Source organism: Lissotriton vulgaris, chromosome 6 (assembly GCF_964263255.1).
Source record: "Lissotriton vulgaris chromosome 6, aLisVul1.2, whole genome shotgun sequence".
Taxonomy (NCBI): Eukaryota; Metazoa; Chordata; class Amphibia; order Caudata; family Salamandridae; genus Lissotriton; species Lissotriton vulgaris.
Window position 1 is genome coordinate 946232996 of NC_141694.1, and position 144179 is coordinate 946377174.

The following is a 144179-nucleotide window of genomic DNA, read 5'->3' on the forward strand; positions in this document are numbered from 1 at the left end:
TGTTGCTGTTCTGATACTGCTGTATGCCCTCTCATGTACTGCCTCTGATGTACCTGCTCTGGTGTCCACAATGCCCTGTTGCTGTTCTGATACTGCTGTATGCCCTCTCATGTACTGCTCTGATGTACCTGCTCTGGTGTCCACAATACCCTGTTGCTGGTCTGATACGGCATTCTGCCCCTCTCATGTGCTGCCTCTGATGTGCCTGCTCTGGTGTCCACTATGCCCTGTTGCTGTTCTGATACTTCATTCTGCCCTCTCATGTGCTGCCTCTGATGTACCTGCTCTGGTGTCCACAATGCCCTGTTGCTGTTCTGATACTGCTGTATGCCCTCTCATGTGCTGCCTCTGATGTACCTGCTCTGGTGTCCACAATGCCCTGTTGCTGGTCTGATCCTGCATTCTGCCCTCTCATGTGCTGCCTCTGATGGACCTGTGCCTTGCCATGGACTGTTGGTGCACTTAGCCCCTCTCATGTGCTGCCTCTGATGGTCCTGTGCCCTGCCATGGACTGTTGGTGCACTTAGCACCTCTCACGTACTGCCTCTGATGTACCTGCTCTGGTGTCCACAATGCCCTGTTGCTGTACTGATACTGCATTCTGCCCTCTCATGTGCTGTCTCTGATGGACCTGTGCCTTGCCATGGACTGTTGGTGCACTTAGCCCCTCTCATGTGCTGCCTCTGATGGTCCTGTGCCCTGCCATGGACTGTTGGTGCACTTAGCACCTCTCACGTACTGCCTCTGATGTACCTGCTCTGGTGTCTACAATGCCCTGTTGCTGTACTGATACTGCATTCTGCCCTCTCATGTGCTGTCTCTGATGGACCTGTGCCTTGCCATGGACTGTTGGTGCACTTAGCCCCTCTCATGTACTGTCTCTGATGTACCTGCTCTGGTGTCCACTATGCCCTGTTGCTGTTCTGATACTGCATTCTGCCCTCTCATGTGCTGCCTCTGATGTACCTGCTCTGGTGTCCACTATGCCCTGTTGCTGTTCTGATACTGCTGTATGCCCTCTCATGTACTGCCTCTGATGTACCTGCTCTGGTGTCCACAATGCCCTGTTGCTGTTCTGATACTGCTGTATGCCCTCTCATGTACTGCTCTGATGTACCTGCTCTGGTGTCCACAATACCCTGTTGCTGGTCTGATACTGCATTCTGCCCTCTCATGTGCTGCCTCTGATGGACCTGTGCCTTGCCATGGACTGTTGGTGCACTTAGCCCCTCTCATGTGCTGCCTCTGATGTACCTGCTCTGGTGTCCACTATGCCCTGTTGCTGTTCTGATACTTCATTCTGCCCTCTCATGTGCTGCCTCTGATGTACCTGCTCTGGTGTCCACAATGCCCTGTTGCTGTTCTGATACTGCTGTATGCCCTCTCATGTGCTGCCTCTGATGTACCTGCTCTGGTGTCCACAATGCCCTGTTGCTGGTCTGATACTGCATTCTGCCCTCTCATGTGCTGCCTTGATGGACCTGTGCCTTGCCATGGACTGTTGGTGCACTTAGCACCTCTCACGTACTGCCTCTGATGTACCTGCTCTGGTGTCCACAATGCCCTGTTGCTGTACTGATACTGCATTCTGCCCTCTCATGTGCTGTCTCTGATGGACCTGTGCCTTGCCATGGACTGTTGGTGCACTTAGCCCCTCTCATGTGCTGCCACTGATGGACCTGTGCCTTGCCATGGACTGTTGGTGCACTTAGCCCCTCTCATGTGCTGCCTCTGATGGACCTGCGTCTTGCCATGGACTGTTGGTGCACTTAGCCCCTCTCATGTACTGTCTCTGATGTACCTGCTCTAGTGTCCACTATGCCCTGTTGCTGTTCTGATACTGCTGTATGCCCTCTAATGTGCTGCCTCTGATGTACCTGCTCTGGTGTCCACTATGCCCTGTTGCTGTTCTGATACTGCTGTATGCCCTCTCATGTACTGCCTCTGATGTACCTGCTCTGGTGTCCACAATGCCCTGTTGCTGTTCTGATACTGCTGTATGCCTTCTCATGTGCTGCCTCTGATGTACCTGCTCTGGTGTCCACAATGCCCTGTTGCTGTTCTGATACTGCTGTATGCCCTCTCATGTGCTGCCTCTGATGTACCTGCTCTGGTGTCCACAATGCCCTGTTGCTGGTCTGATACTGCATTCTGCCCTCTCATGTGCTGCCTCTGATGTACCTGCTCTGGTGTCCACAATGCCCTGTTGCTGGTCTGATACTGCTGTATGCCCTCTCATGTGCTGCCTCTGATGGACCTGCTCTGGTGTCCACAATGCCCAAGCTCAAGCCTAGACTGTGATGTTACCCCGATTATGTGTAAATAAACTTGTCAATCATGTGTCGTGGGTTGTCGGAGTCATTCTTGCGTGTGTGATGCTGATGTGTATTTGTATTTACTTCAAGGCAGTGGGTTCAGATACATGTCACTCCCCCCTCCCTACGTCACGACCCTTGCAGGTGCTCCCCTCCACACGAATCAGTGGTTTCAGGTACATGTCACTCCCCTCTCCCTACGTCACGGCCCTTGCAGGTACTCCTCTCCAGACAGCGAATGGTTTGTTGCCTACCTGCGTCGTCCTCGATGGTGGGCCAAGATTAGGACGTGGTGGATCGCGAAGAGTATTGGGTAAGTGTGTAGTGCTGGGTCCATGTCGGCGAGCAGCTCGTGGTGGGTATGGTCGCTGTGGGGCATCCGCAGTGTTCAGGCAGGTTGTTTTTCCGCAGCGCTTTTATGTGTATTTTCCGCCATCTTGATTTGGAGGACGGTCCTAGACGTCAGTCCGTACAGCGGAGTCTCTGGATTGGTTAAGTCTGCCGCGTGGTTGGGTGTAGTTGGGCGGCGGACCGTGATCTACCGCCGCGGACGGATTTTGGCCCATATTTCCTATCCTGATCTGGCGGACGAAGTGTCCGCGACGGGCAGACGCCGAATAGCCATGTTCCGCATGCTCCGGGGCTGCGGAGGCACTTCCGTCCGCCATCCTAATGAGCCCCTTAGTGTGTAAATATTAGATGCCTCATATAAAAAGAAATGTCAGGCTTGCTTTATAAATCTATAGATGGTTTTCGCATCCGAAGCTTGGGGCACAAGCGATAATGCCCCCTCTCACCACCACTCTGTGCCACGGTGGCAGCCCCATTCCTAGCAGTGCAAGCTTTCCTTTAACACTCGTTCAGCATTGGTATCTCTCATGTGGTTGCACTCTATCACACTTGGGCACATTCCAGGTGCAGTCCAGGTAGAGTGCAGCCAGCAGTGAGAACAGATGCAGCTCACACTCATCACAACCTTTGTTTTAGCCTCCCAGCTCACAGATGCCTCAATAGAACTGCAAGATTTTCTTAGAGATGTGACTTCTACCATAGGCCCATAGTTAGACAAGCCAGCAGCATACAGAAAGAGCCTATCCCAGGGAGCCGGATCAGTCCTAAAATCTAAAAACACAATTTGGCCTATTGAGTAATTTAGCATGTAAATCTCATTAACAACACCTTTTGTTATAATTCTTTATAGTCCAAAAAAGGCTGTTTCTTCAAAACATGTGTTTAATTGAACAATTAGATTACACGACTACATTGAGCGACATTTGTTCAAAGCCAAAAGTTCGAAAAAAAGATTGAAAGGGGCTGTGCCTGGGGTCTTGCGTTTTATTTTTGCTCCCCAGTCTCTATGGCACAAGAGCTGAGCTAGAGCTGAGTTAGAGCCTTGCTTGGTTCCCACCTCTGCATGACGTGTACTTTCCTCCATTATCTCTATGTGCTCTGTGCCGTTGGTGGTGTACCTCTGCAGGCCTTTTGTCTGCCCATGTAGCCCATGCTTTGCCCTACAGGGCAGTGCCTTGTCCCAACTCAGCTGTGTGTCTAGTCCTCTGAGGGAGGAAGGGCCGGGTGTGCAGCGTTTTAGCTGTAGACACGCTGGATTCCATAGAGGCAGAGTAGGCACTGGAATTATGCAACTGGGGAATGCCAAAATACTAAATGTTGTGGCAAGAAAAGTCGCATTTTGCAATGTAAATCAGCAAAACATGGAGCAGACGTATTATTTAGCTAATGCAGCAAATTCACAATTTTGGTGAAAATACTGCGGCTGCAAAATCCAAGTGCCCCTGATTAGATGACGGCAGTAGTGCGAGTTTCCCATTCTAATGTCCACAGTGAAGCATGCTGTTACTGTGATAGTGGACCAGTGGTGTATATGGCATGATGCAGTTGTGGTTTACCTCTGCTGGGGTGGTCGTTTTGGTGCCTTTTGGGTGTAATGTACAGCGTGTTTCAGAAGGGGTGTGCTCCTAAATGTTTTTTTCGACTCTCTGCTTCCTTTCCTCTCACTCTTCGCCTCTCTGCTTCCACCCTTTTACTCCCTCACCTCTCTGCTTCCGTTCCTCTCACTCTTTGCCTCGCTGCTTTATTCCTTATACTCCCTCGCCTGCTTCCTTTCTTCTACTCTCTCACATCTCTGCTTCCTTTCTTCTACTCCCTTGACGGTCTGCTTCCTTTCCTCTCACTCCCTGCCTTTCTGCTTCCTTTTTTCTACTCCCTCGCAACTTCCTTTCTTCTACTCTCTCGGCTCTTTGCTTCCTTTCTTCTACTCTCTCACCTCTCTGCTTCCTTTCTTCTACTCCCTCACCTCTCTGCTTCCTTTCTTCCTTCTACTCCCTCAACTCTTTGCTTCCTTTCCTTTCACTCCTCACCTCCCTGCTTCCATCTTTTACTCCCTCGCCTCTCTGCTTACTTTCTTCTACTCCTTCATCTGCCTTCTTTCCTATACTCCCTTGACTTTCTGCTTCCTTTTTTCTACGACCTCACATCGCTGCTTCCTTTCTTCTCACTCCTCTACTCTCTCACTTCTTTCTTATTCTCCCTCACCTCTATGCTTCCTTTCTTCTTCTCCATCACCTCTCTGCTTCATTTCCTCCCACTCCTCGCCACTCTGCTTCTTTTCTACTACACCTTCGCCTCTCTGCTTTCTTTCCTCTCACCTCTCTGCTTTCTTTCCTCACTCCTTGCCTCTTTGCTTCTTTTCTTCAACACTCTTGCCTCTCTGCTTCTTTCTTCTACTCCCTCGCTACTTCCTTTCATCTATTATCATACCTCTCTACAACCTTTCCTCTCACTCCTCGCCTCTGTGTGTCCTTTCATCCCACTCCTCGGCTCTCTGCATCTTTTACCTCTCACTCTTTGGCACCCTGCTTCCTTTCTTGTACTCCCTCGCTGCTTCCTTTCTTCTACTCCCTCACCTCTTTGCTTCTTTTCTTTTTAATTCTCTACTCTCTCCTTCCTTTCTTCTACTCCCTCGCCTGCTTCCTTTCTTCCCCCTCTTCTCCTCTCGGTTTCCTTTCCTCTCACACCTAAACTCTCTGCATCTTTTTTCTCTTACTCCCCGGCCTTCTGCTTTCTTCTAACCCTCCGCCTCTCCACTGCTTTTCTTTGTACCCCTTCGCCCTCTGTTCCTTTTTTCTGACCCTTGGCTCTCTGCTGAGGGTAAGCAAGAGAAAAACAGCGACCGACCAGTTTCAGAATTTCAGAGGTGCGTCTAGGAGTGAGTCATAGCACAATAAACTGAGCGCAAGCACACATAAAGATAATACTGAGAGTCAGGACACCTTTATCCAGAGCAAGTCCCTCCGGTTTGGGAAAACCCATTGCCAGTTTTCCATACTCCTTACAGCCCCAGGATAGTGGGAGTGCATATTGTGGGCAGGGCACAAGTCCTAAAACAAGCATTGGCATAGCCAATAGGTCTTGCCTTTGGGACCTTATACATGTTTAGCCATGCAACAGTTGATGTTGTTGCACCAACGATATCGTGCTGGCTGACTAAACACTTATAAGGTCCCAAAGGCAAGACCTATTGGCTATTCCAATGCGTGTTTTTGTTGGGCACGGGGAGGGGAGATTAAGTGATTTGCCCAGAATCACAGGATGTTCAGCGTCATTGCGAGACTCCAACCCAGTTCCCCAGATTCGAGGTCGACCGCCCTAGCCATTAGGCCAACTCCTCTACCCCTTTACACATATTAACGCGAGGTTGGATCTTCCCGATAGGAACTCATCAACTTTGGCTACTGAAAACCTCCAACCTCTGTATTTTTTCCCTCTCATTCCTTGGTGACAATTCTGTTTTCCCTCCAAATGTCTCCTTTGCTCTGTGCTAAGACCTGTATGTTAACACAGTACACTCCCAGCCACCATTTAGTGTTCACTCCCAGCCCCCCTGCCTTCCCTTCCAGCAACATGGATTTTTTCTACATCAGAGGGTGCTTCTGTGAGCTGTTTAAACTGTGTTTTACTAGGGCCTGTGCACTTCGTATTTTGGCCAGCAGGGGGAGTAAAGTTTTATTCAAACAGTATTGTTAGATTTCAAGTTAGTGAGGCCCTTACCTGCTGAAGTCCAAAGTGTGTATTGAGCCTGTCTGTCTCCTAGGAGATTCTGAACAGGAGAAGCAGCTACCCAGCCCCCACCCCAGGCCAGCAGACCATTGGATATTCAGCTACCAGGCAAGTCTGGGCCCTCATCTCCCACCTGCCCAGGCCCCTTAAGGCCTTGCTGGGTGTACTCCAAATCATTCTCCTCCATCTTGTGAGTTGCAGCCTACCTGTGCCCCAGATTGCAGTGAGCAGAGTCCAGGAAGTGGTAAGGAGACAGACTAGTGCTGTCTCTTCCCAAGATAAAAAGTTGTTTAAAAACGTTTTTCACTTTCTGTGTTTACTGTCTATGCCTGTGGTTGTTACAGTTAAAAAATTTAGTTTTAGCCTGCCTGGAATTGCATATTTTATCACCTGTGTTGTGTTTTAAATTTGTGGTTTTCCCTGCTCATGATTGCCTCCATTTAGTGTGTTGAATTGTGGGATTTGCAGTCCAATCTCTGTAGTTTGTCCCTCTCATTCCTTGGTGACAATTCTGTATTCCCTCCAAATTTCTCCTTTGCTCTGTGCTAAGACCTGTATGTTAAAACAGTGCACTCCCAGCCACCATTTTGCGTTCACAAGCCAGTGAAACCAGCCCCTCTGACCCCCCCCCCCCCAGCAACAGGGATTTTTTTTCTACATCAGAGGGTGCTTCTGTGAGTTGTTTAACTGTGTTTTACTAGGGCCTGTGCACTTTGTTTTTTGGCCAACAGGGGGAGTAACATTTTATTCAAACAGTATTGTTAGATTTCAAGTTAGTGAGGCACTTACCTGCTGATGCCAAAGTGTGGATTGAGCCTGTCTGTCTCCTAGGAGTTTCTGAACAGGAAAAGCAGCTGCCCAGCCCCCACCTCCAGGCCAGCCGACCATTGGCTATTCAGCTACCAGGCAAGTCTGAGCCCTCCTCTCACACCTGCCCAGGGCCCTTAAGGCCTTGCTGGGTATACCCCAAATCATTCTCCTCCATCTAGTGAGTTGCAGCCTACCTGTACCCCAGATTGCAGTGAGCAGAGTCCAGGAAGTGCTAAGGAGACAGACTGGTGCTGTCTCTTCCCAAGACAAAAAATTGTTTAACAAGCATATGCAATGCAATAGGTCTCGCATTTACACGAGTTTTATTGGCATTGCAAATAACAAAGCCTTTTATTTTTGTTTTTAAAATATAAATAAATGGCATTGTCATTTACAATGCCAATAGCTTAATCTTGCGTAAATGCGAGACATTTTGCAATGCAAATGGTTGTTTTTATGTCACTGATTCTTTATTTGCTTGAAATATTCCCCACTTCTGCATGTGACTTATGTATGACAGCTTGTTTGTAAAGATGTTTTTGCCCTACACCTTTTTGGAATGTGCCATAACCAGGGTCGCTAGAATTATGGGGCAGGGGAGGGCCAAATTATGCGGCAGGTGAGTAATTATTTTTTCCAAGAAAGGGCAAATTTGTGCAGCGTAATAATGCATCACATTTAGTGATAGTGTTATTTATCATGTTTACACTTTGCACTGTCTAGGCATTGATTGCACATCCTTCATACCAGTTTAGAACCCAAATATAGCAATGAGCAACAGAAAGGTGGCAAGTAAAGCTTTGCAAGGGGACCTCCACAATTCCACAGCATGTGTTGCAATGTTTTTTGGTAACTTTTGATCCACAAGCACTTTTTTCAGCAATCTTCAGATTAGGTAGCAAATGATTGATTATGCGGTAAATATGTCAAGCCCATAGTTATGCGGGAACATCCACAGCCTCGAAATCGCACAATTTCAGTGGTCCTGGGTATAGATGGGCCACGGTGATGGGTTGGTCCAGGGTGATGGTCCAGTTTTCCACCGGAAATGTTATCATTCTAAAGAAAGTGCCCCCCTAAATCTAGTCAGTAACATGCGTCCATAACAGCTTTTCACCTTGATCAGGTATTTCCGTAGACCCTGCTCTTGGCAGATCAAATGATAGTCCATCACTGATTTTTTACTTTTCTCAGCTAACCAGCGCCTATTCTCAAGAAACTGCAGGCATATGTGTTTTAGTTTCTTTCTAGGAACTAAGACTAGGCATTCTGGAGTATCAAAATCTTCAGAGTACCCGATATCCGTAAAGAATCCCTTCACATAGCTAAGCCATGCAATCCTTTTGAACGCCTGTAATTCTAGGCAGTCCATTATCACGTCCCTATTCAAATTTGTTTCCTCTGTTGACCACACTTTGTGCCACAGCAAAATGGGGTCAACTTTGATTAGGTCGGAGACATAATCTATGCCAAGTTCTCGATGGCAAACAAGTGTTGCGGTACTAGGAGGGGCTGCTAGTAGATAGCGAAGAAATTTGTTTTCTCCACGCTGAATTAGATTAGACTCAGTTATACCCCAAAGGCCTGCACCATACGTCGCAGTGGACACGCATTTTGCTCTAAATATATCCCGGAGTACTGAGATTGGGCGTCCTCCTAGTTTGTTAGCAAAAGATCTCACTGCCCCTGCCGCTCTTGTAAATTGCATGTTCCTTGCCTCCATTGCCGAGGCCCACGTTCTCTTTTTGTCAAAGTTGATTCCCAGGTATGAGAACGTCTCCGCCATGGCTATTTTTGAGCCTGAGAGGAGAATCTTGCATTTTGGCGGCTTCCTAATGGCACAAGACATGGTGAAGGTTTTACTTATGTTTATTTTGAGACCTCTCTCACACATGTACTTGGAGAATCTGCTCACTGCTCTTTGTAAACCCATTTGGGTTCTTGCCATGATAACTGCATCATCTGCATAAAGGATTATCGGTACTGGGGATTTTTTGATCCTGGGATAATCAAACTGCTCTTCCATGAGGTGGGATGCAACACTGTTTATGTAAAGATTGAAAAGTAAGGGCGCTAGTAGGCATCCCTGTCTGACGCCCTTTTGAATGTCAAACTTGGCGGTACATTCGCCCTTTGTTCCATACCTCACCCTAGCCCCAGCACCCCTATATGCCAACAAGTCAGGGTCTATGCCCAGTTGCGCTAATGTAGTCCATAGTTTGTCATGGTTCAGACAATCAAAGGCCGAACTTAGGTCCACGAAACATAAAAACACATTTTCCTTTTTGGCCATGATGTATTTAGAAACAATTAATGCTAAGTTAAGGCCTTGTTCTGTGGTACCTAGTCCAGCCCTCAACCGATATTGGAATCGTGAAAGCGCACCTTTTTCTTCCACCCATGACTGCAGTCTATTGAGTATGACTCTCCCCGCGACCTTCATTGGTGAATCCAACAAAGATATAGGTCTATAGCATTTTGGATCACTACGATCGCCTTTTTTTAAAAATGGGAATAACAATGGCCTCCTGCCATGTATTAAAAAACCCGTTCCTATTAGAGCTATTTAAGACATTTGTTAAGAGCGGGGCCCAAAATTCTAAGTTTGATTTATATACATCTATTGGTACCCCATCTGGTCCCGGGGCTTTCCCAGAGGCACTATTTTTAATGGCCTATTGCACCTCTGCTAGAGAGAATTTAACATTTAGTGGAAAGGTTTTTTGGGCATTATCCTGCATTCCAATTATCTCCACACTACTCTCGCTCACATTTAAGGTGTCTTTCTTGTACAGCTCTGTGAAATGGGTAACCCATGCTTTCTCTGTAATAGCTTTTTCTACAGTATTTAAAACTTTATCTGTGAAGAACGGTGCGTTCACAGCCTTCCAAAATCCTGTGTTATCTTTTGTCATGCTTGCTTTATGTAAGGCCTGCCATGCTTCTTCCTTTAACTCTCTCTTACGGTTTTTTACTGCCTTTGGTATACTGTTCTGGCAGATCTTAGGGCTATTTGATTTAGTGGGGAAGTTTTTAAAGATGTCATTAAGTGCGCGTGCAATTTACTGCACTCGCTGTTAAACCATCTTTTCTCCACGCTTTTATCTGATCTTTGTGGCCTTATGAGAAGATTTTGGATTTCTTCAGCTATTTTAAGGAAGGCCCCACTTAGCTCAGAGTCTTCATTGTCTTCGGAGAGACAAGTGCCAAACTCACTGTACCTGTTGTTAATAAGGCTTACGAAAAAGGCTACTGGCTCTATTTTATTCCACTTCAGGAATAGCCATTTTTCTTTGCCAAAGTCAATTTATATCTATATAGGTTTTCAACCAATGTATTTAATTTATCCCCAACCTGTACGAGGAGTAGGGATATTGAACATGGGTAATGGTCGCTCAAGGCTACCTCACTTAAGCTGTAGTCTTGAATATGGCCAGAATGCCGCTTGGAGATTAAAACGTAATCAGTGGAGGAGTGTGGCTCACTGATTAGAGCGGCAGACCCTGATGCAGAGGTCTGGCCCGGGACCAGGGTTCAATTCCCGACAAGGCAGGGTCCTGAGCCCAAAAATGTCCACAGACTCGATAATTCTCGCCTCGGTGCCTACTCTTATCATGGGGTCCCACGCTGCAACTCTGGGCAATAGCTTGCTTAATCTCCACTACGGCAGCCCACCTGCTGCGGGATGCCTGTCTTTCACCTTGGGGATGCCCAGTGAGGGTTATCTCACAGGGAAAAAGCAAGGACGGGTTCCCAAGGCAAGCGCCTTGATGCCTTCGGGTGATACGTGCGCTATATAAGTTCCAATACATTTACATTTGCATGATGGTTTGATAGCCCCTCCCAATAAAGGTTGGCTTAAAGGGGACTGGTATGGGGCACAATTCATCCCCAAGTCTAATTCAGAAATTAAATTGTTAAAAAAGTTACCCAACATAGTATGGGGAAAAGGTGCGCTGCTAGGACCTATACCACAGATGTTCAGGTGGCTGTGTGGACATAAGGGGGAATTAAAATCACCAACCAATATGACACATATGTCACCTGAATGATCTGATTCAACAATGCTGTAAAGGGTCCGGGACAGATTTGCTTGGATCATTGTTATCTCTGACTTGTAGATGTTATTATAAAAGTTTACCAGGACTGTTTGCTGTTTTTTGCCATCTGTTAGTAGTAGTATTTGAAAATATTCTGATGTTTGTTCAAAATTTACTGTTAAACCACCTATGAGGTTTGATATGTAGGTGCACAAACCCCCCTTATTTCTTCCTCTAGTCGTGTGGGATGCTGGTGTATGAAAAGTGCGGAAACCATTTATATGAATTGGGAAAAAAGCCCAGGTTTCCTGCAAACATATAATAGAGTGTTTTTGGAAAAGGTTTGTAGAGTCCATATTATCAACCTTACCTAAAATTCCCGCTATGTTCCATGACATGAGACCAAGACTCTGTCATTTCAGCATTTGTATTTGGTGGCATAGCTATATTACGAGTTACAGTACCAGCAAGGCTTCCTTCATTTCCAATGTCAACTATTGATAAATCCTCGATTGACTTTCCCAGCCCAGCTCCTATTCTAGTGTTTTGAATACTATTTTCGAGGAGATGCCCCACCGGTGTCACAGCTCTTGTAAAGAAATTGTCTAAAGGACCAGAGACAGTTCCTCCCTGTTCGTTTGATCTTGTAGATCGTTCCGCCATGGGAAACAAAAAAACAACACTAGGCGCTAGTTAAAAATATGCCAAAATATATAAATAACTCACGTCGTTGGTTGTCAGCCCAGATGTTAGAGGGGTGGCCCAGCCCAGCCTCTCAGGCCCCGAACAGGCTCAAACGGGCCCGCCGTTGGCCCGGGCTTAGCCCGCGGCGGTCCCGCGATGCGGGGGCTGTCGCTGGTTTTATGGCGCCTCCAGGCGCGAAACTGGAAGTAGCGGCTTCCCCTGCAAAGCTGGCTGGGAGGTGAAATCTCCCTCCTCTCGGTGCCTGCTGGTCCACAAGCAGCGGCGGTGGGAGGGAGACCGAGTGCAGCCTTCTGTGTACCCTGGTGACCAGCTTCAGTGATACGTCAGGTATTTAGGTATTTCAACCCCAAAGTTTGAAAGACAACGCCCGCTTCACCGGGGCTGTCGCAGGTTTTATGGCGCCTCCAGGCACGAAACTGGAAGTAGCGGCTTCCGCCACAAAGCTGGCTGGGAGGTGTAGTCTCCCTCATCTCGGCGGCCGCTGGTCCACAAGCAGCGGCGGCGGGAGGGAGACTGAGTGCAGCCTTCAGTGTGCCCTGGTGACCGGCTTCAGTGATACGTCAGGTATTTAGATATTTCAGCCCCACAGTGTGACAGACAGCGCCCGCTCCACCGGGGCTGTCGCTGGTTTTGTGGCACCTCCAGGCCCAAAACTGGAAGTAGCGGCTTCTGCCGCAAAGCTGGCTGGGAGGTGTAGTCTCCCTCCTCTCGGCGGCCGCTGGTCCACAAGCAGCGGCGGCAGAAGGGAGACCGAGTGCAGCCTTCTGTGTGCCCTGGTGACTGGCTTCAGTGATACGTCAGGTATTTAGGTATTTCAGCCGCAAAGTGTGAAAGACAGCGCCCGCTCCACCGGGGCTGTCGCTGGTTTTATGGCGCCTCCAGGTGCGAAACTGGAAGTAGCAGCTTCCGCTGCAAAGCTGGCTGGGAGGTGTGGTCTCCCTCCTCTCGGCGGCCGCTGGTACACAAGCAGCGGCGGCGGGAGGGAGACCGAGTGCAGCCTTCTGTGTGCCCTGGTGACCGGCTTCAGTGATACGTCAGGTATTTAGGTATTTCAGCCCCAAAGTGTGAAAGACAGCCCCCCAGATCATTCTCCTCCATCTTGTGAGTTGCAGCCTACCTGTGCCCCAGATTGCAGTGAGCAGAGTCCAGGAAGTGGTAAGGAGCCAGACTAGTGCTGTCTCTTCCCAAGACAAAAAGTTGTTTAAAAAACGATTTTCACTTTCTGGTTAGGATTTCTATTGGAAGTAGAGACTAGGGCCTCCTATGTTATTGGTTAGGATTTCTATTGGAAGTAGAGACTAGGGCTTCCTATGTTATTGGTTGTTGGGAGTAGGGTGGGACTAGGGCTAGGGTTAGACCTTTAATTGGAAGTAACGATTAGGGCTTCTGGTGTGATTGGTTGCTGGACTGGGTGTGGGACTTGGAGTAGGGTTAGGCTTTCTATTGGAAGTAGGGACTAGGCTTACCTGTGCCATTGGTTGCATGGACTTGTTTTGGGACTACGGGTAGGGCTAGGGCCTTTATTGGACTTAGAGATCAGGGTTTTTGAACTGATTGGGTGCTTGGGCTAGGGCTAAGATTGGCTGTAAGGTCCTGGTCTCCTATTGGTTCCTAGATTGTAGGGCTAGTGTTGTGATTGGATAGTGTTAGGGCTAGGGTTCCCATTGGCTGAAGGGGTCACCTGATTACTAGGGCTATAAAATAGGCCAGGCATTGGGCGTCTCAGCCCGGGCGTCGAGGCTTAGGGCAGAGAGGACAAGGGCAGTTGCCTGTTAAGGGCAGAGAGGAAAAAGGCAGTTTCCTGTTTGAGCCTGTTAAGGGCAGAGAGGACAAGGGCAATTTCCTTTTTGAGCCTGTTCGAGGCTGGTCAGGACTAGGGCCAGAAATGCTGCCCTTTTTCTCATTTAGCCATACCCAGCCCACACCATCCACATCCACAAACAGAGCAACACACTCACACCACATGTACACCACGCACAACACTATGCACAGATTAATACACCAGCCTGCACTACAAAACCAACCAAACCACATCTACACACCCTACTATCCCAACTACCACACATATCCACCATCACCTACAAACAGTACACAACTCTATCCTATACCACTAACCAATACACTCATCACTGACACAACACCAATCAACACCATACATAACTACATCCCATTCAGACACACTCTCCCTGCTGTAATTACACCTAACAGACCTTCCATCAGTTGTCCAATAAACACCCTCCTCTCCCTTCTACCATAATAACACTAACGCACAACACACACACTGCACACATCACACTGTGTAACTCCTGCAACACATATACTTTCAATGTAATTATGGATCTACATATTTATCACTTTCTTTTAATTTAGCATTTCCAATGCACCACCCTATCTCTCAGCCTATACTTTGCTCAATATATCTTTTAGCCCAATCTTCTGACTCATCTCAAACTTCTTCTACAACTCCTTCCAATGCACTACCCTATCTCTCATCCTATACATCTATCAATATATCCTCTACATCCACTCTCTCATTTATCCCAAACCCCATACCACTACTATGATTGCCAAAATATCTCTTTCTAGACTCTCTCCTACTCTACCCCTCCTTGTATCAGTTCAGTTCTTAAACTTTATTCGATTGTTCATAAAGAACATCATAAAAGTATACAGAATAAAAAGGCACTTATGAATAAATACAAGATTGGGGAATACAATACATAGTAATACTCAAATAAGTAAGAACATGGACTAGCAGCAAAGAATTTGGTCCAACACTAAAAAAAACATACTTTTTCTGACCGATATTGATTTTTGAATAAAGGTTGCGATAAAAAAACAGATATCCGGGGTGCCAAGAGCACATAGAAATCTCATAGCATTAACAGTTGTGGACACAGAATATTTCTTAAACAGTGGTTTGAGGTAAATTAAATTATGCACAATACCTAGTCTCAGCCTTGTTAGTACATACTGATGAGGCTGTCTAGTGATAACTTTTAGGTACATAGGAATCCCAATCCCTTCTTCCTTGTTTGAAGAATAGAAAGCATGGGTTGAATAATCACTAGATTGTTCTTTACGCCTGTTATTTTTATGCCTCAAAAAGACTCCTTTAACCTCGAGCTTCGGTAAGACAGTGGCACACATGGGGTCATCGTGAACATCCAGATCAAAGAGTTCCTTAAAAGATGAAACGGCATATTTTAGCCACGGGATCTGGTAGGCATTATCCAGGCGTAAACAGTCTTGAATTATTCCCCTGGTAAAGCCGGTTTCATCCTTTGACCAGATAGACCTCCAAGCCATTAGGGGTCTCAATCCGGTTAAGTCAGTTATGTAATTCAACCCTAGTTCTTTATGGGTCAGTTCAGTAGATGCCAAAGATGGGAGGCAAAGGAGTCTCTTAAGAAATAAGTTTTCAAGTATTTGCAAATCCCTTTGAGTCCTGTGTCCCCAAACCCCTGAGCCATAAAGGGCAATTGATGCACACCTGTGTCGATAAACATTCAGCATGTCTGGTTTGCGTCGGCTTCCCAATTTAGCAGCAAAACGAAATACACTTAAGGAAGCCTTGCCCATCCTAGCTTTAACATTGTGTTGTTCTGGGGCCCAGGATCCACTATTATTAAAAGTAATGCCCTGATAGCAAAAGTTATTCACAACCTCGATGCGGTTATCCTTAAAATAAAATGATTTAAGTTGGTTTACCTTTTTTCCGCATGCCATGATGAAGGTTTTGGAATTATTAATTTTTAATTTCTTCCCCTGTATAAAATCATAAAAACAGTTCATAAGTTTCTCGAGGACTATGGGGGTTCTCGAAAGTAAGATGGTATCGTCTGCATAAAGCAGCACCGGGATTGGTTGTCCTTCGACTTGCGGGGCGTCAGCTTGCACGTTTTTCAGTTCAAGCTCCATGGAATTTATAAAGAGGGAAAAAAGCAGCGGGGCCAGGACACAACCCTGTCTAATGCCGGATTTAACCCTGATCTTCCTCGTACATTCCCCCTCGTGACCGTAGCGAATCTGGGCCGATAGATTATTATAGAGTCTTGCCAGAAAATAGATTATCGCTGCTGGTGCACCCATTTCGAGTAAGGTTGACCACAACAAAGTGTGGTCAACCAGATCGAAAGCACTAGAGAGGTCCACAAAACAAAGGAACAAAGAACCCTGTTTAGCTTTAGTGTATTTTCCTATTAAAAGATCTAAATTGATACACTGCTCAATAGTGCCAAGGCCCTTCCTAAAACCATATTGGGAGACTGCAAGGATATTGTTAGTTTCAGCTAATTCCTCCAAACGTAGCAATAACACCCTGCTCATGATTTTTAACAAAGAGTCCAGCAGGGAGAGAGGGCGGTAGTTCTTAGCCTCTCCTCTATCTCCCTTCTTGTAAATTGGCAGGATTACGGATTCACTCCAGGTAGAAGGGGTAGTATCGTTAACAGCAGTATTAAACACTTGGGTCAGTAGGGGGCTCCACAAAGCCAGATCGGTTTTATATAGATCGACCGGCACCCCATCCGGTCCTGGGGCTTTCCCCCCCCCTTGCTGTTTCGAATTGCCATGTCAACTTCTTGAAGGGTAATCCCCAATGATTGATTGGGTCTGGTGGAGTTAACACTGGGTCTATCCTGTACCATACAAGTTGGGTCAAAAATCCCAGTAAAGTGTTGGACCCAGCTGTCCTCACTAACTTGAGCGGTTAAAACTGGGAATTCCTCCTTCTGGAGGAAAGGGCTATTGACAGTACTCCAGAATGGATCACTGAAATAATATCGAGGGACAAAATATCGACTTGCCAAAATATCGTGGACAAAATATCGACAGTCAAAATATCGAGTTTGTATCTACAAACAGGTAAGTACAAAAATATCGAGTACAAAATATCGTTAACAATAATATAGATGTAAAAAATATCGACTTTATTAAAAACAGTGTTAAATTAAATTAATATTAAATTTTAATTACTAAAATATACTTAAAAATACTTAAATTAAATTATAATAATTAAATAATAAATGAAAATAATAAAAATAATTTTTTACAATCTTATTTGTTGACCCTGAACCCTAAAAATACCCCTTTACCCAAAAACCCAAAACTGACCCTGAACCCTAAAAATACCCCTTTACCCAAAAACTGAAAACTGACCCTGAACCCTAAAAATACCCCTTTACCCAAGAACTGAAAACTGACCCTGAACCCTAAAAATAGCCCTTTACCCATGAACTGAAAACTGACCCTGAACCCTAAAAATACCCCTTTACCCTAAAACTGAAAACTGACCCTGAACCCTAAAAATGCTCCTTTACCCAAAATTTATCAATATTATTTAATTACCAATTAATTATTAATTAACAATAACAATAAAGTAAATATATTAGCACATTAGCTGTAATTATTTTAATAATTAATATTATTTTTTCCCAATTAATTACTTAAAAATAACACAAAATTATATATATTAAAATTTTACTCTAATTAATGTAATTAACTAATTACAATTAATTAATTACCAATTAATTACTAATACAAAATATGTTCAAAATTATATTAATTAATTAACTAATTAATATTAATTAATTATCAATTAATTATTAATTAAAAATATTAACAAACATATATTAATTAATTAATTATTATTAAATTACTTCCCACCCTATTCCCCTATAAACCCACAACCCGCTACAGAATTACATTACGCAATTATTATAAAAACAAAATTCATTTAATAAAATATTTTATAACATTAAGACACACTTTTCACACATATTATTACATAAAAATACACTATAAAATATTATATATTATTAAAAATTCGATATTTTTGCTATCTATATTTTATACAGTCGATATTACTTCACTTACCTGAAAAACGATATTTTTGTAGTCGATATTATGTCCAGTCGATATTTTGTCCAGTCTATATTTAAAACTCGATATTATGTCCAGTCGATATTTTGGAGTCGATATTTTGTCTGTACACCCTCCAGAATAGCTTACCATCTCGTAGTGCTGCCGCCTTAGTCAGATCCTCCCAGGCTTGTTCTCTTAGTTCCTGTTTCCTACGCTTCAACTCGTGTTTATATGTAGCCCTCAAAAGTATTACAGCATCCCTGTCTCTAGGGTGGTTACATAGTGCCCTCTTAAGATCTTGTAACGCGGACGTGCAGGTTCTATCAAACCAGCCTAACGTGGCCCGCTTGGTTATGCCCTTGGTGATGGTGAGGGACTTTTTAATTATAATACCAGGTTTCTTGAAATCAGCTATAATGCAACTTGGGGCGGCATCAACTTCAAGACAACGGGATATTACTTCGGAGCCTGCGCCCACAATTTTCCTTAATAATTTATCGGAATTATCTCCACACCATTTAATCCGGATGCGATTTTGCCTACATGGTATAATCTCATCAACAATCCTACCGTCAAAACGGTTCATAGGACCCCAGATGAGGATTGACATAGTAATGGCATTGTGGTCGCTAATTCCAAAATCCACGATAATGGGGACCGTACAAAGGGGGACCATCTGTGTCGATATCATCAAATAGTCAATAACAGATGCAGAGTTTCTCCCTGTGAAAGTCGGGACAATGTTACCCTCATTATCCAGAGCAGGTTGATGGATGACCAGATCGAATTTTAACAGGAGGGTATTAAGGGAGTCACCATAAGGGGTGTGGGTAAAATGGGCCCGGTTCTCCCCATTGTCCCCATCATACCCACATACATTAGTATACGAGTAGGGACAGGATCTGATATTAAAGCCCCGCCCCCACATTATGTCATATGGCTTGTGGGAATCATTGCAGATTTTATTTATAGCTGACTCTAGTTCATCTACAACAAGGGTAATCGCGGAGTCGAATATATTGTTATAATGATTGATCAACAGAGTGTTCCGGCCCCCTCTATGTTCTAACCTAAGTATTTGAGAGTGTGAACCTACAATGGAGTGGGATCTCACACGTACTGAAAAATGCACAGAGAGCAGAATCAACAGCCCACCGTTTGCCCTACTCATGGAAGATTATTGCGCTGGGCAATTATAAGAGACAAAGCCATCGTGATGAATATCAGTTGTGGACCAGGTGTCCTGTAAACAGAGGATGTCAAACCAGGAAATAGATTCCTTCCAACCCAGGGTTGACATCTTCTGTCGCCGACTGGCGATATTCCAGCTTGCCATTTTACAACCTGGGGGACTAGATACCAGTGCCGGCTCAGTCAGCACAAGGTTAGTTGGGGAAACCGGGGTAATTAACAACACATCTGACGTACCCGGGGCATAAAGCGGATGATGGGTATCCGCTATCACAGCTTGCAGAGGGGGTGCCAAGGGCAACATTTTGGATGTTAGAGGAGTCAACAAACATTCAACTGAACACATTTCATTGACCACAACTTCCCCGTCCAATAAACCATTATCCATTTCAGATTGAGAAGACCTTAAATCACATGTTGGTGGTAGTCAATCGACTCCCTCTAGACCATGTAGACAGCAATACCGATTACAATCAGAAAAGGGATTATACTGGGGAGTTTACTGGGAAGGCATAGCCGGTCTTAAATCATAGCTTCTTGGTCTGCCCCTCCGTTCAACCCTTGTCCAGTCAGGCCTTCCTCTACCATGGGTTCATAATTAGGTGGAAAGAAGAAGGACACTGGGAGAGTCTGGATGGTCGAGTCAAAAGACCTAATAAATCCAGCACAAATATGGGATACCGTTTTGGGGTCTCTGAAACTGACCGTAATGCAATTCCCATTGATGGACTTGGCCGTCTTACCTAACCAGGGTACCCTCCTTACCATAATAATTTCATTGTAAAGATGGGCCGGAAGGGTTCTGTTCCAGTTAAGCCACTTAACAACTTTACCTTTCAGGGAGCTAAGGTTTCAGTTTCTCCTGTTTCCAGGGTGGGGGCTCCAGCCAAACCTACCATATAGCGATTTGCTTCCGGGGGGAGATCAGGCAGGCGTGGTCTGTGGGCTCTAGGTACTTTAATTGGAGACCCTTGTATACCATCAACCGTTGGTCCAAGTGAGTTAGTAATACAGGGTTGAGGTCCAGGAAGTTGTTGTGGGGGTATATTATTACCCTGGTTGGGATCTTCTGTGGGATCTTGGCGAGCTACTGCAGGGCCTATGGGGGGACGGGTAGGGTGTTGGGCTACATTAGCTTGTTGAATGCCTGGGATGGGGGGGTGATTTGTAAGGTACTGAAGCTACTAGATTTGTTAACGTTGGCTAGAATAGAGGCAGTGGCTTTCTCAATATTAGACAATCTAAGTTCTATCCTTTCCATTTTGGCCTCTAAAGGGAATAGAATTGATTTAAATAGGGCGGCCAAACTTTCAATAGAGACCTCTCTACTAGAGGAAACTGTTGGAAAAATCGTGGGACGAGGGGTGGGGTCGTGTTGTAATTTTGCTGTTTTCGATTTCTACCAGCTTTCTTGTTATAGGATCTTTTTCGTTTAGCGGTAGCCCCTTCTTTCACCCCCTGAGACATAGAATTATTAAGGGTATCTTTGTGTACAGAAACAATGGGAACATTATTAATGTCTAGGACTTGGTTGATTTCAGGTAGAATTTCGTTCACCAAGATGTCAAGGTCCACTGAGGCCTGATTATCAGCTTCAGGGAGAGGGGGTTGGTCAGCCACTGCGGTGGTAACGGTATCAACAAGTCTTTCAGGTGTTTTTGCATTGGCTTTTGTCCCCAGGGAGGATCTTTTAATAGACAACAGTTCCTTGGACCAACGTTTCTCAAGAATATTACTTTCAGGGTCAATGATGGTGTTCGCCCTGATGAGAAATGTTTCCATACCTCCAGTTGCAGGTCCTCCAGCAAGCAAGGACTTACTCCGTGTTTTCCGACCAGCCAAAGAAGCCCAACGATGTGTGCAGATGGTTTAGAGAGGAAGTAAGGGGGGTAGCTCGGTCCGGTCACTACTGGTCACAAACGGGCACAAATGGGCCCGCCCTTGGCCCGGGCTTTGCCCGGCGCTGTCCCACGTGCGTTCCGTGTTTAATTAAGTGCGTGATTAAGTGCGTGTACACTGTGGGTGTGGCTACAGGGAGAGCGGGCCAGGTGTCAACTATTGGCCACGCAGGGACTCCTGGTAGATGGAGTCCCTGCCGTCACGCTCGCAGCCCTGTTAGACTGCCACTTACCCCACAGAGTGTCCAGGAGAAGCGGGACCCGCAAAGCAGGTCTGGCGAACAGTAGCAGAGGACTCGGAGGGCAAAGCACAGCAGATTAGTCTCTGGCGTTAGGTCCGCTTTTACCAGGATGCAGGCGATGAAGAACTCACCAGTGCAGAGAGAAGAGGCTGGTTTTACCGTCAGCCGGTGCGCTGTGGGCGTGGCTGGCCAGGTGTCAACTATTGGCCACGCAGGGACTCCTGGTAGATGGAGTCCATGCCGTCACGCTCGCAGCCCTGTTAGACTGCCACTGACCCCACAGAGTGTCCAGGTGAAGCGGGACGCGTGAAGCGGGTCCGGTGAACTGTAGCAGAGGCATGGGAGGGCAAAGCACAGCAGGTTAGTCTCTGGCGTTAGGTCCGCTTTTACCAGGATGCAGGCGATGAAGAACCCACCAGTGCAGAGAGAAGAGGCTGGTTTTACCGTCAGCCGGTGCGCTGTGGGCGTGGCTACAGGGAGAGCGGGCCAGGTGTCAACTATTGGCCATGCAGGGACTCCTGGTAGATGGAGTCCCTGCCGTCACGCTCGCAGCCCTGTTAGACTGCCACTGACCCCACAGAGTGTCCAGGTGAAGTGGGACCCGCGAAGCGGGTCCGGCGAACTGTAGCAGAGGACTCGGAGGGCAAAGCACAGCAGATTAGTCTCTGGCGTTAGGTCCACTTTTACCAGGATGCAGGCGATGAAGAACCCCTTGTATCATCTGACACCTCTTTTACTATACTGATCCCTTAAAACAAACCTTTCTAAACTCTTTCCTCTAAGTCCTCCCATCCAAAACTCCTTTTTACTCATCCAAGAGCCTCCTCCTATTGCTAAGACCGAAAAAAAAAACTTTCACTCTTTTATCTCTCCAATATCCTTTTCAATCGAAATTGACAGACTAACATGTTCACTTCTCAAATTCCATATTAAACTATACTAATATACTACCCAAATAACTGTATAACATATCCACTACTCAAATTACTTCATATTTTTTTACTGTACTAATTTTCAACAGAAATCCTTTATGGGTTCCAGAGTGGGCTGCTACTCACCAGAAAAGCGATTCAACACCCATCAGGGGTAACAAGTGCTATATGAATGCAAATCTTTCTTCCCCTTTTATCCCTCCGCTATCCTTCTCACTCCGAGTAACTGACTAATATCCACCACTGAAATTTCTTCATATTTCACCATATTAATTCACCACTAATCCTTTGTAGGCTTCCTGAATAGCGTGTGTCAACAAGCGCTATATAAATACAAACCTTTGTCCTCCTCTATCCTTCTGCTATCATTCCAAATCCAAATAACTGACTAACCTATCCACCACTTAAAATGTACTTGCATGTTTCACTATACTAATTCAACACTAATCCTCTATGGGTCCCGGAGTAGCGTGCCACTCCCCGAAAATGCGCTTCGACGCCTCGTCAGGGGTAGTAAGCGCTGTATAAATGCAATTACAATACAATACAATACAATGTGCATTCTAACAGTAAGAAAGGCGATTGCATACTGAGGGAAATTAAGACTAAATCCAGGAGCGTAATACAGGCCCTTCACAGCTTGTCGTGATATTAACAAGTATGCCTGTGAAGTCTTTTTTTTTAAAAGGATGTGGTGAGACAAACAAAGCTGTGCTCGACTTGGTTAAGCGCGTCACGCATGCTGCACTATAAGTACAGATAAATTAAGAAAAGCTTCCCACGGTCACAGAGAAACTGAAGCACTCGCAGTGTGAGCCCAGGGTGTCGCATGATGGCCCTGTATGCTTCAGCATACTGGAGAAACTTTATCTGCACGCGGTGGCTGCGCATCTTTTTGTGGGAATTTTATTTTCCACTCTCTTTCATGAACAGGTTACGCATGAGAACTTAAAAGCCCTTCTGTACATCTGAAACAACTCAGCCGACCTTGATGTGAAGGACAATCAGAGAACTGATTGCTATTATTTTGTTTAGAAGCGAATGTGGACCGGTGAGAACACATAGGTTTTCAACTTGCATCATCTCTGGCGGCCAGGACATGTTCTAGTCCATTCTACCCTGTCAGGAGACGCCTGGTTTAGCAGTCACGTGGCTGGGAGAGAATGAGCCGTGGAGGGGGTGAAACCCCTTGAAGGCTGAGCAAAGACTGTTACAATAGAGTCTGCCACCGGGTTAAGCAGTGGTCGCCGGAGGTCCTGTGAAAAATTGTCCAGGAGGCCTGTGCTGGCTGCTCTCCAAGCGAGAGCTTGTTCTCATGGGTCCTTGTTTCAGAGAGGCACAGGCTGGGAGCGAAAAATAAACGGCATTTCTTTCATCAACCTTAAAGAGATCCTTTTGTGTGGACGCCTGTCTGGGCATTCCATTTTAATTTGATTACACTTCAGATGTGACCTCTGCAGCAGGCATGGTTGTCCCCAACTAGGCAACATGTGGTTTTCCCAGCAAGTGTTCGAACAGGATGGTTTTGTTTTCTTCCCACCTCCTGAATTGTCAAGCACTTGCATTTGAAATGTTCTGGAGAGAATTGGCACCTATTTTTAAACCACTGTCAGAAGCTGCACTGTGGTTACAGGCATCTTTAAGTGACCCTGGTCTTATTCCTGTTGCAACACACTAGTTTAAGTAGATACTGTCAAGTGGGAGGAGGGTGCAAAACGTTCTGCTGCAACAGGCCTGGACTAGGAACAGAAAACAGCGCTGTTCAAAATGCTCACACCAGCCTGTAAGAAAATGGGTTGCTGGTTGAGGAGGGTGAAACCTTAATCAAGCAGCAGCCACAATCCTTGTAAGACTACAGCACAGCAAACCCTAAATTAACCTGTGTTTAACACCCTGGTAGCTTGGCACAGAGCAGTCAGGCTTAACTTAGAGGCAATGTTTCAAGTATTTATGCAACACTTCCAACTGCAACAGCGTGAAAACACAAAACAGAAGGATCCCACATCATATTTCGAATGATCGATCGGTCATTAATAAATAGAACAAGACCAAAATGACTAAAATCCATTCAGTAGAACTGCAGATATTACTGTTCAAAGGTTTAGGTGAAAATGGCGCCAAAAAGCACCAAGTGCCATCAGTGGATATCTGGTCACACTAGACTGGGGCAAAGTCACAAGTTCAGGCTGACCGCGATGGAGCTGGCTGGCTACAGGGACCCAGTAAGGCCTGCTTAACAAGAGTACCTTAAATCCTGTTTGCAGACCGCTGCAAGATCCTGTGGCGAGAATGTATCACTCAGCTGAGGCGATCCGCTGATTCCGAGGAGCTGCGTAGTTGGGCATCATCGTGAAGGATTCGAACAATGAGGGCTTGCAATGGGTAGTCTGCGATGCGAGAATCTGCGTCATTGTTCAGGCTGCCATTGACAAGGGATTTACGATGTGAGGGCTTGTGTCTGAGAGGTGTCTCGCAGCAGTAGTTTCAATGGGGGAACATCCTTTACAACGCAGATGTTACCCCGCAGTGCAGTTACGACGCGTCTTTTACAACGCAAGTCGTAACCACGACTGGCTCTGGAGGCGCTCTAGGCTAAGGAATAGTAGATTTACTATTCCAACACCTTCCCTACTGTACGTAGGCTGGTGTTGGAATAGTAAATGTAACTATTCCTAAGTCCAGCACCCCTACAGCGCAAGTCGTGGTAACGACTTGCGTTGTAAAAGACGTGTTGTAAAGTACTGCGATGTAATACATCGCGTGGTAACAACGTACATCCGTTTCAATGTGGACTGCAGGTCGAAGCAGAGTCCCTGCACTAGTAGAATCTGTGCTGCAGTGGTGATGCATCAGTTATGGCCAGGGGCACCTTCTCTCCCTGAGGCTGCAGTAAGCCCTTGGAATCACTTTGGGATTTTTGGTTTAACAGATGCTTGTCCAGTCCTTGTCACCCAGGCAAGTGTGGAAAATGAGGCCATAATCCTACCGATGCCCAGGCCGCTGGCGCAAACCGCCTCTTAGTTTCCATGTTGAATAATTACCAAATAAAGAGACGGGCGCTGGAAGCAGGAATCAAGAACAGAGTTTAATTCTCATGAGGAGAGCCAGTCATTTCGGACACGAAACACAGTGTCTTTCGGGAGGTGCTCTAACAAGTGAGCTGAGACTCTTGCTTTTATACCTTACAAAACATTTGATGGTACAATCAGGACAGTATGACGCAAAAGAAAGACATCCCTATAATCCTCGTGGTGATCCTACTCCACATACGTTCACAATGGGGACCCTTGACCTGCTGATAAGAGGGGAGGGCAATCACGCAGCTGAGTGTTTCGTAGGATGTACGCCTGATCATGGCCCAGGGGGTGGGGTGGCTAGGCATACAATAAGGGCAGTAAATGGTATCTCCTGGCTTAGGCGATGGCCTCGGACATGTGTGGTCAGCCGGACTCGGGGGAAGGGGTCATCAAAGGAGTGGTATTCATGCCTGCGTGGACAATCGAGCACGGAGGGAAGGCTTGTCAACAGAGGGGCATTCATGGAAGGGAAGGAGGTGTTGGTCAGGCGCGCCCGTGACTCTCAAGGACAGGGCCTTGCAGAAGAAGAGGGTTTATGACTTGCTCATGTGAGGAGAAGGAGGGGGTCAGGGTGCGCGCAGGGCCAGGGTCGCACAGAGAGAGAGGGAGAGAGAGAGATCCTATGACCTGTACATGAGAGAACAGGGGCAGTCAGATACAGCTGGGGGGGCTATGTCAGCTGAGGCGAAGGATGCTTCTTCGAGAGGGAAATGGGGAATGCCTGGGTCAAGCAGGAGGGTTGCCTTTCACATCAGGATCGCGCAAAGGGAAAGGGTTTCACGGTCTATACATGAGAGAGGGGGTGCAAGATACGCGCAGGAGGGAAGCTGGGGATTCCAATGGGTAAAAAGGCCATGGTGCCTAGAATGGCTGTACATATGCATAGGGGTACGGGTTCTTACTGGCAGGGTGATACGGTCAATAATTTACAGTATCCATGGTGCCCACAGGGAGAGGAGTGGGAGAAGAAGGGAAATGAATGCTGTCTATGTACATCAATTTCGTCAGCTTTCACAGTCGCCCCTTTTTACATAACAGCAGTCATTTTTTTTTTTTTTTTTGCAACTGATGTGATTACAGGTAGACAAGCATCGTTGATGAATTAGCACTTTGTCGATACTAACATGTGGCGTACAATCATAGACAGTTAAGGTGATGGGAAGAATGCAGTACATAGGATATTACATTTTCGTTGTGTTCCTGACAATTAAACGCACTACATAGCATAAATCTTTCTGACTTAAAAAATGTGACCGATGAACAGTTTTGACCAGGTAGTTGAGAGCGGAATTCAGTTCAATACACAAGATCTCTTCGTCACAGTGTCTTTTTATCAGCGAGCCATCACTGGTAGGCTCTAATCCGAGTACTTTCGTTGGCGCTGTTGAGCACCGGCGGTGGAGCTATAGGTCCAGCTCGGTTCTATCCTTACGCGTTGCAGGGTGCGGTCAGTCCTCTTGCTGTTAGACCACAGTCCTGTTCCCTAAACAATCCGTTCGGCGGCGCCTTATGCTCGGCACCTATAGTTCTGTAGCAACACCCTATTCCCATATGAATGCAGTTCTTTCCTTTGGCAAAAAGTCACGTGGAAAAGAGGGTGAATGTTGTTCAAATAGTCGATAGGAGAGAGAGAGAGCGGAGTTGGGTCAGAGTTCCTGGGACACACAAAAGGGACCAAGGGAGCAAAGGATAACAAGCAGGCAGGCCCATCAATCGGGCCCAAAGAAGGCGGACGGAGACTCCAGGCACACGTGGGTTAGCAGTCGGAGGGCTTCAAGGCGGCCCGTCATTTTTCATTTTCCACGTTGAAATTGCGGTCTCGTCCCGTGTCTTGTTGCTCTGCAGCTCCACCTCTGGTCGATGTCATACGTGTCCCAAGATCTGCAGTCAGGCTGTACGTCACATCTGACCCATCTCCTTCGGTGATCGTGAATCTTTGAATAGGTACAAGACAACGTTTTAGAGAAATGGCAGAAGAAGACATCTACGCATATGAATTCCTCCCTCAATTCTACGCATTTGAGAGTTTATGCTCATCGGTCACAGTCAGAGGTCTATTACCAAGCAGTGCATGTGTCAGCATTCCTACTGAGCTCTTTTTTTATGGCAGGTTTATTCATTGTCCTGTTTATAACTCACGTGAGGATAAATGACATTCCCATCAACTGTGCGTTACATCATATTCAACATTTACAGAGCATTTCCCTTCAGGACTGGCTAACATTTTCAGACAGGGCGGGGGGGGGTGCCATCATCGACAGTCGGGTAAAACAAGATTTCCTCAAGGGTCAACAGCTACTCATGGTCATCATGTTTATATCCGGGACAGCAGCTGGGGTCTATCAAATGGGGAGGGTATACTTCGGGCGCTCGCGCTTGGGTGCGAAGGGGTGGGGCAATCTGGGCATTGGGTGTCAATCTAGACGTTGGCGTTCGTCTCTGAAGAACAGACATAGGATGCCATTGACATACAGTTCCCCTATGAATAGCCAGATTTGGGGACCTTAGCCGTCTTACCTGTCCTTTCCTTTTCAGCCAATTCAAGTTCATCTATTTTTGTAGAAAGGAGAGGTAGTAATATGGCAAGTTACAATCATTTTTATTTCGGTCAATTTCGTTGAACACCTCCGCGTTCAATAAGTATCAAATCAGACTGGTGCCGGTGGGGCACAATTTTACCAAAAAGAGGGAGAGAAAATAGGGAGACTCTCATAGAGAGTGAGAGTCGTCCGCAATCTAAACGAGCCATTCGGTACACGTATGACATGTAAAGAGAGAGAGAGAGAGAGAGAGAGAGATAAGGGGGTGGAGAGAGAGAGAGACATGTAAAGAGAGAGAGAGAGAGAGAGAGAGAGATAAGGGGGTGGAGAGAGAGAGAGAGAGAGAGAGAGAGAGACGTGTACGAAAATAGGTCATTTAGTGCGCTCACAACACAGAACAGCAAAGGTCAGGTAACATGCAGATATAGACAGAGGGGAGACATATATTCGTACGTTACACACACACAAACTCAGACAGGGAAGACGGCACATGTATTACACATATACAAGACATTCACAACAAGACAGGAAACAATTGTTAGTCTACAACATCTGTTTTTATATATATCCTACGTATCTTTACTATCCTATTTATCTACGTGCTTAGCTCTTTCTGCCCTTCCCCCCTTTCCCTTCTCGCTTGTCACGCCTGCGAGCGCTCCCAATTACCAATACTCACACCTCGGTTGGTTGATCAGAAATTAACCTGGTCGCGCTAGTTACCCATGGTTGGATCTTAAACCATTTTTCTGTTCCCTCCTTTGGTGGGAAGTTCTCCAGGCTGAGGCAACGGCAAGTATTGATCGGGAAAACAGTCGGACAGCTTGGCTATATCTGTAAGAGTGTGAGAAAGGGGGCAGTGCATTTTGAACATCGGCAACATTTCTAACTTCCTAGGCGGGTGGTGCCGTGGCAACCCTTACCCGTACAATTTTTCTTTGTCCTTTCCCTACCTAGTCAAAACGTCCAGTTTCATTATTTAACGCGTCGTTTCTAGTCAATTTTTTTTTTTTTTTTTTTTCGTCATTCAGTACTTGTCCAGTCTCTATGTCAGTCCATCCTCCCGTTGCTATGTTCTAAGGAGGAACAGTCATGTTTAAGTCTACGTCTTTTAAAAACTTTTATTTGTTATAAGAACCATGCTCATATTCCCTTCTTCCCCTTCTCATTGGCGGTTCGGTCATCGTCCTTCCATACATCAGCCAAGGTTCCGACGTGACCTGCAGAAGGGAGGAGAAAGAAGGGGTGGGGGGGGCAATATTCAAACCTCATCAACATGCAGTAATCCGGAAATGTTTTTACCTACCACATACTCGACCTATCTCCACGTAGTGCATTTCCCTACCATCACGGCGTTTAAGCCCAGAGGGACCAGAAATGTCAGACAGATAATCATTGACGATCTGCGTATCTACATGAGTTACTTGGTCGTAACCCCTTTTGATCGGGTACAAGGGTGGCGGTCAGGTGGCATTTCTGTGGTGTCGTTTTTAGGTCTTCTAAAGCACTTTTCCGGCTGCCTGTGACACATAGTGTGGCTGCTAAATATCGGGTCCTTTTTAACCTTTAACCTTCGTCATACTTTCTCGTTGCTCACAGTAGTAATACATTCAAAACTCATTAATGCAACCGCTACAACTATGCTTTCGTTTTCAAAATACTTTTAATAAAAAGTGTTGACGTATAAATACAGGCCTACAACCCAGTGGACTAGCCGCGGAGCAGATTGGAACTGTACATAAGGAGAACAAGGCTGGTGGCAGTTCGTTGCATAAAGTGCGGCAGTGCAATAAAATCGTATTAAACTCCCCTACAGAGCAAACATGATGCATGTCAGTAATTCATCTTTAATAAATTCATAAATACATTATCCAATGTTCATTCATTACCTAAATTACACCAATTCATTTTCCAACTCATAATCAGTACCCACCCTAAGTCAATTCATTGTCCAAGCACATACTCAATATCCTTCATATCTACTTTCATTATCCAAAACGTTATATATATCTCGGGGCAAAAAGCTTGCGGCGCCATTTTGGGTGGGGTCAGGCAAGTTCCAGCACAGTCAGAGTGTCTCTAGTCTCGCATGGTTGGCCCAGAACTTTCCGTTGGCAGTTCAAAAAGTCTTGTGCTATGTGGTTAACAGTCTAACAAATGGACCATGAGTCAAAAGAGTGGGAAGGGCGGCAACAATTTTCCTACCGGGTCATCCTGGTGTTCCTCCGGAACTGAACAAGTCTGTGCCGTGGCTGTATTTTAGCCATTTCCAATCCGAGGCTGGTGCCGGCAGGAGTTGTTCCGATGTCGTGGTTCCCAGCGAAGGGGGCGGGGGCACCCATGCAGGGGGTCGGGGGCCCCCCGGCTCTTATAGAATCTTCAAGGTCGAGGAGAGACGACATGGAGCGAGTGCCCGTCCTGGGCAGAAGACCGCTTTTTGATGTTGACCCTCTTTAAGCAAAGAGTGTTGGGGTGTCGCTGGAAACCTTCACCTGGAGGGAGGTGGGGGAGGGTCGTTCGCGCCACCTCCCCCTTCCAGCGACCCCGCGCCGTTCCTCGGCTCCGTCGCTTCGATATTGGCCGTGCCAGCCATTGAAGATGGGGGGGGGGTGGTCGGCGGCTGAGGCAAGACAGCCCCCCCCCTCCCTTTTTAACATGTGGCGGGACTACCTCCAACTCTCCAGGGACCCGAAACGTGGCGGGACCACCTGTAACTATGCAGGCGATGGCATGTGGCGAATTTGGCATGTGGCGGGACTACTTGATTTGCCGCCGTTCTCGCCCCCGGCTTCGGCCTTCTTCGTGGGTCGGACCAGGCGAGAGACAGAAGGGGGGGGGTGGTCGGTGGCTGAGGCAAGACAGCCCCCCCCGTGGCCTGCAGGGCAGCAGGAGAGGAGAGAAGGAGAGGTCTCTGCCATTCTTTGGACCGCCTGCCCAACATCATCTCCTCCTGACCGTGGCCAGGCGAGCCCCTCGTGCCACGAGGCCTCGCCTTCCGGATGGGCGTAACCGCGGACCCGTTGCACTTCGGGAGCTTCCGGAATGGGGGTAGGTACCTATTGATTTGCTTTCTATTTCATGTGACCGTATTTGGGCGTGGTGGGAAATGAGGCGGACATGTTGGGAGCAGGAATAGGCAGTGAAGCCTAGCTACCTCGTGGCTATTTTCTGCTATCAAACCTTTTCGCCATTTTATATTTCTTATTACGAACTATTTCTAATGTTTCTTATTTTTAGTGAAGTCAAGAGCTCATCAGGGGGTTACTGACTTAGCCTGATTTCTTTTTATTTTTCTTTCTCTTCCTTAGCGTGTTTCGAGCTAAAGCTTTCTGTTAGTAGGGAACGGTGATCACTTCATATTTTTATGTGTCCTTTTCACTAGGGGGTACTTCTGGACGGACCAGACGAGTTCCCTCCAATAAATGGTCCGGGGTGGAACGAGATTATCGATCAAAAGGGGAACATATATTCCTTCATTAGGGTATCATCCTGGACGGACCGAGCGATGTACTTCCATTTACTAGGGTAGCCTCCTGGGCGGACCAGTCGGTCTATTTCTACTAAATGGCCCATGAGCGGGGAGCATATGTCCTCCATAAGGGTAGTCTCCTGGGCGGACCATGCGAGCTACCCCCCAATAACCAACCAGTGGGGAGTGGGTAGGACTGACGAATTCACAAAGGGGCATAACCTACCCTTTTCTACTTGCAAAGACTAGACAGAATATTTCTATTTCACGTTGTTTGCAAATAAAAAATACCTCAAACGAAACAATTCCTGGGACAACAATGTCCAGGCAACCAACCAATCAATGGGGAGAAAAACAGGCATGACGGATTACAACGGGGACAAATGTCTGCATTACCTGCCCTTCGCTATCCATAAAGGGAACAGAATATTCCTATTCGTCTCTGTTTGTGGACAGGGAAGATCTCAAAGAGCAACAATCGATTATTAATCGACTTCAAACAATCAGTGGGGAGAAAAGTAGGCATGACGGATTACAACGGGGACAAAAGTCTGCATTACCTACCCTTCTCTATCTGCAAAGAGGGACGACGTTCCTATTCGCCGCTGTTTGCAAACAGAGAATGTCTCGTTCTCCAGAAGAGAACCAATATGTCAAGTAGCCTTCAAAGCTAAATGAACCAATACCAACCAATACAATATCAGTATACAAATACCGATTTCAATACAATCAATCAATCAATCAGGTGGATAGAACCACCCTACCAATCAGGCGTAAAAACACCCTACTTAATCTTACCCGGACCGGACCATACGGACAGTTCTTCGACTCCCTCCTCCAGCGCCCGATCGTTCTCTTACTCCATGTAGCATTCCTGTGGGATTCCAGTCAGGACAATAGGTCACTCAAGAGAGGTCCTTTCAGAATTGGTGAAGTTCTGTCGATCGGCAGCCGGGCGAGGGCCCTCTCAAGGCAGGCATACCCCGATCATTTAGATGTTCACTTCTTCGTCTGGATCTCTCTTACCGAACCTTATGTCACTGATGGACCCCGCGTTGGGACGCCAATTGTGGAAAATGAGGCCATAATCCTACCGATGCCCAGGCCGCTGGCGCAAACCGCCTCTTAGTTTCCATGTTGAATAATTACCAAATAAAGAGACGGGCGCTGGAAGCAGGAATCAAGAACAGAGTTTAATTCTCATGAGGAGAGCCAGTCATTTCGGACACGAAACACAGTATCTTTCGGGAGGTGCTCTAACAAGTGAGCTGAGACTCTTGCTTTTATACCTTACAAAACATTTGATGGTACAATCAGGACAGTATGACGCAAAAGAAAGACATCCCTATAATCCTCGTGGTGATCCTACTCCACATACGTTCACAATGGGGACCCTTGACCTGCTGATAAGAGGGGAGGGCAATCACGCAGCTGAGTGTTTCGTAGGATGTACGCCTGATCATGGCCAAGGGGGTGGGGTGGCTAGGCATACAATAAGGGCAGTAAATGGTATCTCCTGGCTTAGGCGATGGCCTCGGACATGTGTGGTCAGCCGGACTCGGGGGAAGGGGTCATCAAAGGAGTGGTATTCATGCCTGCGTGGACAATCGAGCACGGAGGGAAGGCTTGTCAACAGAGGGGCATTCATGGAAGGGAAGGAGGTGTTGGTCAGGCGCGCCCGTGACTCTCAAGGACAGGGCCTTGCAGAAGAAGAGGGTTTATGACTTGCTCATGTGAGGAGAAGGAGGGGGTCAGGGTGCGCGCAGGGCCAGGGTCGCACAGAGAGAGAGGGAGAGAGAGAGATCCTATGACCTGTACATGAGAGAACAGGGGCAGTCAGATACAGCTGGGGGGGCTATGTCAGCTGAGGCGAAGGATGCTTCTTCGAGAGGGAAATGGGGAATGCCTGGGTCAAGCAGGAGGGTTGCCTTTCACATCAGGATCGCGCAAAGGGAAAGGGTTTCACGGTCTATACATGAGAGAGGGGGTGCAAGATACGCGCAGGAGGGAAGCTGGGGATTCCAATGGGTAAAAAGGCCATGGTGCCTAGAATGGCTGTACATATGCATAGGGGTACGGGTTCTTACTGGCAGGGTGATACGGTCAATAATTTACAGTATCCATGGTGCCCACAGGGAGAGGAGTGGGAGAAGAAGGGAAATGAATGCTGTCTATGTACATCAATTTCGTCAGCTTTCACACAAGAGGGCAACAGGCAGCAAGTCAGAACTGCAGGGCAGCCGTCCTTCAGAGCAGCAGTCCAGCAGATCGGCAATCATTTCATCAGCACAGCAGTCCTTCCTTCTGGCAGAGTTTCCACGGGTACAGCAGTGTATTGAAGAGTTGGTGTCTGGGGTCCAATATTTAAGTCTGGGCCTTCCTTTGAAGTGGGGAGAAGCTTCTAGAGGTTTCCCTTTTAAATCCACAGGCTTCCAGCTTCCCTGCCCTGGTTCCAGACTAGCTACAGGGGCATGTAGCCCTTTGTGTGGCGACAGGACACAGCTTGCTCAAGTGTAAATAGGGCTGTGCCTAACTCCGTCCTCCCACCCTGCCAGTAATGGCAACTTTCTAAAAGTGGCACCTTTTAAACTGCAATTTAAAGCCCGACTTCACCATAGGAGATGATTTTTCATTAGCTTCAGGTTTTTTTTTAATAGATTCAGAAATACATTATTGTGTGATTAATTAAAATCTTTACACTATTTAGTTGTTGGAAAAACAGATACATAAAATCGCTAGCAACCAAAGCTCATTAAAAAAATTAAACATCAAAGAGTGTAGATAGATGCCAAATAGTGCTGCCAACAATCATATTGAAGCAATAAACTGCTTTTGTAAGTGGTTACAATATTAAAATCTTTGCCATCCACAAGATGGAAAACAAGTGCAATCTTTTTTTTTTTTTTTGTCCTCATATATGCCACCAGGTTTTGTATGCTCTAGATGGGTCTCGCTGTCGCCTCTTATAATGACATTTCTGAATCCGCCATGGGAGCAGTATCTTAGCGGACAGGGATGTCCCAGAGGTAGGTTGTTTCCTTGTCCAACTCCCCTGACCTATGATGGAATACTTCAGGCCAGGGAAGGACAGGACCGACACAACCTCTGGCATAATCATCGGACCGTTTACTTGTTAGACCAGACCTCCAGTTTTGACCAAACATTCTCAATATTTCCATTACGACTGACCATGTCCATCTTACAGACTTCCATTATATTTTTTAGACACTCTGCAAATCTGGGGGGTCAGCTGACTTCCATTCTTTACATATTTCTCTCCTGGCGATAACCACTACATAGAAAATAAACTGTGAGTGTAGATTATTGATATTATAGTCATAAGGTAAACCGAAAAATACAAGTCTGGGTGAACATAAAATGGTTGTTGTTAGTACCTCGCCCAGGAAGCCAACTATCGCTCTCCTGGATCTTCGGGCACTCCAAAAACATGTGAATATCGTCTGCTGCTATGAGATTACAGCGGGGACAGTAGTAGTTATTTTGCGTTATCTTGTGTAATTTAGCCGGGGTCCAATATACTCTATAAGCTGTAAATAAATGATTATGCCTTAGATTGGCTGGTTTAATTAGTCTCTGGGATAAAGTAAAATAATCTGACCATAATTTACTGCACTCTTCAGGGAGTTCAGCTATTATGTTTCCCCATAAGCTTGTCAGTTCAAGATGTAGATTATTCTCTTCATCAGTAGTTAACAGTTTATACCAGAATGAAACTTCTCTAATCCATCCCCCCCCCCTAAAACAAGCAGGTGCAATCTAGCGCAGGGTGGCAAGTGTATACAATGGAGTTAAGCATCAATTTGCACAAAATATAACCTAAAAAAGACATCTAAAAGTATAGCAGCATTGGAACTTGTGCAAACAGGAAAATAAAGTGCATTTGATCCTCATACTCATCCAATGGTATGCTGGTATCAACAGATAACGTACGGATTAGTAATCTAACAACAGTGGGGGCGTGGCTTAGGAGCCTCTGGGGATGGCTGCGACTCACGGGAGCTCTGTCGGGACGTAGGAGTCCGAGACGCTTCCAGGACTTTTCACCGAACTTTGGACCCAGGTTTCGTTATTTCCTGACGTCGGAAAGGATGCTGCCTGCCATGCTGTCATCATACGCTACGTGAGGTTGTTTCCTTGTTTTTTGTGGTTTAATGCTGCCGCTCGTCATTGCAGCGTCGCAGCCACCATTTTGTTTTTTGGCGCGTCCGCTTTTTCCCCGCCTGCACTGCTCCTCAGGTGATGTTTTCCTCACATAAGCCTTCCAAACCTTGAAATGCCTTTGGTTTTCTTTTATTTTGCACCTGCGTACGTCATTTTTGCTATTTAGAGTTGCATGGATGCCTTTCATGAATATTACTGCGTCATTTTTTGTTTCTGTGCCAGCAAGTTCTATATAGTGTCCTCACCTTATACAGAATAGGAAGTGACTTGTCATAAATTCTATCATGGCTAAGGCGCGCACTAACCGTAATGGGGCTTTTCAACCGAAGGACGCATCTTTGGAGGATTTTAACCCTTTCAATGCCTTGCAAGAGTCTAAAGAAGATTCCCTCACAGACTCTGCTAATTCTAAAGGGTCAGCTGTTTCTGGGTCACGCCCGAACACTAAACAAAGCCCTAAATCGTCCCCTACTATGTCAAATTCGTCCTCTGCACCATGCAAACGCGTCATGGTGAACCCTCCATCCCCTCCTCCTGCACCATCCTCCTTGATCGCTTCAGACCTTATTCTTGAAGAATTGCATGCCCTTAAGCCACACATGGAAGAAACTAACCGTCGTTTGCTTAATCTAGAAACTAACTGGTCTGTCACTGAACAGAAAGTCGGACCGTGTGGACCTCGTTCAAGGTCTCGCAGCTCAGATTCCATCCATGTCCAAGGAGTTATTGCTACTTAAGCAGCAGGTTGAGAATTTAGAAAATCGTAATAGGCGCAATAATTTATGCATTTACGGTTTAGTTGAAGGTTTGGAAGGGCCATCACCAATTTCCTTTTTTCAAACTTTTTTGCCAACACTTCTCGGACTTCCTGACTCTCCAGTATTGAATATTCAGCGCGCTCATCGTCTTGGCCCCAGTCAATCCTCTTCAGCATCCTCTCCCAAGCCTAGGGGAGTGATTTTGTACTTTCTTGAATACACAGAGCTACTTCGTGTTCTTCAGGCGGCTAAACAAAGGGGAAAGATCATATGGAATGGCTCTACGCTCTTTTTCGCACAGGACTATGCCAAACCTACTGCTGAGCGGCGTCAGAAATTTTTGGACATGAGACCGGCGTTACGCAGTTTGAATGCGAGATATGGCTTGTTCCATCCATGCCTTTTCAAAGTGACTTATAATAATAGAACCACCACTTATGAAGAACCTGCTCTCCTCCAACGGTTCCTGAACAGCTGCAGGGTGGATTCTATGGAAGTTCCTTCTCCATGAAGACTGAAGCTTTTTTCACCATGAGTTTTTTGTCCTCTCTCCCTGTAGTCTGTTTCCCATATTGTTTCTTTTTATCGGTGGCTTTTCGTCTTGCGTCTTGCTGATACTTTTGTTTTATGACGTAGAGTTTCATCTGTACAGGTGTTGTTACTTTGTTGGTGTTCTTGTGTACGCTTGCTTGCATATCTTTGTCCTCATATCCAGTTTTAATATCCAGTTTTCTCTCCCTTTTTTCCTCTTCTAGGTGGTTTCGAGTCAGGTCCCATTTCGTCTTCTATCCTTACCGTCGTGTCCTGGGGTTGTCTCCGTCTCTGCCGTCTCATCATGGAGTCTTTTCGTCCTTCGTTTCATCTTCCTCATGTGGCTTCACCATCCCTGTTTTTCTTGTTCCCCTGTGGTATGTTCTTCATATTTTTGTTCTTCTAATGTTTATTATGTAGTCTATTTACTCCCTCATTCTCCTTTCTTCTTTCCTACTTTCCTTCTTTTCCCTCCTTTTCTTTATTCTTTTCATATTTCTTATATTTCAGCCATTTCTCTTTCTATTTCTTATTTCTCCCTCAATTCTCTTTCACTTTTCATATTTATTCTCTTCTCTGCTATATTTATATTGTTATCTTATGTTTTAGTCAAGGTTTTTGCTGGTTGTTCCTGCTAATGTTGCTTACTTTATTGTTTTCCGATATTCTCGACAAAAACTTTAGATGCCTGTTAATGTAATTTCTTGGAATCTCAAAGGTTTGGGATACCCAATTAAGAGACAACGTGTTCTTTCACATTTAGCACATTTAAAGGCTGATATAGCTTTATTGCAAGAAATTCATGTTAAAGATGTTGAAATATCTAAATTACGTCGTAATTGAGTGGGTCATGTTTTTGCTTCTCCAGGTTCGGGGAAGCGGAATGGGGTTGCAATTTCATGTCATAAACGTTTAAGCATTCATCTCCTCTCCCACGATAATGATACGGAAGGTAGATGGTTGGTTGTTTCGTTATTGATTAACAAAATTCCTTTGACTATTTTCAACATATATGCTCCTACTGTTCCTGATAAACTTTTTTGGCCATTCATCCTTCAATCCTCTATGAAATATACTGATGATTATTTTATACTTGGTGGGGATTGTAATATGATTATGGATCCATTTTTAGATAGGAGATCTGATTCCCGTTTCTCCCCATCTCAAAATCATACCCAATTTACATCCACTATTTCTCAGAGGTCCCTTGTTGATGCCTGGAGACTATCCAATCCTACATTATAGGAATATACTTATTTCTCGCCCGTCCACTCCTCACAATCACGAATTGATTACCTCTTTATTTCCAAGGCCTTGACACAACATATCATACATTCCGACATTGGATTTATACTGATTTCTGATCATGCCCCTGTTTCATTAGGCCTTGATTTACTCCCTCCTGTTACAGGCACACGAAGATGGCGCTTTAATAATGCCCTTCTTCCGGACACATCTTTTACTTCCGCTTTTCTTGATTTTGCCCCACGCTTTTTTTCAGAAAATGAGACATCACATTCTTCACCTCAATTAATTTGGGACACTTTTAAGGCTGCCTTTAGGGACTTTATTTTCTCTTATGTTGCCAAGAAATGACGCCTTGCAAATCACGCTTTGTCTTCCTTGACTTCCCAGATTAAACAATTAGAGCTCTCCTATTACTCGAATAAGTCTCAGTCGACTTTGAATCAACTCATTAAGGCCAAACTTTCTTTTAATAAATTATCTACCAACTCTGCCAACTTGATTTTACTTAAATCTAGTGCTAAATTTTACTCTGCACAAAATAAGGCTGGGAACATTCTTGCCAATTACCTTAAGGTTAAAAAAGAACGGACAAAAATTGAGTCAATTGTTTCCTCTTCTAATACCACACTTCATAAGGATAAAGAGATTTTAGCTGAATTTACTAAATGTTACCAAAATCTTTATACACCAGAATCTCCTCCCGTATCCTCTGATATTGAACAATATTTATCCTCTATTCCACCTCCTCAATCGTCGGATGTTGATTTTTCCCTTTTGGATAAGGATATTCTCCCTAAAGACATTTTAGAGGCCATTCAGGTGCTTAAAAAGGGTAGAGCTCCTGGCCCTGATGGGTTTTCCATAGAATTTTATTCACACTTTTCTTCATTTCTTGTTCCTAAACTCCATCAATTATTTTCCTTTTTCATATCTTCCCACAAATCTGAAGGTTCTTTTCAAGAGGCTCTTATTTGCCTCCTTCCTAAAGACAACAAGGATCGCACTCTGTGTAAAAACTACAGACCAATTTCATTAATTAATTTAGATTACAAAATGTTTGCGAAAATGCTAGCTTTACGTTTGGATAAAATTCTTCCACAACTTATAGGTAGGGAACAATGTGGTTTCATCAAAGGACGTCTTCTTTCAGATAATACTCGTTTATTTTTTAATGTTCTTAGTAAGTGTCATACCTTCAAACACTTCTTAGCTGTGATTGCATTAGATGTAGAGAAAGCCTTTGATAGGGTCAACTGGTCTTTTATGCTTTCTACTTTATCGTGGTTTGCTTTTGGTCCTAAGTTTATATCGTATATTTCTCTTTTATACTCTTTTCCTAGATCCTTTATTTTTGCCAATGGTCTTGTTTCCTCTTCTTTTCCTCTTTTTCGAGGTGTTCGTCAGGGTTGTCCCCTTTCTCCTTTACTTTTTATCCTGGCCTTAGAACCGTTTTTGTCAAAGATTAGATTAAATAGAGAAATGATGGGTTTTTATTATGCAGAAAATCAATTGAAGATTTCTGCATACGCTGATGATGTTCTTTTATTTATTTCTCACCCTCAAACTTCTCTACCGGCTTTTTTATTCGAGGTTGATTCCTATGCAGCAGTTTCTGGGTATAAACTTAACGTGGATAAATGTGAAATCCTTCCCCTAAATAAATATTGTTTTCATGCTGATTTTGCGCTCTCTTCCTGCCATTGGAATCCGTCTAAAATAAAATATTTGGGACTCGAATTTACTCCGTCTATAAAAGATACGGTGGCTTTAAATATTAAGAACTTACTAAATACTTTAACAGTTTCCACAACTAGATGGCACCCATTATTTCTATCTTGGCGGAGTAGATTAGACTCCATTAAAATGATGTTGGTTCCCATAATTTTGTTTTTTCTTTCTAATCTTCCTGTTAATCTTCCTAAATCTTGTTTTAAAAACATTTATTCTATCCTTTCAAAATTTTTGTGGCAACACAAGAAAGCTAGGATGTCCTTTGCCAAACTTAAACGCCCTAAATTTTTAGGTGGGTCAATTTTCCAGATTTTTTATCCTACCATTCTTCATTCTTCCTTTCCCACTCGGTTTCCTTTTTGTGAGACTCGGAACCGGATATCTCTTCTCTCCCTATATGGGTCACAATTGAATCCTCTTTCTTTCATCCATTTACCTTTAAGGAATTAATTTCTCTTTCTCAAGTTCCTCCTAAGATGTCTCTTCCTATCCTCAAAAACGCCAGAAAACTTTTTCTTCCTGTTTTCTTTAATGGTCTTGATGATCGGACTCGATTTTTACAGTCCCCCATCTGGTATAATCCTCTTATTAAACTCAAGAATAAAACTTTTTTCGGGAAAGACTGGCATTCGCTCAGTCTCATTTGGGTTTTTCAACTTTTCCAAGATGGTTTTTGCATCCCTTTTCCCTCTCTCCAATCTCGTTTTTCTCTTCCTCAATCTTTTATTAGTAAATATAATTTGCTTCGTGTGGTTGTTCAGACATCTTATGACTCCTTCTATGCTCCTACTTCTCCTCCCGCAACTTCCTCTCTTTCTCTTCCGTTTCTTATATCTTCGCCTATGGCTTCCCAAGTTTATAAGCATTTACAGGATTTTCCTCTTATTAGAGATAAGTCCAAATTAGAACAAGATTGGGAGTCTGATTTGCAAGATTCTTTCTCTATTTCATTATGGCATGACATATGGAATAAATTACGAAAGTCTTCTAAAGCAGCTAATACTACTCAAACATAATTTTTTGTTTACAATAGACTTCTGATCACTCCTGCCAAATTACATACTATTGATTCTTCTATCCCCTCCACATGTTGGTCCTGCTCTCATACATGTCCAGATCTCAAACATATGCTTTTCACACATGTCCTCTTATTAATTTATTTTGGTCTAAAGTGTGGCAACAAATTAATTCTATTTTCTCTACACAGTTCCTTTTTTCCATTACCCATATTTTTCTGGGTAGTCTATCCGACATATGGTCCTCCCTGGACTCTACTACTTCCATTATAGATCTGCTCTTGGCGGTGGCATTTCAGCAGATCACTAAATCTTGGAAGGATACATCAAATATCTCCTTTCAGGCTTGTTGGTATGGTGACTGTTACAATCATAGACTGGATAGATTATATGTCTCTTGCTATTAAGCGTGATCTCATATGGTTACCGATTACTAATTTTCTAGATGTTTCTGCTCAATCTCGTCCGTTGCATACCCCTGCTAATGAAGAAGTTCCCAAATCTCCATGAGTACCCTTCATTTCTATTGAACTATGCATATATATTTCATAATTATGTTCTCTTTGTTATAGTAAGTTGGTTTCATTAGCAACAGTATGCTTTGTTTATATATTAGTCATTCTATATAATGTAAGGCTGTGTATTTTAATTTCTTTATTTCTTTCTCCTTCCCCTTTTTTCTTTCTTTTCTCCCTCTCTTGTTTTTCTTTTTTCTTTCTTTCTTTCCCTTGCTGGTATTGTAAGGTATTTTTCACTTTTGATTGCTTTTTCCTTTTTAATGCGATTGTATTATATGTTTTGTGAATGCAATCTTTTCTTGCAATAAAGCCCTTTCTCAAACTTAAAGTAATCTAACAACAGTGATACATATACAACACACACTACAACAATATTTGGCAGGTGTTGGAGGTGCCTCGTTGGCCGAAGGCATTCGTACTGTCCTAATGCTGATTAGTTGAAAATCAGTCCTCGGATAGTCTGCAGGTTCCTCTAAAAGCAGGAAAAAGTCTGGAATATATCCGCAACTGGTATTGTGCAATCTGAGCTATAAAGTGCTTGGACTCTAATGGAGAGATGACTGAAATAGTACCGAATACTCCTCTCAGGCGCTGTACTAATATCAAAAGATAAAGTGCAGATTGGGCACCTAACTACTGTAATTCATGCATGAGGTAATCATCTACAATGTTGAATAATTGTTTGGACGGGCCTGGCCGTTGTCTGTCATTTGGTTGACTTTATAAACTGATTGGTTAAAGAATGGTCCTCTGATGGTCTGCCAGGACGCCACAGTCTGGCAGTAACTAGCCAGTTTCAGGATTGTCCCTTTTCAGGGTGGAATGCCGTTGATGTTCACCTCTTTTATGCTGGTTGTGGGATGCTGATATATTTGCCAAATTTAGCCATGTCCACAGGCAAAGTGATAGCAAGCACCAGGTTCATGGCCTAGTTACACGTTCGAATTCTATAAGCAAGAAATCTTGATTTTAGCACTATATGGAGGGGCTACAGGAGTTCCTGGCAACAGCATAGTAGGTGACTGAAAGACTCAAATTTATAGCAGCAAAGTTATCAGTTTACGATTTTAGAGAGAGAGCTACTTGGGATTTACTTCTCTGGGTTGTCAACTAATTAGCATTGCAATCATTATTTGTTTGAGTCAACCTTGTTTGTAGCTTGCAGTGGAGATAAGGCAGAGGGCTGAGAAAATCCGCTTGTGTTTTGGTGTATGACTCCCCCACACCTTGTAGTAGTTTAGAGTTCTTAAGTTTCCCCAAATCGCTTGCCTTCGAAGGTGTCCTTGTTTGGTTTTTCAGCATTGTTTAAAGTACTGCTTGTGAACGCTGTAGGTTGTTTAGTACCGATTTATTACTGGCAATTGATCTTTGAAGATATTGTGACAAGGGATTCACCTATAAGTTAAAGATGTAATGGAGAATTGCTTTCAAGGTGTTATGAGGTGCTTTTTGATCCTATAGTAGAACTTTATGAAGTAATGGCATTCTGGCCCATGTTTGACCGTCCAGCCAAAATTCCAGCCTTATCAGGATGCTTCAAATGTATGGGTGTAGTAAAGATCCTTCTGTAGGCCTTCAGTTGGAAGTTTTCCAAGGTGTTGATTAATTGTCCTGGGTAGGCTTTGTGGCCATATTTGATTGCAGATAGGAGAGTCGCTCCTAATAATTGTCTGATTGGGGCGGTGGATGGGCTTGCTAAGTAATTGTTCACATTGCAAGTACTGATGATTATTGAATAAGCCTTTGCTATTAAAAGACGCCAGCTTGTTTTACGCCCTCCCTTTGGTACTAGCTAGATTCCCAGATAGATGTATGAGTCGTAGCTTCAATTTTTATTGGGCCCAGGCTCCAGTTGTGTTTCAGTTTTTTTGAGGAATTGCCAGAGACTGGTACTTTAGTCTTAGAGCCATTTGCCACCATTTTATTGTTCATGTTGTACTTGTGGAGGGCATTGAGGGCTCTCTGGGTGCCTGTTCTGAAGTGATCCATATGTTTAATGTAGTCAGTAAAATGTAATATGGTGACTTTAGTGCCTCCAATTTTTGCCGGAATAAGATTAGCATTTTCCAGTGCTATTCCCGTGTCAGGGGTGTACAAGTTAAATAATAAAGGCGCTAGCATGCAACCTTGATCAAGGCCATTGTTAGTCTGAATTGTCCTAGTGGCCACTGTTGGTGTTAACTTAACCGTGACCCAGGTTGAGGTGTTTGGGGATATAATAGCCTGTAGCAGGTTGTTTGGGATGCCCCACCCTCTAAGTTTTCTCCATAAGATGTTCCTGTCAACCAGATCAAAATCTGCAGAATAATTGACAAAACAGAATAAGGTGGAAGCTGCTTTTTGCTAGTTGCCTGATGAATTAGGTAAGAAAGAATTACAAAGTTATCCCTTGTAGAGGCATTTGCCCTAAAGCCTGTATGGCTAAATAGGATTTTCTCGTTCGCCTCTGCCCAACTCTTCAACTCTTTCAGGACAGCGGAGGCATAAGCCTTTTCCTCAATGTCCAAAAAAGCAATAAAGTGATAGTTTGCAGGCCTGAGCCTAGAAGGAACCCCTCTAACAATCCGGGACCTGCTCAATCGAAATGCAGGATTGGTATAGTGGTAGGAGTACTGCGGACTCCAAGTCAGTATCTTCTTAGTAAACCTATGCGGGTATGCCCTTTCGGCCGAGCGCCCCTGTAGCTCTTATTTTCATCAGTGTTTTGGAGATACCATTGATAATTAGCAGCACCTCTGGGTTCTGACTTTCGGTGGAGGAGCCAAATGTGTCCAAGCCATCGTAGACTGCTTTTTGTTTTACTGCATATACGTTTTGTACATGTTGGGACCACTGTCGTTCAGTGATAATGTTTATTCTAACTGTTGCTGTACATTTTCTTTTTAATGTACCTCCATATGTCTGCTTGACGCTGTTTGCCCATTGATATATATACATGCAGCTATAATTTATCTGCCTGCTTGCATTGAGCTGCCCAAATCAGCCATTTGTGCTGTTTATGTAGGGACGGTAGTCTAGATTTTAATTCCACTTTAATTGTTTTTACCAGCTTTTTGGCAGGCATTTTGTAGTCTATGTACCTTCTATTTGCTTGCTGTTATGTGAGATTTTTTTGTGGGTGGTTGGCGAACACACTTGGATTGGTGAATTTTGTATTGATGTATCCCTTTGAGGATTAAGTCCCAGTTATCCAGTAGCAATTTGCCTTTCATGGTATTTAGTTGCTGTCCTTTGGAAGATGCCCCTCCTTTAAATTTATGCAATTTCACTGGCCCCATTTTATGCTCCTGATTGAGTGCCAACTTTCCTCACCAGTTGCTTAGGTGACTAGCCTCAGGGGCATATTCCCAAGGACCTATAGCCTAGTTAACAACACTTTATTGCAGCCAAATTCGCAATAAAATTATCGCCCCATTCACAAGCTGGTGCTAACAGCCCATAGCACCAATTTACCTGCGATAGCAGCCGTAAAAAACATTGCCACAGATGAGCCCCACAACTATCGCTAATGAGATGCAGAGTCAGCATTCCCGAGTAAAAAGCTGCAACAACACCACTCTGCAACATTCCTAACTGCGCAGCGACAGCTGGAGACCAAGCAAGGCATCAACGCCACAGCTATCTTCCCACACTTGTCAGTGGGCAATTGACTGCACACATGTCCTACTTGTGCCCCCTGGCAACACTGCACTCAATAAGCACAACAGAAAGCGCACGTATCCCTCCAATGTCTAGGCAATATTGGACTAGGGGGTATCCCTGCCAATGTCGCCGCCAACCACCCAGTCAGTGTGCATGAGCCCTACACCTGCCGACAGTCCATCATCAACCTGCGCTACATGGAAATGCACAGCTCGTTGACTAATATCAAATGAACACACCACACACCTCAACTCCACAATCATCCAACTCACAGCACAGGAAATGCACACGTCACAATCTCACATACATGGGCGAATTTTGCGGATCTCGCGTTCGCGAATTTTGCGGATTTGCGGATTCGCAATCCGCAAAATCCGCGAATTCCCGCGAATTTGCGGATTTTTTTTTTTTGTGTTCGCCCGTGTTTCTGCCAGTTCGCAAGGGTTTTTACAATTTCGCAATTTGCGAACTTACCTGTCGGGTCGCAAGTTTTGCGAACTTGTTGTTTCTACGTGTCCAGCCTGTTTGGGACACTCTTCTTCATCACTGCCACTCTCTGTCACCACTGCCACTCTCTGACTACTCATGCCACCCTCTGGCCCACCCATGCCACCCTCTGTTTCATCACCACACCCTCTGGTTGTCCAGTGTACATTATTTTCGGCAAAGCACACCTTCCCTGCCTCAAGTGACCTGAATTAATTTGGGGCTGATTAATGTGTCACAGAATATTTTTTTAGCTGGCACCTGCTTCCTTAGTGCGCCCTGATTAGTGATCTTTTGCACTTGCTAAGTGCTTTCATTGTTGCAAAATTAGTTACAACACCTGCCCTGCCCCAACTGACAATAATGAATTAGGGGCTGATTAATGGATTTTAACTTCCAGCCTGGCTCCTGCTTGTCTCCCTTAGCTGTAATTCAGGACCTTTGTGGCATATGTGTAACTATTCTGAGGTTCAGAGCAGGGTCACATAATAGTTTCAACTGGCAACTGAACTCTGGAGGGGCCCCTCAGGAAGCACTACAGGAAATGGCTACTAATGATGAGCCTGAACTTTTGAACCTGGTAAGTAGTTACTTTCAGTTTTGCTAAGAGCGTATTTCTGCAATTTTGCACTTATTCGCGGGGCGCGAACTCACGCGAACAGTGCGAGCAGTGCGAGCAAAATCCGCTGCTCGCGGATTTGCGGATTTTGCGGGAGATTCGCGAATCTCGCGGATTGCGAATTTCCCGAAAATCCGCAAAATCCGCGAGCAGAACGGATTTTCCGCCCACACCTAATGCACACCCACCAGACACAACAGAACAAATTACTGTAGGAACCTGGGCCAGCCATGTACATTGGCCCTTAACGGCATGGCACCTGTGCCACACAATAGCAGGATGTGGGGACCAGGCATGTGCGAAGGAGGCAAGTGACCCAGGAATGAGAATGTACACAATGCCAAGTGTGGTGTGGATTTGATGGCCACACTGCAGTATGCAGATCACAAAAATATATTCATGTTGACACACACCTTTGGTGTATGGAGTGTAGTGGACGCAACCATGTCACCCCAGCCTGTGGGGAGAAACTCGGAAATGTAGCTTGTTACATCCCCTGTAAGCGGGAGCAAAGTGGGCTGGCCCGGCATATACCAGGCCAGCGTAGGGGTGTGAATAAAAAGCACGTAGCTCTGGGTGTGGCTCTCTTCCAGAATGTTAAACGTCTCTGCCAGGACGGCACCTCTCACCCCGACACAAGGCCGACGCCGTGAGCATAGTTGTCTGCGATCCTGTGCACCTGCTGTACCCCGGGACGCTGTCCCCGAACCAGGCCTGCCGGCCCCTGTGCACCCAGGCCTCAAAAAAACACCGGCTGACACTGGCGTGTGTCGAAGAGGGCCCACCATGTTCCGGTGCAAGCTCCAGGCCCGAGGCCTGTGACCCTGGCCACCTGCTACGACCATCACGTCCTCCGCGAGCAAGGCCCGCAGTACTCCTTTCTCATTGACGTCCTCTACCGGCATACATAGCGTACTACTAGATCACACATTTGGACCTGAGTCTTGATTACACTATGGTTGAGGACAATGTGTATGGCTGAGCTGAATTCACTATACTCCCTTCGATGTGGTGCCACCAAGTCTGTACATAGCAGTACAATCACATGTGTCTGTGGGCCCACTCGGACTACTACTCCAGGGCCACACTGAGCTCGAGTAGTCACACATTTGGAACTGAGTCTTGATTACACTATGGTTGAGGACGATGTGTATGGCTGAGCTGAAGTCACTATACTCCCTTCGATGTGGTGCCACAAAGTCTGTGCATAGCAGTACAACCACACATGTCTGTGGGCCTTCGCGGACTACTGCTCCAGGGCCCCATTAAGCTCAAGTAGGTCACACATTTAGAACTGAGTCTTGATCATGCACTGGCCAGGTACACATGGCAATGCAGACTTTACATCACTATGGCCCACATACATCAAGGTATTTAGGAGTTGCAAACGGTGCGAATCGGTAAATTCGGCCGTTTGCGATTCCTAAATATCTTTTTTGGATGCATCAAACATTTATTGGAAAATCGCTATTTTTAGCGAATTTCAAAAATGCGATTGCTTTTAAGGAATCGCAAATTTGAGATTCCTTAAAAGCAATGCATGATTGCATTTTAAATTGCGAAATCGCAATTAGGGGGTGCAAATTACCACGAGGTTGAACCTCGTGGTAATTTGCGAAAAAGTTTAAAAATGCTCAAAATTGCATTTTAAACACTGTAATGTTACAGACACACATGTCCTTAGGACATGTGGGTGTGAACATGCACTTAAAAATGCATTTCAGGGGTGCGGGGGGGTCATTTGGACCCCCCCTGCACCCATGTAATGCATTAACATTTTGCGAATCGCAAATAGAAATTCGCAAAATGTCAATGCCTTCCCATTGATTCCTATGGGCCTTTTGGCCCATAGGAATCATTGGGAATTGCGAAATCGCAATTTAGAATTCGCATAATCCTTGCGATTCGGTAAAAATTGCGATTTTCACCGAATCGCAAAAATTATGCGAATAAATTAATGCATCCCATTTTGCGATTCCTTATTTGCGATTCCCTATTTTTCGCAAATAAGGAATCGCAAAATGTCCCGATGATGCATGTGGCCGTATATTCCCTTCAATGTGGTGACACCGGGCCCGATTCACAGAATGAACTTAAGACTCAACCCTAAACTTACTACTATTTTGGTATTCACAGAATGCACTTACTACTTTTGGTATTCACAGAATAAACTTACTACTTTTGGTATCCACAGAAGTTAGGATTTTGTCTTAAGTCTGTCTTAAGTCTGTCTTAAGACAAACTTAAGACAAAATCCTAACTTTTGTGAATACCAAAAGTAGTAAATTCATTCTGTGAATGCCAAAAGTAGTAAGTGCGTTCTGTGAATACCAAAATAGTAGTAAGTTTAGGATTGAGTCTCAAGTTCATTCTGTGAATCGGGCCCACCATGTCTATGTATAGCATCACAACCATACGTTTCCGTGGCCCCTTGCTGGAATCACCTACAGCATACACTGCAGTCGAGTTGGTCGCACAATTGGAACTGAGCATCAATTTTTCAATGACAGAGTACATATTGCAGGCAAGGAGAGGTGTAAGAGGATGAAGCTTTGTAGTCCGGAGCACTAAAGGATCATCGTTACAGAGGTGATCGAACACTACCAACAACTGCCCTGGTGTCACTAACTCTGTGCATTGTAAGCTAATGACACATGGCTGTGGGCCCCTGTTGCCCGCATCCTACGGCCAACACTGCGGTCCAGTAGGTCACAGAGTCTTGATTTATCAATGGTGGAGTTCATATCAGTGTACCGGCATCATCGCAGACTGCATCCCCTCTCAGCCCCGGTCCCACTAAGTCTGTTACTCGACATTCATGGACACTCATTGGTCGTACATTGGTGGTGTCTGAGTCTATGGACTAGGGGGTAGTTTCAACCTCATGTGGCTGATACCGAATTGGTCCTGGCAACGAGGTTGTCGCCTTTCACTCCTCCATATGCTGCTTCAGGATAAGATCGAATATTCTGCATCATGCCCTGGAGGACACCTTCCACTGTCCCCTGCATCACTTCGCCACATTCACCTTCGACATAGATGAGGACCCACCCAGTTGGCGTGACCCTTCCTCAGTGCACCCCAAGTCACCGTTCCATGGCAGGGTGCCTGTGCCAGCCGCTGTGCATCCGGGGCACTAACTCTGTGCTGGTCAGGTCCAGGACCCCTTCTCTCGAGATACTGGATGACATCTGAGGCGATGGCCTTGGGGTCATCAATCCCAAGTGTCTGTGGCACTGTCCTGTCCGCTGCCTCTGGTCTCAACTGAGACTCACCAGGGCTCACACATCAAATCGAGTCCTGACCAGCCCGGACGTTGCATCATGGCAGAAGGCACATGCCACCATCGCCAGAACCACCTCCAATCCCCATCTGACAGAGTCGAAACGGTGGTACTGGCAGACTGACAGAGTTACTTGCACTTGTCATGGATGCCATCTTCTGCCTGATGCCCTGCTCAGCACTCCAGGTGCCACTGACTCAGTGCACCGCAATCCATGGACTTTCACTGATTAAGTTTTGTGCTGTGGAGAGGTTGCGCAGCAATGCCACCTCAAGCAGTGAGGGAGATCTGACACGTTGATGAGGGAAATAATGCAGGTCTAATGCACCCCACTGCATCTGCATCAGGAATATCTCGAAGGGACACAATCCTAGACTTTTCTTCACATGAGCGCGCTCAGCTCTAGTGCCCCAACCTCAGTGCACTGCAACTCACGGACACTTCTGTTTGCATATTGGGTGACCTCTATACTTGCTCCTGCTACCTCTATGTTGCTCAGCAGTTGAGCCTGTTATGCTTGTGTTTTCTGTTTCCGTCTCAATGGTGTTTGCTGTTCAAGTTGTTGCCAGCACCAACTACTCCATGCGGGCTAGCTTACACTCACCTCGCACACATCCAGCACAGGCGTCACTGTACATGTGGCCCTGCCAATAAAGGGGCCAGGTGCACATGCCTGTGGCTAGTTCAACATAATGTCTGCGTGTGTCCCTGTGGTCAAGTGTGGGTGAAGTTTTGTGCGCCAGCTGTGCTTGCTGGTGCTTCCTGCTGTGTGGCCTGTTGCAGGGTCTGTGTTCTCCTCTAAGTAGTTTGGCTGCCCAGGTCCTGGTGGTGGGTTGCGTGGGATGTCCTTCGGCTGTAGTAGGGCATCGGTGTCGTAGGTGTGGTGGTCTCCGGCATCACAGATGTCTTGTCTTCTGTGCTCTGCTGGAGGTGTTGTGTGCCCCTCTGCAATGTGAAGGGAAGATGCATGTTGACATTGTGTTGATATGTATGTTGGCGCATTGTTCTTGTTTACATGCAGACTGTATGACAATGTACATTGTGACTGTTTGGGGCTGCTGAAAATTGTTGCGGGACAGTGTACATTTGGACTACATGACGGATGTGAGGTCCTATGCGTACATTTCCATTTCACAGTTTCCAGCTCTGTCAGATGTCGTAGGCATGTTACCGTGAGTGTGCAGAGCCACTTGTATCCTCTGTTCTGCAGTGTCGGGTTTGAGCATTGTATCACGGAGGTTCTGATCATGGAGAAAGATAAAGATCTCTGGGGCCTCACCATTGGCCACCAGAAATGAGCGAACGTCCCCAACCTGTTCAAACTGCACGCGATTTGGGCATAGTGATTGATAATCAGCTGTCCATGAGACAGCAAGTAGCTAAGACTGCATCTATTTGCTTTACCATTCTTAGATGGCTCCGTAAGATACTTTGTATGTTGCCTGGGCCCACTCAAAGAACTGTGATACAAGTCTTAATTAGGTCGAGGCTGGACTATGGCAACATCCTATGTTTGGGAGCCAATAGGGAGGTAGTACTCAAATTGCAAGTGGTCCAGAATTCTGCGGCTAGGCTACTCTGTCATGTATCCAAAACATCCTCCATCACAGGTATTCTCCGTGGCCTCCACTGGCTCAGGATTGAGAACCCTACTAAATTTAAGGCCCTATGCTACATGCATAAGATTAAACTAGGCACAGCACCCAATTATCTATGCTCTTTAGCCCAGACATATATCCTGACACAACTGCTCCGATCCTCGTCTCAAGCCAAATTCTTAGTCCCTCATATTCAAACTATCACGTATGGGTGGACGGTCCTTTTCCTATCTGGCCCCAGTGTTGTGGAATTCATTACCTTCATCACTTCGTCATGAAGTCAGTCATAAGATTTTCGGCAAAGGCCTTAAGACGGTTTGTGCCTGTTTAGGTTGTCACATCATGCCAATGCCTATTGGCCTCCTCGGCACTCAGACTGAGATGGTCTACTTGTGGGTCATCTGATGGTAGTGTTCTGTCACCTTCGTGACGCTAATCTGGTTTTGCTGCGATCTACACCCCATCTTCCTCTCCCTCTTCTCCTTGGCTGTCCCCGTTATTCCTTGCTGGTGGTCTGTGGGGTTTGTGGGGTTTGCGTTGGCCTCTACGCTCGGTCAGGGAGCATCCATGTTGTTACACACTTTGGATTGTTTCTGGTGTGTTGTTTCTGTAGTTTTTATGGTGCATTTTCCCGCCAGACGCGTAGGATTTGCAGACCGTCCCTGATTTCTGCTGCTTTTTGTATCGCGATCGGCCTCATCACAAGATTTTTTGTGCTCGCGCTTTGCATTTTTGCGCCATGGCGTTAATTTTAACGCAGACATTTGACGCGTTATCTGGAGACATTGCATGGTACCGCCGTGTTGAGAATGCTTGGTTAACACGGCGTAATTTTCCAGCGATAGACTGTGATGTTGGAAGTTGTGTTAAGTAACTTTTGCGATGGTTTTGCGATGGTTATCACATGTTCTTGAGAATATGCCCCTCAGATTGTTGTGCCTGCTAGAGCTGTATTTCATTGTAGTTACAAGCAGTAAGTGATTGCTTTCATGGCGAGTGGGAATCTCAAAGCTCACTAAGGAATATAAGAGTTTAACAGTGGTAAATTCATAGTTTGAAGTATTTATTCCTTTAAATGATTGTACAAATTGTGGTGCCGCAGGTTTGCTTTCCATTATGTGTTGGATGGGCTTCAGACTATAATTGTTTAATAGAGAGAAGAGTGGGCTGGTTGTGTGGATCTCTGCATCTGAATCTGTCAAGTCTGTTCACAGGTGACCCTGGTTAAAATCACCACCTATGATGACTTCTTGATCTGTGTTTTCACAGAGCACGTCTTCAAGGGATTTGCATAGTTGGTCCAGCCAATCTGTTCACCCTGGGCCAAAGCAGTTAACCACATGGCTGCTGCGGGGATTTTTGCGCTGTGCTGCAAATTGCCATTTTGCTGGCACCATGACGAGCTCAGCTCGTCATCAGCACACGACACCCGTGGGTGATGACGAGCTGAGCTCGTCATCAGCATCGAAAGGGTTAAAGTAGACATGAACAAGTAGTATCTTTGGGTGCAGGTCGTTTTTGTACAGACCTTCCAGAGTGGTCAGTAGGAACATATCATCCTGCGTTTCAATTGCATTTAGTTCAAGTCGAGGCCCAGACTTAGATAAATACAAAGGCCACCTGAAGGTCTCCCAAAGATGTTGGTTTTTATGGCTGCTTGTTCTATTTCATAGAATCCAGGTATTGTGGTGGGGGTTAGTTAACCAGGTTTCCTGGAAACAGGGAAGGTCAACTTTTTGTATGAATGAACTTGTGGCTGAGGACTTTAGTAGCTTTTGTAGACCTGCAACATTCCATGATAAAAGCTGTAGGTTTTGTTTATCTGGATTTGCCTCAAGTAAATGTCTGTTTGTGCTAGGAGTAATTTCTGCTTTTGCTCGGAAGGGTAGTTGATAGCCAGCTCCAGTTGTTTACTTGTTTTTTATCTGTGTACTCTAGTGCTTTTCTCCTTATTGGGCCTGTGACTGGAGAAGGAGCGTGAAATTCACAGTTTATTGTAGGACAAGTTGAGTTGTGACTTTACTGCCCCACTGAGGATGCTGAGTGGGTGGTCCAGGGGTATCGAATGATCTCCCAGTTCCTTCAGCAGATGCGGATACTTGGGGGCTGCTGGTTTAGTTATCTCTATCCCCCACTCTTCAAAGATTAATGTATTGATCAGGATTTCAGCTGCTAGTGTGGGAGATTTGAGAGTTAATACAGCAGATTCTTGACCACTTATGGACAACCATGCGACAGCCGATCAATGATGGTTGAAAAGGTGCAGTGCAAACAAAAAAAGGGGTGTGGTAATAGTAAAATAGAGTGGAATGTCCTACAAAATCTTTATTAGGCCAAGGACATGCCCCCTAATTAAAAACAGAACAGTGCAGGCGACAGTGGAAACAAATATCTGTCGTAAAATAAGGCCAACATGTTTCTGCCTATCGGGGCAAAAAGCCCCCCGGCTTTCATCAGGGCCTCTGCTCTAAGTGGATTACTACTGCTGTAAAGGTGGTGTGAATCATAAATATAAACACAAATGTCAAAGGTTGGAACAAATACAACCTGTAGAATACTAATCCTCCATGTCAGTGGATGCATGACCAACACATAATTGAGATACGTAGGTCGTAACTCCCCTTCCAGTATCTCACCTATATTTTAACATTGTCAAGTTGCTTTTTTAATAAACTTGTAATATAAAGTCATAAACCAGGACAATTTTTAACACTCACACTTTTTTTGTTTGCATCCACACTTCACGACCTGCTCCACTGTAACTCAGGTGTCGAAGCACACCCAAGTGACGCTAGGCCACTTGGGTGGGCCCGATGATGAAGCAAGTCACCACTAGGTGGTGAGTGAGGGGTTTATTAACAAGGAACACTGTTTCCACGTTTGGAAAGCCTTCATCTCTCATCGGGTAATACTCCTTCATTTGTTCTTTAAAAAAAGTGGATGCATAAGCACATCTAAAACGAGATGCAAAAACAAATAAACATTTACATACTAAATAAACTGAATGTGAATATAAAAACAAAGTCCCACGCACACAGATTCAGTATAAACAAGTAGAGTGCTACTATATGTAATTCTCAAAGACAAATGTCCAACGTTGGTTCCTCTCTCTGTTTTCTCTTTTCCCCTTCTTACTTTCCTTTAAACAATCAGCCCTAACAGATAAGGATCCAGCCATTGAGGTAGCCCTTGAATATATTTAATATTAAACACTACACTGATGGGGTTGCTTGCGGTTGATGTATCACGCTGTTTTTCACATGTAACATTCCTGAGTGAAAGTCTTAACTCATTCGGACTTTGCTCATGTATGGATAAAATTCTGTTGATAATTCTGTAGGTATTCTTGCTTAGTCACTATGAATAATTTGCTTTTTATTTCGAAGTTATCACGGGTGTCTCTCCACTTTTCTTATCATGTTGGATTCTTACAACCAATAGTGCTGTCAAAATTTACAATATATTGATCTATGCATGACGGAACATGATTATTAAATCACTTATGGGTTCCTTATGACAAGGTGCGTTTGCATCTTTTAAACAATGAGAATGTCACATCTATTTTTGCACTCTGGCACATTGATTACGAACTACTTTTGTAGCATACGTATTACAGGTCATCCGTTTTCTGTATTTTTCCAGCCCTGAAGAGTTATAGCATCTGTGTGTGTATAGACCTATAACGAAAACACGTGTCGGCTGGCTGTAAATTATCATTGGTGTGATGATCTAATAAAAGGAGATATACATCAAAGCTCCAGGAACCAACGTTGGACATTTGTCTTTGTGAATTACATATAGTAGCACTCTACTTGTTTATACTGAATCTGTGTGCGCAGGACTTTGTTTTTAAGTCTTAGATGTGAATTTTCACATTTAAATTGAGGGGTTCTTGGGGTCCCCCCTCCCTGATAGCACCAGTTACTGCTGTATTTTTAATAATATTCACGCTAATATTGTCTGAGCGCCAATATTTCCCATATACTTAATACCCTTTTTCTGTTGTGTGAATGTGAATATAACCATGCACCATTCCCATTCCAAATTTGTAATAAATAAAAATTATTCTCACCCAGATTGACCGGGGACTGAACCTCACCTCACCTGGACGGTGTTCAGGTATCTCAAGGCCCGCTCTAAAGGTCATCGGACAACAACCAGAGAGAAACAGTGATAATCATACTCCTGAATTCATCAAAGCCACACATGGTCTCAAACATTAGTCACTTGACCCCATAAGTGCCCATCCTAAATGGCGTCTCTCTCTCAACTACACATAAACCATCCTCAGATGTAAGTCACATATATGGAATTGGGACTCTGCTTGAGTTCCATGCTCAGGAGGTTAAGGACTGTTGGTGAGGTTTTCCTATCTGCTGGACAGCTCGCCCTTACCGTGGCAAATAAAAGACTATTTTCTTCTAACCTGAATGCGTATGTCGTTCTTCACCACAGCATATTTTGGCGACGAGGGAGCGAGCTGTCCACACGCACCCAACGCAAAGATTCTCCCAGGAGAGTAGCTGTATAATGAGCTTTTTTAAGTAATCATGTTGATCCTGTCACATTACAGAGGGAGCGTGTCATCGCCATTTGGTCAGAAGATAAGTGTTTGTTTTCTGGCGTGGTGTGGGTTAGGATCATATTACAGGGAGAAAGAAAAAGAACATTGTTAAAGCCCATATACAGAACTATGTGAGCAGGCAGGCAGTGGAACTCACACAAAAGGCTGAAACGCTACGCAATTCTCGTGAGTAATATACGTGGCAGCCATTTTAGGTAGAGAAGATGGAACGAAATGTTTGGAGCATGTACTCTAATAATCAGTATAACAGGAGCATTATCTGCAGAAGGGGAGTTTCAACGCTGACACTCACAGCTGAAGTAGTTTGTGTGTCAAGTGCTCTGCACTGCATAATACTGACACGCACAACATACTTGTATGTAATTACATTAGCACACACAGAAAATACTTACTATACAGTGTAATTCAGCAAGGAAAATAAAAACAAAGAAGCTGTGTAACAACCATATGCATTTGTGCACACTCAGCCTACGAGTGCTGCAAATAGAGCATGATACTGTCCTAAGCAAGCTGTAATAGAATGATTGTGTGTCAGTTATTCGCACAATGCGCTGACAAACAAAGCATGTATATATAAACGTGTAGTTTACTTGGTTTATTTAAAGATTTCAATAGAGTTTCTACATTTTAGTGTGTGTAATTTTTCACAGTAATCCGCAGCATTTTCTACACTAAGGAGAATAATGCGGGCTGTAGCTGCACCACCACAATTTTTATAAACACCAGGTGAGCTACCAGTAGCATGGAAATGATGGTTTGACAGTTTTGAAACTTATCTTGGTGCTATTGGTGCAATTCGCTACCGTCCAGATAGGAAAAAATACCTGCTACTACATTCTTTGGGATTTGAAAGTAGAGCAATTTTTAAACACTACCAGAAAGCAATGTAGAAGATGAGGATTTAGATGACTACCAGTTAAAAGTGAGGAAGGTATAAGAAAGATTTGATGTCCAACCCAGCCTGGTGGTGGTGAGACATAATTCTTTTAAAAGGGTACAACAAGCAAGTGAAGATGTCGATACATAAATAACGGAGCTCAGGAGATTAGCGTCAGTGTGTCACTTTGAGAGTTTTTGTGACCAATTGGTCAGGGGTCAATTCATCGGTCATTGCATTGATAAATCAATTAAGCAGATATTACTGTCAATGGGTAAACCATCATTGAAAGTAGCTAAAAGCCTAGAAACATCACAGATTTCGACAAAAGAACTGGATTCAAAGAAAGAGGAGTTGGTGGTTGCTGTTAATTCAAATTACAGCAAAACACAGAAAGACACTTGACAGCAAGATAGACATAAATGTTTTTTTCTCACAACAAGAGATTTGTTTCAGATGTGGAAATCGGAGCCACGTTCGGAGTGCTCGAATGTGTCCAGCAAGAAGTGTCATGTGTAGAGTGTGCAATAAAAACGTGGACATTTTGCAAAGGTGTGCCAAAGTCAAAAGAACAGGCAGACGACAGCGATCACATGCATAGTTGACGATTGTGAAGGAGAAGAGGTGGACAACATCGAAAGACATCTGAGAAACCTGGTTGTGGTGTTTAAAACTAATAACATAAAAAATGGAGACCCTAATTCTTGTATTGATCCCCTTTTTGACATTGTGGTGGGGGAGAAATTTTGAAATTGTTAGTGGACTCCGGTGCACATATGACAATTATAACTTGTTAGTTGTTTGACAGTGTTTGGCCAAAAAAGGTTTTATTCCCTCCTGACCGCAAAGCTGTATCATATGAGGGGTGCAGTATTAACCTGTGTGGATACATAGATGATATACTGGAGTTCAAAGGACGGAGAATTACAGGGAGAATATATGTTGCGAATAAGGGTCTAAATATCTTGGGGTGGTTTCAACAAGGACTCCTTGGCATGATTCTTAAACCAGGTACATCAGAGCAGGTTTTAGCCATAAGGGACGACACAGAATTAGAGAACATCATAAACCGGTATCCATACGTATTCTCTTGTGAATTAGGGCGAATCTCTGGATTTAAACATAAAATTATTGTGAAGGAGGGTGCCATTCCAGTCAAACACAAACTCCGGACTGTTCCATTTAGCTTTTCTAAAGATTTTGAAAAGGAATTAAACCTGTTATGTAAGAAAGGTGTTATTGACCCAGTGGAGTCATCCCTGTGGTTGTCTACTTTGGTTGTGGCACACAAACATACACAATGAATTGAGAGTGTGTATTAATCTTAGATGTTTGAATAAAGTAATGTGGGTAGATTCACACCCAGTGCTCAATATCTCTGAGCTCTTAGCAAGGTTGTCGGAGGCCAAAGTCTTCTCCAAGCTTGACTTAGCATCTGGATGATGAATCCAAGCACAATAAGGACCAAACCACTAAGGAACCTCTGAACTGACCTATATTAATTTCAAATGAGTTAATCTATAGCTTTCAGTGGATGCAACACATTAAAGACTTTCAAACAAGCATATTATTTTGTGTTTTATTTATTTTTCTTTTTTATGTATATAAATGTTTATTTTTTTATTTTCATTACTAGAACATTTATCAAAGAAAGGCACATATTTTATTACATTTTGTACAGTACATTGTAATGAAACATACAAGAAATAACAAAGCAATAAAAACTAGACCAAAGTTTTAACATGAAGTAAAGTTCTAAACACCCCCAACAATGCTAAGGCAATACAGTTATATCACTAAAAATATCTATCATACCTAACTATCTCACCATAGATACATACACACTCACTCTCATACTGTGCAAAAAAGCTAAAATACCAGACAAAAGGACAATACATCTGAGATGCAGAATATACCATCAATTCATTTCATCAGTAATTTGATACATTGCTGTTCCAAAAATGGAATAATTGTTTTAGGTCTCAGTTTATTCAGCTCTTCCAAGGGTCGTTCTCAGATATATAGGGCCAACGTACGTTTCAGTGAAAATAGGTTATTTAGATCACCTTCTTCAGGGCCAACATTAACACATACAGGTATACAGATATACAATAAAAACCAGGGGGTCTTCTCATCTGTGAATAAATTCATAACACAATCAATAATTTTATACGTGCTGCATCCATGGCTAATCAAATAATCTATCTCTTAAACTATGTGACTAAGAATGAGTGCAAAGGATTTGATAGAAGAAATAGCAAGCTAGCTGAAAATTAGCATCTATAGTTCAAGAGAAAAACCAAAGCTGTGTTGTAGATAATTGAGCAAAGAATTAATAAACATATCATGCAGATATCCAGGAGAATTGGGAAATTGGAATCCCCAAGTGAAAAGAAGAGCATACTTGGAAGAGAGTGCTCCAATCCATCACCATAGTTCCCTAATCAAAATAGTGTCGACTGTTACATACAAGGATATAGCTATGGCTGTATCTCTCAAAGGTAGCGAAGTATGTTCAGGCTCTTGTGACGAAATAACAACTAGAGAAAGAGAAAATGTTTTATAGACTTTGCCAAAGAAACAACAATAAGAGAGACCGTGGTGAGAGCTCTGTTCTAGGCGTTGTCTAAGATGGTCAAACCATACTCACATATGAAAAATGAGGAAGACACATGTCCTCGGGTCAATATAATTCGTACGAAAATGTATAGATGGGTACAGCCTGGGATATAGACAATAAGAACCCAGGTATTAACTAACTATCCAGAATAACATCAAGACTAAGTGCAGCTAACTTAGGTACCGCTAAAAAGATGTGTATACTTCTTACCTAATGGATAGCGAGCGATTCAGTACGTATTTCCAAAATATGCAGTAGTGTTCATGAAGTGGTGACGAGTTAGGCACAACCTAGATAAGAAAAAATGAAGTCACAGTGTAAGCTATTGAGCCTGTCGTTTGTAAGCTAACTATCTAAGAAGTGGCCTGTCGTTTTCTCACCTTTAAATTGGTGTGCTCAGCTGTACATTGATCCAAAGTATCCAGACGAAAGCGCCGGTCGCAAAATTTGTTACCAGTAACGTTAAATGCCTATTAAGAAAAATATACAACTCGGTATTGAAAAGAGGATTACCCTAAGTTTACGCCCGCTACAAAGTCGTGCTAAAGGATGGATAAATGTTATGTCCTTCGGCGGGTACGGTTAATACCGACTATTAGGGACGTATTCTAATGAGTACTAACATTCACTCTTACTATAGTCTGCCCCCGTTCCTGGGCGGTTCTTAGCCATGCCCTGCCTTAAAAAGTATTGCTGCACTTACTTCTATCCATTAGTCCATCTTCTACCAGGAAACACTGGGAGCTGTTACTCTGCAGCACAGCGACCAAAGATTCGTCGATAAAGCCATATTAAATAGACGATACCTACGCTACGTAAGTGAGTTCGAATTGACGTGTGGTGAAGATAGACAGCGGATTATAGATCTTTCACACGTCCCCAAATTCAAATCTGGTAGAAATAAAGAAGGGAATGAATCGTAAAAAACTAACCAGAGCCCTAACCAGATGGCGCTCATATCAGAACTATCAATGGTGTCATAGTATGGCCTACATCGGATACAGTATTACAAGAATCAGTGTATCCAGCAAATAAGTATAATGAGGTACAGGATATAAGAGTAATATGAGCAAAAACTAAATGCAGAGTTAACATAATATGCAATAATGTGCCACTATCTCATGAGGAAAGGAAGCAGCTTTGCACAATGGAACTATACTTTAAATTGTCACCATTCAAATGATTTCCTCATTCAATCCATGGCGTACTGTGTCAAGCGTATATATCCAAAAGGACTCTCGCTGTTTCCTAAGCTTAACAGTATCTTTGTCTGGGATTATACGAATCCGCTCTAAAAAGAGCCATCGCATGTCGTTCTCTGTATGTTTATGATTGTGGTAGTGCTCAGTCATAGGCGCATTTATTTTGCCTGTTTTGATGGCCGATTTATGCTCAGAGAACCTAACCCGGAATTCCCTAGCTGTTTCCCCTACATAGCCAGAGTCGCATGGGCATAGTATCAAATAAATGATGTTCGAACTCTTACAGTTTGCCATTGCTTTGAGTTGGCAGGAAATACAATGCAAAATAATATGCTTGTTTGAAAGTCTTTAATGAGTTGCATCCACTGAAAGATATAGATGAACTCATTTGAAAATAATATAGGTCAGTTCAGAGAATCCTTAGTGGTTTGGTCCTTATTGTGTTTCACCCTCCTCTAGACCTAAAATTAATTACGGGAGTACCCTTTCTTTACATTTACTTTGATGAATCCAAGCACCTCACAGCTTTTGTCTCTCCATTTGGAACTTATCAATATTGTAGGGTGCCTTTTGGCTTGGCGTCAGCTGCATCTGTGTTACAAAGATTCATGGTTAACATGCTCAAGGGTATCAAAGGAGTATCAATTTTTCAAGACGACATTTTAATCCAAGCTCCTGACAGACATGCTCATGATCTCATTCTCGATGAGGTTCTGAGCAGATTTCAGCGTAGAGGTATAGTACTTAGGCGTGCTAAGTGTGTGTTTCTCACGAACCTGGTAGAATATCTGGGACATCTTATCAGTGAACAGGGTGTAGAGCCTAAGCTGTGTTCGTTAAGGAGTAATGTTGATGCAAAAGCACCAGGAGACAAACCTGGTCTTAAATCCTTTCTGGGTCTATGTATGTTTTACTCTAGGTTCATCAAAGACTATGCTACAAAGTTGCAGCCTCTGTCTAGCATGTTCAGAAGGGGAGTGGCATTTGAATGGAATAAAGAGTGTCAAGATGTGTTTGGATGGGTGAAAGAGCAACTGTCTTCACTGCCCTCAAGAACTATGATCCAGATGTACAATGTGTTTTAACTGTTGACACTAGTAATGTGGGGTTTGGGAGCTGTTCTCAGCAAGGTGAAATACTCTGAAATGCATACAATTGGTTATGCATCCTGTGTGTTGTCCGACGCAGAGAAACAATATTCAGTAATAGAGAAAGAATTGTTGGCCTGTTGGTGGGGTGTCATGAACTTTAGGAACTATTTTGGTTGAACACGTTTTGTTATCCAAACTGACAACAAACCTTTAATTTATAGTGGAAAGAACTCAAAAGGATTCACACCCCGCATTGCATGTCTTTCAACTAAATTGTTGCAATTTGATTTTGCTATAGAATATATTCCTGGTCCCAAGAATGGGTGTGCAGATTTCTTGTCCCGTTCTTCAGATTGGAATGAAGTTAACAAGACTCTGTGTTGTGATGAGGGCAAGGAAAATTGCATTGTGGCTTCTATTGATTTGCCCTTGATCGGTGCTTTTTCTGAAAAAGATTGGAGGGATGCTCTAGAGCAGTGCTCACTTTCAAAGATGTGGTTCCCATCTTCAAGCACACAGGTCATTGGACTATGCAGCATGGCTTTAATTCAGTGTGCCTTCCAACCTTGCACAGTAGTGTGGATGTAACAGCGCTGCTTCATTAAATTCGAAGAGAAAAAACAAAAGATTGCCCAGCACTTTTCATACAACCTTCAACCAGTGAACATCGTAACATGTAAAACAAAATCTGCCCCAAGTTGTTTTCTAATTATAATAGGGGCTAAAACTGAAATAAATGTTGCCAAACCACCCTTTGCTCTCCCGCTAGCAGGAGTAGCTGGAGTTATGATGGATACAACACCGTCTAAATGAACATCTTCCCAGTGTCAGGTTTCCTGCAAAAAGTAAAAATGTTAGCACCTTCTATGGTGTTCAGCCATTCTGGGTGCCCCATTTTTCTTTTTATTCCATGATTTTATAACCATGTGATCAGTGGTAGTGACCACTCGTTCCAATCAATCTGGCTCATTTAGTGCACAGTCCTGATGTACTCGGGCCTTCCTGTATGTACCCTGCCCAAATCTGACTCCTTCCATCAATCCTGCTCATCAAGATTTCCAGTAACTCATACATTAGGTAGCAATCAAAAACGAATGCTCTTGTTGCAAGAGGATCAAATAGGAGCACTCTATGTGCAAGCTCCTATTTGCACAGGGATCAAAATCCTAAGATTTGCGCTTCACATGTCACCTACACAACTTTCCCTTGGTGAAATTCAGTGGGTGAAATATACCTAGGGAATTTGGTGTGGAAAATGCCAAATTCTGCATATAATTACAGACTTTCCAAAGGCAATCTCAGAATAGAAGATATTTACAGCACCCTGTTTATTGGGAACCCAACTCCTAAATTGTCTTAAATTGTCAGAAATGTGTTTACTTACTATTCTGAACACACTTTGAAAGCATAATCAGCATTGCAGGGTAAATTGTGTATTTTATTAAACTGGGGGCTGGAGCAGGCCTAAACCTCTGGTACTGTAACTTAAATCACATCAGACTGTGAACCATTAGCCAAAAAAGTCACAGCGCTCTTTGACCAGCTAAATCCCAAAAACATCTACTATGTTGCAGAGTCAGCATAATCAGCATTGAGTGAGACAATTCTTATTACCGTCTGTGTGGATTGTGGGGCTGATTACGAGTTTGGTGGTCCATCAGACCGCCAAAGCCACAGTGGAAGTGCGGTGACGGTACTCGACCACCCCATCAGCCGTCCAACCACCGTATTATGAGTAAAGCGATGAGACCACCATAGGACCATCTTAACTGATGAACATCCTCGATTCCTTCAATGACATATAGTCCATTCTTGATAAAATTCAATCAACAGAGGTCGAGTTCATCCACAACGTTTTTACTTTGGAAGTAGAGTTTTGAACAGTATTTATCCAATACAAAACAGCCAACAACCGACAAGTGTTTCGTCCACCTGGACTTTTTCAAGGCTGCAAGATTTATGTACACTGATATTAACAATACTGTTATTATTTGCCAGGATGATATTACAATATCCACTACCACCACTTCTGCCCTGATAGTAAGACAGGGCGGGCTCTAAAAGCAATGTACCGATACCAAAAAAGAAAGCCCATTAAAAAGAACATTTATTCATATTTCATTAGGAGTTTTGTAGTGTTCCACGACAAATAGCACCCAGTGTCCAGCATAGATGTGCGTGATCAAAGTGGAGTTGTGCCACGCACAGCCAACAAGTGAGTGCATTCATGCTAATTGATTCATGAGATGTGCCCTGATAGAGACGTTTTCACCACAGATAAAGTAGTGACTTGTTGGGACATGACATGACTCGGGAAAATGAGGTTCCAAATATTAGTGAAGTCCCTTTCGAAAAGTAGTAAGGATGAGCTTCTTCCAAGTGATGGACTCACTCATGGATAAAGTCTGGAAAACAATCAAAATTTACCTCCATAAGAAATAAAGTTGTCCCCGGGAAGGTGTGAATGAGGTATCACAACACCCCCCCATTAATTAATTATTAATGGACTAATCTGCAGTATATCCCTGTCCAGTACGATACAAACAGCGAAACCACACTCTCACAGTGGGTTTCGGCCTGACATGATTATTTTGGGCTTCTCTCAACAACTTATAGAGTGTATTTTGGGTTTATGAGCTTTGTGCCACTATGTCTCAAATGCCGAGAGAGTCATGCCAAATTGCCGATTTATCTTCTCGAGTCTGTACTTTTACATCAACTTCTCCTCTCCTCGAATTTAGACTAGTACCACACATATGGACGAAGTTTGCAATTTTCTCCTTTTTTCCTTTTGTTGCGTCTAGCAAGCTTATCAGGGCTTCCTCTTCCACTTCCCCTGTTGACTAGAAGATTATGCATACTGGGGGTAAGTGTCTGTATTTTTAATTGCCCTCGAGTTCTCTGTTTTATTCTCCTCTTTTGGGAGTCAACTTTACTTCTTATAGTGATAAATTTTAATTGTTTTTCAGACTTTATCCATGAGTGAGTCTATCATTTGGGATGACCTCATCCTTACAACTTTTCGAAAGGGACTTCACAAATACTTGAAACTTCATTTTCCTGAGGTATGTCATGTCCCAAATAGTCACTATCTTATCTGTGGCGAATATGTCGAATAGCACTCGTTACAACACATGCGTTTTTCTATGCATGCCATTACAACACAATCAATCAATCAATCAATGCATTTATATAGTGCACTACTCACCCGGAGGGTCTCAATGCGCTTGGGGAGGTGGGGTCCGCTACTGCTCGAACAGCCAGGTCTTGAGCTGCTTCCTGAAGGCGAGGTGGTCTTGGGTCAGGCGGAGGTGGGTCGGGAGGGAGTTCCAGGTCTTGGCGGCCAGGTAGGAGAAGGACCTTCCTCCCGTGGTGGCTCTTCGGATGCGGGGAACGGTGGCGAGGGCGTGGCTGGTCGATCGAAGCTGGTGTGTGGGAGTGTAGAAGTTGAGACGGCTGTTGAGGTATCTTGGGCCTTGGTTGTGTAGGGCTTTGTGAGCGTGGGTGAGGAGACGGAAGGTGATTCTCTTGTTGACCGGGAGCCAGTGCAGGTCTCTCAGGTGTCCGTAAATCTGGCTGTGTCGGGGGATGTCGAGGATGAGTCTTGCTGAGGCGTTCTGGATCCGCTGGAGTCTCTTCTGGAGTTTGGCAGTGGTTCCGGCGTAGAGGGAGTTGCTGTAGTCCAGTTGGCTGGTGACGAGGGCCTGGGTGACCGTCTTCCTGGTCTCGGTGGGGATCCACCGGAAAATCTTACGTAGCATGCGCAGGATGTTGAAGCACAACGAGGAGACGGTGTTTACTTGTCTGGTCATGGAGAGGGAGGAGTCCAGGATGAAGCCCAAGTTGCGTGCGTGGTCTGTAGGTTTGGGTGCGCTGCACAGGGCGGTGGGCCACCAGGAGTCGTCCCAGGCGGAGGGTGACGAGCCCAGGATGAGGACTTCCGTCTTGTCTGAGTTCAGTTTCAGGCGGCTGTTCTTCATCCACTCGGCTACGTCTGTCATCCCTTCGTGTAGGTTGGCTCTGGCGGTGGCGGGTCGTTGGTGAGGGAGAGGATCATCTGGGTGTCGTCGGCGTAAGAGATGATGTTGAGGTTGTGTTGGCGTGCGATGGCCGCGAGGGGGCTCATGTAGACGTTGAAGAGGGTGGGGCTGAGTGATGATCCTTGTGGTACGCCGCAGATGACTTCGGTGGCCTCGGATCTGAACGGGGGAGGCGGACTCTCTGTGTCCTTCCGGCGAGGAAGGAGATGATCCATTATAGTGCCTTCCCTTGGATTCCGACGTTGCTGAGGCGCTGCACTAGGGTGCGGTGGCAGACAGTGTCGAATGCCGCGGAGAGGTCCAGGAGGATGAGGGCCGCAGTTTCCCCGTTGTCGAGCAGGGCTCGGATGTCATCGGTGGCTGCGATGAGGGCAGTCTCAGTGCTGTGTTTAGCCCGGGAGCCAGACTGCGAGAGGCCGAGGGATCCGTTCGTCTCGAGGAAGGCGGCCAGCTGCTTGTTGATGGTCTTCTCGATGACTTTGGCCGGAAACGGGAGGAGCGAGATGGGGCGGTAGTTTTTGAGTTTGGTGGGGTCCTCTGATGGTTTCTTCAGTAACACCAGGCGTTACAACAACACATTGTTGCATCATATTTCATTAGGAGTTTTGTAGTGTTCCACGACAAATAGCACCCAGTGTCCAGCATAGATGTGCGTGATCAAAGTGGAGTTGTGCCACGCACAGCCAACAAGTGAGTGCATTCATGCTAATTGATTCATGAGATGTGCCCTGATAGAGACGTTTTCACCACAGATAAAGTAGTGACTTGTTGGGACATGACATGACTCGGGAAAATGAGGTTCCAAATATTAGTGAAGTCCCTTTCGAAAAGTAGTAAGGATGAGCTTCTTCCAAGTGATGGACTCACTCATGGATAAAGTCTGGAAAACAATCAAAATTTACCTCCATAAGAAATAAAGTTGTCCCCGGGAAGGTGTGAATGAGGTATCACAACACCCCCCATTAATTAATTATTAATGGACTAATCTGCAGTATATCCCTGTCCAGTACGATACAAACAGCGAAACCACACTCTCACAGTGGGTTTCGGCCTGACATGATTATTTTGGGCTTCTCTCAACAACTTGTAGAGTGTATTTTGGGTTTATGAGCTTTGTGCCACTATGTCTCAAATGCCGAGAGAGTCATGCCAAATTGCCGATTTATCTTCTCGAGTCTGTACTTTTACATCAACTTCTCCTCTCCTCGAATTTAGACTAGTACCACACATATGGACGAAGTTTGCAATTTTCTCCTTTTTTCCTTTTGTTGCGTCTAGCAAGCTTATCAGGGCTTCCTCTTCCACTTCCCCTGTTGACTAGAAGATTATGCATACTGGGGGTAAGTGTCTGTATTTTTAATTGCCCTCTAGTTCTCTGTTTTATTCTCCTCTTTTGGGAGTCAACTTTACTTCTTATAGTGATAAATTTTAATTGTTTTCCAGACTTTATCCATGAGTGAGTCTATCATTTGGGATGACCTCATCCTTACAACTTTTCGAAAGGGACTTCACAAATACTTGAAACTTCATTTTCCTGAGGTATGTCATGTCCCAAATAGTCACTATCTTATCTGTGGCGAATATGTCGAATAGCACTCGTTACAACACATGCGTTTTCTATGCATGCCATTACAACACAATCAATCAATCAATCAATGCATTTATATAGCGCACTACTCACCCGGAGGGTCTCAAGGCGCTTGGGGAGGGGGGGTCCGCTACTGCTCGAACAGCCAGGTCTTGAGCTGCTTCCTGAAGGCGAGGTGGTCTTGGGTCAGGCGGAGGTGGGTCGGGAGGGAGTTCCAGGTCTTGGCGGCCAGGTAGGAGAAGGACCTTCCTCCCGTGGTGGCTCTTCGGATGCGGGGAACGGTGGCAAGGGCGTGGCTGGTCGATCGAAGCTGGTGTGTGGGAGTGTAGAAGTTGAGACGGCTGTTGAGGTATCTTGGGCCTTGGTTGTGTAGGGCTTTGTGAGCGTGGGTGAGGAGACGGAAGGTGATTCTCTTGTTGACCGGGAGCCAGTGCAGGTCTCTCAGGTGTCCGTAAATCTGGCTGTGTCGGGGGATGTCGAGGAGGAGTCTTGCTGAGGCGTTCTGGATCCGCTGGAGTCTCTTCTGGAGTTTGGCAGTGGTTCCGGCGTAGAGGGAGTTGCTGTAGTCCAGTTGGCTGGTGACGAGGGCCTGGGTGACCGTCTTCCTGGTCTCGGTGGGGATCCACCGGAAAATCTTACGTAGCATGCGCAGGATGTTGAAGCACGACGAGAAAACGGTGTTTACTTGTCTGGTCATGGAGAGGGAGGAGTCCAGGTTGAAGCCCAGGTTGCGTGCGTGGTCTGTAGGTTTGGGTGCGCCGCACAGGGCGGTGGGCCACCAGGAGTCGTCCCAGGCGGAGGGTGACGAGCCCAGGATGAGGACTTCCGTCTTGTCTGAGTTCAGTTTCAGGCGGCTGTTCTTCATCCACTCGGCTACGTCTGTCATCCCTTCGTGTAGGTTGGCTCTGGCGGTGGCGGGGTCGTTGGTGAGGGAGAGGATCATCTGGGTGTCGTCGGGGTAAGAGATGATGTTGAGGTTGTGTTGGCGTGCGATGGCCGTGAGGGGGCTCATGTAGACGTTGAAGAGGGTGGGGCTGAGTGATGATCCTTGTGGTACGCCGCAGATGACTTCGGTGGCCTTGGATCTGAACGGGGGGAGGCGGACTCTCTGTGTCCTTCCGGCGAGGAAGGAGATGATCCATTATAGTGCCTTCCCTTGGATTCCGACGTTGCTGAGGCGCTGCACTAGGGTGCGGTGGCAGACAGTGTCGAATGCCGCGGAGAGGTCCAGGAGGATGAGGGCCGCAGTTTCCCCGTTGTCGAGCAGGGCTCGGATGTCATCGGTGGCTGCGATGAGGGCAGTCTCAGTGCTGTGTTTAGCCCGGGAGCCAGACTGCGAGAGGCCGAGGGATCCGTTCGTCTCGAGGAAGGCGGCCAGCTGCTTGTTGATGGTCTTCTCGATGACTTTGGCCGGAAACGGGAGGAGCGAGATGGGGCGGTAGTTTTTGAGTTTGGTGGGGTCCTCTGATGGTTTCTTCAGTAACACCAGGCGTTACAACAACACATTGTTGCATCATATTTCATTAGGAGTTTTGTAGTGTTCCACGACAAATAGCACCCAGTGTCCAGCATAGATGTGCGTGATCAAAGTGGAGTTGTGCCACGCACAGCCAACAAGTGAGTGCATTCATGCTAATTGATTCATGAGATGTGCCCTGATAGAGACGTTTTCACCACAGATAAAGTAGTGACTTGTTGGGACATGACATGACTCGGGAAAATGAGGTTCCAAATATTAGTGAAGTCCCTTTCGAAAAGTAGTAAGGATGAGCTTCTTCCAAGTGATGGAGTCACTCATGGATAAAGTCTGGAAAACAATCAAAATTTACCTCCATAAGAAATAAAGTTGTCCCCGGGAAGGTGTGAATGAGGTATCACAACACCCCCCCATTAATTAATTATTAATGGACTAATCTGCAGTATATCCCTGTCCAGTACGATACAAACAGCGAAACCACACTCTCACAGTGGGTTTCGGCCTGACATGATTATTTTGAGCTTCTCTCAACAACTTGTAGAGTGTATTTTGGGTTTACGAGCTTTGTGCCACTATGTCTCAAATGCCGAGAGAGTCATGCCAAATTACCGATTTATCTTCTCGAGTCTGTACTTTTACATCAACTTCTCCTCTCCTCGAATTTAGACTAGTACCACACATATGGACGAAGTTTGCAATTTTCTCCTTTTTTCCTTTTGTTGCGTCTAGCAAGCTTATCAGGGCTTCCTCTTTGTTGCATCGCATGCCATAATAACGCAAGACGTTACAACGACTTGCTGTAGGCGGGGGCTGGAGTTTGGACTAGTATAATTTACTATTCCAACTCCAGTATGTGCAACAGTAGGGAATGTGTTGGATTGAAAATCCAACAAATCCAACACCTTCTGCCCCCTACAGCAAGTCATTGTAGCATTGTAATGGCACTCACAGCATCGCATGCGTTGTAAACAATGTTTCCCAAACACGTCTTTATCAGAGCACCTCAAATGAATCAATCAGCATGAACGCACTCACTTGTTAGCTGTGCTTGGCACAACTCCACTTTGATTATGCTCGTCTATGCTTGACATTTGTTGCTATTTGTCGTGGAACACCACGCAACTCCTAATGGAATATGAATAATTGTTCATTTTAATGGGCTTGCTTTTTTGGTATCAGTACATTGCCTTTAGACACCGCCCTGTCTCAATTTAGGGGTACAAGTGGTGGTGGTGGATATTGTAATATCATCCTGGCAAATAATAACAGTATTGTTAATATCAGTGTATATAAATCTTGCAGCCTTGAAAAAGTCCAGGTGGACGAAACACGTGTCAACTGTTGGCTGTTTTGGATTGGATAAATACTGTTCAAAATTCTACTTCCGAAGTAAAAAAGTTGTGGATAAACTCAACCTCTGTTGATTGGATTTGATCGTTTCCTCAATAATGGACTGTATGTCGTTGACAGAATTGTGTGTGCTGGAGTGCACTCTTTCTCTTTAGATACAGCCCTGCCCTTTGGCAAGAAGGTGCTGCTAATTTGTACCCAAGGTGGCTCGGTGCACAGCTTAGCAACACCACTGTATGCTTGAACATTGAATACTGTCTATTTTCATTAAAACGAAGACTTGTGATAGATGTGCAGCTATTAGGTCGCAGTCACCATTTCTGTAAAAAGTCATAATCAGGCCCTTTTATACCACATGAGCCTACTACGTAAGTATGGCCCTGATTACGAGCTGAGGTGTTATTTAAGGCACCTGATAAATAAGGATACCACGGGGTACGTTATTTAACAGGTGCAATAAATAAACCTATTAAGAGTTGGTGGGGAATAACATGCAGATTACCACTGTCCATGTTGAGTATTTTTTATTTCACATTTGTATGGAACACAATAAGCCATTGTTATGGTAGTGATAGATGCTGTGGTCACCTGGCCAAATAAAAAGCAAAATTGACAACTGTCACCATCTTAAATATCCATTACCCGTCTCTGAGAACAAAGTGCCAGGACAGAAGCCACAGGGATGTTTAGGAATGGGGGACAGTGACCAAATGGGAATGCGGTCATTTCCGTCAGGGTTATATTTAAGAGGTCCATGATAGGTACATCCCTTGGGGACCTAATGCATATTAGATAAACTTCCCACCCTATCTGGGCGAGAATAGGGGAAAATATCAGACCGGCGTAGGTCAGGAAGTGTCTGCTCTATTATTCACCCGAATAGAAGGTGTTGAGAATTTACAGAATGAGAGTTCCTGTCTCCAACCAAGCTTGTTTGATTTTGTTACACGTCACACTCTTCCCACACCTGTAGATCCCTCTCTGACCATCCAACTCCTTACCTATTTACCCTGCTGCTCCTCTCTATAGCACATTCTCATCTGTAGAACCGCCCGCTATCTCCTCATCTAAAGGTGGTCACTGCACTACTGCTCTGAAGGAAAGCAGTTTGAGGGGAGATGTGAGCATGGGTATTTAAGACTAGCGAGGGCATCAATCCAGGGGCTCAAGGTAGGATGACTGTGAAGATCGAGGGGATCCAGTGACGGAGTGGCGCTGGGTGTAAACGGGAACTTAGCGCAGAGCATTAAAGACACTATACATGCAGTTACTCATTCAGGACCGGAAGTCCCGAGCGACCCCGGCCCTTTTATTTATAGCTCTCTGGCCACGCCTGGCCAGAGAGTGATACATTGTGTGGCATAGTATCCGGGTCGCTCTTTGGCCAGCAACACTAGAATGCTACATCCCTTATCAGGTTGGTCATAAAACAAATTAAACAAAACAAATAAACACATGAAGTCGGCCATGAAGTCGGCCAGTCTTTGGTTTGGCTTAGGGTTCGGCCTGAGACTATACTGGTGATGGTGAGTGTCTCTGGTAGTGCGTGGAACTGGAGTTCCCACTCGAGTGTTATGGCGCTCAGGACTAGGCTGTTCCATTCTTTGGGACCTCGCTGGACTTGACAGTGCACTTGCCCCTGGCAGGCTGTCTGCATCCTCCACTGGGGTCTCCAGAGGCTCCAGCCTTGCTTCAGCCAATGGTTCTGTGGCTGGAGTGGGAATTCGCTTGAACCATGAGACATTCCTTGTCACAGTCTCGCCACTTCTTTCCACCGTGACTGCTGTTCCTTTGCTGGATTTCACCACCCACAAACGATTTCGAATTAGAACCGAGCACCCAGGTGGCAGGGCACGAGTCTTTGCTTTGCGTCATCGGTTGGGTCGGTCATTGGTGCTTTGTCTTTTCACTTGCGTCTTTATTGGGTTATATGGCTGCTGTTCCGCACATCTTGCTCTTGGGAACATGTCGTTCCTGGGCCCGGCCAACATTAATGACCACGGGGATTTCTGAGTTGTGCAATGGGCTGTACTACGATATTCCCTCGGGAATTGTTGTAATCTGCGTTCAGGGTTAGCACCTTCTGCTGCTGCGATTCGCAAAATTTTGTTTATCGTGTGCTTGAAACGCTCAACCTCGCCATTGGCCTTGGGGCCATTGAGGTGTTATCCAGTGATGTTTGATGCCAAGGCGTGTTAGAAATTCTCTGAACTCCCCTCCTTGGAACGGAGGTCAGTTGTCAGTCTTGATGGTGTGCGGGATGCCAAAGAGTGCAAATAATTTCTCTAGCACAGGTTTCAGGTTGTCAAACGATGTGGAAGGTAGTACTTCGACTATGGGGTACTTGGTATAGCTGTCAACAATGACGGCAGTGACTCTCCCATCAGGGAAACACCCGAAGTCCAGACTTAGACAGGCCCCCAGGAATGGGGCCGGCTCCTCCGTGATGACAGGTGCTGGAGCTTCAGCATTTCCAGTGAGCTGACAGCCGCTACAGTTACGTACCACTTCCTCCACGTAGCCTTCCAGGTCTGGAAACCACCCCTTCTCCCTCATTCGGGATTTCATCCGTCCAATGCCCTGGTGCTTCATGAGCAAGGGCAGTTGCTCGTTCCTGTAGGTTGACTGGCATCACAATGCGTGATCCTCTTAGAATAACCCCATCTTCAGTTGAGCTGAGTTTGTGTCTTACTTTCCAGAGCTTTGTAATACGGTTGCGGTCAGCTTCACTCCACCCTTGAATGTCCTTGAGGAACTTATCCCAGGATCCTCCTCTCACTACGGCCTCCACTCGCAGGAGGCATGCATCTTTGTCTAGGTGTTCCTTGATCTCTTCTATTGTGATGGTTCGGGGGCATGACCATTGCGAGATCATATTGACTAAATCCTCCGTTTGAAACTCCTGTTCCTCGCCAGACTCAGTTGCTGTGGCCGGATGGCGGGATAGAAAGTCTGCAGGATTCTTGGCCCCTGGTTGGTACAGCACTTCCATTTGATAATGCTGCAACTGAATGGCCCATCGTTCAATCCGTGGAGGAGGATGTGGTGGTGTTCCTTTGAATAATGGCAGGAGAGGCTGATGATCGGGGATCAATTTAAATGGGTGCCCGCTGATGTAGAGGTGAAAGTGATTGCACGCCCATTTAATGACTAGCTCCTCCCGCTCTGTCTGTGAGTACCTTGCTTCGGTTGCAGTGAGAGCCTTGCTCGCAAACGCTAATGGGACCCAGGTCCTGGGTTCTGTCTCCTGGGTGAGCACGGCACCCAAACCCACTGGACTGGAATCCACAATCAGTTCCATGGACCGGGAGACGTCAAAGTAGGCCATTGTTGTACTAGCCAGGACGGCAGCCTTCAATTGCTTAAACGCCTTTTCTTCTTCCAGGGTCCACTTCCATGGCGTCTCCTTCTTCATCAGGTTATGTAGTGGTTCTGCGATAGTCGGTAGATTAGGAATGAAGTGTCCACAGTACGTCGCCATTCCAAGGAAGATCCTCACGTCGGAGGCGTACATTGGTGCCGGTGCCAGGTGTATTGCTTGAGACTTCCGGGGATCCATCTTGACTCAATCCGCACTGAATACATACCCAAAGAAATCAATGGACTTTTGGAAAAATTGGCATTTTTCTAGGTGGAGCGTTACGCCGTGTTCGTAAAGCCGTTGCAGGGTGGCACGTAGATGACGATGGAGCTCTTCAATGGTTTTCAAGTGAATCAATATGTTGTCACTGACATTGAGTACACCTCCTAGGCCAGATAGTATTTCCCTCACGGTGTTCTGAAAGATTTCTGCTGCCAATGATATTCCGAAATTTAACCTTTTATATCGCCGGAGCCCCAGATGTGTGGAAAATGTGGTTATATATCTGCTCTCCTCCGCTAGCGCAAGTTGGTGGTACCCTGTGTTCAAATCCAACTTCGAAAACCACTGTCCTCCGTTTAGGTCAGCCAAGATGTCATCTACTGTCGGGGTTAGATGTCTTTCTCGCCGGATAGCTCGGTTTGGCATCCGCATGTCTGTGCATATGCGGATTTTTCCTGGTTGTTTCCGCTTTTCTGCAATCACCATTGGTGATACCCAGGGAGTCGTGCCGGTTACCTTCTCAATAACTCCTTGTCTCTCCAGCTCCTGTAGTTCCTTTTTGACCAATGGCCGAAGATGGAATGGGATTCGTCTATGCCTCAGGGCCACCGGCTGAACAGCTTTGTCAATATGTAGTTTCACGGGTGGTCTCTGTATGTTCCCCAGTCCATTGAACAGTTGCGGGAACATTTCTAGGACGTCATCGGCTTGTAGGAGTTTGACCGCATTTGCAAATGCAATTAGCCTGAGGTCTTCCGCAGTGTGGCTGCCAACTAGTATGTCTGCTTCTCTATCCACGACGTGGAAGATGGTTGTCACTTCGTGTCCTTCCGACCTCCCTTGAACTGTCATCTTTCCTTTTAGTGGTGGTGGAGTTGTGCTGCCATAGGTCAATATTTTCATTTTGGATGGCGTGAGCGCTGGCCTCGGGCTCAATTGTTTGTAGTGCTGTGATCCCATCACATTGGCGGTTGTTACGGTGTCAATTAGGCCAGCCACACAGGACCCGTCGATTTCGATGTTGCACTTCGGTTGGGGCCGCCGCCTTTTCTTGAGGTCACTCGCAAGTGATACGAAATAGCATTCTTCCTCTTCTTCCTCTGTTGATGAGTCTTCCAGGCAACTGCGGGTTCTGTCCGTCCATGATGCTGGAGGGTCCGCTAGTGTCAGGTTCTTCACAGGCCCTATTGGTGGTTTCCTCCATGTGTTGCCTGTTCCTCGTGCGCTTCCTCGGCATACACTTGCAAAGTGATTTGGGATTCCACACTTTGAGCATGACTTTCCTCTTGCTGGGCAGCTCTCCGGCAGAAACTCTTCTTTTCCACACCATCCGCATGATGTCCGGCGTGGCGTTCTGGTCGGCCATCGGCCTCTCCCACTTCGGGATGCTGCACGAATTGCGTCAGCCCGTTCAACCTTAACACTGGCTGTTTGATCATGGTGGGATGTGAGTGCTGCTTCAATGGCTGTCGCTCGGACGTCTGACAGTTCATGCGAACGTGCAAGAATAAGTATTTCTTCTGGGGTGATCCGGGGCTGCTGTAGTATGAGGGTCTGCAGCGTCTTGTTGCAACACCCTTGGATGAGCTGTGCTGTCACCTCTTTGGTCTGGTCATCTTCTGTGCAGGTACTTGCTAGCTCACTGAGGCGCGCATGGTAAGTGTAAATTGATTCCCCTTCCCGTTGTCTGGCTTGCCTAAGCTTAAAACGTTCATAATGTGGATTGAGTTGCGGGTCAAAGTGGGCGTTTAGTGCATTGACGGCAGCGTTATAGTTATTGGCCTCACCAGTGTTCGGGAGATGTTCAAACAACTTATAGATCTCTTCACCAGCAAAGTGTAACAACAGTGATCCTTTTACCGCTCCGTCCGTCTCTCTTGTGGCTATGAAATATTTATTGAGGCGGCCAACCCATACTTTCCACCTCGGGGACGTGGTGGCAGGATCAGCAAGTTTGCTAAACGGTGGGAGCGGGGTGATCTGGGAATGTATTGGATGCGTCGCCACTGGTGGTGCACCTGGTTGCTGGGCTGCATCCCCTGGTACGACCGACATGCTTCAGTCACTTGTTAGTTTGGGGTCTTTGAGTTCTTCCGGCCTTTCTGGACCCTTTTCTTTCTCCTCTGATTGTCTTTCTGGCCTCGGGCGTCGTGTCTCTGTTGTTGCGCTGCTTTCTGTCGCCTTCCTGTGTGTGCTCGCCACTTTCTTGGGCTGCCTCTAACCCTGCAGGGTCCCTTGCACTCGCCAATGCTTATTTAGTATAGCGCTGTTGCTGTGTGCTCTTGTGCTGATAGGACTGTCTAGCCCCTTGTTTTCCCCTTCTTCCTACTCTGCTGGGTACTGTGTTGCTGGCTGCCCGATTGCGTCTCTCGCTTCGCTAACTGTTGCCAATGCTTGTTTGCAATTACTGTTGCCAATGCTTGTTTTTAAATGTTTGTTTGAGTGTCCTCGCTGTTAATTGCTTGCTGGGTTGTGTCTGGGCTCTGCCGGGGGTGTGATATCGCTCTCCTGCCACTCTCCACTGCTCATCTGGCCTGCTGGCTCTCTCGCTGCGTCTCCTCGCGCTCTGAGCGCGTGTACAGGCTGATGAGGGCATCTCCTGCGCACTGCGCATGCGCGGCTCAGCTGCTTGATCACGGCGCCTCCTGATGGCTCCCTGGGTGCCGCCACACATTCACACGCCTCCGCTTCTCTTCCTCGGCGTCCTCACCAGCAGGGACACCTTCGGCTGGGTACACTTCGATGCCCGCACCCTCCGGGCTACAATAATTTCCGCGGGGGTTTCCGCTGGGCTCAGCAAGGCCTCGCTGACTCTCCGGTGGTCTACACCTCACGGTGAGTTTCTGTTCCTCGGCGTGGGGTCCCGCTTATTGGGATCCCATCCTCGTCTCGCCAGTGTGAGGATCGAGGGGATCCAGTGACGGGGTCGCGCTGGGGTGTAAACGGGAACTTAGCGCAGAGCATTAAAGACACTAGACACGCAGTTACTCATTCAGGACCGGAAGTCCCGAGCGACCCCGGCCCTTTTATTTATAGCTCTCTAGCCAGAGAGTGATACATTGTGTGGCATAGTATCCGGGTCGCCCTTTGGCCAGCAACACTAGAACGCTACAATGACCCTAACACATCTACTTTGTGAGGGGAAATGTTCTTGGTTTCAGGGACAATGCCAGAGTGAGAGGGGATGGGAGGGAGGAAAATCAAAGTCACAGTGTGTTTCCTGTTTGTAGTCCCTTGTTTCTCATGCCTGCATTAGCCCAATTATTCTGGCTGTCATGTAGCGAGGTGTGTTTCATCAATTGGAATATGCATGTTCCATAATATAGGAGGGACCTAAGAGGGCTGACATGCCTGAGTTATCTGCATGCACAGAATGAGTGTATGTACTCGAAAGATTGGTCCTAAACATTATATTAGAATTCCTCTGCCGACCGACTTGTCTCTCCCAGTCAGGAACTGTACACATCTATAGAAGATTCACACCCATTTGGCCGTCTGCCAGACTCAGGTCTTTGTTACCTCTAGCATGGAGGGAGGGGACCTAACCCAGTTGGGTCTCCATATAAAACATCACACTGTGTCTAGGAAGGTAATGACCCCAAATTAGTAAAACGTACCAGTCATCTGGATAGCAGTGTATCGGGAATCTAAAATGTAGACACTCAAGATCAGAAGAGATGGGTGAAATACTTAAATTAATCTCTGTCACTGGTAACTACTTGGGCTGTATTCAATCGATTTTTTTTAGCATAATGATATTTTAAACATAGACCAGCCGTAGGTTAATCAGTATTGTAACCGTCCAGCCTAAACTACTGTGCCAGTTCCTCTCCAGACAGGAATGAAAGCAACCTCAGGCCAATTTTAGCCTACTGGGACTCTTCAATAAGGTGCCGCTTGGCTTCGATAGCACTGACAGTGCAATACCCACGATTGGGCACACCTATCATTTCTTAGGGTGTCTTACTGAGACTAACACAAAAGTAATGCGTAGATTTTGGGACAAATAGTAATTCCCTGCATGGCTCTAGACAAGTGCGCCCCAGTCTTGAATTTCACATAGCAAGCTATAGTGTTTTGAACCCCCACTTCAACACATGCAATCATGCGCTATAGAGTGAAACTCGAACAGGGCTCTGTGGTCAGAGGGGCACACCAAGTCCACCCTCCTTTTGATAAGCATGCCTGCTGTGACCTCACTGGACAGTAGAAGCCTGATAGTTAAGACAACTAAATTATTATAGTAGCAGGCCAGGCTTTTTAACTTGTAATCTCCTAGGGTGTGCAGCTTACCATTCTCTCCTCTGTAGTAGGAAACGTCAGCAAGCTACAAGATCTACCTAGAGGCTTGGGTCATTCTGGGTAGATCCATAACTTATTACCTTTGGTCGCCCTTGTGGCGTAGGTTAGTCATAAGGAGACGATGGGAGTGGGAATTCTACGTTAAAAACAGCCTTGAGAGATGTTCCTTACTATATGTCTGTCTCAGATGCCTCAAGAGGAAGAATCCACCTAAATACTATGAGAGTATGGACTGTCTGGTGTGCCTGTGCTTTCCAAAGTTTCTTTTCGCTGGGGATGAACAAACTTGTGGTAGGGAGACCTACACTCATGCATTGGTGGTTGCAATTGGTTGGGGTTGCATTTTTTCTTCTCTTACAGGACAAGTGTCACTGAAGCGCCCTCAAAAGTAATGCAAGGCATCCCAAATCTCGTGGCCATCCTGAAGGACTGAGGGTATTTAAGCCACACCTCTGCATCACACTGAGATTTCCTGAAGGCTGGTGACTGACAGCTCACTGTGACGGCATCTAAGAAACCCAGACATCGATCAGATAAGTATCCATTCATCAATAAACTTTATCTCGGTTAAAACCAAAAAAGCACAAATGAAAACAATCAAAATCCAAACCACGATAAAAAGATTCAATGTCCAAGATACTTCTTGAGGCAAATGTTGGAACATATTACGATACCATAATACACACATAATAAAAAAATGTGTTATAGTCCATATTTTCAGTAGGAATACCAGAGTCATGAAGCGCCATGAGTAGTGTCTAATTCGCCCCAAAAGGTCAACCTTTCCCTAACCTGAATACATTTGTAAATCATGAGAAAAATGTGAAAAAAAATGAAGAATAATATGTCAGACATCATGCAATAGATAGTCGTTTGGAGCCTTTGCATGTGACTTTTCCTAGTGGTTGTCAAGGAGGGCAAGGGGGTTAAACCAAAAGGCAAAGTAAGCTATCAGGGTACATCACAAGGCATTTCAACAGGGCCCAATATAATTGACTCTACTGTTTGCTCTTCTGCACCAGCACAAATGTAAAAATGTAGCTACAGTGCATACTTAGGACTCGGTGGTCTCTGACTGCAGAAATCTAAGAGCCTCTAGGGGCCAGATGTAGGTAATTCATATTTAAGTCAAGTCAAGTCAAAGATTTATATAGCGCGCTACATACCCATAGGGTCTCAAGGCGCTTGTGGTGGGGTGGGGACTTACTTGTCGAATATCCAAGTTTTAAGTTGCTTTCTGAATGCTAGGTGGTTCTGAGTAAGGCGAAGGTGAGTGGGAAGGGAGTTCCAAGTTTTAGCTGCCAGGTAGGAGAAGGATCTGCCTCCCATGGTGGTTTTGTTGATGCGAGGTACAGTGGCAAGAGCTTGGTTGGAGGATCGTAGCTGACGGGAGGGGGTGTAGAAGGACAGTCGTGTGTTGAGGCATTCAGGTCCAAGTTCGTAGAGTGCTTTGTGTGCGTGGGTTAGGAGGCGGAAAGTAATCCTTATTGACGGGGAGCCAGTGGAGTGTTTTCAGATGACCAGAGATGTGTTCTTTACGCGGGATGTCTAGTATGAGCCTGGCAGAGGCGTTCTGGATGCGTTGGATTTTTTTCTGGAGTTTTGCGGTGGTACCGGCGTAGAGGGTGTTTCCGTAGTCCAGGCGGCTAGTGATCTTACCGACTCTTAAATACCGAATTTTACCGATTCGGTATTTAAGAGTCGGTAAATATGAAGGGGGGAGATCTAGGTATTACAGATTCTGTAAATACCGAATCGTTAAGATTCGGTATTTACCGAATCTGTAAATACCGAATCGGTATTGCCCATTGATTCCTATGGGCCTTAAAGCCCATAGGAATCAATGGGCAATACTGATTCTGTAATTACAGAATCGGTAAATACCGAATTTTGCAAGGGTGCAGGGGGTGTCACTTTGACACCCTCTGGCACCCCAAAAATAGGCATGTGCGCCATGTGGCACACAGACATGCCCTAAGGGCATGTCTGTCTGTCACACGGCTAGGTGTGCATGCACACATGTGCATGCACACCTGAATTCGGTATTTTAACACCCAATTAGATTGGGTGGTAAAATACCGAATTTGTGGGGCCTTTGGGACTCAGAAGAGTCCCACCTACATCTGGGAATTACCGAATCGGTAAAAATACCGATTCGGTATTTTACAGATTCTGTAAATGTACCGATTCGGTATATTTACAGATTCTGTAAAATCTGGCCCCCTACATCTCAAGATGCCAAATACCGGTCGAAAGCGGCCGAATTCGGCCGTTTCCGACCGGTATTTGCCACCTACATCGGGCCCCTAGTGTCTTGTTCCCAGTTGCCTACATGCTGGAACTATCCACTATTTCCTTTGGCGCTCATATCCCAGGCAAAAGAAAAAAAAAGTTTAAGTGTTTCATCAGAATGAAGTGAAACTGGCATACAATACTCAGGTCAGTATTACCCGTCCACTAAATCTTGATAGGAAGGGTGCTGTAATAAAACCTAATGTATTAATGCCTAGCTAATGGGACCGTGATGTAAACAAGAAAGTACTCACTACGATTTTTGATCTCTATAAAATCTGAGGTGAGAGCGCCATAGGTTTGATCTTCTTACTTTCGTGGGCCAAGGTATGCTCTGAATATAGGGGCATATTATCAAGCAGGGCGGTAAAAATTATCGCTGTTTTAGCGGCAGAAAACTGCTGCTAAAGCGGTGATAATTGGATTGATAATATGGCCTTGTGAATTCCAATAGAAACCCATGTTCTGGTGTGAACATGGGCTTCTATTGGAATTCTCCAGGGCATATTATCAAGCCCATTATTGCCGCTTTAGCAGCAGTTTTCTGCCGCTAAAACAGCGATAATTTTAACGCCCTGCTTGATAATATGCCCCATACTTCTTTCCAATGAGGTCTAGTTAAAGGATTCAATTGGGTCTTGGTGCCCCAATACTCCTCAAGTCCCAATAATGTCAAAAAAGTCTTCAAGTTTACTTCCCACTTTATTTTCCTACCCTTGTCCGAATTTACTATTTCCTTGAAAGCGCCTAAGTGATTTTCCAGTGCTGGGGTATTCCTCAATTTCCTCCAATATAAAATGGGATGCAACTTGGCCTTGCTCATGATTGGGTTAATGCCCAGGTCCCAAAACATAGCATAAGGGTACTCTAGGATAACTTCAGCAGAGATCTTAAGAATTCCTTTTTGGCAGTCGCCAGTAGCGTTAGCCAAACGTAACCCCACAGCTCGGGTTCTTATAAGGCACTTGCCACTATCTTTACTTGGTAAATATTAAGGACTGGGTAGATCTGCCTTATGTTTAAGGAATTAAACAACCTTGCACCCCATAAGCATGATGACACAAGTTTAGGCAACTCTTCTTAATCTGGGGAAGCCTGGACATGATAAAAGTCAGCCTGATACCCAAGTAGTCAAAATTTAGCACCCTCTCCAAGCAGCAACTACTGCGTTTATAGACCTTTTAAATGTTTTATGTGTGTTTATAAACAAAAACTTTGTTTTCCCCAGATTTATTTCCAGATCTCGGTCTATAAAGAAAGCTTCAAAGTTGCAAAGCAGGATCTGGAGGCCTAACAAAGTCTTAGACACCAGCAGGGTATCATCCACAAAAAGGAGTATCAGTGTTTTGCAGCATGCAATAATTGAATCACCACACCTACACAGGTTCCAGCTATGCCACTACGCCATTTAAATACAAAGAGAAAAGGGTAGGGGCTAGCACACATCCCTGCAGCACTCCTCACTTGAAGTTAATGAGATATGTGAGCTCATCTTGCTGGCCCCATCGTACGTGTGCATATAAGTCAGAATGTAAACAAATTAAGCTATTAAGCAATGGTAAGGGAATCCCCTTCTGTGTTAAAGCCTCTCAGAGCTTGCAACAGGGGACTAAATCGAAAGCAGTTTTTAAATCCACAAAAATGACATATAAGTGTTCTTTCTGGATGACCACTCATTTCCATTACATAGTAAGGAACTGAACACTTGGTCTATGGTGCTGATGTTTTTTCTGAAACCAGCCTTCAGATCCGACAAAGAGGCTGCATCTTCTATCCATATCTCTAGGGAGCTCAAAATCTGCTTATAAAATATCTTTTGAGAGACATCTATTAAATTAATCGGTCTGAAATTCAGTGGTAAATCCTTAGAGCCCTTTTTTGTGGATTGGTAACATTTCTGCTGCTTTCCAGGAGGGGGAATCTGAGCTTCTCCTACTATTGGCATTTGCCCAACTCTCTATATCGGTACAAAAGGGGGTGGTGATGGACGGAGCATCTGAATCAATCAAACACTAACACCCAGTCAGTCTGACCCTGTGCCTCATGGGAACAGTCCAGCCCGAACTGCCAAGCCATGTCTTTCCTGGACCGGAAACAAGCTTCCGAGGACCGGTTTCTGGCATTCCAGCCGTCTTCAGCCCGGCTTGCTTGAATCCAGTGAGCAAGGGACTCACGTCTGAGCATACCCTGCCACACTTATTGCGGCCAAAAGCGGTGCAAAAGGGGGATGGTGGACGGAGCATCTGAATCAATCAAACACTCACAACCAGTCAAAAGATCTGGGTTTAATCCATCACCGTTCTTTAGCCCACTCTGCCACCCCAGTTCAAACATGGCTATATTCAAATCAGTCTGACACTGTGCCTCAGGGGTCCATCACCACCCCCTTTTCCAGAATGGTCAACGTGGGAATGAACTACTTGTTGAGAATCAAAAATGAAGTGCATAACAGACATGATACACGTGTGATGCAAACCCCCAAGTTACACATGTTAAGACACGCGAAGCCATTTTGTGCGCCCTTGAATGGAGTAAAGGTATAGAGTAATGCAACACTGGCCAATATGCATTGTAGTATCACTGTGTGCAAGGAAGGTGTTCCACATCATTGTGGGGGTGTCTCCATGCAATTCCCATCATTCATGAGGCATGCCATGTATCCCTTGCCCGATAAACTTTGGAATGTGACAATACAATAGGATTCCTTAGGTGATGTGTTACAAGGAAAATAAACTGAAGAAATCCAAGTCACTCCCACTTCCTATGAGTGCTGCAGTCTGTGGCAAACATACATAGACAATCATGGCTCCAAGGGTTCATCATGTGCAGGAAGCTGCTCCCTCCTGCACAAAGACAATCATGCATGCAATGCTGGCACCCGAGCAAGTGTGTGTTTGAGCTAGGCAGCACCTTGTGTTCCAGTGTAGGCTGAAACGTCAGAAATGTGCGGTTTGGCCTAAATACTGTGCACTACTGCCCATTCTTAGTGACACAGTGCAGGAAGGTGATTTGCAGCACTGCCCAGTGCCACTTTTCCAAATATCTGGCCACCTGTGTCATGTGCATATAGTGGGAACAATGCACTGCAACATGTACCTAATGATGATGAAATGCATTCACAAATTTGTCAATGGCAGTACAGAACCTCAGTGAGTAGCAATGTCTTTTCACTCTTTTGATGGATGGAACCACATCAACTGCAGTGAGTAATGATTCATAAATTAAACCATGTGGCCTGAAAGATAAGATAATTATGAGTACAAAGGCAATACAAGAGATAAATCTGATGTGAGTGTGTCCTCAATGGCCTAACAGCTCTGGGTATCAATCACAAGTCTACAAGATCAGTGGTGTGAGAACAAGTACTGTTGAAACCAGCAAGTGTGTTACACATGGCAGTATACATGTATGTTGAGTAAAGTTTCAGGGGTAACACAGGAAGAATTATGTTAAAAGGCTAGATGTGGCATGCTGCATCAGTGTTGGCCCCAGACATGAGTAAGTGTCAATGCCGGATAACATTGTGACACTAAAAGTGCAAAACACACATATAGGCAGACACTCTCATTCACTAATGTAACCAATGTGACGCCTATATGTTCTATGTAATAAGTAGCCCAGATGGAAAGCATATGAATTCAACAATGTGAAATTCACAAAGTCAAACACAATGCTGTCAAACATGTCATACATCAGTCATTAGACGTGAGTCTCCTGCTCTCTACACCACTGGAGTCAAGCTACCTGGCTGATGATGGCTGCTAGCCAGAAACCGGTCCTAGGATGCTTGATTCCGGTCCAGAGAAGACATTTCTTGGCAGTTCGGGCTGGACTGTTCCTATGAGGCACAGGGTCAAGGTTGATTTGCATATGGCCATGTCTGAACTGGGGTGGTGTGGAGTGCAAAAAAAGATGGATTTAGGCCCAGATCTCTGTACTGGGGTGAATGTATGACATTGTTCTGCATTCTGTCCATCAATTGTTGTTTTTGCATTTGTCACCCCGAGTGGGACGGGTATGCTCAGACGTGAGTACAGTGCTCTCTACACCAGTGGACTCAAGTTATCCTGGCTGATGACGGCTGATAGCCAGAAACCGGTCCTAGGATGCTTGACTCCGGTCCAGGGAAGACATGGCTTGGCAGTTCGGGCTGGACTGTTCCCATGAGGCACAGGGTCAAGGCTGATTTGCATATGGCCATGTCTGAACTGGGGTGGTGTGGAGTGCAGAAAAAGATGGATTTAGGCCAAGATCTCTGTACTGGGGTGAATGTATGACATTGTTCTTCATTCTGTTCATCAATTGTTTTTTTTCATTTGTCACCCGTGTGGGACGGGTATGCTCAGACGTGAGTCCCGTGCTCTCTACACCACTGGAGTCAAGCTATCCTGGATGATGACGGCTGATAGCCAGAGACCGGCCCTAGGATGCTTGGTTCCGGTCCAGGGAAGACATGGCTTGGCAGTTCGGGCTGGACTGTTCCCATGAGGCACAGGGTCAAGGATGATTTGCATATGGCCATGTCTGAACTTGGGTGGTGTGGATGCAAAAAAAGATGGATTTAGGCCCAGATCTCTGTACTGGGGTGAATGTATAACATTGTCCTGCATTCTGTCCATCAATTGTTTTTGCATTTGTCACCCCGAGTGGGGCGGGTATGCTCAGACGTGAGTCCCGTGCTTTCTATACCACTGGAGTCAAGCTATCCTGGCTGATGAAGGCTGATAGCCAGAAACCGTTCCTAGGATGCTTGATTCCGGTCCAGGGAAGTCATGGCTTGGCAGTTCCGGCTGAACTGTTCCGATGAGGCACAAGGTCAAGGCTGATTTGCATATTGCCATGTCTGAACTGGGGTGGTGTGGAGTGCAAAAAAAGATGGATTTAGGCCCATATATCTGTACTGGGGTGAATGTATGCCATTGTTCTGCATTCTGTCCAACAATTGTTGTTTTTGCATTTGTCACCCCAAGTGGGACAGGTATGCTCAGACATGTGTCCCGTGCTCTCTACACCACTGGAGTCAAGCTATCCTGGCTGATGACAGCTAATAGCCAGAAACCGGTCGTAGGATGCTTGATTTCGGTCCAGGTTAGACATGGCTTGGCAGTTCGGGCTGGGCTGTTCCCATGAGGCACAGGGTCAAGTATGATTTGCATATGGCCATGTCTGAACTGGGGTGGTGTGGAGTGCAAAAAAAGATGGATTTAGGCCCAGATCTCTGTACTGGGGTGAATGTATGACATTGTTCTGCATTCTGGACATGAAATGTTTTTGCATTTCTCACCTCGAGTGGGACTGGTATGCTCAGGCGTGAGTCCCGTACTCTCTACACCACTGGAGTCAAGCTATCCTGGCTGATGACCGCTGATAGCCAGAAACCGGTCCTAGGATGCTTGATTCCGGTCCAGGGAAGACGTGGCTTGGCAGTTCGGGCTGGACTGTTCCCATGAGGCACAGGATCATGGCTGATTTGCATATCGCCATGTCTGAACTGGGTTGTTGTGGAGTGCAAAAAAAGATAGATTTAGGCCCAGATCTCTGTACTGGGGTGAATGTATGACATTGTTCTGCATTCTGTGCATCAATTGTTGTTTTTGCATTTGTTACCCCAAGTGCAATGGGTATGCTCAGACGTGAGTCCCATGCTCTCTACACCACTGGAGTCAAGCTATCCTGGCTGATGACGGCTGATAGCTAGAAACCGGTCCTAGGGTGCTTGATTCCGGTCCAGGGAAGACATGGCTTGGCATTTCAGGCTGGACTGTTCCCATGAGGCACAGGGTCAAGGCTGACTTTCATATGGCCATGTCTGAACTGGGATGGTGTGGAGTGCAAAAAAATATGAATTTAGGCTGAGATGTCTGTACTGGGGTGAATGTATGACATTGTTCTGCATTCTGTCCATCAATTGTTGTTTTTGCAGTTGTCGCCCCGAGTGGGACCGGTATGCTCAGACGTGAGTCCCGTGCTCTCTACACCACTGGAGTCAAGCCATCCTGGCTGATGACAGCTGATAGCCAGAAACCAGTCCTAGGATGCTTGATTCCGGTCCAGGGAAGACATGGCTTGGCAGTTCGGGCTTGACTGTTCCCATGAGGCACAGGGTCAAGGCTGATTTGCATATGGCCATGTCTGGACTGGGGTAGTGTGGAGTGCAAAAAAAGATGGATTTAGGCCCAGATCTCTGTACTGGGGTGAATGTATGACATTGTTCTGCATTCTGTCCATCAATTGTTGTTTTTGCATACATCAGTCATCTTCATAGAATTAAGCCCAACCTGGACAAGGCACTACGATGTATTCAGGATATCAATCTAAATAATAATGTGCCACAACAATGAGTTGAAAATGAAGGTATAGAAGTACACAATCCCCTAAAAGATGGAGTCAAACACACAGATTTGACAAACCAATGTATTGTGTCCACTTTTGTAGCAGACAGCTCCTTGTTCAATCAATCAATCAATCTACTTCTAAAGCGCACTACTTACCCATGAGGGTCTCAAGGCGCTGAGGGAGGGGGTGCCGCTACTGCTCGAAGAGCAAGGTCTTGAGGAGTCTTCTGGTGATGTGGCTGCGGTGGGGGATGTTGAGGCTCAGCCGGGCGGAGGTGTTTTGGATACGTTGTAGTCGTCGCAGGTGTTTGGCCGGGATTCCTGCATAGAGTGCGTTGCCGCTGTCCAGCCTGCTGCTGACGAGGGCCTGGGTCACTGTTCTTCTTGTTTTGGTGGGGATCCACTTGTAGATCTTGCCGAGCATGCAGAGGGTGTTGTAGCAGGAGGAGGAGATGTCGTTGACCTGTCTTGACAAGGAGAGGGAGGAGTCGAGGATGAATCCTAAGTTGCGTGTGTTGTCGTGGGTGTAGGTGCCATTCCCAGCATTGTCCCAGCGTGTTCAGCCACCATGAGTCATCCCAGGTGGAGGGTGTGGGTCCGAGGCTGAGGACCTCCATTTTGTCCGAGTTCAGCTTTAGGCGGCTGCTCCTCATCCAATCTGCGACGGCCTTCATTCCCTCGTGGAGGTTGGTTTTGGCAGTGAGTAGGTCCTTGGTGAGGGAGAGGATCAGCTGGGTGTCATCGGCATAGGAGATGATGTTTAGGTCGTGTTGGCGGGCCACTTGTGCTAGGGGCCATGTAGATGTTGAACAGTGTCGGGCTGAGGGATACTCCGCAGATGATGTTGGTGGCTTCGGAATGGAAGGGTGGGAGGCGGACGCTTTTGGTTCTGCTGGAGAGGAAGGACATGGTCCAGTCGAGGGCTTTCTCTTGGATTCTGGCTTCATGGAGGTGAGTCTTTAGTGTGCGGTAGCAGACCGTGTCAAAGGCGGCTGACAGGTCCAGGAGGATAAGGGCTGATATTTCGCCGTTGTCTAGTTGGCGCCTGATCTCGTCTGTGGTGTCAATGAGAGCTGTCTCGGTGCTGTGGTTTCGTCTGAATCCGGACTGGAATGGGTCTAAGATGTTTTTGTCCTCGAGGTGGCGGGCCAGTTGCCTGCTGATGATTTTCTCGATGACCTTCGCCGCGAAAGGGAGCAGTGAGATTGGCCGGAAGTTCTTGAGATCCTTGGGGTCCTCTTTGGGCCTCATGAGGAAGGCGCTGATGTCAGAGTGCTTACAGCTTTCCGGGAATGTAGCTGTCTCGAAGGAGATGTTGATGAACTTCCGTACTTGGGGTGTGATGGCTGCATCTGCTTTGTTGAATACGTGGTGTGGGCAGGGTTCTGATGGTGAACCTGAGTGATTGGAGTTCATGACCTTGCGTGCCTCGTCGTCGTTAACGTTGGTCCAGGTGGCCAGGCGGTTGAAGCGGGTGGTGTTCATAGGGGGGGTGGAGTCTGGTGTGGTTGGGTTAGACTTGGTGTTGAAGCTGTCATGGATATCAGCGATCTTGCAGTGGAAGAAGGTGGCCAGTGAGTCGCACAGTGCTTGTGATGGTGGGATGTCGTTGGCGTTGGTGCTGGGGTTGGAGAGTTCCTTCACGATGCTGAAGAGCTTTTTGCTGTCGTGTGCGTTGTTATCTAGGCATGTTTTGATGGAGGATCTCTTGGTTAGTCTGATGAGGGGGTGATGTCTGTGGGTGGCATCCTTGTGTGCTGCATGGCTGTCCGGTGTACGGTCGTGGATACATTTCTTCTCCAGATTCATGCATGCACGTTTGGAGGTCTGGAGCTCTTCGGTGAACCAGGTAGCTTTCTTGCTGGTGCGGCTGTTGGAGGGTTTCTTGAGCGGGGCGAGGGTGTTGGCGCAGTCGTCGATCCACTGTCTGAGGTTGCGGGTGGCGGCGTTTGGGTCGGTGGGTGGGTTGTGGGCGAGGGTGGTCGTCAACTGGTCTGCTGTGACTTTGTTCCAGCAGCGGTGTGGTAGCTGTCGGGTGAGGTGGTGCGTGGTGGGTTTCTTGAAGGTGAAATGGATGCAGCAGCGGTCCGTCCAGTGGAGTACGGTGGTGTGGTTGAAGGTGACGTGGGTGCTCGTGAAGAAGACTGGGTCAAGCATATGGGCTTGCGGAGTGAGTGGGTGCAGTGACGAGTTGTCTGAGGCCGAGGTTGGCGAGGTTGTTGGCAAGGGTGGTGGAGTTTGCGTGGTTGTTGTTCTCGAGGTGGAAGTTCAGGTCCCCGAGGAGGATATAGTCCGTGGAGGCGAGTGCGTGTGTGCTGGTGAGGTTGGCTATGTGGTCGCTGAACTGTGCCAGAGGACCAGGGGTCTGTAGATGAGTGTTCCTCTGAGGGTGGTGTTGTGGTCCGTGTGGATCCGGAAGTGCAGGTGTTCGGCGGTGTTGAGGGTGTTGTCTACGTGGGTGGAGACCTGGAGGGTAAATTTGTGAACTATAGCTATTCCTCCTCCGATTCCGTTGGTGCAATCCCTGCGGATGATCTTGTAGCCCTCCGGGATGGCAATGGCAATGTCGGCACCGAGGAGTCATTCCACCAGGTCTCGGTCAGGAAGGCGTGTTTGTGCGCGGAGCGGGTGTTGAGGAGTATGCAGCGAAGGTAGTTGGGTCCGGTCTTTGGAAGTTTGGTGGCTCTGTTGCAGGTGAGGCTGCAGGTGCGGCAGGAGAAAGGTCCGTGGGTGCGTTTCAGGGCAGCCTGGAAGCAGCGGTGATCTCGGTCGACGTTGAGTGCATGAAGGATGCTTGCATCGTAGCGGAGTCTGGTGTCGTGGCGTTCACGGGGTCCAGGGGTTCTGGTGCTTGGCACGGTCCAGGCGCGGATGGGCGCAGACGGGCTTGCCTCTGGCGCGCCTCCGGTGTGCCAGAGGCGTGCCAGCTGCGCGCGTCCGCTGCACTGCTATGCAGCGGCCACCATAAGTAGGGGAGGTAGGAGGGAGGGGCAGCTGGAAGGCGGGTGGCGGATGGTAAATGGGAGCAGGGGGGGCCGCAGGGGACGCAGCGGTGGGAACGGAGCAGGACACGGAGAGAAAAAAGGGACGGGGCCTCAGGGGAGGCAGCGACGGGACGACAGCAAAGAGCGAACAGAAGCCAAAATGGGCAAAAGAGCACAAGGACAATACAGTGGAGCAGACAAGAAATACAGTAATACAGTAAGCATAATAATCACACTGAGCACACTAAAAAGAAAATCAAAGCAGGCAGTACCAAGGTGGCGATCAGACGTACAGCTGCTCAGGGGGCTCGAACACGCTTCAGCAGATGCAGTAGGGAAAGGGCGCAGTCAGGTGAAGCTACGTGGCGTGGGGAGCGACCTGCCTTGTTACAACATCAATATGTCCCACTGAAAGATGGCTCGTATTTCAATACATATATGTCAATCAAAGTGCACCAGTACAACTCATCAGCCAAAAACAATCTTTTAAGCCTGACAATGAATAGCATTACAATCCACCTGACAAGTTTGAACTGCACCACATGTATGCACCAAAATCACATGGTCAAGTAGGTGTACTATGAAATGGCTTTGCCAACGTCTTGTAAGCCACCAATGACATGAGTGGTTTACCATGGACATAGGAATATGTGAGTGTAATGCATGCTGGCAATGTCACTACCAATCTAGGGAGTACCAACAAGCCACATATCTGATTATAATTCTGTCCCTTCACACATGTTGTGAGTGCACATAACATAGAATGATCAGGAACATCTCCAAATAGCCATCACAGTAAGTTACTGGATAAACACAAAAGTAAGGATGTAGAACAGTACAATATATCAGGCCTTGGTCATCATTTGCAATTACACAGAGCAATGGTAGAGACATGAGTAAACCTATGACCAACTGTATAAGTAGCACATATTGTGAAATACCATCAGAAATGTGTATGAGTGATTCAGTACACATAACACACATTGACAGGAATGTTGCTGTAACAGAGAGCTCAATCATTGATGGATGTTGTTTCTTTGTAACTTTCATATGACCAAGGATATGGTCTCCAGCCATGGGTCATGACCCCAATAGCACATCCCCAGACTGAAGCTGAGCAACACTAAAATCAGGCAATGACCAAGACCTGGAACTTTGTGGAGATAACCTTTGGTGTGCTGAAGTCCTTCTTCAGATGGTTGTACATGTCAGGGGGGGAGATTGCTATACTGGCCCCCTATGGTCTGCAAGATTATACTAGTATGTGCCATTCTCCACAACATCTGTGTCTGAACAGATGTACCGTGGGATATGGACCAGGATGAGCAGGGCCCAATAAAGGATGAGGATGAGGATGGAGGAGAGATCCAAAATATAGTGGCTGGGAATCGGCTATGCACCCACATTGTACAGAACTATTATTCCTAAATGTTCTGTTACTGGATGGGCTAAATCTGAGATATTGCCTGATTTCAGCAAAATGCAAACACATGTATATACACTATCTCTGTGTTTGCAATTATATGTCACAGTCACTATGAACTTCAAAACACTCACATTTCCTCAACTTGATTTAGGCCTATACCAAAAGTCTGTAGCTGACTGTTATACTCAGCCCAGCACAACATCATGTAGAACAAAATATGTGTTCATATAAACACCATTTGCCAAATACATGTGCCTGGTCAAGATATACACAACTCAAATTTAGCAATGTGAAACAGTGTGCACATTCTGGGACTGTGTATGCTGCAAGCAGGTGTTCACCTTCTGACACTCAAGTACAGATCAAAGGGACTATAGATCCAAACATTGTGAGCTTACAGTGTCTGTGCTACACATCATGATGTTGGTTTATGTCAGACACATGTGCATCATAGTTAAATTCCACCAATGTCCTTTAATAGTAAACAGAGGAGGGATAGAATGTGTATAGCTAAACAGTGCAACACTGATATATTCCCTAATGCATGGCTGTGTGTGAAAGAACACCGCAAGTAATGTGCTATCCCTAACTGAATACAAAACAATCATGCCGTTTCCCCTGTCTCACTACTATTTTGGCTGACTAGGGCCTACACAGGTACACTTGCATAATGGAGCAGGGAAGCAAATATCACATGCAGGAATGTATCAATAGTAATATCCTTTGAGCTTAATTCCACCATTTATGTGTGATGCAGAACCCAGCTCACATTGAGACATGAAGTGGCTAGGAGGTTGTGTGATACAAGATCTTGTAATTTCACACATGGATATGCATTACTTACTGGCACATTTCCCACTGTATGGGCTTTGTCATGTTTCAGAATGCATATGTAACCATCATGTGTGTATTTCTACACACGAGCAACATTCAAGGAGCCTATATATGGTGTAACACAAGCTATTTAATCGATGTGTGAAACATCGTGTCATTCAGTATTATTGACATTTTTTGCACCAATGCCAGCTGACCAAGCATTTATCACCACCTGGATACTGCCCTCAGTCCACAGCTGTGCCAAGTAACATTCAACACTGGATGTAATTATGCATAATTTGCATATCAGCAGCCTCACAGCAACTAACAAAGTACCCCAAGCCAATATCAATCCACTAAATGAAGATAATTAATTCAATGCCTCAATATATCACAAAAATGATTATGTTGTTAAACTCTCAAAACATTGTCACTGTAGATTTCACATTTAATATTGTATTATGTCACACATAAGTTCGCTAAATCCAGTAAAAGGACACACACAACCAACCTTTGGACCTGTCTGCTATAACTGTTGGACCAATAGCAGTTGGCACAAGCTGGGATATCTTGTTTTTAGCTGTCATCTACATTACATCCCACATATTGGGCCAGTAGCATGTGTCACAAACCACACATTGCCCTTGATGTGTGGAGCATTGCAGCAGTTGCACCAGCTGTAACACGCATTGCGGCCAATGCATATACAAACCAGCATAAGGGCCAATGCGCTGTGGATTCTGTGGTAAATTAATTTTACCGTACTATTTTTCCATATAATTATCAATAAAAGACAGCTCATTCAAATGAGAGGCAGAGTCCGTGGAATCTGAGTCATACGGGCTTTAATGGAAAATCCTCGAGGATGGGACATCATGTTCCATCACCACTAAGGTTCAGGAAGGGACATTCAACATTTTATTAGCATCACACATTATATATAGTAAAACAGTATACATGAAAGTGAATACAGTAGGCGTAACAGGTGAAAAGAGAGGTGATAAGAACACATGTGCGTAACAGGAGGCGTGTAAGAAGGCGTACACATGGGCGTGCACTTGACATGTCAGAGAGTCGTCACAAGAAACGTCACATGTGGGAGGATGTTTTAGAGAAAGTTGCAGAGTCGGCAGAAACTTCTGACCTATATAGCATGACGTGGAGCTGGGGAGAACTGGGGGCTTTGACTTTTGCACGAGTAGAGGAGACTAATGTCTGGGGTGTCAAAACGACCTGTACCCATAGCATATCTGATATCGTATGTTTTGAGGATGCAATGTCTGGAGTAAAAGGTCTCTCGGGCAGGGGCCGTTCAACGCTGAATGCTAGTGCGTGCATACGGATCTTCATGTAGAGTGCGGGGGCCATGGGCCTACCATGGTAACAGGAGCAGTAAATTACTTGCATGGAGACAGGAAGACAGGGAGGCAGGGCCCTTTGCTCTGAGCCGGGAATATGTTTACCTATTTCACTAGACTGGAATGTGTTTTCGAGGAGGCTGAGCAGATAACTAGTAGGTAAAACATCATCTTGGCAAGCGAGCCAGGCCGAGCCGGGCACCGCTCGTCTGAGGCAGGAAGTAAGGCAGAGGTCAGGGATGCATACCTAACGGCGGCATTCAGAGGGAGAAAAAAACTCGGAGCCTCGTTTAAGGGCATAGCTCAACTGGGCCAGAAAACGTGGACGAAAACGTGAAAGTGCACCATGTAAAGATGTTGGCACCATAGGCCTAGAAGCCTAATTAACGGGATATTTATGCATGACTGGATAGCTGACATGTTAACGTTGGACGCAAATGTATTTGCGTCTCTCTAGCATGAACAGAAAAGAAGTTACACGACATACAAGGAACATGGGTGCATGGATAGGGTGCGAGTAGGGGGACACATTGGTTACCTGAAAATTTCTATTACCTCATTCCCTCCTTGGCCCCTACTAAACCCTTTAAGATATATCTATATTCATAAGACCATCTATCTGTTCATATAACATCATTTGTTCATCTTTTATCATTCGGGAACGGGAACTTGGACCTGGAATACAGGCTGTGGCGCACAAGCCGCAAATCGCTGGCCCACATTGCAGACAGAGACAACAACTGAATACTATGACCAATATTATACCTAGGAATGATAACAATTTCCATCCCCAAGCGGATATCACACTCCAGAGCCAACCGGACCAAGTCCAGGAAGCTGGATTCTGGTGAATCAGGTGAGCGATTTCGTGAAGCCGTGTGATGGCCTTATACACGGACGGCGCGTTATTTGGAATAAACACGCAACAACTGGATCCGATGACTCTACAAGCCCCACCCCTATCTGCCAGGATGACGTCAAGGACAAGGCGATTTTGAAGAACAACAAGTCTCATAGCAGACTGTTCCTCGGTCAGGTTGCCTAATGCCGAAGTAGTCTCGTTCACTACTGCTTCCAAAGTTCTAGTTAATTTGCGTATCAATTTACGATTCTGGACAGGACCTACAAAGAAAAAGAATCCTTTATTGAAATCTGTATATTGTTCCCATGTTGTTTCAGTCTGGTCGACAATCGGGGTCTTGATCTCCCTTCTATGTCTGACATGTACAAGACGTGGATTTCAGTGATAATCAGGCGGGGCTAGGAAAACAGGTGGCAAGAGGAACGCAATATAACACGTCCCATCCCAATCCAATGGCAGACGTACATAGGCTGTCTGACCACATATGAAATAGGAATGGCGGGAAGCTTTGAAAGTAGACTTTCCTTTATCATGGAATTCGACCACAGTAGTACAATCACTGTGTCCTAGATGTACTGAACCATTCTTTCTGACGCATAATTCACCTTTCACGGGCAAAACTGTATTAGACGGCAAATCCGAATTAGTCTCAGACTGCACATTCAGGATCATGATGTTAAGTGTAAAATTACCTAATCCATACACTTCATTTTCTAGATCGGTCCCTGTCCTTTGGGGAAGACCTTCTTGGTCTGGGAAACATATTTTATTCATGACTGTATTCAGGTTCCCCCATATCCAATTGCCTTGGGAAACCTTGGACTTACTATCTAGGGAAGACATTAAAGTAAACCATGCACCACACAAACCATTATGTGTGAACGGATAAGGAAAGGGGGGCAGAGCTCCCTTGTACTTCTGATAGGGAGGGAGTCGGCCACATACCCAGCAATTGGTGGCATTGCTGGATTGGTGAGAATGATGTAACATACGAATGTATGTATTGTTGCGCATGGCTAAACGATAGGACAACTCATGAGGGGGCAGGTCACTAAAAGTGTGCTCCACAATGTCATTAGAGGAAGCATTTACATGTGAATCAAGAGGGAAGAAGACATGTAATATTAAACTTATGCATATTATCGTAAGACTCAGAAGAAACATGAAAATTAACGTTATGACACATCGACTGTGCAAAGCTTTACAGTATTGTTCTCGTTTCTTGATATGCCTATCTCTCTGACTACTTGGGTCTATCTTATTCATGTCAGAAACCTGTCTAACCGCTTCACCCGAGGGGGACTTAAACAATTAAACGCTGTCTGACTTACTCGACCTTAGCTTGGAACAGTACTCCTGTTGAGGAGTTTTCTCTATCAAGGGGAGTTTAGAATCAGAGTTCGATAGGGGGCAGTCTTTAACTGAAATGTCTGGACACAGTCCGTGGAATTTCTTAACGTGGCTCGAGTGTAGCCACCCCTTTCTTCCTTCCAGCTTGACCGCAGTCCTCGTCGTCATCAAAACCAACTTAGGCTGTTTCCACCTCGGCTCCAGCGGACTTGAATGGTCAAAGTTCTTCACAAGCACCAGATCCCCCGGAACGACTCCGTGCGATTTTACTTGGGTGTTGTCCGGGAAGGCAGCCGCGACCTGTGAACGACAAGATTGTAGTGCAGACATCAAGGAAGCCAAGTAATCTGTCAGCATATTACAGTCAATATCAGTAATGCTTCTTGGCATAGGCGTACCCCACATGTTCGGGGGCCGCCCGAAAATAACTTCGTACGGAGACAATCCTGTCCTAGAATGGGCTACCATTCGTATGTAAAAGAGTGCAACTGGCAGAGCTACTATCCAATCTACGCCTTTTTCTGCGCATACTTTAGCTAGGCGTGTTTTCAGGGTCTGATTATGTCTCTCTACGAGACCTGCGGCTTCCGGATGTCGGACGCAGTGGAACTTCCACTGGTAACCTTACAGAAGTGAAACCTGCTTCATGAGCTCGGGCGAGAATGGCTGTCCATTATCTGAGTATACGATACGGGGCAAGCCGTATCGCGGGAAAAATTCACGAACCAACTGCTTGGCAGTGGTCGCAGCAGTGTAATCTGGGACTGGATATGCTTCTGTCCATCTGGAAAGGGCACATACAACTACGAGGACATACTTAAATCCTCGGCATCTGTCCATCTGAATATAATCCATCTGGAGGACTTCAAAAGGATGGTCAGGAGGATGGAATCCACCTTGTTCCACGGGAACACCTTTGCCTGGATTGAACTGACAACAGATCATGCAAGTATGCACTTTCTGTTTTGCTGCTGCTCGTAAATGTTTATTGAACCAGAGGTTTTGAATGCTGTCTAACATGGCTTTTTCTCCTAAGTGTGCCGGACTATGTGCTGTGTTAATGATTACTTGAACCATAGAGTCGGGAGGAACCATGTGGCTCTTCCCTTCGTCATCCATCCCTGATCTGTCTGGATCCCTCCTTGTTCAGTCCATTTCTTGATTTTATTCGGGAGTAGCATGTGTCTGTATGTCGAGTACATCTAGAATGGGATCCTTCACTGTCATACAATGTGTCTGTGATATTACGTCAGTCTTTGTCATGTCCGTTGGAATGTCTGTCTGAGCTGTAAGTTTAGCTGTTCGATCTGCCAGGTCGTTACCCTGAGAAATAGTGTCGGTGGCTTTAGTATGTGCTTTGCATTTCATAACGGCTATGGCTGCAGGCAAGTGTATTGCTTCTAACAGAGCTTGAATAAGGGGACCATGCTGGATCTTGGTACCGTGAGAAGTTAAAAAACCTCTCTCTTCCCAAAGAACACCGAAGTCGTGTACGACTCCGAATGCATACTGTGAATCTGTGTATATGTTTACTTTCTTGTTCTTGGCTAGTATACAGGCTTGGGTCAGAGCAATGAGCTCTGCGGCTTGAGCAGATAGTGTGTCAATACGATGTGTTTCTATGACTTCAGTTTCAGTGGTCACTGCATATGCGGCCACTAACTCTCCTGTGCTTGTTCTCATACATGAACCATCCACGTAAAGCGTCAGGTCAGGGTCGGTCAATGCAATGTCTGTCAAGTCTTGTCGGGGCTTTGTCACTGTATTGATGACTTCTACACAGTCATGTGGTGTTGGATCAGTTGTACTCGAGGGTAACAATGTGGCAGGGTTGAGAATGTTGCAGCGTCTGATTTCTATGTGTGGCTGAAACAGTGTCAATTCATAACCTGTCAGTCGTGCTATGGTCAAGTGCTGAGTCTGGGCACGATTTAGAAGAACTTCCACAGAGTGTGGAACTTGTACTGTCAAGGGATGTCCTAACACTATTGAATTGCTTTGACTGATAGCTAGAGATGTTGCTGCAACTGATTTGAGGCACGCAGGCAGAGCCTGGGCTACTGGATCCAATGTACTGGAAAAATAAGCACAAGGCTTATGGTGTCCTGCTTGATCTTGTGTGAGAACAGATAATGCTGTGCCATCGCGTTCAGTAACAAAAAGTGTAAAAGGTTTTCTGTAACATGGTGTCGCTAAAACTGGTGCTTGACATAAGGCTTTCTTTAATTAATCAAAAGCTTGTGTATGTTCCTGAGTCCAAGGGAGGACAGTCGAAGTCGCTGCCTCCTGTGTTGTCGACTGTATGAGTGGTTTGGCTAGAAATGCATACTGGGGAATCCATTGTCTGCAGTACGAAGTGAGGCCAATAAAGGCCCGTACTTCCTTTTGGGTCTTGGGTTGTGGCAGATGTGCAATTAACTGGATACGATCTGGTGTCAACTGTCTACCCCACTTGGACAGCAAGTGTCCAAGGTATACCACTTGCTGGGCACAGAATTGGAGCTTCGAAGGGGACACTTTATGCCCCTTTTCGGCCAGAAAATACAAGACTGTCAGTGACGCGCGCTCGCAGTCACGTTCGGTCCGTGCTGTGATCAATAGATCATCGACATATTGGAGCAGAGCAGTGTCAGTAGGCATGTGGATACTGTCTAGTTGTCTTTTCAGTGCTTGGCTGTAAATACTAGGACTTTCTGTGAACCCTTGAGGTGCACGTGCAAATTTGAAGCTTCGGCCATTTAAAGAGAATCCGAACAAATACTGGCTTTCAGGATGAATGGGGACACTAAAGAAAGCGTTCTTGAGATCGATTACAGTAAAGAACGCTGCTTCGGAATCAATAGCCGTCAAAAGAGAAGATATGTCAGGCACTACCGGGTACTGTGGAACAATGCATTTATTCAATTCACGAAGATCAATCACCAATCGGTAGACTGGTGGTGCATTTGGGTCTGTACATTTAAGAATCGGAATGATCGGGGAATTACATACATTGGAGTCAGTTTCTACAACTACTCCTTGGGCAATGAGCTTGTCAATAATTTTCAGTAAGGCTGTTACAGCCTCGGGGGGCAATTTGTATTGTCGGATTCGGGGTAGTACAACTCCTTGCTTGAGAGTGACACGGTAGGGAGTAATGTGCATACAACCTACATCAGTTGGACCTTGTGCCCATAAATGCTGTGGAACATTCTGTAATCTAGGATCAAAATCTCGTAACACATAGTGACCCTTAAAGTCACGTAGGAATAATCTCACTCCTTCCGGAGAACAACATATTACAGCACCTAGAGCTTTCAGCGTTTTAATACCAAGCAAGTTTTCGGGACATGATTTCGTAAGTAACAGATCTGTAGTACGGGACAATGGACCAACTGCAAGGGGGACTGGCTTTGATACTTCGTTAACAATAGGCTTTCCTGAAAATCCAAGGGAACCATTCTGTGAGCCTGAGAGGGGTGCCCCTGGAACCTCGTCATGACTAATGGTAGTTCTGCTCGCCCCTGTGTCAATCAAAAATTTTCTATCTTTCCCTAATACCTGACTATGTACATAGGGACCATCTTGATCTACAGGAACCTCGATAAGGGGCAAGCCAACCTCCCTCTCTAGGCTGTTTCATGTGTACTGCTGATAATCGGGATAATCTGACTGGGCATACTGGTACATTTGCTGTGTGACATGTTGCATGGCAGCAATAGGTTGGGGTTGGGGTACAGCTACTGTCTGTTGCTGTGCATTCTGTGCATGTTGCGTGTTCTGTGAAATATTCTGCGGGACATGTTCTGGTCTAGGCGGACGTGGTCTTTCTTTCATTTTGCCTGTAGCAATATTGTGTTTCAAAACCAAACACTCATTTATGTAATGTCCTGGCTGCTTACAATAGTTGCAGTTCCCTTTAACAGGAGCTGCAGAATGGCTAGTCTGTGCGTTCTGCGTGTTACCCCTCTTCTGACCATCTGCTGGAACAGACTGGGCAACTAGTACTTTCATTTTCGTGTCTTTCATACGTCTCTGTTCATGATCGTGTTCCTTTCTAATTCTGTTCTGGTGGTACTGTAACATCTGTAACATTTGGGAAGGCGTATTAGCTTGCCATGTGCTTTCGACTTTCAATACTCTGTTCTTAACCTGGGGTAAGGAATTCTCGACTAATTTGGCCACTATTAATAATAAAACATTTCTTGAATCTCGAATAAAAATCACTAGTGTCTTCGTCTTGTTTCTGTTTGCAGGCTGAGATGGCATCCCAGCCTTCCTTTTTAACTGTCAATAATCTAGGCAAGACCTGTACTAATAATCCTGGTAATGCTTTAGTTTTGTCCCCAAGTCCTAAACCTGGGGTACGTCCCTTTTCCTCGTCTTCTAATTCAGTCCAGATAATCTTTTTATCTCCCACCTCCCATTCCTTCTCTTTCAGTTTCTCGTAAATTCCTGCTGGCACCAATACCTTTAACATTTTAAGGATGTCGGAATACGTGTAATCTCCCATTAGTAACATGTCTTTTATTTCACGGTGAAAACCTGCTGGATCTTTATCATGGCAGGGCACTATTTTCTTCATTTCCAATAATTCCATTTTGGTCAAAGGAGTGTATACGAATACGCGCTGAAGCGTACCCCCTGCGGCCTGGACGGGGTGAACTTCTCGCAAGGGATTCTGTCTATCCATATGAAACGGTTGTCTTACTGGGGGTGGGACAGAAACGAAGTGTGGAGTCAAGAAAGTTCTGTATTTGTGACGTTGTTCTAGAATGGTATTAATTAAATCAGTACCTAGACCTCCCCATCTTCTCAGGAGTAAATCTTGCAATATATTATACAATGGACCTGGATCAGATTGCTGATTTTCATATAGTGTAATGAGATGTTGGGTCATGTATATACCAGCTAGTCGCTGTTCTTCTGGAGTAAGGCTAAAAAATGTTTGCGCTACTGAATCATCTTTATATATATTGTCATTTCCAGCCCATTGGACCGCTGACCGGACTAGTTCCTGATCACGCATGGTATTAAGTTCATGATAACCTATTCTTTCTTTCAGTATTTTATCAGTGTCTTGGAATACATGTTCAAGAGAACATTGTTCTGGTATCAGAGAAAGGAAACGTTTCTTGTTTTCTAGATGAATGGGTCTGTCAAAAGGTCTATCAAAAGAATACTGTTTAGGGAGTTTCACTCTACCTACGTACGCTATTGTTTCCTGATTCTCTACTGCATTCTCTATTTCATCCTCCTCCGAGGATTCATTCTTGTCTCACTCGGCTTCCCTATCAGCCCTTTGTCTGTTATGTATTGTTACTATTTCTTTACGGATCTTTCTGGACATGGCATCTATACAATTCTGTTTATCATGTTTACAATCTGCAATATTCTGACTCCATTTTGTCAGTACATCCATCTCTTCTTTGACAACACCTGGCCGATCTTGTTCCCTTATCAGACAATTTATCATGAATCGTAATATTAAACCTTGTGTCTCAGCTTTTTGATATGCCATGGCTTCACGAATACATTCTGATCTCTCCCCCGTTCTAATAAAATGATATATATTGTCTAGATGGTTTGGCATTTCTGGTAACAACATCAAATAATCTGTAACACGTCGTAGACGTAATGAGGCTAACATCATGTCTCCTTCCTTGCCAGGTACTGGATCATATCTACAATCAGTAATATACTGTCTAAGCTTTTCATATGTGATCGCTTTCGGCGTACGTTGCATTGCTAATTCTCTGATTGTCATTCGTTTCATCTGTGGCGGGGTGTGAAGGTGGCCTCCTGCGGCACCTCCTGAGGCAGAAGCGAGAGTATGAACTGACTGGGTTGTAGCTGTTGAGGTCATGACGGGTATAAGAGGTGTATGTAATGGGGGTGGACTCTGGGTTGCAGCTGTCGAAAAAGGATTGTGAGGACCAATAGTAGGGGGGCCAGTAGCAGTAGCAGTAGCAGCAGCAGTAGGGGAAGTGACAACAGGCGCGGAAAGCGAGTCTTGAAGACGTGGAGGGGTCGTGGCTTGAACAGTCGGAGCAGGCTGCTGTACATTATTAACGGGTGGTACGGGTACATTAGTATATGCCGGAGATACGCCATCTAAATAGGAAGAAAGGAAAATGTCTGCTGCGGTCTGTTTGTGACGGAGTTTAGTCGGAACCAATGGTGGTGGCAGGTTACGGGGTACTTCCGGGGTAGCCTTGGGCAGGCCCTCGGCCAGAACTGGATACATGCCTGTAATGAGTGCATTTCTTTGACGGTCTAATTGTTCTAATCTTACCTGTTCTCCTTCTTCTAGTAACTCTTTTTCCCTAGCTTTTTCGGATTCTTCTCTACTTCTTTTGGCTTTTCTGAGTTCTTTTTCTGTTCTTCTATGCGATTCTTTGCGCCACAATTCTATGGCATCTTTCTGGGATTGTCTGGCTTTCTTTTTCCACAATGCTTCTTCTACTCTCATGATGCAATCAGCATCCCATGTCCCTGTGGCAGGGCATCTATACTTCTCTTCCAGACCCTTAGTGTAGTCTGCCCATAAATCTAGGTACAGTATGGCATCTAAGCCATGCTTATTATACATAAAACGTCCAGGAGTGTCCCTAGGCGGGACAGGAACTGCTTCTTCTAATATCCCTTTCCTGGTTCCTATCTGACGTAACTTTGAAAACAGAGGCATTGTCGGATTACTTTAAACGTGGACACAGAAAAACACAGTAATGAATAGCAAAACAATCATTCATACCACGACATTAAAACCACATTTAAAACATGTTACCTGATACATAGAGAACACATAAAAGCTGAAACTGAAACTCGAGTTGCAACTCTAGAATACTGAATCACTGGATTACTAGATGCACTGCTGGATTACTAGATGCACTGCTAAAACAGTACAGACAATACCGGTCCCATAAAGAGACACGTCATACCGCATCCACTTAAGTGAACAAGTTCGGACCAGGCCTGTGTACCCAGACCTGTCTTGACCGGGGACAAATTAATGAACCCGTCTAGATGCGTTCCCAACAACGGTACTCACCGGGAAGCAAGAAACTGAAGGCCTCGGAAACTGGACTGGACTGCGTCAGGCTATGGATACTCCTACGCATGCGCTTCGGAACAGGTGGGCCTCCAGACTCCTCGGACCTTGCTCTCTCGTCTAGGCTCTGGTCGGGATCCTCCGCATTCCTCACCGCCTCGCCTGGACGGCGGACCGCAGTCTCCGTCTCCCCCGTGGGCCCGAGGGAAGATAGCAGGAAAACCCGCAAACGTGCACGGTTTCCGTCGCGGCTGTAGAAGGGGTCAAAGCCTGCGTGACTTCACCGGCGAGTGGGGAAGGGGGGGGTCCCTATTCGGGCGCCAAATTATGTGGTAAATTAATTTTACCGTACTATTTTTCCATATAATTATCAATAAAAGACAGCTCATTCAAATGAGAGGCAGAGTCCGTGGAATCTGAGTCATACGGGCTTTAATGGAAAATCCTCGAGGATGGGACATCATGTTCCATCACCACTAAGGTTCAGGAAGGGACATTCAACATTTTATTAGCATCACACATTATATATAGTAAAACAGTATACATGAAAGTGAATACAGTAGGCGTAACAGGTGAAAAGAGAGGTGATAAGAACACATGTGCGTAACAGGAGGCGTGTAAGAAGGCGTACACATGGGCGTGCACTTGACATGTCAGAGAGTCATCACAAGAAACGTCACATGTGGGAGGATGTTTTAGAGAAAGTTGCAGAGTCGGCAGAAACTTCTGACCTATATGCGCGCGCAGCTAGCATGACGTGGAGCTGGGGAGAACTGGGGGCTTTGACTTTTGCACGAGTAGAGACTAATGTCTGGGGTGTCAAAACGACCTGTACCCATAGCATATCTGATATCGTATGTTTTGAGGATGTAATGTCTGGAGTAAAAGGTCTCTCGGGCAGGGGCCGTTCAACGCTGAATGCTAGTGCGTGCATACGGATCTTCATGTAGAGTGCGGGGGCCATGGGCCTACCATGGTAACAGGAGCAGTAAATTACTTGCATGGAGACAGGAAGACAGGGAGGCAGGGCCCTTTACTCTGCAGCCGGGAATATGTTTACCTATTTCACTAGACTGGAATGTGTTTTCGAGGAGGCTGAGCAGATAACTTGTAGGTAAAACATCATCTTGGCAAGCGAGCCAGGCCGAGCCGGGCACCGCTCGTCTGAGGCAGGAAGTAAGGCAGAGGTCAGGGATGCATACCTAACGGCGGCATTCAGAGGGAGAAAAAAACTCGGAGCCTCGTTTAAGGGCCTAGCTCAACTGGGCCAGAAAACGTGGACGAAAACGTGAAAGTGCACCATGTAAAGACGTTGGCACCATAGGCCTAGAAGCCTAATTAATGGGATATTTATGCATGACTGGATAGCTGACATGTTAACGTTGGACGCAAATGTATTTGCGTCTCTCTAGCATGAACAGAAAAGAAGTTACACGACATACAAGGAACATGGGTGCATGGATAGGGTGCGAGTAGGGGGACACATTGGTTACCTGAAAATTTCTATTACCTCAATTTATTTTACAATATCAAATTCAGTACTGATGTATATCAGAAAAAACAACACATATGTCAAAGACACAACTCAGCCTGGAAATGATTCAATGTGTGTTGCAGGCTGCTTACTAGAAAGTGTGAAGTTACTTTCAGTTTCTCTTACTCTCTGTTAGTCTGAGCTGGGTGCAGTTTCATGCTAAGCAACTTTGGGGCATATTACCAAGCAATAGCGATAATTATCGCTATTGCTTGGTTAGAGACAAAAATTTACCGCTGAGCTGCGGCGATTTTTATCACAGATAAACCTTGGTATTACCAAGGTTTATCGCAAATGCGATGAAAATCGGCCGCAATGCATGAATATCGCTGAAAAGTCCGCGATATTCATGCATTACCGAGCTAATGCTCTTAGCCATGTTCTCCAACTCCCATTGGATAACATATCTAAGAACTGCTCAGGGCAGGTGTTAGCTTTTGGAGATATTCGCGCTTAGCGCGAATATCTCCAAAAGTTGGTGATAGGCGATAGCGATGTTAGCGACTATTTGCAGTCGCTAACATCTTGGCACGCCCACTTTGCATGTCATTAGTGATAAATATCACTGACATGCAAAGTGGGGCCCAAGATGGTCGCTATCTCCTACTAGCTGTCGCTAACTGGTGTTAGCGACAGCTAGGTAATAGGGAGATCATTTTATCTCCACTTTCTTGCCTTTTAAAGCCAAAAAAGTGGCAGACGTTATGAACAACCTTCCGGATTGCCAACCGGCGAACCCGACTACATTGATTGTAGCCGCGCTCTACTTAAATAACCAGGACCCAGGCCGCCATTGCTACTCATCCTCGCGATGGCTCAACAAGTTTTTTTTGGGGAATCACATATAACTCACAGGTCCCTTGTTGCGGAGTCTTTAAAAATTACCATGGTCTCTGTATGATGTTGACTGATATACAATACTCAGGTCTTTAACCGCAGATATTCTATCACCTATTGATTAATATGTGACGCCTTATTTACTGGATAAATCATTCAGTCACTGGGCGTCTACACGCAACTTGCCGGATCCCCTTGTTCCGACCGTGACTCTGTCACGTTCAGCACCTTTAATAAGACAACCCTGTCTGAAGATGGTCCCCATTGGTTAAGGACCGAAACGCTGCAACCTTCCAGCGCTAATTATAGGTGCATGCTGTTGTGACTCCAATTGAAATTATAATTTGGATAATAGATTGTCAATGATTTCATGTCATTGGTTGATCTATTCACTGTAAATACTTCACCTTGCTCACTTTGCGCCGTTCGTCGCTTTTCACACCTTCACTTGAGCTGTCACACTTCACTTGTATATATTGTGCACCAAGTTTTTTCTTTGGGTTGTCATCCCATAATTTTGGTTCATGTGCTGTATATAACTATGTGTTTCTAAAAATCCTTTGCTTGAATATCAAAAATATAAAATGTATTTTTCTAAAAGTACTTGACTAGGTGTCTCCTTTTTCTACTCCATGTAATGATTGTTGCATACTATGTAAATTGTCCTTACATTTACACCTTTTGGGATATTGTTTTATTTTTATATTAAGAACTGCTCAGGGCAGGTGTTAGCTTTTGGAGATATTCGCACTTAGCGCTAATATCTCCAAAAGTTGGTAATAGGAGATAGCGATGTTAGCGACTGTTTTCAGTCGCTAACATCTTGGCACGCCCACTTTGCATGTCATTAGTGATAAATATCACTGACATGCAAAGTGGGGCCCAAGATGGTCGCTATCTCCTACTAGCTGTCGCTAACTGGTGTTAGCGACAGCTAGGTAATAGGGAGATCATTTTATCTCCGCTTTCTTGCCTTTTAAAGCCAAAAAAGCGTAGATAAACCCACTTGATAATATGCCCCCTGTGTGGCTTAGAATAGCCGCAAAGAGATGGAGTACGGCAAGGTAGTGCAAATTACTGCTTTGGCCTACTCTGTATCAAGAAGGCCTTCCATAGCCATTGTGCTGGGTGATCTCCTGCAACACCCATGGTATGTTTTGCATCACCAAATATACAATGCCATGTATTCCTGGGCATGTGTCAAAAGCTTACCCCTCTCTAGGGGATGTGCACAGTGAGTTGTTTCCTTATACCTCCTTGTATGTTTCCTTTTTCTGTGTGTACAGCATTCCACAGATTTGTTATGTGCAAGCATATTACCCTTTCTGTAACAAAGCAATCCTGCATGCAACACAAACACCCTTGCACCATGGTGCAAGCGTGCCGGCATTAGGCACTAGTCTCCTGAAATAGAGTCAGCACATGAGGAAGAATACAAATGTGGCATATACTATTCATATGGCACATTCCTGCCCTTTTACTTTTATGCAGGCCAGGGCAGCTACGTGTCATGGTACAATTTAATGTGACATGATGCTACTCAGCATAACTAAAATTATCACATGCCTAAACCATGCTTCAGCCATGTGATGATCGATACATCTGAACTATGTCCTCCAGCTAGTTCAAACCTGCATGCTGAATAGCCGTGTTCAATGATTTTGCCACATTCAGATATGTGTCGCTTAGCTGTAATGTAAATATGAAATACTGGGTTAGCATACTTTAAAAGATGTGCCTGTAAGCATATTTTAAAGCACTGTTTACAATGCTATGTTCAAAATCATGTTTACCAGGGGAACACAGACTATTCACCCGGGGACACTTGCTGCCAAATCTGCATATGTTCATCATAAACACATTGGTTGGTACCAACAATGGTACCTAGCTATACAAAAAGTTTAAATTTATGTAGTAGCACATGGAAATGTGTGTTATTAAGCATGCCTAGCAAGGGGTCAGTTGCTTACCTAAAAAATCGGGTTAGACACAGGTACAGATGATGTCCAATATGTCCACACAGACACTGTTACTATGCATGTACAGGTAGTTATGATGTAATCTGAGACACACAGTGTGCCAATATGCCACCAGTGTTGCACTGACAAGCAACATACTTAGCCTAGGAATGACAAATACTTTAGATCTCTCCAGTTAAACATACATCTGGGAAACCTACAAGCTGTGTTACAGCTCATTATTTGTCAACAACATACCTGTCCCTGTAGCAGAATACATTTTACATAGAGAATGAATGTGTGTTATTAGGGTAGCCATCATAAACTAACCTAATTTGTTACAGATATTAGCAACATAAGTTTGTGAGATGGAAATGGTAATTCTAATTGGAACTGATCCATGACAGACAACAAATGACAGGGCTACATGTGTGACTGTTCATGTGATTGATCATCATCATGTGGATGCCTAAATCTTCTGTTACTCGGTCTACTGTGAAGTATGGCTTTTGTAATGCGGCCTCAGGGGTACTTGAGCCTCACTAAGAGTCATGGTGCAAGGGTGTCTACATTATATGCTACATAGTTCTTGCTCTGATGTGTGTTCTGGCATGCATATACACATTACGGAGTAGCATTGTTGAAATCATGATGTGTGCAGCCAAAAGCAGGCTTGTGATGATGTGTGTATTGAAAAATGCTGAAATATGATTAAGAATGTTTTTGGATACAAGTGCTAACCAGAAGTCATGTGACATTTCCCAACAGTTGCTTGCTGGTACATAATTAATAGTTATCCCAGTCATGTTTTCCAAGGGTAACTGACATACATATATCCATATATGGGGTACCTGATGCCGAATAAATTAAGTTAGAAATGCGTGGTGGTTTTTGTGACGCCAGATGGGATATGCAACATAGAGACACACTAACTGGATTGTATCACATTAACCACTTTAACATATGTGCATGTGAAAGTCTCTGCCCACTTGCATAATGCAATCCCTCATGCCAATTTACTAACTTAAGACGTACTCAGTACTATGTATCCTATATTAAATCTATACATAATCATGAGTGTGAATCATTGTTAGGTATGCTATGGTGTAATATCATAGTGAGCATATACATATAATGTGAACCTACACAGGTGGTAGCAGACTCTATTTTCCTTGATCAAGTAGGGGATGCACATGTAGGGCCAGTATCGTGTGATTATATCCATATCAATTTTGTGAATTTGTCTGGTCATGCACATATGATTGTGACATATTATCAACTCTTTTCACACACATCCTGTACATTTAAGGCTTCTGCTAACAAAGTTTTACCATTACCACCCTAAATAACATCTTAGCTGAAGACCGCAAGGCATTCAACCTGCAGAGGGACTAGTATACCAGATCAGAAAGGTCGCAAAGGGGTACGGCAAAATGGGAACAATTTATATTCATTCCAAGACAGTGGGGTCATGGAATGTCCCTCATTCACCAAGACCATCTGCAGGCAGACCCACCTCAACCTTTCAAACCAAAGCAGGTGCATGCCAGCAATCTGCCCCACCAGCCCAGGTACCAGTAGCTACATCTGCATCAACACCAATGCCAACCCCTCCTGCCAGGAGGCCCAGTTAAAGGAGTGGCCCCCTCTTTAAGTACTTCATGTTAAGGGAAACTAAGAATATCACCTTCAGCTTAGAGAAAATCAAGAGGGAGCAGGCCACTCAGCAAAGACGGCAGGACACAATTGATGAAATCCTGCTCCCGATATCCCAGCTCCTTTAAAATTTGTTTAGGATCTTGTTGGGGAGGTATATTTAGTGAATATTTTTTTAGATAGTTAGGCATAAAGTTAGTTAGTGTTTAGGACAGGTTTAGTGTCAGTAGGTTTTATATTTTAGATGTTTTGCTAGATAAGTGTTTTTCTAGATTTTAGTAATTTTATTGGGATTTTAGTGGGTGGGGTGGATCACTGTTTAAATCGGAGCAGACAATATCTCTCTCCAAGATTCTCCTTGGAAACTGCAGATTAATAATACCTGGGCGTCACTGGACTACTACTTCGTCATGACAAAAGCCCCATGAGACAGCAGGTCACCCACTACATATGCTATATAGGTATCCCAAGTTTTGATATGAACTTGTGTATGTATTAATTATGCTGTAATGTAGGTACTATATAGATGATACTTTAATGTGTTATACTTTCCAATGCACTATCTCCGCTAGTTGGCTGATATAAGAACATCTTTTTGGAGATCAGCAAGAGAGCCCTTTATCTTCTTTCTCTTTTATGCTATCTTTAATTTTTTTATTTCTTTTTGCTCTCTTCTATATTGTGGTATGAGGCTGAGTTTGGGCCGTACTTCTCTTATGCTCCTATAAAACCCACATATCATTATCAAAGTATGCTGTGTACTTACTTACTTCCCATGTAACTGCCTACTCCAGCATTTTGATGTTATCTCTGTTTGAAGTTATTTTTGTTTATATAAAAATACCTCGATAAATATTTCTTGGAATAAAAAAAAAGAAAAACGAATACCACCAAATACATATGTGTTTAGGTTGGTAGGTGTAGGTAGCTTATGTTTAGGTAATTGATGTTAGTATTGAGCAAATATTGTGTGTTAAGGGGCTGGGGGTTAGATATCTAACATGTCTTTTGTTTCTAAATATATAGGATAATTTAAGATACGTTTAGTTAATTTAAGGTTGTGTTAAGGTAGTAGTTGTAGGATAGGTAGGTTAGACATAGATTAGATTTAGTAAGGTATTGTAAGATAGATATATTTAGTTTATAAGTATAAAAGTTGAATGTATAAAAATGTTAACCACTTTCATGACTTCAGAATCATTTAATGTCGAAGAGTTGTCATCATTGCTTAGGATGAGTTGAGTTCATGCTGCAATTATTGCCCGCATTTTTTGTAGATATGTGTAACTTTGTGTGAGGCCTAGGGACAAGAGTCAGTGTGCGTCACACTTGAGTCACTTAAGAACTCTTCATCATTCTTTATGCAATGCGAGTGCTCCACTCCATGTGAATGAATGCACTGTCTGATACAGATAGTCACCTTCTGTTATACTGTGTGTACGAGATGTTACATTTATTGTATGGATGGTTCTTTATCTCAGAATTACCCATTTCTGGATGTGCTGGGACAAGCACTGGTGCTTGCCGCTTACACACTCATCCATTCACCATTGTAGAATTAAGTCATTGTTGTTAGCTCTTTATAAAGCAAGCATTAATATTTGCAAAGTGCGGCATTTCACACAGACTACATGCTAAGTTTGAATGTCATAAATCTCACATTTCCTCTTACCCTGGGGATGTGTAGCTTTTTTTCCTAGGTCTATGCTCTGGCTTCTCTATGTTGCTATGTCTGCATCTAGTACAATTGATGTAATGCTTGGTCACACTGGCACTCAATGCATGTGAGAGCTTTCAGAGCCAAAGGAACACAATGTCCCTTCATATCCCAGTGCTCCATACTACACCATTTATCACAGTTTGCCAAATACTAAGTGGTTGCAGTTCATGCTTAATAACATCCAAGATGTAGCACTGAATTTCTACTTCCTTGAGTGGCATAGATACAATGCTATACAGAAGCAGTATTGCCATAAAATCTTCTTTTTAGTGCCAGTGCATGCAATATGATAGTACCTGTAGGATATGTTCAGTGTAAGCATGGAGGCTGAAATATCTGCATGATGAAATTGTCATGATAACTGAGCAAGATATCTGTGAATGTGTAAATATGTGTTAGTGGCTTACATGTCTCACAGGACCCAATTTCTGCAATTGTGTGATTAGTTGGCCTATTTCACTATGTGGCACTCAAGGTACTAATGCTTATTGTCACACCATGACGTTCAATGAGATTTCCAACATAATGCCATGGCAGATGACGTCCATAATGTGTAACCTTGTCCAACAAGAGCATGCAATAGTGACTGTAGCACAATTTCATTGAGATAGTTGGAAGTGCCTTTTGGGTCTGCGCATCCACCATGGCCTAATTAAACCTATCTGCCACAGACATACAACACAAAGGTTCAAGGTAGTGCATTCATTTACAGGTATGTTCCTAGGCTAATTCGCAGTAGCAGTCCTTGCAGCAGCAACGTCAACATTCTTTAAGATCCAAAGTATGTCCAGGCAGAGTCCATGGGGAATACATGCCACATGACATGTCAAGGACAGGAGTTTTCCAGTGAGAAGGAGTTGCAAATTGCCATTAGGGAAGGTAGGTCTCATCAAAAGACCACAAATGGATCAAATTAACAGGTGAACATACAGAATGGGGACAGTACCAGGTGACATGGGTGATGGCACAATAATTAACACAGGTCCAATAGGAAAATGGCCAGGAGGCAGAGGTAAATGTTACTGGGTAGATTGGTACCAGAAATTGGTGAAGTCCATATCTGCCTCTTCTGAGGTGTGGTGCCTCTACTGAGGGTGGTGGTGTTTGTGCAGGAGGCATCTGAGGCACACGCATCAGGGGCTGAAGATGTGGCTCCCCTAGCCCCGGCAGCACTCAATCAATCCAAGGCCTGATGGTTTGTCGGCAAGTAAACAATGTGGCAGTAGAAGGCACCCATAGTACCAATGCATGAGTCCTGCTTCTACTCCATAGAATGGAGGATGGTGCTGATGGCCCCCAGCCGGGTGGCAACCTCACTGGTGTTACATTGGAGGCCTGTTGTTGTTGCCTCTGCCTCATGACTCCAGTAATGTAAGCCAGGAACGGTTCCATTCTATAGAGCAAATGGTAGGGGCCTTTCATTGCCTCAGAGGTGTCCTTATTCGGACTGAGGTACCTACGGACTCCCGTGCCCGCAATGGTCTTCATTCCTGCCCACATCTCATCTGCCAGCTGCTGCTGGACTCCTACAACTCGCCGTTGGAAGACAACTTGAGGATCCACAAAGTCCTATCTTGGGTTTTGTTTGTCAGATGGGACATTTTCTGTGGTAGGAGGATCCTCTGTAGACCCAGTGACACTGTCACCCCTTACTGTGACCAGAGTAGGTGTTCAATGGAGTCTAGGAGTTTCTGAAGAGTATCATCTTCCATGGGGGCATGATGTAATTGGCAACAGATTGGTCATCCTGGACAGGATGCTGGTAAGGAGGTGTGATTTCTCCCTCTGCAATGAAATTGGAATATGTTAATGGTGATCTGTGCTAGATGTTGACATGAGTTACTCTGGCTGATATACAGTTTTTATTATAAATCACTTTCAGTTCAACATTGATATGTAGGACTGATCTTACTCATTGAGATTGTGGATAGGATTCACTGTAGTTGCTTTTCAGATGCAAAAAACAACAGTTGATGGACAGAATGCAGAACAATGGCATACATTCACCCCCAGTACAGAGATCTGGGCCTAAAGCCATCGTTTTTTTGCACTTTTGCACTCCACACCACCCCAGTTCAGACATGGCAATATGCAAATCAGCCTTGACCCTGTGCCTCATGGGAACAGTCCAGCCCGAACTGCCAAGCCATGTCTTTCCTGCACCGGAATCAAGCATCTTATGACCGGTTTCTGACTATCAGCCATCTTCAGCCAGGATAGCTTGAATCCAATGGTGTGGAGAGCATGGGACTCACGTATGAGCATACCCATCCCACTCGGGGTGACAAATGCAAAAAACAACAGTTGATGGACAGAATGCAGAACTATGTCATACATTCACCCCAGTACAGAGATCTGGGCCTAAATCCATCGTTTTTTTGCACTCCATACCACCCTAGTTCAGACATGGCCATATGCAAATCAGCCTTGACCCTCATGGGAACAGTCCAGCCCGAAATGCCAAGCCATGTCTTTCCTGGACCGGAATCAAGCATCCTAGGACCGGTTTCTGCATTCTGTCCATCAACTGTTGTTGTTGCATTTAGGCCCAGATCTCTGTACTGGGGTGAATGTATGACATCGTTCTGCATTCTGTCCATCAACTGTTATTTTTGCATTTGTCACCCCGAGTGGGATGGGTATGCTCAGACATGAGTCGAATGCTCTCCACACCACTGGAGTCAAGCTACCCGGGCTGAAGACGGCTGATAGCCAGAAACCGGTCCTAGGATGCTTGATTCCGGTCAAGGAAAGATATGGCTTGGCAGTTCGGGCTGGACTGTTCCCATGAGGCACAGGGTCAAGGCTGATTTGCATATGGCCATGTCTGAACTGGGGTGGTGTGGATTGCAAAAAAACGATGGATTTAGGCCCAGATCTCTGCACTGGGGTGAATGTATGATATTGTTCTGCATTCTGTCCATCAACTGTTATTTTTGCAGTTGCTTTTCAGATGGCGTTATCTCTATATTGTTCACAGGACCACTGTGTGACAAGGGTAATGTTTTGTGTCTTACCACACATTTCAACATATTTGCACAGCTTGTTGGCCTGCTCTGCAGGGGAGGGTGAATTGAGGTAAGGTCCTCATCTGCCTTGGTGATAGCCTTACTTTTTCATGATGGCTATACTGATTGGAGTTTCACTTGTTGACACCACTACTGTTCACATTGCACCAAGGGGCCAGGATACCTGCATTGCCCGCAGACTACAGCCACATAAGCGATGTGGCTTTGTTCATGTGTTATTGTTGATTCTGCCATTCATACAGCATACCACATCATGCTTCCTTGTTGTGCTGCCTTGTATGCACATTGTGCATTCATGTGGCAAGGGGTTCATCTTTGACATTCATCCATACAGCTCTATACAGCTAGCAACCTTGTCACACTGCAGGTATGTGTAACGCTATATACTTACAATAGTGTTCATAATTGTGTTAGTTCGTTATTTCAGCACCCACGCAGTTGTCTCCATAGTTCTGTACAGTAGGCACTGTGTACCAACTGAGGGGATAGGCCCAGTCAGACTAAGAAGGTTGCAGCCATCAACTCTCACCCCATTTTAATTGCCAGATTTGTTTATCTTCAGAGTATCAAACATCCTCAACTCAACTCCACTCACTTGTACCTGTACATTTTTCCTCTGCCACTCCTCTAGTAGACCCAGGGAGTATACTTTCTGTCACACACTGATGGCACACAGATTATCATTTGACTCTCATGTGACATCAACACCCCCAATGTAAGTCACCATTTCCAATTAAGCAATATGTCTGCCTGTATCTGAGGACTATGGCTGAAGCTGTGACCCACATGCTTGTAGTTATGAAATTCTGTGATATGTACCTACCCAGGAAGGCCACCCAACTAGGTCCATTCACCTTACCCTCCAAATATTACTAAGACCTGCCCATTGATGTGGACATATATCTCTTCCATTCACTTTACAATTCCTCCTACTTTTACATATGTGGCATAGTCAGACATTTCTCTTTCCAAATCCCTCATGACAGGTGCTACATCTTCACCAAGGTCCACATCACATGTAGGATATAGAACACCAATGCCCTTTTCTATGGCATCCCTTCCCAGCTGCATCACAAGGGTGACACTATCAGAAACAGCAGTCCATGAGTATCACTCAGTCTACCGCTCAGTGCACATCACTACACACCTTGCTGTGCAATGTCCCCCTAATCAGACACAGTGCCAGTTCATTAGGTACAGCCACACCTATCAATCAATCAATCAATCAATCAAAGCATTTATATAGCGCACTACTCACCTGGAGGGTCTCAAGGCGCTAGGGGAAGGGGGTCCACTACTGCTCGAACAGCCAGGTCTTGAGCTGCTTCCTGAAGGCAAGGTGGTCCTGGGTCAGGCGGAGGTGGGTCGGGAGGGAGTTCCAAGTCTTGGCGGCCAGGTAGGAGAAGGACCTTCCTCCTGTGGTGGCTCTTTGGATGCGGGGGACGACGGTGAGGGCGTGGCCGGTCGATTGAAGCTGGTGTGTGGGAGCGTAGAAGTTGAGGCGGCTGTTGAGGTATCCTGGGCCTTGATTGTGTAGGGCTTTGTGTGCGTGGGTGAGGAGACGGAAGGTGATTCTCTTGTTGACCGGGAGCCAGTGCAGATCTCTCAGGTGTCCGGAGATGTGGCTGCGACGGGGGATGTCCAGGATGAGTCGTGCTGAGGCGTTCTGAATCCGCTGGAGTCTCTTCTGCAGTTTGGCGGTGGTTCCGGCGTAGAGGGAGTTGTCGTAGTCCAGACGGCGGGTGACGAGGGCCTGGGTGACCGTCTTCCTGGTCTCGGTGGGGATCCACCGGAAGATCTTAGGTAGCATGCGCAGGATGTTGAAGCACGAAGAGGAGACGGCGTTGACTTGTCTGGTCATGGAGAGGGAGGAGTCCAGGATAATGCCCAGGTTGCGTGCGTGGTCTGTTGGTTTGGGTGCGCTGCCCAGGGCGGGGGGCCACCAGGAGTCGTCCCAGGCGGAGGGTGAAGATCCCAGGATGAGGACTTCTGTCTTGTCCGAGTTCAGTTTCAGGGAACTGTTCATCATCCACTCGGCTACGTCTGTCATCCCTTCGTGTAGGTTGGCTCTGGCGGTGGCGGGGTCGTTGGTGAGGGATAGGATCAGCTGGGTGTCGTCGGCGTAGGAGATGATGTTGAGGTTGTGTTGGCGTGCGATGGCTGCGAGGGGGCTCATGTAGACGTTGAAGAGGGTTGGGCTGAGGGAGGAGCCTTGAGGAACGCCGCAGATGACTTCGGTGGCTTCTGATCTGAACGGGGGGAGGCGGACTGAGGAAAATGAAATTTTACATGGCCAATATGTCCCCTGTATGTACCCCAACGTTTAGTGTATGTGCATGTCTCCCATGCATTTTTCCCTCTATGACCTGCCATAATCATGCCTCTGCACTTGCGTCCCACATTGGGATGTCAGTTACCAAGTCTTCCATGAAAGAAACGTTAATTTCGCATTGAGGCCTATGTTGCCCATGTGTTTGCATTGTGCACGTTTAAAATCGAGATGAACCCATTTTGTGGCTCAGCCTGAGCCAGTCCCCGAATTAAGGTTTCATGCATTCAGACACTCTGAGGGCTGCAGCTACGTATCCCTGACCTCTTGCATACTCTCTGCTAAGCCGAGAGGGGCCCAGCCCGGGGTGGCAAGACAGTATTTTGCACACAGTTATCTGCTTGCTCTACAGAATCACATTCCTGCCTGGTGAAGAAGGTAAACAGAACCCGTCTGCAGAGATAGGGCCTAGCCTTTCTGTCTCCGTTTCAGTGATTTGTATAGCTCGCATCCATAGAAAGCCCATGGCCCCCACGCAATGCACAAAGAAATATATGCCCACACTGGCTCTTATGATGAGCGACCTTTGCTTCAAATAATACATCCCCGGACATAAGATATCAGATAATACCAGACGTGCTGGTCGTCCTGACACTGAAGGCCTCTCTACTAGACCGAAAGTCAGCTCCCCCCAGCTTCCCCCAGTTACACGTCAATTGCACGTCATGACCAAGTTGCGCACACAAGTAGGGCGAAGTTCAAGCTGGCCATGCTGGCCATGCAGCCTCCTTCAGGTTTCCACCCACCTATGACGATCACCTATGATTCCTCAAGTGAACGCCCACATGTACGCCCTCTTGCACGCCCACATGCTCTTATCTCTCTCTTTCTCTTGCTCTGCCTGGAGCACTCCTCCTCTATATGCAATTCAATGTATAAATATTGTACTCTGTGAATAAAGTTTAGAAGACCCTTCCTGAACCTTAGTGGTGATGGAACCGATTCTCCCTTAACTCGAGTTACTGAAATAAAGCCCTTTTGAATCGGACACCACGGACTCTGCCTCTCATTATATGCATGATCCTTTGTTTAACTATAGAAATTATGACAGGGTAATATATTATTTACCACATAAATCTGGCGCCCGAATAGGGACAAATCCCCTTCCCCACGCGCCGGCGATGTAGGTCCAGCCCTTGCCCCCTTCTACAGCCGTGACGGACTTCAAAGTGTACATGCCAGCGGGACTTCCTGCTTACTCCCTCAGGCCCGCGGAGGAGGACGGACTGCGACCAGGCATCCACACGAGGCGGTGAGGATTGCGGATCATCCCAACCAGAGCCCAAGCTGTGAGAGAGCAAGGTCCGAGGTTTCCAGAGGTCCACCTGTTCCAAGGCACATGCGCAGTATCTAGCAGTATCTAGCAGTATCTAGCAGTATCAAGCAGTATCAAGTTTCCGAGGCCTTCAAGTTCTGCTTCCCGGTGAGTACCACTATGGAGAACGCATAAAGTTCAAGACAGGTCCACTTTTGTGGACACGGTAAAGACGTGTTTCGTTCATTCGAACACGGTAAAGACGGGTTCACGGTAAACGTGAGCACGGCCAAGACGTGTCTCTTTATGAGACCGGTATGGTTGTACTGTATTCCAGTGCATAAAGTTAACTGTTTTCAAGTTCATGTTTTTCTCCATGTACATGTTAAACTGTATCTGTTTTAGTGTTTTAGTGTTGTAGTGTGAATGATTGTTTCAGTCAGTCTATTTCGGGTGTTTATTGTGTTTTCGTTAAGTTAGTTTCAACATGCCACTGTTTTCGAAAGTACGTCAGATAGGGACCAGGAAAGGCATACTCGAAGAGTCAGTTAACATCCCGCCTAGAGACACACCTGGTCATTTCATGTATAATAAGCACGGGCTAGATGCCATATTATTTTTAGACTTATGGGTAGATTACATGAAGGATTTAGAGGAGAAGTACAGATGGCCTGCCTCAGGAACGTGGGATTCTGAATGTATTATGAGGGTAGAGGAAGCGTTATGGAAAAGGAAAGCAAGACCCTCACAGAAAGATGCCATTGAGTTATGGCGGAAAGAGTCACATAGGAGATCAGAGAAGGAATTCCACCAAGCAGAGAGAGGTAAACAAGCAGCGGAAAAAGCCAAAGAAAAGGAACTGCGGGAGGAGGGGGAACGGGTCAAGGCAGAACAGGCTGATAGAGAAAGAAATGCCGTTGTTGCTGGTATTTATCCCGTCCTCTCAGAAGAACTAGCTAGAGTGACCCCCTCAGAAACACCCCGTAGGTCGCGTACGCCACCACCTGTACCCTTTAGAGTACGTAGAAAGAAGCCGACAGCATCGGAGGCTTTTATTTCCTCCTATCTAGAAGAGCCCGCACCGGACTACGCAAACGCAGATTTCCCTCCGCCCCCATAGGCGGATCAGCTCCAACAGCTTCAGTTCCAGCAGGTCGTGAAAGACGACATAGGGCCCGGGGCCGCAGGGGGAGGGGGGCCACCGCCAACGCCACGAACGCCACAAACGCCATTTAAGTTTTCTGTAGATGTAGCAATTCCACGGTGTATATACGATCCAGTACCAGGAAAGGGTTCAATGCTTGTGATTTCACTAAGATTAAGTCAAGCCGTCGACTATTTGGTCACACTACCTGACATGAAAGAACACCTAGATAAAAATACCGTTTCGTTAGAACGGGGGAGGGACCCGAGTGTATAGAACAGGCCATGGAACACAGAAAGGTAGGGGTTAAGAACTACATTCTCCGTTTTATGATTAACTGCCTGATCAGGGAACAAGACCAAGGAGAAGGGGATGTAGAGCATGGTTTGATAGAATGGAGTGATAACATAGATGCCAGTCGGCATGATAAACAGGGACAGACAGACAGCATGTACAAGAAAATACGAAAAGAAATATTAGAAATACACAGAGTTTGGTCTGACGAGAAGAGTGAGTCATCAACGGAAGAGTTAGAAGTGGAAAACGAGCCAAAGGACAAAATGAATTATGTAGGTAAAGCACGACAGTTTGACAGGCCCAAGTGCCTCGACTACCGTAAACAAGGCCAGGCTATAAAAGAAAGATATTCCCTTGAAAATCTATCCCAAGCTACTGAAACGACGGATAGAGAGCGAGCGATCTCACACCCCACACAAAATGGAATTGGCCCGGTCAGCCACCCAGTGGGTGTCCAATTCTAAAATATATAGCAATGATATAGTGGCCCAGACTTTCTTGAGCCTCCCGCCGAACGAACAGCGTTTGGCTGGTATTTACATGGTTCAACATTTAATAACGTTGTATGAGAGTCAATACTCCGATCCCGGTCCCTTGTATAAATTACTGGACGACATACTTCTAGACAGATGGACAGGCCTGGGTACTGATTTGATTAATGTCATTCTGGATCAACGACATAAGCACTTGACTTCTCTGACCACATGCATGCTTCCCGCCCCACACCACGACAGAAAGACCCTATACATAGACAGACAGAACCCCCTACGAGAAGTACATCCCGTCAAAGGTACAAACCATGAACTTCAACGAGTGTATGTTTACACCCCCTTGACGAAATTAGAAATACTGGAAATGAAAAAGATGTTGCCCTGCCATGATAAAGACCCGGGGGGGTTTCACCGTGAATTAAAAGACATTCTCCGCATCGGAGATTATACGTACGCTGACATTCTGAAACTATTGAAAGTACTGTTGCCTGCAGGTATTTATGAAAAGCTTAAGGAAAAAGACTGGGAGGTGGGAGAGAAAAAGTTAAGTTGGACAGAATTGGAAACAGAGGATAAAGCCAGGCTCCCGGGGGTTGGTCTTGGTGACAAAGCTAAAGAACTACCTGAACTCCTAATACAGGTTTTGCCAAGATTATTGATTACGAAAAAGGAAGATTGGGATGCTATTTCAGCCTGTAAACAAAAACCAGACGAGGACACCAGTGATTTCTATTCTAGATTCGAGAAATGCTTTACTATTAATAGTGGCCTTAAGCCCGCTAGCGAATCATATCCTCATCTTTTTGTGAGCAAATTAGTAGAGAATTCCTTGCCCCAGATTAAGAACAGAGTACTGAAGGTTGAGAGTACTTGGCAAGCAAACAGCCCTTCACAAATGTTACAGATGCTACAATATCACCAGAACAGGATTAGAGAAGAACAGGATCAGGAAAAGAGACGCATGAAAGAGACAAAAATGAAGGTGCTGGTTGCCCAAACGGTACCGGCAAATACGAACAGAAATGGCACGATACCTGTTAAGGGGAACTGTAATTATTGCAAACAACCTGGTCACTTTGTAAAGGATTGTGCTGTCCTGAAACACAATATAGCTACAGGCAGAACTAAAGAACGACCACATCCTCCTAGGCAAAATAGCACCCCACAGAGCACACAACAGACAGTAGAGAATTTTCCACCCCCACCACCGCCTGTTCACACCACACAACAAATGTATCAGTACACGCAGTCAGACTATCCAGAATACCAACAGTTCTCATGAAACAGCCTTGAGAGGGAAGTTGGCTTGCCCCTTATTGAGGTTCCTGTAGATCAAGAGGGTCCCAATGTACATAGTCGTGTATTGGGACAAGACAGAAAATTTCTAATTGACACAGGGGCGAGCAGAACTACCATCAGCCATGACGAGGTTCCAGGGGCACCCCTCTCGGGCTCACAGAATGTTTCCCTGGGATTTTCAGGAAAGCCTATTGTTAATGAAGTATCGAAACCCGTCTCCCTCGGGGTTGGTCCATTGTCACGTACCACAGACTTGCTACGGACTAAATCATGTCCAGAAAACTTACTTGGTATAAAGACATTAAAATAACTAGGAGCAGTTATTTGTTGTTCTCCGGAAGGAGTGCGATTGTTCTTACGTGATTTTAAAGGACATTATGTGTTGACAGATTTTGACCACAGACTCCAGAATGTACCACAGCTCCTATGGGCACAGGGTCCGACTGACGTAGGTTACATGAACATAACACCACACTGTGTCACTCTCAAAGCAGGAGTAGTGCTACCACGTATACGACAATACAAGTTACCACCTGATGCCGAAGTGGCCTTATTGAAAATTATTGAAAATTATTGACGAACTCATTGCACATGGGGTGGTAGTGGAAACTGACTCGAATGTATTTAACTCACCTGTCATTCCTATTCTTAAACGATCAGACCCTAATGCACCACCAGTTTACAGATTAGTTGTTGACCTTTGAGAATTGAACAAATGTATAGTCCCACAGTATCCAGTGGTCCCAGACATTTCTTCATTGCTGACTGCTATTGATTCTGAGGCAACATTCTTTACAGTAATTGACCTGAAAAATGCCTTTTTCAGCGTTCCAATTCATCCTGACAGTCAGTATCTTTTCGGATTCAGTTTAAGTGGACGCAGCTTTAAATTTACGAGAGCTCCCCAAGGTTTTACAGAGAGTCCTAGCATTTACAGTCAAGCATTAAAAAGACAACTGGACAGTATTAACATGCCTTCCAACACTGCACTGCTCCAGTACGTTGACGACATCCTGATTACAGCACGTTCAGAAACAGACTGTGAACATGCATCACTGACGGTTTTACACTTTCTGGCAGACAAGGGGCACAAAGTGTCCCCTTCAAAGTTGCAATTCTGTGCACAGCAAGTGGTGTACCTTGGACACTTGCTGTCCAAGAGGGGTAGACAGCTGACACAAGAACGTATTCAGTTAATTACTAACCTTTCACAGCCCAAGACACAAAAGGAAGTACGGGCCTTAATTGGCCTCACTTCATACTGTAGGCAGTGGATTCCCCAGTATGCCTATCTAGCCAACCCACTCATACAGTTGACAACACAGGAGGCAGCGTCTTCGACTGTCCTCCTTTGGACACAAGAACACACATTGGCATTTGAAGAATTAAAAAGAGCCTTATGTCAAGCGCCAGCTTTAGCGACTCCTTGTTACAGCAAACCCTTTATGCTTTTCGTAACTGAACGAGATGGAACAGCATTATCAGTCCTCACACAAGATCAAGCAGGAAAACACAAGCCTTGTGCTTATTTTTCTAGTAAACTGGATCCAGTGGCACAGGCTCTGCCTGCGTGCCTGAAATCAGTTGCAGCAACAGCCCTAGCCATAAGACAAAGTGACTCGATAGTGCTGGGTCACCCCCTGACAGTACAAGTACCGCATGCAGTGGAAGTTCTCTTGAACAGGACACAGACACAACACTTGACTGTAGCGAGACTGACAGGATATGAACTGACGTTATTTCAACCACACATAGAGATCAGACGATGTAACATTCTGAACCCTGCTACACTTTTGCCCTCAAGTACAGTAGACACCGCACCACATGACTGTGTAGAAGTAATGAATACAGTGACGAAACCAAGACAAGACCTGACAGATATTGCACTGCCAGACCCTGACCTGACACTCTATGTAGATGGATCATGCATGAGAACGAGCACAGGAGAGTTAGTGGCAGCATATGCCGTGACCACTGCTACTGAGGTCATAGAGACACAAAGAATAGACACACTGTCAGCACAAGCAGCAGAGCTCATCGCTCTGACACAAGCCTGCATAAGAGCTAAGAACTTGGAAGTGAACATCTATACAGATTCACAATATGCATTTGGCGTTGTTCATGACTTCGGAGTGTTATGGAGGGAGAGAGGTTTCTTGACCTCTCATGGGGCCAAAATTCAGCACGGCCCGCTTATTCAAGCCCTGTTGGAAGCAATACATTTACCTACAGCCATAGCTATCCTGAAATGCAAAGCACACACCAAAGTTACAGACACCATTTCCCAGGGTAATGACCTGGCAGACCGAACTGCTAAGCTTACAGCCCAGACACCAACAGACACGATAAAGACAGAGGTACCATTACTGACAAAAAGTATGACAGTCAGGGATCCTTCTCAAGATGTACTCGACATACAGACACATGCCACTCCAGATGAAATAAAGAAATGGACTGAACAAGGAGGGGTCCAGACTGACCAAGGTTGGATGACTAAGGGCAAAGCTACATGGTTTCTTCCAGATTCCATGGTACAAGTGATCGTAAACACAGCACATAGTCCAGCACACTTGGGAGAAAAGGCAATGTTAGACAGCTTACAGAATATCTGGTTTAACAAGCACCTGCGTGCAGCAGCGAAACAAAAGGTACAAACCTGTATGATCTGTTGCCAGTTCAATCCAGGTAAAGGCATCCCGGTGGAACAAGGCGGATTTCATCCTCCTGACCACCCTTTTGAGGTTCTCCAGATGGATTATATCCAAATGGACAGATGTAGAGGTTACAAGTATGTCTTGGTAGTTGTGTGTGCACTATCTAGATGGACAGAAGCGTATCAAGTCCCAGATTATACTGCTGTGACAACCGCCAGGCAATTGGTGCGAGAATTCTTCCCTAGATACGGATTGCCCCGTGTCGTGTACTCAGACAATGGTCAGCCTTTTTCTTCTGAAGTAATAAAACAAGTGTCCCTTCTGTTAGGATACAACTGGAAGTTTCATTGTGTACGACACCCTGAAGCAGCAGGCCTTGTTGAGAGACATAATCAGACAATTAAGACGAAACTTGCAAAGATCTGTGCAGACAAAGGCGTGGATTGGATGGTAGCCTTGCCGGTTGCCCTCTTTTACATGCGTATGGTAGCTCATTCCAGAACAGGCCTATCTCCTTATGAAGTGGTTTTCGGTAGACCGCCGAATATGTGGGGTACGCCTTTGCCTAAGAAAATAACTGATGTTGACAGTAACATGCTGACAGATTACCTGGCTTCCTTGATGTCTGCACTACTCTCTTGTCGTTCACAGGTTGCCGCCGCCTTCCCTGACAACACCCAGGTCAAGGAGCACGCCATCGTCCCTGGTGACTTTGTTTTCGTGCGGAATTTTGATCGATCAAGCCCCCTTGAGCCGCGCTGGAAGACACCGAAATTAGTGTTACTGACGACGAGGACAGCCATCAAGGTCGAAGGAAGAAAAGGATGGCTTCATGCCCACCATTGTAAAAAGTACTTTGGAAATTCTGGAACTTTGGTAAAGAACAATGACATTACAGACTTTAAGGCCCCTTTGCTAGAAAAGACTCCACAGCAAGAATACAGGTCCATGTTACGATCTAGAAAGTCAGACAGCGTTTAATTGTTTAAGTCCACTAGGTGGTGAATCGGTTAGGCAAGTTTCTGACATGTATAAGATCCCGGACCAGAATAGTAAAAAGAGAAAAATGAAAGAAAAATACTGCAAGATATTACGCAGTAGATGTATAGTAACTCTGATTTTTATGTCTCTTCTGTGCATCACTATAATATGTATCAGCTTAATTCTACATGTTTTCTTTCCTCCTATCTCCTCACATATACATTCTCCTATTAATGCAACCATAGAGCATACATTTATTGATCTGCCACCCCATGAACTGTCCTATCGACTAGCCCTGCGCAACAATACTTTTATTCGAATGTTGCACCGTTCCCATCAGACCAGCAAGGCGACAGATTGCTGGGTATGTGGCCAACTTCCACCTTTTCAAAAGACGAAGGGAGTTCTGCCCTTCTTCCCTTTTCCGTTCTCCCACAATGGTTCGTGCGGAGCATGGTTTGCCTTAATGACATCACTAGACAGAAAGTCTGCAGTTTACCAGGGCGACTGGATATGGGGAAACTTGAATAAAGTAATGAATGAAACATGTTTTCCAGACGAAGACGGATTCCCCCAAAGGAAGGGAACCGATCTAGAAAAGGAAGAGTACGAGCAAGGAAATGCTTCCCTTAGCTTTATAATGTTAAATGTTCAGCCCATGCAAAATACAGGTCCACCGTTATTTCAGTCCTACCAGTAAAAGGCGATTTGTGCGTTAGAAAGAAAGGATCAGTACATATGGGACACAGTGAATGTAATACTGTAGTCGAGTTTAATGATAAGGGAAAGTCTTCTTTCAAAACATCTCGCCATACCTATTTCATTTGCGGTCAGACAGCCTATGCACATCTGCCCTTAGACTGGGGTGGAACATGCTATATATCGTTCCTGCTGCCCCCCGTATTTCTAGCCCCATCCCATTATCATCGAGATTCACAACTAGAGCATGTTAGACACAGGAGAGAGTCAGATTCCTCCGTGATTGATCAGACTGAGACAGCCTGGGAGCAATATACAGATTTCAATAGAGGATTCTTTTTCTTCATAGGTCCTGTCCAAAACAGTAAACTCATACGCAGGTTAACAAGAACTCTAGAAGCAGTTGTGAATGAGACTGCATCTGCTCTGGCGAACTTGACCCAGGAGCAGTCTGCTATGCGACTTGTTGTTCTTCAGAACCGTCTTGTTCTTGACGTCATCCTGGCAGATAGGGGCGGGGCTTGTAGAGTGATCGGCTCCAGTTGTTGCGTTTTCATTCCTAATAATGCGCCATCTGTGTACGCAGCAATAACAAGGCTCCACAAGATAGCTCACGAGATACATCAAGACCCAGGCACATGGACTTGGTCCAGTTGGCTCTGGAGTGTAATATCGGCATGGGGTTGGAAAGTGTTGTCGTTCCTAGGAATGATACTGCTTATGACATTCTCTGTTTGCAGTGTGGCCCGGCAATTTGCGGCCTGTGTGCCACTGCCTGTGTACCACATCCACGTATACAAAAGATAAAAGATGAACAAATGATGCTGTATGATCAAATATACGGTCTCATGAAAATAGATGTGTCCTGAAGGGTACAGTAGGCGACAAGGAGGGAATGAGGAAAATGAAATTTTACATGGCCAATGTGTCCCCTGTATGTACCCCAACGTTTAGTGTATGTGCATGTCTCCCATGCATTTTTCCCTCTATGACCTGCAATAATCATGCCTCTGCATTTGCGTCCCACATTGGGATGTCAGTTACCAAGTCTTCCATGAAAGAAACGTTAATTTCGCATTGAGGCCTATGTTGCCCATGTGTTTGCATTGTGCACGTTTAAAATCGAGATGAACCCATTTTGTGGCTCAGCCTGAGCCAGTCCCCGAATTAAGGTTTCATGCATTCAGACACTCTGAGGGCTGCAGCTACATATCCCTGACATCTTGCATACTTTCTGCTAAGCCGAGAGGGGCCCAGCCCGGGGTGCCAAGACAGTATTTTGCACACAGTTATCTGCTTGCTCTACAGAATCACATTCCTGCCTGGTAAAGAAGGTAAACAGAACCCGTCTGCAGAGATAGGGCCTAGCCTTTCTGTCTCCGTTTCAGTGATTTGTATAGCTCGCATCCATAGAAAGCCCATGGCCCCCACGCAATGCACGAAGAAATATATGCCCACACTGGCTCTTAGTGATGATAAGATAATACATCCCCGGACATAAGATATCAGATAATACCAGACGTGCTGGTCGTCCTGACACTGAAGGCCTCTCGACTAGACCGAAAGTCAGCTCCCCCCAGCTTCCCCCAGTTACACGTCAATTGCACGTCATGACCAAGTTGCGCACACAAGTAGGGCGAAGTTCAAGCTGGCCATGCTGGCCATGCAGCCTCCTTCAGGTATCCACCCACCTATGACTATCACCTATGATTCCTCAAGTGAACGCCCACATGTACGCCCTCTTGCACACCCACATGCTCTTATCTCTCTCTTTCTCTTGCTCTGCCTGGAGCGCTCCTCCTCTATATGCAATTCAATGTATAAATATTGTACTCTGTGAATAAAGTTTAGAAGACCCTTCCTGAACCTTAGTGGTGATGGAACCGATTCTCCCTTAACTCGAGTTACTGAAATAAAGCCCTTTTGAATCGGACACCACGGACTCTGCCTCTCATTATATGCATGATCCTTTGTTTAACTATAGAAATTATGACAGGGTAATATATTATTTACCACAGGACTCTCTGTGTCCTTCCGGCAAGGAACGAGATGATCCAATCCAGTGCCTTCTCCTGGATTCCGACGTTGCTGAGGCGCCGCACTAGGGTACGGTGGCAGACAGTGTCGAAGGCCGCGGAGAGGTCTAGGAGGATGAGGGCCGCTGTTTCTCCGTTGTCGAGCAGGGCTCAGATGTCATCGGTGGCTGCTATCAGGGCGGTCTCGTGCTGTGGTTGGCCCGGAAGCCAGTCTGCGAGAGGTCGAGGGATCCGTTCATCTCGAGGAAGGCGGCCAGCTGATTGTTGACGGTCTTCTCGAAGACTTTTGCAGGAAACGGGAGCAGCGAGATGGGGCGGTAGTTCTTGAGGTCGGTGGGGTCGGCTGATGGCTTCTTTAGTAGAGCGCTGAGTTCGGCATGCTTCCAGCTCTCCGGGAAGGTAGCGGTGTCAAAGGAGGTGTTGATGATGTCCCGCAGGTGTGGTGCGATGACAGCGTCTGCCTTGTTGAAGACGTGGTGAGGGCAGCGGTCGGTCGGAGATCCGGAGTGGATGGAGTTCATCGTGCGGATGGTGTCTTCGGTGCTGATCGGGGTCCAGGCGCGGAGGGTGGTGGTGGGGGCGGTGGTTCAGTCATGGCGTGCGTCGGTTGAGTGCTGAAGTTGTTGTTTATGTCCGCGATCTTGTTGTGAAAGTAGGAGGCGAGGGAGTTGCAGAGGTCTTGCGAAGGGGTCACCAAGGGCTCACCAGGCTCACATACCATCTATTCTTCCAACAAACACTCATGATCCTCTGGTGTGCATAACTCGCAGTCACTCCCAGCTCCTGTTTCGATTTGTGCATGAAAGGAGGTGGAGTTGTCTGTACCATGGCAGCCAAAACCTGTGTGTTCTCACCTCGCACATCAGTACAGCTGCGTGCAATGTAATTTCATACTATTGATTGCACATGTTGCTCTTTGGATTTTCCTATGTTTTGGTACTTCACATACACCACCCTTGAAACCCATCTCAGATGAGAAATGAATCCTCTGGCAACCCCATTCCATTCCATTGCTTTAAATTTCAGATTTGGCTGCATGGCCCTAAGACAGACACACTAGCCTCATAGTGCAAGAGGGCATGCATTCCAAAAGTCAGGGTGGACAGGATTCCGGTGTCCATGCATAATGTGGTGTTACAGACCAGGTTTCTTGCTTTGTATTGTGGGATTTGTAGTCGGGTCAATAATGTTATACATTTCACTGCAAGTCCTAGTATACAATGGTGAAACTAGAGTGGTGCTGCACATCACACATGGACTGGACAAACCTGACTGAGCTGAACTGGGCTGTGCAACATTTAACCGGGCATTTTGACTAACATTTATATGATGTATGACTGGTCATGTGAGCAATTCCATCCTTTTCTCTTACACTCAGTGCAGTCCAATGAAGGTATGTAGCTTGCTGCGCTGCAGAGCATGACATTTTTGGTAATATTGTCCCTTGTTGCCACTTACCCTGTAGGTCTTGTTGTTGTTCATAGACATCAGTGTCCTGTCCGGGAACTCCTGTCATCAACTCTGCTGGGATGGCTGATGCCATCTGCTCCTCCAAAGGGTACACCTCCTCCTGGTCCTCAGGTCCTCCTCCTCCGGTCTGCATGGATGCCTTCAGGTTCTTGGAGATGTTCTCCTTAGTCCTATGTTCATATTCATGCCAGTGCTTCTTGCACTCTGGCACTGTTGTTTTAGTTTGTCTCATACTGTTAATCTTGTCCACTGTGGATTGCCAAAGGGCTGTGTTCCTCCCTAAAAGCAATTTAAAGGTGACAAAGAGTTGATGTTCATTCTGTTATCAAGATTTGATTCTCTTCCTCACCAAAATTATTCTTCATCTTCTCCTGGGGTCTGTCTGTGCATCCTGACTGTTGCTGGGGTTGATGGGGCTGTTTCATTTGCTGCTGCAGCCTGCTCCATCTCACCCTTGTGAGGTATATGGAACTGTTTTTCCTCAAATGGGTCACTTTTTAATGGATTTTTGACGCATGGTGCAGTCCAATGTGACGCTACGGTGATTTGTGTTGCTTTATGTGCCAGAAAGCAGCTTAGCATCACTTTAGCTGCTCATGCATCAATTATCTCCTTGGAAGCCATTCCACGACAGCTTCATTTTTTTTATGGTGCACCGTCCTGTAAATACTACGCATACAAGGTGTTTGGAAGTGTCGTGCCACAGCACAAGTTTTTCTGGTGCATCGTTGCCTCACTGCATCGATGCACCAGTTCGGATAAATGAGCGCCTTAGTATTTCACAATATAGGACTAGGGGGCCGATGTAGGTAAATCTACATTTACCACTTCATAAATACCGAATCATACCGAATCGGTATTTATGAAGTGGTAAATTAGAGGGGGGGAGATGTAGGTATTTCAGATTCGGTAAATACCGAATCTGTAAGATTCGGTATTCACCGATTCTGTAAATACCGATTCGGTATCCCCCATTGCTTCCTATGGGCCTTGAAGCCCATAGGAATCAATGGGCATTACCGAATCGGTAATTACGGATTCGGTAATTACCGATTTGTGCAAGGGTGCAGGGGGTGTCACTTTGACACCCTCTAGCACCCCAAAAAAAGGCATGTGAGCCATGTGGCACACAGACATGCCCTAAGGGCATGTCTGTCTGTCACATGGCATAGGTGTGCATGCACACATGTGCATGCACACCTGGATTCGGTATTTTAACACCCAATTGGATTGGGTGTTAAAATACCGAATCTGAAGGGCCTGTGGGACTGAAAGTAGTCCCACCTACATCCCAAATTAAAAAAATCGGTAAAATTACCGATTCGGTATTTTTGCGATTCGGTAATTTTACCGAATCGGTAAAATACTGAATCGGACAAAAAAAGGTCCCCTACATCTCAGTAGGCCAAATACCGGTCGGAAACGGCCGAAATCGGCCGTTTCCGACCGGTATTTGATACCTACATCGGGCCCTAGATGTACATAGCCTTTTTCAGTAGAAAAAGGACTGATTCGCAAAATTAGTCCATTTACAATGCTAAAAAAACTTTTCTGCATGTGTCGACCACAAAGTGTGATTAAGTAACTTGCTACTGAATCGCAATTGGGGTATGTGACCAAAGTCTGAATTGGTATTTGGAAGAAGTGTGTTTAGTGAGTCCCTTCAAAATAGAGATTTACATTGGTATGTATTGATGTTATTTATCTGAATTCAGGTTTAAAAACATTCATCTTTTACCACCTCCTCAAAGAAGGTGGTAAGCCATTCACAAAATGTAAGGGGTTCATAAGGCACTTTTTCTCCTTTGTGAATGCTAATAAAACATATTTTGGGAGAAGGCAGTGTACCATGTAACACTCCCTATTATTCAAAAACGAAACTTACACATTTAATTTTTTTTAAAATTCATTCTGTTTCTTCTAAGTCAAAATGTTTGCATCAAAAAAAGGCTTTATTTATAAGCATAGAAGTGGTGGTCCTAGCAAGCCCCCATCTTCTGATGGCTGCAATTCCTAGTGAGTCACAATTTGCAACTTACCTCATTACTATTTATAAGGTTGGTCAAATTGCGACCCACTAAGAATCAGTAATTTGTGAACTGACCTCTTAGTATATAGGTCGGTTCGCAAAGTAATGGTTGCAAATTGTGAACAGTACTATGCCCATCTGGCCCCTAGTGACAAACACTAAACAAATTGAGGTCCTCGTGCATGAAACTATTTTACAGTTGGAAAAAGTCAGATTCATAAAATCGGAGCCTTTCCAACCGCAAAATGAAATGTTTTCTATTCACAAAACCAGAACTGGCACTCAGTAAGCCTATACTGAATTGCAATTTGAGTTTTGCAGTAGACACAGAATCAGACTTTGAAAGGGGCGTGTCAAGGGCATTCCTTCCAAATACTGATGCCTTAGGGTACATATTAATGTGATGCGACTAAAATCCTGTCGCAAAACATTAATATTTTGCCACCTCCCAAATGGAGGTGGTAAGACATTCGCAAATGGGTAGGGGCTCAAAAGTGGCCCTTTCCCCTTTTTGACTGTGCAGAGAAACATTTTTTAGGAGTAGGTAGTGGTCCCGTGTATCATTGTCTGCACTTAAAAAGTGCTTGTGTAATTTTTCATTGTTTTTTTAAATGCATCCCTTTAACCCCTTTGGTGCTGATGACGGCTCCCGGTCGTCATCAGTTATGGTGGGCGTGTGCTGATGACAGCCGGGAGCTGTCATGACCACACCCGCGATCGGAATGTGCCGCACAGGCGCAAAATTCCGGCCGCGGCGGAGGGGTTAAAGAAAACAAGCTGCATTAAAAAAAATTGCTTTATTTAAAAACAATCAAAGACAAGGTGGTCTGCTGATCCCAGTAGGCCTTTGATATAAAGCAGTGCAATATCCTGACAATATTTCCAATTCCTCCAAATTACAAGAAAATGTACTGCATGTATAAAAAAACTCAAATTTTCATTTATTACTGTTAATTAAAACATTTTCCTATTCTTTTTATAACATAAATACATTACAGTGTATCCCAAATTCATATTTATTACACAATACGCATCACTTACAAAGGGCTTCTTGTTGTCACCCAATTTTTACAACACATGTGTTTTTAATTATTTTCAGTATGTGTTTATGATAGGAAACACAGGGTAATATGTGTTAAGGAGTCATGAATATTAGCAGTGTGTTGTAAAAATTGGGTGACAACATTTTTTTTTGTATAATGTATTAAATATGAATTTGGGATACTTTGTACTGTAATACTTTTTATGAAAACAAAAAAGGGAAATGTTTTAATTGACAGTGTTAAATAAAAAATTGGATGTTTTTCTATACATGCAGTAACATTTATTGTAATTTTGGGGAATTGTGAAATATTGTCAGGATCTAGTCCTGCTTTATGTCTGTTTAGTGCATCTCCTGATCCCTGTTCATAAGCAGCTTTATTCTTCAGTAAAGTCACAGCACAGAAGTGAAAATATACTTTTTATGAATACACATACCCTTTCCCTTTTGGACATAATAGGGTATCTCTCCTTGTTTTGTGGACCCCAGTAGGCCACATAAAAAGTAGCCAATCATAGTGGGTCCCAATTTGTTATCAACCTCATGCATGTTAATGAGGTAGGCAACATACAAATCTGTATTTTGGAATACAACCTATTAATACATGGATCGGCTTCCAAAATACCAATACATTCAGTAGAAGTCATTGCATAAATTCCAACCATTTTTACGCAATCCATTTTTGCATATTACATTTAAGAAATTGCAAATTGTGAATTGTTATTTGTCTCAATTTATGATTTCTTGAAATCATTTAACAATTAAGTACTATATTGAGGACCAAGTGGCCGATATGGTGCCCACCTGGAAATCCCCAGTGTCGTCGCTAATTTTCAGAGATGATACCAGATTTGGGGAACCTTGTTGGTAAAAATACATGGCTTTAACATTCAAGCTCTGAATGGGTGTTTTACTTTGGATAGTCCAGGTATTCAGTCACACACACAATTCCCCTTAAAGATATTCTGTTCTAAACTACATATTAGTTTTGCTGAAATTTGTATATTTGTTCAATTTTTAGGTCACACCTAGAACTGACAGAGATCATTGCGTACTTTCAGAGAACAAAAGATTATGCTTAAGGCAGCATAATAGGGTAATTGGTCTGGAGAGGTGTACCTCAACTCAGGCAAATGAAAAGGGTACCATATAATAGTAATAAAATGCAAGATTTGATTGCTGGATTGAGTAGGAAAGATGGTGAGGAGTATGTAAAATTAATGGGTCAAAGAGACATGACTGAATCTTCTTAAAGAAAGTTAGCGGGCGTATTAAATGGGATCTTGGCCTAATGTGCATAACTTATTTTTGGGTCAAGCTTAGAAGTCATAGCTCCTGTTTCTCAAAACCTCTAAAGGTGGAGAGATCAGCTGTGAATAAATTAAAAAAACTAACAGTAAAAGAAGTAACAATGGGTATGAGTTGTTGGTTGACTGGGGTGTGAGCCCTGGTCAATCAACAATCACACTTCCTTTCAGGGTGAACTACAAAAAGTCACTTAATTAACCTGTGCTTAACGCTTGATAGCATGGCACAAAAAGCAGTCAGGATTAATTTAGAGGCAATGCGTAAAGTATTTATGCAGCACCAACACGGACATCTAGTTGCACAAGATCAGGTCATAGTTGAAAGATAAGGCCGACAGGGATGAAACGCAGTTCGGATACAAGCACTTGATTGCGCCCAGGCAGCGCTTACCTTCGGACTTGGAAAAATTCTTGAAGAAAAATGTATTAGAAGGTAAAGTTTAGTGGGGCAAGGCTTTAGGAAGTGTCCAAAGAGGGAGCCTCATCGTCGGATGGCCTTAAATCGAAGCTGTGGCAAAGATTTCTACGTTTGGGCATAGTTGCCGAAATGGAAGTTAGAAAAGCCCACTGGTATGAAGCAGACGGTTGTAGCGGAAGACAGTTCCACAAGGTTGAATACCCCTTTAGCGAGGGACCGATGAAACAGATTTGCTGCTGAGGAGATTAACGTAGCGGGAGAAGCCGTAAAGTCAATCCGACCAGCTGGGCACCTAGGGCAGATAGCGAGCAGGTTGGTCCTGGTTCTCAGAACACTTTTTGGCAAGATTTTATCGAAGTCCTCAGTTTTGGAAACTGTTCATCTGGACTCCTTTAGCACCACAAACAAGGGTCCAGGGTTGGAGGGGCACCTAGTTGGGGGTACAGGACTCACACCGGCTCGGTCCAGGTGTGAGTTCCAGATGGTGAGAGCCTTTTATGTCCCTTTAGCTGTGAACAGGAGGCCAACAAACTAGCTCTTGAGGTCACTTTTGTTAGTCTTGGGTGCAGGTGAAGATGCAGGGCTCAACAGCAGGGCTGGCCTCTGAGGGTTCAGTCTCCAGGCAGAAAAGCTGTCCTTCAAGGCGCAGCAGCAGTCTGGCAGAGTGCACAGCAGGTCACAGCAGTCCTCTGAGAGTCCTTCCACAGGTACAGTAGTAATCTAAAGAGTGGGTCTGTAGATACTATTGTTATCTCCTGGTTCCCTTTTTCTGGAAGGTGGCAGAGGCTTATGGAAAGTTTCTTTGAAGTGCACAGAATTTCTTGACCACCCTGCCCTGGCTCTAAGCTGGCTGCAGTGACAATACAGGGTTGTTAAGCTCTTTGTGTGAAGGCAGTGCACAGGCTATTCAGGTTTATGTGGGGCTATGCTCAGTGCTGTCAACCACCCCTGCCAGCAGATGGCCCATTCAGACCCCCATTATCCCTCTATTGTGTGACTATCTGAGAGGAATTCACAAAGTCTGACTGTCAGCTACACCCAGGCATGTGACCCAAAACAGGCTGCAGGCACAACGGGCTAGAGGTAGGAAAATGCCCACTTTCTAAAAGTGTAATTTTCAAAATTATAATGACAAATCTGACTTTACCATTAAAAAGGGTATATCTTTACAAATTCATGAGTACCAAATTCATAGGTACCAAGCATGACATATCTACCTGATTCCAATTTGGATTTACAGCTTAATAAATGTAATGAGGAATCCCCATGTTATCCTATGGGAGGGGTAGGCCTCACTGTAGCTAAAAAAGAATTTGGGAGTTTTTTTCTACCAGGACATGTAAAACTTAAAAGTAGTTATCCAACTTCTTAATTACACCTCATCCTGCCCTGTGGACTATCGAGGGCCTACCTCAGGGGTGACTTACATGTACTAAAAGGAGGGTTTATGGTTTGGCCAAGGGGTTTAAATGTCAAGTCGACATTGCAGTGTAAAACTGCATTCAGGCTACAATGGCAGGCTTAGGACATGTTTTAGTGTGCTACTTAAGTGGGTAACATAATAAGTTCTGCAGGCCTACTGGTAGCATTTAATTTACAGGCCCTAGGTATATGGTGTGCCACTCTACAAGTGACTTGTAAATAAATGAAATGTACCATTCAGGTAGATGTCAATCAAATCATGTTTAGTGGCATTAGCACAAGCACCTTAGCACTGGTTAGCAGTGCATGGAGCCCTAAGGCCAACAAGAAATTATTTATTCGTCCTTCCCAAGTGCCAAAATTGATTTCCCTGCCCTTTCTGTCCCTGGTATCTCGATCTCCTTGGATAAAATCCCGGCATTGGAAATTCCTGCCCTAAAAAGTCTTTTTTCTAAAGTGAAGAGCGGCTCACCTAATGATCCTGCTCCTCTAGGAAAACTAAAACTGGTAGCAGATGTGGTCCTCCCAGTGATCTTAGACCTTATTAACACTTCTCTCTCCTTGGGGACTGTTCCACCCATGTGGAAGTAAGCAATGGTAAAGGCTTTACTAAAGAAACCTAGCCTAGATCCTGTAGACCTGGGAAACTATCGACCGATCTCGCTGCTTCCCGGAATCGGTAAAATCACAGAGAAATACTTTAACCTAGTACTATCATCTCACTTGGAGACCAACAACCTTCTCCATTCGACCCAAACCGGTTTACGACCACAACAGGGTACGGAGACGGCCCTACTGTCAGTAGTGGAACAATCCGGAAAAATAATGGATGCTGGCGGCACCGCGGTGGTTCTGCTCCTTGACCTTAGCGCGGCCTTTGATACCGTAAATCACCAGATCTTGATTCATAGGCTTTGTAATTTAGGTATCTCTGGAACAGCGCTGAAGTGGTTAATCTCCTTACTAGACAATAGATCCTTTCAGGTATTTAGCAACCAAGCCACCTCCAAATGAACCTCCCTTCATTGTGGAGTTCCGCAGGGATAGTCCCTAAGTCCCACACTGTTTAATGTCTACACCAGTACCCTAGCTGAGGCTGTTCTACCTTTTAGAGTCCACATAGTTACCTATGCGGACGACACACAATGGGTGATTGGGCTCAACAAAGCGGAAAGTTCCCCTTCCTGTCTTCCCCTCTGCTTGGAGGAAATCTCAAGGTGGATAAGTGACTCCTTTTTAAAACTTAATGGGGATAAGACAGAAATTATGATCCTGGGCAATCAGTCTCCCCACGATATCGCGGAAAGATGGCCCTCCTCCATGGGTCCCCTACCCTCACCCAAAACCCAACTAAAGAGTCTGGGGTTTTGGTTGGATCAAGAATTAACATTTAAAACCCAGGCCCGGAAGACAGCAGCCTCCGCTATGGGATCTTAAAAATGATCCGGAAGGTCCTTCCCCTTCTCCCTTTCCAGGCCAGAAAATTAACAGTTCAGGCCCTCGTGCTCTCCAGGCTGGATTATGCCAATGCCCTTTATTTGGGTGCCCCTGCTGCCACTCTATCCAAACTCCAAATCACCCAAAACCGGGTGGCAAGACTTCTAAAGGATATTCCAAACCATTAATCTGCCAGACAAGCTCTTAAAACTCTTCACTGGTTGCCAGTCCATGAGAGAGTGAAGTTCAAAAGCTTATGCACTGTTCATAAGCTGTTGTTCAACTGTGGTCCCCCGATCCGTCAAGACATCATTCAGCCTTATGAACCCAAAAGATCCCATTGCTTTGAAAATCAGAACCTGGCCACCATTCCCAGGATTCGTAAGGCCAGAAGCGGAGGTCGATCTTTTTCAGCCAATGCTTCTAGACTCTGGAATGCTCTTCCTTTTTCTCTACGCTCTGAACCCAGCCATCTTTTATTCCGAAAAGCTTTAAAAACACTTCTCTTTCCTAACTGAGTGACTCCACTCCGCTGCCACTGCAAGCGCTGGGATGCCTCCAGGTAGCCATGCACTATATAAGTGTATCTACAATACAATACAATACAAGAACAAAATCCCAGTAACGGCCCGTATAGGGCGTGCTGCTGGGTGGTGATTTGGGGCGGGGGGGACACGGTGGGTGGTAGTAAACACCAGAATATGGATGAATGCAGGTAAGTAGACATTTAAATCAATAAAACAAATGTTGTTGCGCGCACTGCATTGCATTTGGCTGATAGCTTCATTGAAGACAAATGTTAATCAAAAGTTCTAATTAATTCACTACCAATATTGGCTTGTAGTAGTCAATAGTCAATAGCTTTATTCGAAATGTAAAAACAAATCATAAAAGCATGTACAATACAATCACAGAAACATAAAAGGTAAATTTCGATTTAAAAATTATGAAAAATCATAAAGGCAACAACAGTACATAAATGAAAAACAAATACATCATTACGTTTCATTTTTTAGGAAGTAGAGTGTGTTAAAAAAGGATTAAATCAATAAGATAAATCAACTGATCAGTAAGAGCGGGGGAGTAAGATAAGTTAATTAAGCGTGGAGATAAAGCGACCACTCGATACACGTCCAGTGCTGCCCGTCCAATGATTGTTATGTTCTTTTTGGGAATGCGCTAGAGCATAAAATGTTCTGGGGTAGAAATCAGTCAGACTCCAGGTGGATATAGGCCCATCTCCTAACTGGCTGTCGAGATTGGAGGTATGAGACAACATGTTTATTCCTAAATTTAACAAGTACCAGATCGCCCTTAATATGTTTTGGGAGAGATCCTAACCAGCCCACCCTTCTGACGCTTAATATGGTACCATCAATGTTGGGTGGGAGAGGTCTATTTTTAGATAGCCAGAACACTACCTTGTTTCTTAAATCCTGGTGGCTTTCGTGTTTCCCCATTGGGAGTTTTGGTACACCTGAGAGGAGGCACACAATGGGAGCTGCCTCAGGTGGCAAATGTAGATGGTTAGTTTTTGTGACATATTGTCACAATTGACCGCTATTCCCTTTTGAAGTGACATTTATTTGTTTGGCCTTTCTATAGGGTGGGAACTCCGTAAAGTTGTGACTGCCTTCGAGGGGTTTATGTTTTTACTATGCGGGGTTGCTGATTGATTATGGGTGGTCTTACTTTGTATGGCGGTGTTGGGCATTTCTGTGGGTGGTGGACACAGTGGATGAGAGGGTCCTGCCTTGGTTCTTAAAAGTAGAGAATTTGCCTTAATTGCTTCCTCGACCCCCGAGAGCCTATCCCCTAAGCTAGTCATTTTGTCAATTAACGGAGAAATTATTGACTTTATCATATTTTCAAGCGAGTCTAGTAAAGAGGCATTGGTAGATACTTTTGGTGTTACAGTGCTAGGAGTGTTAGGGAGTGGGGAATTTGTAGTTAGTGTTTGTTGCTTGGCCTGCCTCCCTGTTTGTCTGACCCCATCTCTATTCCTTTTAGTAGAGGAAACCTGGGTAGCAACAGCGGATTGTGGGTTAACTATTGGGCGTGTTACAGGGGGAGTACCCTGTGAGATTTGGGTAAGTTGAAGTGAGCAGCTAGTCCTGGGGCTAGTCATTGCTAAAGGGGAAGTAGGAGCACTAGATTGGAGATCTCCTGATTCCACAGGAGCATACGTGGATCTACACATATTATTTGGTTCCTCCAGTAATGATATTGCTTGGGTTCCATCGGCAGTCTGCGGGGAAAAACACACATTCGGGGAACTATCCATAGCTGGAGAACGCTCTATTCTCTCTAATTCGCAGACAATAGGGAGAATAGAGCTCTTAATGTAATAATCCATTGTTCCCCTAAGCGAATTGTTCTGGTTGAAACATTTTCAATTGCCCCCCTTACAGTTCATAGCAAGCTAGCTTTAGAGAATGGGCACTGAAGCAATATCACCTCCCCAATAAATGGTTCACCATTTCCGCTACAATGACACTTGGGAGAGACCTATATGGAAGTAGAGATAGTAAACGGGTGTCTGTACCTTAGGTCCTTTCCCTTCTTAGATCAGTTCCAAGGGGGGTGCCCCGACCCGGCCTCCTCTGGCCTACGATGGCCTTAGATGGTCCCACCCTTGTCCCGGGCTTCTCCCGGCTGCTCCCGCGCGCGACTCGCGGGGCGAGAGGCGTGCCGCTGCTTTCAAGCACCTCCGGGCGCGTCTGCAGCGTCAGAGGGTAGCCGGGGCAGCTTGGAGCTGTGGTTCTCCCGCTACTGCCGGTGGGTCCGCGTGGAGTTTGAGCCGTTCCACTCACGGCGGTCCTGGTGGCAAGATGAAGGCCGTTGCCCTCACGGCGTGCTGGCAGGTAAGTGAGTGAGTCCGCTGCTTTCAAGCGCCTCCGGGCGGGTCTGCGACGTCACAGGGTAGCCGGGGCAGCTGGGAGCTATGGTTCTCCCGCTGCTGCCGGTGGGTCCGTAGTGGAGTTTGAGCCATTCCCCTCACGGCGGTCCTGGTGGCAAGATGAAGGCCGTTGCCCTCACGGCGTGCTGGCAGGTAAGAAAGGAAATGTGTTCACCTTTTTAGTCAGGATTCCTTTGTGCTTGTGAAACTATTGATATTATTTTAGCCAGTGCTCTAATAATTTATCATCATTAGGATCATTTTATTTGCCTACTACTAACACTACTGTTCAGCCTTTGACCAGGTTGATAGCATTCCATTGTGCACAAAATGAATAAACTGGAGGGGGATAAGTAAGTGTCTTCTGTGAGCAACTCAATTGCTATCCCATGTTCATCCATGTTGTTTGTTTAGGACTTTGTCCTTGAAAGGAACATATAGGGTTGTGTTCCTAGGTTTCCCAAGCACCATCACACTACTCAAAAGTCACTGACCCCAACAGGTGCAGGCATCTTGCTCCAACCCTTCTTTTGCTAGATTGCTATCCCATGACATACACATGGTAATGGTGAAGATGGAGACTAGTGATACTGTCTTCAGACAAAAAAGTTCCCATGGTTTGAAGTAAGGATGTGTTCTTGCCCTGTCGTATGCCCTTGACTCACAATTGCTAAAACACCTGATATTAATCAGAGTAAGGTAAAGGTCTTTGCATTTGGGGAAAAGAATGAAGAAAGGCTGTTGGTATAAATGATGCAGCAGGATTGAAGAATCTCATTTTACCATTATCTTTGAATATAGGAGGGGGTGGGTGCACACTGCCTCACACTCCAGCACTCAGTTTGCCCTGATGCATCATAATAAAAGCAGTGCATAATAACACTTTCTTCGGTGTCAGGCTTTAGTTGTTCACCCTTGTGGGTGCAGCCAGTGATGTGTATCTCTAGACACTTGTTTCAGGATAATTGTTCTTCTTCAGTAGAGAGCAACACTTTTTTGGGGGGTGTTGGAGATGAAGGACAATTATCCTGAAACCGTGTCAAAAGTCTGACACCGAAGAAAGTGTTATCATGCACTGCATATATTATGATGCATAGGGGCAATCTGAGTGCTGGAGTGTGAGGCAGTGTGTGCCCACCCCCCTCCTATTATCTTTGAATGTGGTGTGAAGAATTGACTGACATATATGTCATCATTCAAGGTTAAGAATATGAAACATCAGTCTTCATTTTTACTTAAGGAGGCTTCTTTAAAAGTTGTGAAGTCCCTTGTTACAAGCAATATTTCAGGATATTGGGCCAAAAAGTCTCCTGATTCTGACATATGTCCATTAACTAAAGCTGTTTATCTAGAAGCACAGACCATATCTCAGTTAGAATTTGGGTGTACACCAATAGTCCAAATGCACTCCCAAATTGAAATCATTGGATAACTTACTGGGATTTGGCTGCAACGGAGCTGGATCTCCTTCCTTACTGGGACGAGCAAATGCCTATTTTATCATTTAAGGTAGGCATTAAACAGAAACTGCGAAGTTATTTTGATCTGCTAGATGCGGCCTATTCATGCTTTTTAGGTGCAGATATTTGGAACAGAAAAGATGATTGGAAAAAATATTGAACCCACCCAGCTTGACGCTCTTCTGAGATTTGTCAAAAATTTCCTGAAATGCATAGAACAAATTGGCTGCATTCACTTTTTAACTTGGTAGATGTTGACTTGCCAATATGTAGGGTAGGGGCAAGTGTGAGAAGTTGGCCTGGTATGTAATGCTCACTAATTCTAGTGATCACTGTGTACCATGCCAAACAACCCTTATGATGATTGGTTGTAAGTCAACCTTATAGACCAGTTATCCTAGTGGTAACGTGGACAAAGCAGTCTTAGGCTAAACTCTGAAAGGCATGTGAAGCCAGCTGTATTACCATACACAACCCCCTTGAATACCAAATGAAAGGACACCACACAGATATATATTGAAAATATATATAGATTTATTAACTAAAAGTATCCCCTGGACTCTTTATGAGCACAGAAGCACAAGCGTTGAACAGAAGACAGTTTAAAATACACAACAGTTGCACAATATGGATGAGCCCTAGGGGCCACCTAAACCATATACTAAGAAAGTGGTATAAGAGATACCAATCGGAAAGGAAACAGGCCTAGTGCCTTGGGAATCGCTGGAGCTGATCGGGACTAGCAGTGACTAAGTTGGAAAAGGCCCGCGGGACTCGGGTGCAATGTTTAAAGTACACGCACTCACCAATGCAAAGTCTATGATGCGTAAAAAGTACAAAGTTAGTTAGTTAGGAACCTTCCGGGTGACCTAGAAAGCTGAAACTTAAGACACAGGCCCTAGGAGTGTGTACCAGTGTGGGAACACTGGCGTTGTTGAGTTACCTCACCCACAGGACGCGGGTGCACAGGGTCGAAGTAGTGTCGGGTTTCGTCACGCTGGTCGATGGTGCTTGGAGCTGTAGATGCTGCAGGCGGCTCGACGTGAAGAGTTCCGGTGGATCCAAGGGTGGATCTGAAGATGTGAAGACCTGAAAGCAGAGGGGACAATGTTCAAAGTCACTAGCCAGTGACTACCGTGGAACCAGATTGGAACCAGGCGATGTTGGGTGCAAACAGGCATTGAGATGTAGCTTCTCTCTGCAGCCACGTGGACACCGGGGGTTGAGGACATCCAGGAGTCGGTCATGAGCTGTCCCAGGCAGGCTTCTCGCTGTTGGCGGTGTCGGCAACTTGATCGGAGCAAACAGGCCTTGGCTAATGCAAGCCACGCAGGAATCAAAAAAGGCTTGTTACTCGGACCAACAAGGTCAGAGCAAGTGCTCCTTTTTACAGGAGCTAGGGCAAGTCTAGAGCAACCAGACGCACAGTGTAGTTCTTCGGTTTCGTCGCCAAGATGGCCGCTGACTACGTGGCTAGTGGCCGGGATGGCGCGTCGAGTGGCACAATGCAAAAGGGCCCCACGCAGATCGTGGAGATGCTGGGGGGCTGATCTTCGGTGCAAGGGCTGCTCGGTGGTGGGGGTTCTCAGTCCCCAAAGCACAACATCGAGGGTGCCTCGGATGCTGCGCTGTCAGCTTCTCTGGGGTCTTTCAAGAGGTCCGGTCCCACGTCTCTCGGTGCCTCCACGGGTCCCTTCTTTGCAGGGACTGTGGATCGGGCGATAAGAAGTCTGGGAGTCTGAGTCTTGTCAGGCTCTGGGCTCGGGCTCTGGCGGGAGGCGGCGGTAAAGCAGACGTCGAGTTGCTGGTGGTGCCTGTGTTCACAGGGTGGCCACTCCTAGGCCACAAAGGAGATGCTCTTCAGTCTTCTGTGCAGCAGAATGTCGAAGTCCAGTCGTCTTTTTAGTTTCAAGTTGATTCAGGATGATCTGCTGTGCAATGGCACTGCTCCCACTCTTATTCCCAATCTGAGGGGTGGATCACCTACTAGGTCCCTCCTCTGGGAGGAACCAGGAAGGGGGGCGGTTACACCCCCTTTCCTTTGTCCAGCTCCTCGCCAGGCCTGGGTCTGGAAAGTCCCAGGACCGGTTTGGACTGGCTTATGCACGGGGGCACCTTGTGTGCCCCGGGCATGTCTCAATCTATTCAGCCCTGTCCTACCCAATACACAAAACCCTGTCTGGGGTGGTGCTCGCACCTCTCAAGGCAGGAAACCCTTTGTCCAAGCCTCCCTCGCTGGAAGGACTCCCAGCAGCAGGAGGTCAGACTTGTGTCTGTGGTGGCAGCATCCATTTTGTGATGCTGAGGCTCTGGTTAACTTTAACCGGGGTTAAGGCTACACACATGTCGTGTCCCTCTAGAAGGGTGGAATGCTATCCCCGTCGACAGAACTGTCGAGGGGATAGTATTCCAATTCGTATGACACCTTACTCGACATGTTTTGATAAAGCCAAACCAAAGTTAGCTAATAACCGAGAGGATTATAATGCACTTAAGAGTATATGGTATGGCAATATCCCAGAACAGCTAAGGGAGTGGTTCCTGACATCTGCAGACAGGCTCAGCTCATGCTAGAGCACCATCTCACATGTAACCACGCACTCTGCCCCCAGGATTGCAGGGGCCTTCCATAGGAATGGCTTACAGGTTAACATGTGTCCAGTTAAGGTTAGATATAGGGATACTATATCTAAGTAAGAGGTGATTACACCAACTTACCCCAGCTGAGTGATCAGCCAGTTGTGTCAAATATGGAGGCAAGGCCAGGGGTGGCACAATACATGCTGCAGCCCCTGGTAGGCCTTGGATGCACCTATGCCCTGGGTACCTATGGTACACTGTTACAGGGGCCTATAAGGTGAACCAGTTCCAATTATGTTATGCACCTAGGGTACATGGAGTCTATTTTAAGGAAAGAGCAATGAGCCTGGGGCCCTGAATAGCAGTATCCCAGGCCAACTATGTCAAAAACCAGCTAAACACCAGGCAAAAAGTTTGGGGGTAACCATAGTCAGATATCCACCTTCCTACAGCAAGCTACTTAGATTTGCAGACAAGCTCAGAGACCTCTATCTGCTGTGAACTTGCAGAAGTGTGTTCTATCATTATCCCTAAAACTTTTTTTGCCTTAGAGATGTTTGTGGCCCTTGTAAAGCCTACTTTACTGTGAGATCGGAAACAATATGATGGATTGAACTAGTTGTTAATTGAATACTTCTTGTTTTCATATAATGTAAGACTCTGAAGCTAATGTCTGCCTTCTGATTTCATAATGATCACTTTGATGTGAATGTCAAAACAATGTCTGTGTAGAGATGTATTGATAGCTGCTGTAGTTTCTGTCTGAAAATCATTAGTAAAAGTTTGGGAAAAATTTAAAAAGAGTTTGACCAGCAGTCTTTCAATTTGTTTGGACAGTTACGTGACTGTTTGGCAGATATCCATTACTGAGCGTCCACCAAATGTCTGAAACTGAATGGTAAAAAAACTGAAGTGCTAATTACTGGTGAAGGCTCACACCTCGGTGCCATGTTTTTTGGCTGGTGCAACTTGCCCCATTTCTCATTCAGCAGCGATGGTCAAAAATCTGACTGAGTGACTAGTTAAAACCCTCTGAAAAATTAACTATGTTTCAAAGAAAGATATAACCGATGCTGGATTGTAGTTAAAGCTAAGATCGATCTTAAGGTCCTTTGCCTAACTCATAGAGCATTTTATAGAACCAACCTGTTCTTTTCCAATTTAATTTTTTACCTCATGTAGTATCATTCAGTGGTTGCAGAGGCTTAAAAACTCTTTGGTCCCCAACTCTGGAATCATCTTCCGCAGGCTTTGCTTCAGACCTTCCAAGCAAGCCGAGAAAAGATTTCCACCCTTGTGCCTTTCTGCCTTTCTTGTTTAGAGTTGGGTATCCATGATGTAACTGGTTTCTTGTCTTTTGTTGCATTCATAGTGCCACAATGCCTTGCTTACCTTTGTTTAAGATTAATGGCAATGGTAATATGAACAATACTTACATATTTCCTTAGTGGATCACTCTAGGGGATTCAACACCCTTATACAGATGTTGACCTTCACATTTTCCTTTCATGTAACATGTCCGTTGTCATTTAATCTAGGAGTCGGCTTATGATAATGTTTTCTGAGGGTCAATTTCTCATCTATTTGTTGTTGCATGGAGGGAACACTATGGGCTTAATTATGATGCGGCCCGGAAAGACTCCGACCGTTGGTTGGAGCCTTTCCAGGCCGCATCTCGTTTTAATTTCCACCCGCCACATTACAATGCTGGTGGTAAGAAATTAAACCAGCCGGTTGTTCGGCTGGCTTCCAACAGGCTCAAGAAGCCCGTCGGCCAGCCCATAATCGCAAAGGTTGGCCTTTCCACCCTTGTGATTACGATACTAAGTCTCTGGCAGGCTAAACATGCCGGGCTTTCTTACAATGAAAGTCTGTCGGGGAGTGATTATATGGGCCTAGCCTTGCCTCTACCGCCTTTGGTTGGGGGCAGAGGGGGGAACTTATGGTGCCCCCTTGTTCATCCCTGCACCATGTGGCAGTCACCCTGAGGTTCCTGCCACATGGTGCAGGAATTAACACAGACTACCTCTCCTCCATGGGAGCTGGTGTTATGGCCGGTTTATGGCCGTAACACGAGCTCCCTTAGAGGAATGGGAAAATGCGACCGAACAGTGTTTGGTCGGATCGTAATCAAGAGGTTGGGACTGCCGACCGGAGGTCGATCAGTCCAGTTTCCGCGTTGGTGACGTCTTCCCGGCATGGTAATCACCACCATTGTGACTAGTGCATAAGGCATGACAACTTGGGTTCCTCTG